Raw genomic sequence first — 141121 nt, 5'->3', positions numbered from 1 at the left:
TGGCTCAGTGCAGCTGCCTCTGCACTGTTATTCCTTGTTGTTAGGAGCCAACATTTCAAACCTTCCTGCTCTGATAAGGCATCAGCTGTTCACCAAGCCTGAGAAAGGAGGTTGCTGTTTGAGACACTGTCCTCCTACATGGAAGCCTACAGCCTTACACTTCCATGCAACAGCCTGGATCCAGCTCAGCCAGCCTGAGGATGGCACTGCAGTGAATGCAGGAACGTTTGGATAGAGAAGATGACCCAAGTGTTAGCCACACATTGTTCTGCTCTAGCTCACGCTCTGCCTTCATGGTTTGCAGACTACTAGCAAGTGTGTTACAGCCCAGGAATGAAAGCAGAAATCAGTTTTGTTACTTCAATCTCTTTCAGGACTGTGGCCGCGAGAGTCGACACGCACCTGTGGTGAGTGTTGGGAAGTGCTTCACCCACTGCTGACTGCAGCTGGTTCTGTCACATCTCTTCCACTGAGGACACAGGGGAGGGTTTGCTCTGGGCAGAAGGAATTGTCATCACAGAACGTAGGGGTGGGAGGGACCTCTGGAGATGATCCAGTCCCACCCCTGGAAGCATGCATGTCTTGAGGGGCAGTGCCTCGTGACCAGTTCAGGGGGGAATGATTTGAACTGAGAGATTCAGACTGGAGAGAAGGAAGACATTTTTTCCACTGGCTGTGGTGACACACTGGCCCAGGTTGCCCAGAGAGGTGGGAGATTCCCTATCCCTGGAACCATTCCAGGCCAGGTTGTCTGGGGCTGTGAGCAACCTTCTCTGGTTGCAGATGTCCCTGCTGATTGCAGAGGGGTTGGACTGGATGAGCTTTAAAGGTCTTCTCCAATCTGAACCATTCTGTGCTCTATGATCCTGTCCTATAGGGAAGCAGTGGAGTGGCCCAGGGTGTGTTGATACCATCCACTGGAGATGTGCATTTGCTTCATCCTCTCCACCTGGGACACTTAACTGAGATGGTTCATTCTTGCTGAGCATGTGAATGGGACAGTAATTAAATGCCATTGTTGAGTCACACCAATTCCAGGCAGTACAGAGAGGATGTGTTTTCACCCTTGGCTTCCTGATGGGTTTTCTGTAGATCAGAAACAGGACTTGGCAACATTTCTCTGGGATATCTTGGGAAAATTACATCGATGTTTTTTTCCACTGGCTGCTCACACTTGTGCAAAATCAGCTTCTGATTTTCAGACTTCTTATTTATTTATTTGAGACCCAAAATAGCTCACACAGGCAGTGGTGCTGAGAATAGAGGTACCACTGGGAATGGGAGCAAGCTGCAGGTTCTGGAAGCTGTCTCCCATTGTGGATAACCACAACTTTCCAGATTTTTTCTGGAAATCAGTAAATTATCTCAAGTTTCCTCTCCTGCTTTTTCCCTCTTACATCTGCAGGTATAGGTGGTGTCTTTGAAATATGAACTGCAAGATGTTCTACCAAAGTCTTATTACACTAAAGCATAGGGCAGGGAGAGAGTCTGCATCAAGTGCAGAAGCCTGATAAAAAGAGTTTTGTGGTGGTCTTTGCTATTTGCCAAGGGGAATGAAAGGTTTTTGTGGCAGAGCTGAAACAGAATTGATTTGACCTTTAAGTTTCTAGAACGCCAGCAGCCTGCCATTGGCCCTTCTGCAGCAGACTGATGGGATTTTCTTCTTCTCCTTCTGTACTTCTAGCCTCCTCGACCTGAAGATCTATCCATTGTCTGTTTTACTAGTGGCACTACAGGTAAAAGAGGCATTTTATTCTTCAACAGATGATCAAATGAATTATTAATCCCATCCCAATATGTGCAAGCTTGCTGTTTTGCTGCTGTGGCAGTGATTATTTCTCTGCATGTTTACTATTTAAGAGTCTCTCTGCATACACACAGTGAATTAAAAATACTGCTGTATTTATTTTCCACCTGAGTTCCCTGACAAACGCTTTGGCAGGATGGTTTTCCAGTGGTTTGGAAATTTGCCCACGTTTCTACCTCCCATTTTGCAGCGTGGTTGTGGAGTGCTTGATGGGTTGGTATTTGTCTTAGCTAATGTGGCTCCACAGCTTTCCATTTTCTGTATGCTAACCATCCCAGTGTCCCCAGCCCCACCAGTATCCTCAGCACCTCTGTCTGCTCTGCAGCATTGCCCCGGCTTGCTCATGTGTTCCTTATCTCCTTGGGTTGGCTCTGGGGCACTGGGACAGCCCTGTGGTGCTGTCTGGGATATCTTGGGAAAATTGCATCGATGATTTTTTCCACTGGCTGCTCACACTTGTGCAAAATCAGCTTCTGATTTTCAGGCTCCTTATTTATTTATTTGAGACCCAAAATAGCTCACACAGGCAGTGGTGCTGAGAGTAGAGGTACCACTGGGAATGGGAGCAAGCTGCAGGTTCTGGAAGCTGTCTCCTGTTGTGGATAACCACAACTTTAACAGGTCTCTGTCCTCTTTTGTCTTGGGGAGGAGCAGCAGCATTTCCCTGCCTGCTTTTAGCAGATGCAGTGCTTTCTCCTCTCTCCAGATTATGGCTTTCATATAATTGCAGGAATTTCCTGCTCTGAGAACCTGATCTCCAAAACATCTATCACAAAGGTACTCAGGGAAGGACCATGCTCCAGGGACCACTGGAGCAGCTCTCCGAGCTTCACCCATGCTCTCAGGATTGACTAATGCTTGGTCCCATCCCAAAGCATCCTCCATTTGGCCTCCACTCCTGTAGGCAAGGAGAAGATGCCCCCTAGTAAGGGACTTGCTTGTGCTGCTCAGCAAGGAGAGCACAAAGCCTGAAGGTTAGGCTGAGCAAGAGAGGACATCTTCATCTCCCACCTCCTGGAGAAGACTTGTGCTGCAGAGCAGGTGAGCAATTGCTTTATCAGTCCCAAGTACAAACTCAGGATGTATTAAATGTTATTAAATCTACAACTAAATATTAATTTACAATTATATATATATATATAGTATATATACAATATATTTTAAATATATTGGAGTTTTAACCTTCATGCATTGTTGTTGGTTTGGAGATCCATGCCCAAGGCAGTGTGCTGTGGGAGAGGAGCCTGTGGTCCTGCTCAGTCCCATCAGTGGCCATTCCTTAAAAGGAAAAGTTTGGAGCCAGTGCAGGATAGGGACACCAAAGCCATTCATGCTATGAGCACCTGTTAGACCAGAGCAAAGCAACTAGGTACAAGTGGGAATTGCAGGGAGCCAAAGGGCTGTGCCTACGGCTGCAGTGGGGCAGAGTTTGTGTGGAGATTCAAGGGCAGAGCAATTGTGGGTTTCAAGTCAAGTTTTTGTTGATTTTTTTCTTTCTAAATAAAAAAAAAAATCAGTTCTAGAAGGGATTTTTTTATTTTCTTTTTTTAGTTGCAAATGCAACCACAGGCTGATTAGGAACAATTTCTTTGCTGCAGAGTGGTCAGGCACTGGCACAGGCTGCCCAGGGAGGTGGTGGAGTCCCCATCCCTGGAGGTGTTCAAGAAACCTGTGGCCATGGCACTTGGGGACATGGTTTAATGGCCATGGTGGTGTTGGGTTGATGGTTGGATTGGATGATCTCAGAGGGCTTTTCCAACCCAAATAATTCTGTGGTTCTATTTTATGATTTCTGGCGTTGTGCTTTTCTCAGGAGCATGCCTGAAGTGGCAGAACAGGACAAGGAGGGAGCTCATTGGCTTTGTTCCATCCAAACCAGAGATAGCAAATTATCACTTGCAACTAAACCCTCCCAGAGCAATTGTGAGCCACTAGCCCACCCTCTGCTGCTGGTGGTTCACATCTGGCTTTTCCATCAACACTCTGATCTGTTTTCCACATTGTGTTTTGCTGTCAAAGCTTTGACTTGCAGTATAGCCCACATCAGGATATTTCTAGTGACCATTTAGAAACTTCCTTCCAACAGATTTGTTCTCAGGGGCTCTCTCAGTTCTGAAGGGCAGTAAATATTTTTGTGCGGTGGGAAACAAACTTTGGCTATTAAGTTTGTAACCTGGAAATTGTAGAATTGGAAACAATTTTAGCTGTTGATTAAAAAAAAAAAAATAATAATCCCAGAAATGGACTTTGATGTGTGCTTTTCTTTGATAGGATCAGATGTCCAAATGCCTCCCCAGGGAGAAGGGAGAGCCTGAGATTGCTCAGCTCAGGTCACAAGACCAACTTCTAGTTTACCAAGAAATCATCAGCACTCAGAAACAAGCCAGAAGCACACAGATGTCCCCAAACCATCAGGATTCAATTACTCCAGAGAAGCAAACTGGCATTTCCTCAAGGATCCACCTATAACCAGTTGGATAACAATTGCTTCCCTGTGGTTTCTCACAGCCTGCCAGTGCATGTGCCTGACTGCCAGAGGCTCCCATGGGATGGAAAGAACTTGCATCACAAAATGGATCACACCACCAAGCTGGCGCTGGAGCTGCTGCTTGAGACACACATTTAGTGACGTGGAAAATGTTCTTCTGCTGCTTATGAAGACTGTTAAACCAACCTGGCACCAGGATAGGGCAATCTGCCACACAGGCTATGAACTGACTGGGACCACACTGTACCCCTGTCCCTGGAGGGACACTCACAAGATGTGTCTGCATGAGGAAATTCAAATAGGAGAGCAGTGGTACACATCTGGCACCATATTTTGGGTTGTTTATTTAAAGCAAGCAGTGTCACTGCCAGCCTGCCAAGATAAGTCCACTTCTGTGCTCCCCAGTTCAAGAGGGAACTACTGGAGAGACTACAGTGGAGGCTGTGAAGATGCTGAGGGGCCTGGAGCATCCTTGTGAAGGAGGGCTGAGAGCCCTGGGGCTGTTGAGCCTGGAGGAGAGCAGCCCCAGAGGGGATCTGAGCAATGCTCAGCGAGAGATAAAAGGGTGGGGGCAAGAGATTGGGGCCAGGGACAGGACAAGGGGCAATGAGCACAAACTGGAACCCAGGAGGCTTCATCTGAACAGGAGGAGAAACTTCTTTGGTGTGAGGTTGCTGGAGCTCTGGAGCAGGCTGTCCAGGGAGGTTGTAGAGTCTCCTTTCAGGTGGACTTTGTGATTCTGGGCAACCTGCTCTGGATGGGTTGAACTGGATGATCTCCAGAGGTGCCTTCCAACCCCCCAGCATGCTGGGATTCTGTAACCTTTTTCTCTCAAAGTGGCAGTTCTGGGAAGGGCCTCATAGCAAGTGGCACTTGTTTTACTGGGCTAACAAAACAGAAGAACTAGAGAAGGTCAAAATTTATCCCCTGGCCCACACAGCTGCAGCTCTCCTGTGGCAGCATGGCTGGTCCTGGATTTCTCCTGAAGAAGGCTCTCCTGGCTCTAACACTGCTGCTCTGCTTTTGACACCATTGCCACTACAGCCTCTCTGGAATGCTGTACCTGTTGCTGGTGGAAGGGAAGGAGCCAGGATGATCTCTCTACTTCCAGGCGCATCATGGCAATTTGAACAGAGGTACAGAATATGCCTTAAAAGTCAGAGGTGGAGTAAGTAAACAACTCTGAGGCTCAAAGCATCTGAGAAATCATCCAATAAAAAATCCCCAAACAGATACCTGTGCTAAGGTGCAGGAGGCAGATCTGCTGCTGGCATAGCAGGAGGGTGCAGTTGTGAATTTCCAAAGCAGTCATGTCCTCTCCTCCACCAGTGTGTGAGTGACCTGTGGGCTTCTGGCATGAAGAAACTTGTGCAAGGCTGCAGGAGTGCAGCTGCTTGTAAGACTCCAAGGGCTGGGCACAAGGATTTGGCTGGGCAACTAAAATAACAGAGGCATTGCTGGGCCTGAATAACAGGGCATTGTACTTACACCTGATGTCGGTCCATGGAGTTCTGGAGGTCTGGATTCTCTTGTGCACCCAGCTGTGAAAATAAGAACCTTGGGACAAAATCTGTCTGACTGAGCTGGTGCCTGCCAACACATTGGGACAGCAGCAGTTGTGGCTGGTGAAGCTGTCAGCCCCAGCTTCACCCCTGAGCTTCAGAGGAGGATGAGCATGAGAGCAGAGCAACATCCTGTGTGCTGTGTTCATCTGCAAGTGGTTGGGACTGAATCACAGCAACACCAGATTTGGAACACCAGATTTTGGGACTGAGTCACTGCAGGGCTCTTGGAACACCAAGTTTTCAGTAAAATAGGTTGTGTTTAGAATGTCATGCTTTAGTGCAATAAACCCCTGTAATAATTACTGCTTTTGTTTGAGCCTTCATTTAATGATCTGAGAAGGCTGGGTAGAGGAGATGTCAGAGATGCTGGCAAGGCACAGGGCTCAGCACCACAGCTCTTGGAGCAAGGAGCTGAGCTAGGCTGTGCCACGTGGCTGTGTGCTGGCACTGAAGGGCTGCCAAGGACTCAGCTTGCTAACTTCTCTAGAACTGAGAAGATTAAGCACGTTTCCCTGTGCTGAAACTGGTTCACAAAACACCGTTGCCCTGTCCTAATCTGTGCAAGGCAGGGTGAAATTCTGGCTGATTTACAGTTCTGTGAGGCTGTTGCATCCATTGTGGTTTTTGGGTGACTTGCAACAAGGACATTGAGGGACTGGAGCTGGTCCAGAGAAGGGCCAACAAAGCTGGGGAAGGGTCTGGAGAACAGGGATGGTGAGGAGCAGCTGAGGCAACTGGGGTTGTTCAGTCTGAAGAAAAGGAGGCTTAGGGGAGACCTCATCTCTCTCTACAACTCCCTGAAAGGAGGCTGGAGCCAGGAGGGAATCAGTCTCTTCTCCCAAAGAACAAGTGATAGGACAAGAGGAAGTAGCCTCAAGTTGGAGGTTGAATGTGGTCATGAGGGACAATTTCTTCCCCAAAAGGGTTGTCAAGCCCTGACACAGGCTGCCCAGGGTAGTGGTGGAGTCCCCATCCCTGTAGGGGTTTCAAAGCTGTGTAGATGTGGTGCTTAGTGGCAGACTTGGCAGTGTTGGGTTAATGGTTGAACCTGGTGATCTTAAAGCTCTCTTCCAACCAAAACCCTTCTGTGATTCTCTGCTTACCTGTAAAAGTGTTGGAAAGCTCCCGGGGACATCCTGTGCCTGCCATGCATACGCAGGTCACCTGCAGGTAAAGCTGCTCTGATCTGCTTCCGCTCGGCATAGCAGGAACCGCGCTGCCATGGTGGGATCGAATTAAACCAATCTGCTTAAAAACACTCTGGAGAGAGAGAGGCTGGCTCTGTAAGCTTGGCTCGAGCTGAGCTACGCCTTCTTTTTAGAAATAAACCCTTTGAGGCTGATGCAAAGGGACAGTGCTGTGACAGGAGGACATGCAGAGTCTCGCGTGCCCATGCTGAACATGGCTCTTGGCTCTGGTTTGTGTTGGCTTGTGGGTTTCAACATCTGCTTCTGCTCTTTCATGAACACCAAATTTGGTGTACAAGCAGATAGGAAATGCAGAAGATGTTTTGTGTGTGCGAAGGGGGACTCCCAGCTCAGAAAAGAGGGTGAAAAGGGAAATACTGATGGTGTGGAGCTGCCCAAGCGGGCAATGGAGGAAATGCTGCAGGTGCGGTACTTGTGAGTGGAACAAGACATGACATGGAGACTTTGCCAGCTCCTTAATAGGTTTGATGTTGTCTCCAGGACACTTCTGCTCTGCTGTTGCCAATATTAATGATTTCTCTTAATTGCATTCTCATACAGTCTTCTTGTAGCTGAATTCTTGCCATATATCGCTTGTCTTCTGCATGGTTCAGGTTCTCCAGCACAGTGGCTAAGTTAAAAGCTTAACAGCTTTTGAAATGTATTCAAGATGAGCTTTAGTCAAAAATCTGTCTGAAATAGATCCTACCTGGAGAGGCTGGGAACAACATTTAGGCAAAACAGATCCTATCTGGAGAGGCTGGGAACAACTAACCAGGTCTAATGGTCCTGCTCACCAAGCTGCTCCATCTGAGCATTCTCATAAATTGCAGTTGGACTGTTTCTGGTGGAAGCTGTTGTTCAGAACCTCCAGCAGAACTATTGGTGTTTACAGCATCAATTTATTCAATGCTGAGTATTGCACTAAGTTCTTTTGGTGCATATTACTGTGCCAGAATGACTCTGAAAATTACCTAGGTTTGAAAAATCCCAGAAGAGAATTTTAATGTTTGAACCATTTCCTGGTTTGGTTGCTGTTAAGCTTTTGGAAATCCTACTTGGGTCATCTTTTAACACGACTCCTTTTCCTTGCAGGGAACCCCAAAGGTGCTATGCTGACCCATGGGAACGTGGTGGCTGATTTTTCAGGCTTTTTGAAAGTGACAGAGGTGAATACCCTGACCTAGAGAATGTTGCCATGTACAGAGTGTGTTTGGGTTAAGCCATGTGCCTGCACAGGCTGGAAATGTGCTCTTGCAGATAAGAGGTGAAATTTCTCTCATTCAGAGGGTTAAATCCACGGAAATGGGAGCAAGGCTGAGCTTTTAGAGCAGCACTGGAGGGCATTAAATCCCTTTCCCAGCACTGGCTCCCTGGCTCTGTAGGGCACAAAGTGCTCCCGAGGAGCAACCCTGGCTCCTGTAAATCAATTAATTGATATCTTTTGAAGATAGTAGGAGAGCAAATAAGCACTGCACAGATGAAAATGGTGCTTGAACAAAAGAGCAGAGGGTCCACTTGTGCTCTTTGAGTCCCACTGTGCCCACAAGATGTCTTTATTTGAACGCTGTCTGCATTTGTAGTGTCTATATGCTTATATATACATATACACATATATATGTATATATAAATATGTATAAACATATATATGAGCATATGAATATTTCACCAGAATGGTTAATTTTAATTGATATTAGAGTATATCTCACTTTCTTTTGTATTTTCAACAGAGGATAGCACTGGCCAAGTAGCTGGACAATGTTTGATGCAATGTGGTTTTAGAAACTACATAAGAATCAGAACTGCTTTAGCACAAGATATTAAGGATTTTATGCAGCTTGTAGCTACCAAAGATAAAGAGTTAGTTAATTTATTTTTCTTTTTGGGTAAAGAGGGATTTCCACCAAGTAGCAATGTACACACAAGATGGACAATTTACTGCCTGGTACTCCTTACTGGTTTTATCATTGGTGCTGGGAACACTGCAGTGTTATGATCCTAATCCTTGAACTTTGAGATTTCCAGAGCACTGCTGTACAGAAAGTGGGTCACATGCAGTGAGGAACCCCACTGAACTCATGTGTCCAAGGGTTTGCAGGGTGGTGACTCCATGCAGGATGAAATGCTCGTGGCAGCAAGCTCTCAGGCTTCGCTGGGTCCAGGGGCAAGCAGATCACAGAATTGCACAGATGAAAGCTGATGCATAGCTGGCCCTGAGCTTCAAAGGGCAGGAACATTTATTTTGGAAGAGAACTGATTTAGAGGGAGCTGAGGGGAACTTGGCATCTTCCAGGACTGGCCCTCAGGAATGGGTTTAGGGTTCACTGATGGCCATGGGACTCTCTGATGAATCCCAAAGGTATCAGGTTGAGATCTAAGTGTGGTGTAAGTGGTTGCAAATCCGATAGCTTCAGGCACCAGAGTGCTGCTGGGGAGAGTAAATGCTCCACAAGAGTAGGGCAATGCCTAACCACAGCGAGGAAACCAAGCAAAGTGCAAAATACTTAAAAGTAGTATAAATTAACACAATCAAAAGACCTAAAGCTGCCAAGTATGGTCAAGTTGCTGTTTATAGACTCTTGTGCCAGTTTTGCCTAGCTCAGTGCTGTCTATAAATGGACTGTGTTTAAAGTGAGCATAGAGATTTATCATTATTTCTTGTTCTCAAACACCAAGAAGCTGTTTGCATTTTTTTTTTTATATTTAACTGGACAACTGTGCCAAGTGTGAAGTAATATTCAAGGTCATCATTTGGGGCCAGTTTAAAAGCAAATTATTTGTTGTCTGGGCACTTATGTCAAGAGGGGAAAAAAAAATAAATGGCAGCACTTTTAGTGATGCTGATGGTTTGACATTACTGTGCTTGCAGAAAAGGAGGCCAGTTTGAAATAATATCTAAATAGATTTGCAGGCTCTAATGGCTTTGTTCAGGCTGACACAGAAAATAATCTGAAATGAGATGCTGAAAATGCCTGCATGGTCAATCCTGTCTGATTTCAGTAGGTAATAATTGGAGGAGGGGGAGGGAATATCCAAATAGGACTTGCACAGATAAAATAGAATAGAATAAAATAGAATAGAATAAAATAAAATTTTAAAATAATCAAAATAAAATCAAATAAAATTAATAAAATAAAATAGGCTGACACAGAAAATAATCTGAAATGAAATGCTGAAAATCCAAATAGGACTTGCACAGACAAAAAAATAATAAAATAGAATAAATAAAATAAATCAAATAAATTAAAATCAAATAAGCTAAAACAAATAAAATAGACTGACACAGAAAATAATCTGAAATGAGATGCTGAAAATGCCTTCATGGTCAGTCCTGTCTGACTTCAGTAGGTAATAATTGGGAGGGGATATCTAACTGTGCCTTGCAAAGACAAAAAAACCCAAACCAAAACATAAAATAAAATAGGCCGAGACACAAAATAATCTGAAAGATGATGCTGAAAATGCCTGTGAGGTCAATCCTGTCTGACTTCACCAGGTAATAATTGGGAGACAATATCCAAACAAGACTTGCACAGACTTAAATAAAAATCATTATTATTTTTAAACTTCAATCAAATACCCCCTGAGGAAGAAAATCCCTGTGCTTCCATCCAGCCTAACAATTCTGTCCAGCCATGGAGATGCAAAGTGGGTATAATAATGATTTATAAAAAGATAATTCTGTCAGCTTATAGATTTTTATACCCATTTTCCACTAACCACTGGCCTTGGTGGAAGCCAGTGGGTAATGATGCTTTCAGTTTATCCAATCCATAATTTCATGGCAAACTTCACCCTTGGAAATGAGGATAAAAAGGATAAATTTTCTTTTGGGGCATGGATCAGGTAAAGCTCTCAGGGTCTTTATTGCAGCCTGCAAGACAGAATTAAAACATGAGCAAACTTATTTTTGCACCTGTCTATGGGGCAGTGATAATACCCTTGAAAATCCCATTTTAATCCCTTACTATTAGGAGGAACACTAACGGAAATCATTAGTTTTTGCAGCTGGAAAAAAGAAAAAGAAAAAATCATTCATTTTTCCAACATATTCTGATTCAAATCAATTATTAATCACAGGAAAAGAAAAAAAAAAATCTCTAGCTTTGCCTCTGGTAACACTATGATTCTCTGATGGGCTCTGTGCAATGTGGGAGAACCTCGGAGAGCCTTCCTGAGTTGCAGGAGGCTCCTCCTGGTCCTCACCCAGCCAAGAGTGCAAGCCATGGCCTCAGCACCTCGTGGTAGAGAGCAGGGAACACCAGCTGGGTTCTCTGCCAGGGTGAGCCTCTGTTTCCAGCTGTGTGGACACGATATGCCTCCTGCCATGGAGATCCCTCTCCATTGCCCTCTGTGTCCATCTCGTGCTCTCTACTCCTCCTGCTAACCAAGCTGTCATTGGCGCTGTGGCTTTAACGCTTCCCTTCCTCCACTGCTCTCTCGACGATCTTTACCCTTTTGCTCCTCTAGTGCCATTTTTCTTTTTTATTGTTTTATGACTTTCTTGTTGTCTTCCTGTCAGTGTTTCTTTCCTTTCTGTCTCCCATGCCCTTCACCTGCAGAAAGTGATCTTTCCGAGACAGGACGATGTGCTCATCTCCTTCCTGCCTCTGGCTCACATGTTTGAAAGAGTTATACAGGTAAGAAACCTGCCTGAACTGACAAGGCCTCCTGGGGCTCCTTCTGTTTTCTTCCAGAGTCAGTGGTCTCCTACTTGTGAGGATGTACACATTTCCTATTTGCCTTTAGCACACATGTTTGAGAGAATGGTACAGGTAAGGTCCTAGTGTCAGTGGAAATCATCTTTTTTTTCCACACCAGAAAACAAACAGACAAAAAACCCCAACAAAGCCAAAAAACATAAAATGAATAAAATACTAAATAACCAGCAATATCCTGTAGCACTAAAAGAAGCTTGTACTCCAGAAGTGCCACCTGCATAACACCAGAGCCCAGCGCCTGGTCTCAGCGACATGGCCATGAGTCCAGAGCCATTCCAGGATTCAGAGATTCATAGAATGGTTTGGCTTGGAAGGGACCTTCAAGATCATCCAGTTCCAACCCACCTGCCATGCACAAGGGACATCTTTCACTAAACCAGCTTGCTCAAGGCTTCATCCAGCCTGGCCTCTCAGCCTTCTTTTCTCCAGGCTGAGGAGCCCCAAGTCCCTCAGCCTTTCTTCATCAGAGAAGTCAGATGAGGCTATGACATTCAGTTCTCTTGGCGTGAGAAGCTTCAAAATAAACTGATCCCACAGGTGAAGGTTGGGTCTGGATTCAGCTGCAGCTTTGTCCTTTCTCAGAGAGGGCTGTTTTGGGCTTGAAAGCATACTTTTTGAGGTAGACAAGCCTCCAAACAGGAGCCTCTCACTTCCCAGTGACAGCTGTGTTGGAAATGATGTATCTGCCCTGTTAAAAACTTGGGTGTCTTTTAAGGAATTTTAAAGTTGTTTAGTTATTTTGGGAAGCTGATGTTCTCAGTCTAGTCCTTGCAGAACTCAGAAAAGTGAGCACACTGGTCCAGGCTCAGGTCCTGGCATGGGGGATGTTTTGCTCAGGATGACTCCTCCTACTTGAGCTTCAAAAGAAGGGCAGTGATGCTGGTCTCCAAACACTCTCCAGTGCTATAATGCCAGTTTGACCAGTTAGGCAGCTAGTCAGGACTAGTCACTAGTTTGCCTGCCCTGCCCAATCCTACCCAGCCAGCCCTGTTCTGGTCTGATCATAGTGGCCTGTTTCTTTCCAAGTCCAAAACTTGTGGATCTGTGTTTTCCACGCAAGCAAAGCACCTTTAATGAAGTGGGCTTCTCTTTCTGGGATACAGGATCAGGCGCTGTATTGCTAACGTAGTCTCTACTGTTACATTTAAACAAAACTAAAGTATTAACACCTAAAAATCAGCTGCTGCTCAGTGTGTTTTACAATGTTTTTAATATGCATGCATTTATTGACACTAGGTCCTCATGCTGCGAGCTGCTATGGTAGGTCTGGGCTTCAGAGGAGAAGTTCAGATCCAAAATCTGACCATAACTTGGACTTCTCGCAGAGTCACAGATGCACAGAATCCTTTGGGTTGGAAGGGACCTTAAAGATCATCTAGTCCCAACCCCCCTGCCATTGGCAGGGATGCCTTTTACTAAGCCAGGCTGCTCAAGCCCTCGTCCAACCTGGCTTTGAACACCTCCAGGGATGGGAATCCCCTGTATGCAGGGGATGAAGGGAAATTCCTTCTGAAAGCCTTGTTCCTCCAGAAACAGTGGCAGATTTGGTGGCTGCTGAACTGCCAGTTCTGAGAAGTGCCCAGAACTATCTCTCCATTTCTGTTCAGTGCAAAATTCATGGTTTCATTTGTTTATATCTATACTGCTAAAGCCCCATTTTTGCCTTCCTGAGAGCAGAACTTCAGGAAGGGCAGATCCATGCTTGGGAGGGACGCTGTGCTGTGGACGTTAAAAGCAAAGAGGTGACATGGGGTTCCTTTTTCCTCCCCTGCAGTCTGTGGTGTACTGCCACGGAGGGCGGATTGGGTTCTTCCAAGGAGACATTCGCCTGCTGTCTGATGATATGAAAGCCCTGAGGCCAACCATCTTCCCTGTCGTGCCACGGCTGCTCAACAGGATGTATGATAAGGTGAGGTTTGTTTTGCTTTCCTTGGAATAACAACTTTCGGAGATACATAGGTTCATGGAATGGGTTGGGTTGGAAGGGATCTTAAAGATCATTCAGTTCCAACCCCCCGTGCCGTGGACAGGGACACCTCCAACTAGCCCAGGTTGCTCATGGCCTTGAACACCTCCAGGGTGGGGGCATCCACAACCTCCCTGGGCAGCCTGTTCCCCACCCTCACTGGAATTAATTTCTTCCTCATTTCCAGCCTAAATCTTCCAGTTTCAGTCCATTCCTTTTTGTCGTAACACTACAAGCCCCTGTCAAAAGTCCCTCCCTCCGTTTCTTGTTTTATGTCCCTTTAGAATTCCTTTCATGGTGGGTCTTTCCTGAGTGGATTATCCTGCCTCACTGCAAACACATCCTTACCCTCTTGTAACTGATACAGCTGCTCCAATCCCTAAATCTAGATCATGTCCATTTACACAGATGGCAGACATGGCTTTTGCATCTTATAATGAAATCCCTCTCTATTAGCCTCTCACCCTGTTCTTACTGGGGTTACTGGTGGCATTTCCAGACAGGAGGGATTTTTTTTCATCACAGAAACACCAGCCAAACCTATATAAATTATGACTTTTTGTGCCCTTCAACCAGTTTTGGAGCTTAAATCTCATTTTCTGAGGCGGTAGCAGATGAAAATCAGGAGCTGCAAAATTGCTGTGAAGATTTAAACTGGAGCAGGGGAGAGTTAGATGGGACATTAGGAAGAAGTTCTTTACTATGAGGGTGGTGAGACACTGGAACAGGTTGTCCAGAAAAGTTGTGGATGCCTTATTCCTGGAAGTGTTGAAGATCAGGCTGGATGAGGCTTTGAGCAACCCAGTCTAGTAGGGGGTGTCTCTGCTTGTGTCAAGGGGGTTGGAATTTTAAGGTCCATCCAACTCAGGTCATTCTGTGATTTATAAATGTGAGGTGGTTGGGGTTTGGATCCAGAGATCTTTCAAATTAAGAGATGGCCTTGGAAGTTAAGACAGGCATGTCTGGTCACCACGTTGAATGTGTTTGACTAGCTGGGAATATTTATTCCTTAGCAGACTCATCCTCTGCAGAAGAGCTTAAGCACAAGCTACTGATGTGTTTTTTCACCACGGTCAGGACTGTTGGATCAGGGATTCAGCTGCATCACGAGGGGTGGGCACTGATGGTTTCTCATTTGTGGAGATGTTTATTCATGCTGAAGTCTGATTAAGCTTAGATTAACGCAGCTCCATAACCTCATCATTGACACCTGCTCTAGGATTCAAGCTGCTCATTCCTAGTTGCTCAGGTTGCATAGGATTGTGTTGGTTGGAAAAGCCCTCTAAGATCATGAAATCCAACCATCAACCCAACACCACCATGGCCATTAAACCAGATCCCAAAGTGTCATGTCTACACATCTCTTGAACACCTCCAGGGATGGTGACTCCACCACCTCCCTATGCAGCCTGTTCCAATGCCTGAACGCTCCTCCAGGAAAGAAATTGTTCCTAGTCTCCAACCTAAACCTCCCCTGGCACAATTTCAGGCCATTTTCTCTCATTCCATCACCTGATGGAGAACAGGCCAGCCCCCACCTCACTCCAACCTCCTTTCAGGGACCTGCATGAAGCAGTGTGGTCTCCCCTCAGCCTCCTCTTCTCCAAAAGAAGAAAACAAAGCCCTGGTGTAGTCTTATTGAACTGTCATGTACCTACGCCCCAGCTGGCCCCAGCAGCATGTGTAGCTGTACTGGTGAGACCAGCTGTTGATGTTTTCTCTCTCCTGGGTGTCACACTGCCTGTCACCCCCTGCTCCTGCAGATCTTCAGCCAGGCAGACACGTCCCTCAAGCGCTGGATTCTGGAATTTGCAGCGAGACGGAAGAAGGCTGAAGTTCGAAACGGGATCATTCGGAATGACAGTTTGTGGGATAAGCTTTTCTTTAATAAAATACAGGTAAGCAACTGCAGAAGGGAGCCTAAAGTCAGCTACTATTTCTTCTAGCAGTGGCTGGTTTTCCTTACAGTGTGCTTCACAGAATGCCAGCAGAGTGGGGAAGGAAGGAACCTCTGGGTCCATCCAGTCCAACCCCCCTGCTAAAGTCACCCACAACAGCTTGCCCAGGGTCACAATGTCCACAGGTTTGGAATCTCTCCAGAGAAGAGACAAAAATCGATAGAAATTGAGATGCAGCACAGATTGTTGCTTAACTAACTTTTGTGTTAACTTCTGCCATATTTATTTATTTATTTTAAAGCACCATGAACAGCAATGCTGGGAGGACTGGAACCCCTCCCTCTGCTGTGAGGCCAGGCTGAGAGAGTTGGGGTTGTTCAGCCTGGAGAAAAGAAGGCTCCAGGAACACCTTCTGGTGGCCTTTCAGTGTATAAAGGGGAGATCAGAAAGCTGGGGACAGACCTTTCTGTAGGGCCTGTTGTGACAGCACAAGGGGTGATGGTTTAAACTAAAAGACAAAGAGTTAGACTGGGTAGAAGGAAGTTTTCCATTGTGGATGGTGAGACTCTGGCCCCAGGTTGCCCAGAGAAGTGGTAGAACTCCCAGCCCTGGAACCATTCCAGGTGAGTTTTTTTGGTGTTCTGAGCAACCTCTTCTAGTTGCAGATGTCCCTGCTGACTGCAGGGAGCTTGGACTAGGTGACCTTGAAAGGTCCCTTCCAACACAAATCATTCTGTGATTCTATGAAGCTGCCAGAATTTCAGTTCTGCTAGGGACAGATTTCCAGAGGGGAAGAAAGAAACACAAGGCAGAGTGGCATGGCTTTTGTCACATCCCTACTTCAGCAGTACTGAGAAATCACTGCTCAGCAGAACAGTCCCTGGTGTTGCAGTTCTCAGATACAAGCAGTGCTCTGAGGAGAGTTGTGACTACGTGGAGGCATTTGCCCTCTGCCAGGTGAAGGTACCCAAAACCAGGATTGTAGCCTCTGACACCAGGGCTGTTGTCACCTCCTTCATTAGTTGTGTGTTCTGCCTTGTGGGGACTGAGCACTCATCATGGGCTTAATGGGTTTATGGTTTCTGCCTGCTCATCCCAGTGACAGGCAGGGAGAGGATTGCATCAACCTACTTCTGTCTCCTGCCACTGAGGATGAAATTCAGGAAAGTGTTGAGGAAAAGAGGAGTAACTCATCAAAGAGGATGTTGCTCCAAAGTTAGCTGCAAATACTCTGCAGATGCAAATGGGTTTAGGGCTGGGTTTCAACTGGGCAAGTTCAAAACATGACAACAGGAAAATAAAAATAAGGGTGCAGAGAAAAATGCAGGTGTAAACCCTGGTAGGACAAGAGCAGGGAGAGAAATCAGAACACCCTGCAGTGTGCCTTTTCATTAAAAAAAAAAATAAATTGGCTTTAACCCAAATTTTTGGGGCTCTGTACTACCTCAGGAGGCTCTGATTACTTGGTTGTTTGGTTGGTTTTGTTTTTTTTTTTTTTTTTTTTTTTTTTTTTAATTGGATAACTTATCTGGAGACATGCCACTTTATTTTTAACTAAAGAAACCGCCTGTACTTTGTGTCTGTGGATTAGTTGTGTCCTCAGTGTGCAAAGGCAGCAAAGTTCAGGCAGCACAGAGGGAAGCACAGACACGAGGCAGGGCAGGCTGCATATTGATTCAGGGGCTGGCGAGACTGCAGGGCTCAAACAGGAGCTGCTTTCTTTGCTGCTGCCTTTTCTTCTTTTTTTTTTTTTTTTCCTTTTAGAATAAGAACAAGGAAATGAAGGGGGAGGGAGAAAGTAGAAAAAGGCGACACAGGAATTGATGTAATAGCCTCCAGAAATATTTGAAGGTCATCTGCCTTGGAGAAGGGACAGTGTTATTTAGATGGCTTGGCAGCCAAGTCATTAAAACCCATGAGGTGTAAGTACAGGGAAAAAACCACTGGAGGGGGGAAGAGTCTGGGTTTTACCCAAAAGTTCCCCAGAGTTAGATGTGTTTCCTCAAGGCCAGGGCTGCCTCTCTGCAGGTCTTCAGCCAGCCCAGGCAAAGGTAGCCACAGCAGTCAAGCCTAAGCTTCTCATCTTCCAAAAGGTGTGGGAATTTCACCTCCATATACCAGAAGGTTTTTAACTTGGGCACTAGATCTACCTTTCAAGATTTAGCTGACTTTTTATCCCTACTGGAGAGAGTCCAGTGGAGGCTACAGAGATGCTGAAGGGCCTGGAGCATCTCTGTGAGGAGGAAAGGCTGAGAGCCCTGGGGAACAGCAGCCTGAGGGGGGATCTGATCAATGCTCAGCAGGAGCTAAAGGGTGGGGGGCAAGAAGATGGGGTCAGACTCTGCCCAGTGACAGGACAAGGGGCAATGGGCACAAAGTGGAGGCCTGGAGGTTCCATCTGAACAGGAAGAGAAACCTTTGGTGTGAGGGTGCTGGAGCCCTGGAGCAGGCTACCCAGAGAGGTTGTGGAGTCTCCTTCCCTGGGGAGATTCCAAACCCACCTGGCCATTGTGATCCTGAGCGAGCTGCTGTGGGTGTCCCTGCTTTAGCAGTGGGCATTGGACTGGATGATCTTCAGAGGTCCCTTCCAGCATGCACCATGCTGGGATTCTGTGATCCACAGCCAGTTCATATTTCCGTAGAATGGCTGCATGTGTTCTAGAGGGAGCGTTCTGTGCAGGCTCAGTGCCAGCAATACTTGGGGCACTGCTCGTTCTGCCACCTGCAGTAACTTGTGCTGCTCTCCTCTCTTTCTCCTGCTGTCACACAGGCCAGCCTCGGGGGCTGTGTTCGCATGATAGTGACGGGCGCTGCCCCTGCCTCTCCCACCGTCCTGGGCTTCCTCCGCGCCGCCCTCGGATGCCAGGTGAGCTCTTTGCAGGTGCTCATCTCCTGCCGTGCCAGAAAGGAGATGGGTTAGGACCTCAGAACTGTGGTTAGGATTGTGAATGACACAACAGCCACAGGGCTTGGGGCAGAGCCAGTGTCCTGGTGTCCCTGGAGCTCTGGAGCTGGAGTGGGAGCGACCAGTGACCTTGGGAAGGGAGCAGCAGGAAGCTGCAAAAAGCCCCGTAGACTCCATCCCAGCTGCTCTCAGCACTTCATTGAGTGTGTGCAATGAAATGTGCTTCTGCACATGCTAGGAACATCACTACGCAACTTGTATTCTGCATATAAATAAAGAGAATGTTCTGATGGAAGTTGAACCCACTGTGTTATTTCTCTTCCTCTAGGAAGGCCAGGGCAACTAAAAGGCTTCATTCAAGAGCCTAAAATGAGAGGATAAAATATGTATTTTTAAAATGTTCCACAAAAATGCCTTTTCCCTGTCTCTAATAGATTAATCTTGTAGAGTAACGTATTTCTTGTCTCAAAAGCTAAGTGCTGAACTTGCCTTCTCATTATTTTCAGCTCTACAGAGCCCAATCCCCAGGAGGCAGACCTTAGGATGTTGTTCTGTACTAGGGAAGCCACCAATGCTATTAAAGATATCTCTTTCTTTGTCAGGTTTATGAAGGTTATGGCCAAACAGAATGCACAGCTGGATGCACCTTCACCACCCCAGGTGACTGGACATCAGGTAATCAATCTTCTTCCACTATCTAATTTGGAACATGTGTCTGATGAGGAAAAGGCTGAAAGTCCTGGGGCTGTTTAGCCTGGAGAAGAGAAGATTTAGAGGAGATCCTATTAATGTTTATAAATATCTAAAGGGTGGTGTCAAGAATAAGGGGCCAGGCTCTTTTCAGTGGTGTCTTGTGATAGGACAAGGGCCAATGGACACAAACTGGAACCCAGGAAGTTTCACCTCCACATGCAGAGGAACTTCTTTACTGTGAGGGTGCTGGAGTCCTGGAGCAGGCTGCCCAGAGGGGTTGTGGAGTTTCCTTCTATAGAGACATTCAAGATCCATCTGGATGTGTGATCTGCCCTACGTGACCTTGATTTGGCCCAAGGGTTGGACTTGATCATCTCCAGAGGTCCCTTCCAATCCCTACCATTCTATGATTCTGTGATTAGAAAGAATTTCTTTTCTGCAGGAGTGGTCAGGCATTGGAACAGACTGCCTAGGGAGGTGGTAGAGTCACCATCCCTGGAGGTGTTCAAGAAACAAGTAGGTGTGGCATTTTAGGACATGGCTTAGTGGTCATGGAGGTGTTGCGTAGGAGGTTGGACTTGATGATCTTAGAGTTTTTTCCCTACCTTAATGATTCTATCTCCAACAAGAAAATAAATGCAGATTTCTCTAGAAAATACTGGACAGTTGCATCCCAGAGTGTTACGCAACATTCATCAATCTGTGAATACTTTTCAGCAAATTTAATGTTGTTTAAAGTCTCACTAGTACAGAATAAATAAACAGGGATCAGCTGTTAGGTACATTTACACTGGGGAGATTTGGAATTGTCCCTTGAGCTGTTGTTTGTGATGATCTGGTCTCTGTGCTTCTGGTGCTGTGAGTCCTCTCCAGAGTTCTGGAGCTGAATTTAAAAGGATGTTTGTTAAAAAGAAAGGCTGAAAAGATTAATCTGTTCATGTACTTGGTGAGCAAACCCAGGCATCAATCACAGACTCAATCATTACTTTACTTCAGGCTTTCAAAACTTTTGAACCTGTAGAAGATCAGTTAAAAACCACCACTAAGCAAGGTTCAGATAACCCATACAAGTGCTGAGGTTTAATTTCTTCTTAATGTAATTAGTCAATATTTATTTAAATATTTTTCAATCAGCATCATCCTCCTTTAACTGGATACTAGTAAGAAACTCGGACACTGGGTATTTATTGGCCTGGCCAGTTAAACATTTCCTTCTTTCCAACCCACATTTTCAGTGGCTGGAGAAGAGCACATGCTTTCTTCTCCCAGCACAAGTGGCCATCTCTTTGCTTTTCTTCAAAGCAAAACCAGCCCCTTGCAGATACTGGTGTGTGCTGGAGCTTACTGCCCACTGGGCCCATGTCCTGAACAGCATTAGGCAAAGTGCCACCCACATGGCATCATCCTCATCTTCTGTGAGCTTTGATCTGGTCCCTTTGCTAAATGAGATTTCAGCCCATGAGAGCTACAAAGCTTGTGAACCACAAGTGTATGGTGCTGCACCTGGGGAGCAACAACCCCCTGCACCAGCACAGGTGAGGGCTTCACCTGCTGGAAAGCAGCTCTGTGGAGAAGGACCTGGAAGTCATGGTGGATAACAAGATCACCATACACCACCAATGTGCCCTCTTGGCCAAGAAGGCCAAGGGTCTCCTGGGGTGCATCAGAACAAGTGTGGCCAGCAGCTCTACTCTGCCCTAGTGAGGCTGCAGCTGGAGTACTGGGTCCAGTTCTGGATTCCCCAGTCCCAGAGAGACAGAGAGCTGCTGGGGACAGTCCAGCAGAGGCTAGGAAGGTCCTGAAGGGCCTGGAGCATCTCTGTGAGGAGGAAAGGCTGAGAGCCCTGGGGCTGTTGAGCCTGGAGAAGAGCAGCCTGAGAAGGGATCTGATCAACGCTCAGCAAGAGCTAAAGGATAGAGGGCAAGGGCCTCAGTGGTACCCAGTGACAGGACAAGGCATAACAGGCACAAACTGGAGGCTAAGAGGTTCTGCCTGAACAGAAGAGGAACTTCTTTGGCGTGAGGGTGCCCAGGCGCAGGCTGGCCAGAGAGTTGTGGATTCTCTTTGTCTGGAGTGATTCCAAACCCACCTGGACACTGTGATCCTGGACAAGGTGCTGTGGGTGCCCCTGCTCTAGCAGGGGGGTTGGACTGGGTGATCTCCAGAGGTCCCTTTCAGACCTCTGTGATTCTGTGACTCAGAGCTGTGCTTTCTCCTTCAGCCTGTCTGTTCTAGAGGCTCTTTCTGGGGGATATGGGACAGTTTTGCACACCCGAGTGCTCTGACAGTGCCTGTTGGCTGCAGCAGATGCTGTCCTCACTTTATCTTTGAAAACAAACTGTAGGGGTTGGGGGAATTATGCTCAACATGATGTCCCTGCAGTTGAAACTCCCAGGTGATTTAAATAATAGAGGTTGCTTTTAGAATGAATTAAGCTTTTAAAAAAGGGTTTAGTCTCTTACAGGTAAGAGAGGCACAGTCTGTACTTGGACATGTTTGAAAACAGGGCTCATACCCAAAGAGGAGCTTTGGGTATTTAGTTCTAATAGTTCAAAACCTTAAATGAAGACATTATTTCTGCACACAGACACAGTTCCTGCAAGAACTTCCCCTGTGCCTACACCTGTGCAAGCAACTGATAATAAAATGCTAATTCTTGTTTATAGGAGAGATAAGAAGTGACTTGATAACTTTGATTTCCAGGTCATGTAGGAGCCCCTTTGCCCTGTAACTTAATCAGATTGAAGGATGTGGAAGAGCTGAATTATTTTGCTTCCAAAGGAGAAGGAGAGGTAGCAAATCACATTTTTATATGAAATTCTCACTGTACTAAGTAGTTACGTAGTCATAGAAGCATTTTAGCTTTCTGAGGTGCATGGTTGCAGATGTGTTCTGTATTACCATCAGGAGATAAAATGTCAATTCAGCAAGAGAGCAGCAAAGCTTTAATTAAAAAGGGCCTGTGGCTGTACTTTCAGCCTGATTATTTTAACAGCCAAGACTGAATGAATGAGTTCAGCTAAGATGAACTGAATTGCTGTGATTTCTGTATTGCACATAAATGAAGCTCATTGAAATAACTTTGGGTTTGAAAACTGCAAGCTGACTGCAAATCAACGTTGGGCAAATCACTTTTTTTGCAATCTCTACTTTTAGATTTCCTTCAGCTTGGGAAAAAAAAAAAAGTAAATCCATAGGTAATTTTATATAGCAGCATATATTTTAGTTTCACAGAGCAGAGTCATTAAATAAACCTTGAAAGCCTCTCAGGTTTAGTGAATTGCTGTTTAGCTTGGTAGTGTTTGCAGCAGGGTAATGCAGTAATTTATCAGCCACTCTGCCTGTTTTGCAGATATGCGTGAAAGGACCAAATGTTTTCAAAGGTTATCTGAAAGACGAAGAGAAGACAAAGGAAGCACTGGACCAGGAGGGTTGGCTTCACACTGGAGACATTGGGAAATGGCTACCTGTGCGTATTATGTTAGCTCCTGTAAATTGTCAACTGCTGGACTTAAATTCCCAAGCAGAGCTCTCTTGACAAAGGATTAAGTTCAGATTTTTCAGGGCAAGCTTTTGGTGTACCAGTGAAGCTGATTTTCTGGCAATGCTGTGTTAAAAGCAGACTGCTGGCCAAGCCTCTGTGGTTAAGTAACTTCTCTGGGAACTCTCCCTTCTCTCTCCTGACAGAATGGGACTCTTAAAATCATAGATAGGAAAAAGCATATATTTAAACTGGCTCAGGGAGAATACATCGCACCGGAGAAGATAGAGAACATCTACATCCGCAGCGACCCCGTGGCCCAGATCTATGTCCATGGAGACAGCCTGCAGGTAAAATCTGAGTTTTCAGAAAATCTTCCTTCTTTGTGAACAGAAAAGAGAGAGCTGGGTGTGAGGGAGGGGAAAGGGGGAGTGGGTCATGCCATGGTTTTGCCCTGATGCCTCCTGTCTGCTCTGGAGCTGGCTGTCAGCCACACAGGAGCTGAGCTGCTGTGTGACCCTAAGCAGCTTGGAGGACGTTTTGGCTAAAGATCAAGGCTTTAAATTTGTTTCAGTGTCACCTCTGGGTCTCTAACACTCTCCTTTGCCATGCTGCCTGTGTTAAGGCAGATGGAGGCAAAGTCATTGCTGCTCCACAACCACTGCCTACGCATTTTGTCCAGTCTTGTCCTGGCTTTGCCTTGCCCCTCTCTGCAAATTGCAGCCCTTCTGGCTCTTTGCAGTTGCATGTGTGGTGAAGATGGTTAATCCACACCTTGATGCAAACATGTACAGCTTCTGAAACCATTGCAATTCATCCCTCTGCATCCACTGACCACAAATATGAGGCTTCCTTTGGCATCAAGAGTTTTCCTGAGAACTACAGACCCATGAGCTGCTAGTGTCTGGCACTGGAAGAGGCTGCCCAGGGGAGGTGGTGGAGTCACCATTCCCGGAGGGGTTCAAAAACCATGTGGATATGGCACCTGGGGACATGGTTTAGTGGCCATGGTGGTCTTAAGTTGACAGTTGGACTTGATGATCTCTGAGGTTTTTTCCAACCAAAAAAAAATCTATGATTCTATGACTCTGTGCTATTGGTTCTGCTCTGCTCTGGCTTATGTCTGTGGGGAAAAAAAGGAATCATAGAACCATAGAACTGTTGAGGTTGGAAGAGACCTTTGAGATTAAGTCCAACTGCTCACCCAGAGCTCACAATCCCACCACAATTGCTAAGCCACCACCTCTAAACCACGTCCCTCAGCACCACATAAAGGTGAAGAAAGGAATCTACTTACTGTCCAGAGCACAAACTTAACCAAAGGTGCTCAGATGGTTGCCAAATGCAGGAGCAGTCACAGAGAACCATTTTATCAGAGGAAAAGGCAGAGACACTGAAATACACCTCACTGAGGTAACTTGTTGACCTAATTAAGCAAGAAGTGATGAACACATAGCAAACTCAACCAGTTTGTATCTTCACTTCAGTGTAGGGTCTCGAATGTTGTTCAGCTTTTGCCTGCAGCTCTCCTTCTCCTTCCCCTACAGGCTTTTCTAGTGGGAATCGTGGTGCCTGATTCTGAAGTTATGCCAGGCTGGGCAAAGAAAAGAGGGTTTGATGGAACATATGCAGAGCTCTGTAAAAATAAGGTTTGTCTTTCTATCTGTCTACAGGGCAGATTGTTCCTTCACTGTAGTGTAACCTAGTTAAGAGCTGGTGTCTATGACTCATGATCTCAGCAGCAGGAATTCTTTCCTCACTGAAAACAAAGCAGGGTTGACCTGGATCCAGTGATGTGTGCTGGGCTGGCACAGACTTCTGCAAATTCCTGCAAGGGTGTGTCTGGCAGAGACCACCAACATAGAAGGAGGAGAGGTTGTGTTTGGTCAGAGGTCTTAAATAAGGATCCCAGCCTTATTTCCATGTGCTTTCCGATACTGAGTAATCAAGGTGGATCACAGCAGTGAGCATTGATGCAACTCAGTCATTGCACTGGTGTCTGCGCTAGTTCTGCATCTAAATCTGGCAGATGCTTGAAAGATTGTGAATTCAAGCAGCTATGCCTCTTATGCTTGACAGTATAACCTTGTTTTTCACTCTGAGGAAAGGGTTAACATCACCATACCTATGTTGTATGTTTGGACGTGTCTTTATTGTACATTTAATTAATGTCATTTAATGTAATGCTGATGATACCAAACTGGGAGGAGTGGCTCAGGTTGTGCTGCCATTCAGCCAGATCTGGACAGACTGCAGAGTTGGGTGGAGGAGAACCTTATGAAGTTCAACCAGGGCGAGTGTAGGGTCCTGCACCTGGGGAGGAATAACCCCCTGCACCAGCAGCACAGGTGTGGGGGTGACCTGCTGGAAAGCAGCTCTGTGGAGAAGGACCTGGGAGTGCAGGGGGACAAGTTCACCATGAGCCAGCAATGTGCCCTCTAGGCCAAGAAGGCAAATGGTCTCCTGGGGTGCATCAGAAGAGTGTGGTCAGCAGGTCAAGGGAGGTTCTTCTCCCCCTCTACTCTGCCCTAGTGAGGCCACATCTGGAATATCGTGTTCAATTCTGGGCTCCCCAGCTCAAAAGAGACATTGACCTACTGGAAAGAGTCCTGTGGAGGCTATAAAGATGCTGAGGAGCCTGGAGCATCTCTGTGAGGAGGAAAGGCTGAGAGCCCTGGGGCTCTTGAGCCTGGAGAAGAGCAGCCCCAGAGGGGATTTGATCAATGCTCAGCAAGAGCTGAAGGGTGGGGGGCAAGAGGATGGGGCCAGACTCCTTTCAGTGGTACCCAGTGACAGGACAAGGCACAGCCAACCCCTCACATGCTGGGATTCTGTGACTGTGGAATAGAACATTTGCTAATTCTCTATTAACTACCAGTGAGACACTTGACCTTTACATGAGGAATGTGTTTGACCCCAGGAGCTGAAGCAAGTGATAATGGAAGACATGGTACGCTTGGGTAAGGAGAGTGGACTTCACTCCTTCGAGCAGGTAAACTGAACCAAGGAACACCTAACTCAGTGTGCTCAGACAAGCAATCTGTCCATTTGCATCAAATGGGGATTTACCAGCATTTGGTGTGTTACTCCAGATCCCTGTTGTAGTTGCACACAGTGTTTTTGGACAGAAACTTTTAGTGGACATGTTGCTGTGTGGTTTGCTCCAGGTGATCCTGCCCTAGCAGGGGGTGTGGACTAGATGATCTTCAGAGGTCCATTCCAACTACTACTATTCTGTGGTTTTGTGATTGTTGGCATAAAAATATTTGTTCCTTTGAAAAATCCGTAGGCTATGATTCTCCCTTCCACTCCTGCTGGAAATGTGAATTAAATGTAGTGAAAGTTTTGGGTGAGGAGGTAAAGATCTAATCCAGAGACAGGGATAATCTCCAGACTGACAACCAGAGGTCAAGATAAATATCTGTAGGACTTTGATGTTTCTGCCACAGAAAGCAATGTTAAGAAACTAGGTCACTAATTACCATTCTTGTAACTGACCTAGGAAATGCTGCTGGTTGATTTTCAGCCTCTGCACTAAATCTTTCCTGGTGCTTCTGTAAATATTTCTGCAACAGAGCTGCAAGCACTTCAGGAGAGATCTGAAATCAACTATGGATTACACAGCATTAAAAACACAGTGGGGAAAAAAACCCAACAAACTAATTGACACATCCTAAAGTGTCAGATTATTATTTACACTAATGCTCTTAATTATCACATATAATTAGCAAGGGCCTTTCTGCTTTTGCTCTTACTGCTTCTGGGTGGTCATTCTAATGAGTAATTCACCATATCTGAGCGCAGCAGAAGCACCATTAAATAGAACTTTGTTAGTCTTCATTTCTTAGTTCCACATGCAAATAAAATGACAGCAAAAAGAAACTGATTACAAAATTAAATTCAATATCAAGCATGGTTTGCAAGGCACTTAATTCTAGGTGTTCAAGAAACTGTGGCTCTGGCAGTTTGGGACATGATTTAATGACCACGGTGGTGTTGGGTTGAAAGTTGGACCCAGTGATCTTCCAACTAAAACAACTATTCTGTTTTCTAATTTTCTGAGTCTGGTGTGCTGTGGCCAGTATGAAATAACCTCAAGTAATCTATTTTACCATTAATAAATGATAAAGTAGTGAGGAAAGCCTTGCTGTCTAGAAATTGAGAATAAATATTTAATGTTTTGAAACTAAAGGGCTTTAAAATTCAGTCTCTGTGGCAGTATGTGCTCCAAACTTGGAGCCAGATATTATGGCCAAGGTTGTGGTGAGACAGGTTTATAGAATCATAGAATCACAGAATTGTTGTGGTTGGAAAGGACCTTTAAGATCATCAAGTCTGTCAACCTAACCCATGGCCATTAAACCATATGCCCAAGTGCCACAGCCACACATTACTTGAACACCTCCAGGGATGGTGACTCCACCACCTCCCTGGGCAGCCTTTCCAATCCCTGACCACTCTTGCAGCAAAAAAACTTTTCCTAATCTCCAACCTAAACCTCCCTTGGCACAATTTCAGGCCATTTCCTCTCATTCCATCACCTGATACTAAGAAGAAGAGAACAACCCCCACCTCACTGCAACATCCTTTCAAGGAGTTATGGAGAGCAATGAGGTCTCCCCTCAGCCTCCTCTTCTCCAGGATAAACACTCCCAGGTCCCTCAGCCACTGTTCACCAGCCCTGTTGTCCAAACCCTTCACCAGCTTTGTTGAAATGTGAATTAAATGTAGTGAAAGTTTTGGGTGAGGAGGTAAAGATCTACCTTCTCTGTACATGCTCCAGTAACTCGATACAGGATGCATGTACATGGAATCATTATCATCCTTGTCTCTGGCTTGGAAATGACAACTTTGGCTTCTCTAACCAACAGCTTTTCCTCTGTAAACCAGTGCAGCAAGTTGTGGAGGCATTAACAACACAAACACTGATTTTGTGAAGGACATCACTGGTGAAGGAACTGGACCACAGTGCTTGCAGGGGAAAAATGAATCACATACCTACTGGGAATTTAAAAATGGATTCTCAGTCTATATTCCTGCAGCTCCCAGTCTAGCAAAATGCAAACCAGTCTGGCTTGGGGAATCACAAAGGCAGCAGATGGCTGGGGAATTGTGTCTTAAATAGGTGGCCTAGGACCAATCACCCAGCTGCTTTCTGCTTTCTCCCACACCAGTATTCCCATAAAGGCACTGGAAGGAAAAGCTCTCTCCCATCTGTGCTGCCAGGCTTCCTGCTGTGCTTGGAGACATCACCACTAACAACAGCAGCCTTCAAAATCCTGTTTGCCTGGGCTGAATGATTTGATATCACTTTAATTAGCTCATAAAATACCACCAGCCCTTTAGAGATGATCATTAGGTGCACTCCTTGTGTCTGCAAAGCTTCATGATAATTTTGCAAGACCTAATTTGTACTGCTTACATTTGCAGCTAGGCTAAGATGATGTTTTTTAGGATGTCCCCCTTGCCCTCCCTCCCTTCCTTAGCCTTTCAGCCTCGTGAAACAGCAGTTGCAGCATCACATATGGTGACACTGTCCCCTGTGCTCTGCCTCACTGTCTTCTGGCCTTGGTTTCACAGGGAAAAGAGGTTTATGTGCTCATTCTCACTGTGCTGGCTGGCTGCCAGGGCAGCATGGACACAGGAAAACCATCAAGACAGCAGGGGATGGTGAAGGCATTTAGTTAGTGGCACCTTAGAAAACTTGGGCAGGTGATAAAAATCTTGGGGAAATAGCCTCAAGTTGTACCAGGGGAGGTTTAGGTTGGACATGTGGAACAATTTCTTCCCTGAAAGGGTTGCAAGCCCTGGAACAGGCTGCCCAGAGCAGTGGTGGAGTTCCCATCTCTGGAGGGGTTTCAAAGCCATGGAGATGCAGTGCTGAGGGACATGGTTTGGTAGCAGACTTGGCAGTGCTGGGTTAATAATGGTTGTGCTCAATAATCTTAATGGTCTTTTCCAAGCTAAACCATTCTAAGGGTCCCCTGGGCTCCAGACAGAGCCAGAGGTAACTGCAGCAAAGTCTGTTTAAGAAGTTATGCTTATTGAGTGTGATGTGATTCTTACTACCAATATGTCCCCCTTCTATTTTAGGTCAAAGCCATTTACATTCACTCTGATATGTTCTCAGTACAAAATGGTTTGTTGACACCAACATTAAAGGCTAAGAGACCAGAATTAAGAGATTACTTCAAAAAGCAAATAGAAGAGCTATATTCAAGCATCTCCATCTGAAACAACAGGAAGAATGTGCTGAACAACGGACTTCGTAGCAATATTAGAATAACACTGCAAAACACAGAGCCAGAATGACACAGCAGGAATGGAGAAACATCTGAATTTGACATTTGAGCCTTTCATTGTTCACCACTAACCATAACTTCCCTTCTTTCATTCTTTTTTCTTTTTTTTTCTTCCATCAGGTGTGACAGAATTAATTTTTTTACTCGGTACACAATAGGGCACTACTAAAAATTATGCTAAGTTGCAACAAAATAGACAGAAATTTCAACCTGTGACCAAGAAAATTATGGAAGCATATCTAATTAAATAGCTCCAAGCATTTCTAATTAAAATAGGGACAGTTTCAGGTATGTCTGTTGATATTTGGTTGCATATAACCTAATCCATGAGGAACTAAAATTGTGGATAATTCAGTAATGTGGTCTACCTCAAACAATCAGTGACTGATGGTGAAAGTCTCTTTTCCCTGATCTGGAACTTCAAGCTGGATATTCATTTATATATTAAGTGATAGGGGTTTTTTTAATATATTTTCTGGGACATGAATGTCATTGATTTAATTTAATCATTAACAACCTAACACTTTGATGATCTTAAAGGGTCTTTTCCAGCTGAAACAATTCTAGGATTCTGTTACAGGGATAGAAGTAGGAATGGATCTCCCACTAGTTGTCCTTAATAGATTCTATTAGGATATTGCATCTAATGGATTAATATCACCTTGAAATGACAAGAACGGGTTAGGAAGCAATAGGATAGAATTCCCTCTCTTTCGTTTTCATCCCAACTCATTTTATACATGGCATGCTGGTTTTACATTAGGGCTTCCTTCAGCACTCATGGACATCTGAACTACTCAAACTGAGGTGGTGGCAGGAGCACTGCTGGCTCTGTGGTGGCTTTTTGTGGGAGTTTGTTAACCCACAGGCTCCCAGTCCCTAATTTATTACTTTACATGCTGCTAATACTGCATAGTCCAGTTGGACTAACTCCCTTTCAGAAACAGTGCTGAAGAAATGGAGCACAAGGGACAAGCTGTGATTCTGAATGGGGCTTAGGAAAGCAGATTGGTTTGGGTGGAAGGCCAGCTTGAGGTGCAGCAGCAGAGGACATCCTTTGGCTGACCATAGAATGGGATGAAGTACTGCTCCAAAAAGTGCACAAAGATGGGCAAAAGGCTGTGTTAGCCAGGCTCTTGTAAGGTGGTGTTGGTGTCACGTTGGATGTGCTGCAGAAAGGCCTGCTGAGAAAACGTCTGTGTTTGCATATGTGGAAGCTTTGGTTCCCTGTCATCACTTCCAGTGGCTGCTTTGGAATAAGCAGCAAGTTGGTCTGAATGAAACCTGAGATTTCACAGTCTGCTGCAGCTGTGAGAAAAGGAGAAATCCCACGTGGAAAAGGAACAGACTCAAGAGCTCTCTCCTGATACAAAGCACGGCACAAGACTATGAGCAAACTGTAACGTCCAGTCGCTTCATTACTTGGACTGTTGGTTGCTTCCTTCTGCTGAACAGGGTCCTACATGTCTATGTGTGTTTTAATAGCTGCTGTTTGTTGCACCAGTGCATACTAGCATGGAGCTGTGCCTGCTAGATCCTTGCTAGGACAGTGAAAGCACACTGATTTTCTCTCTTAAACTGGAGTCCACTGTAGACTTTGAAGCTAAAAGTTGAAATTTTTCATCGCAGCGATCTCTTCTTTGCCCTCTGAAACTCCATTGCATGCTTCAAGCTGAATCAGTGAGTTAGTGAAGACTGATTTATTGCAGTGATTTCAGAACAAAATGATACAAAGGAAACTGCATCAGCTAACGTAATCCCTCAGCAAAGAACATGATGATTTGATTTATCAAGTGTGCGAGTCTGAAGCCCTCTTTGTGCCCAGTTCCTCATGTGATTCTACTGCAATGACTCACATCAGCCCCAGGAAAGGAGAAATACCACTCCTGTGAGCTGATGCTCTCCTACATTCATGTACAGCAAAGGCATCCCTTGGGAAGTGGAGTCTGCCACGTCTTGCAGAAGATGGGAGTTACTGTGCAAAGTTTAGGTCAAGTCATCAAGGATTTTCATCTCTGCAGGGTCTAAGTTCACCTTCTTTTTGTATCAGCCAAGAGACAGTCACTGCATATGCATGTGGCAATGCTATGAAGAATTGGTACAATTTCCTGGTTTAATGTGAAATGCCTACAATAAAATTAACTAGTCATCTAAATAAGGACAGAAAAGCTATTTTCCACTGAGCTTTTTCTATCACATGAGTTTAATTTACTTCTCTCCTAAGATGATTTTGGTTTACCAGACGTTTCTAGGTAACATAAATCCCAACTTTGTGTAAGTATAAAAGATCTCACTATGAGTTTGTTTATGATTTAGCTGGCTGGTATTTTTACTTATTTAATGTGGACTAATCTACCTGTATTCTAATTCTTCTCCTGTGTGAACTCTCCCCTAGGTGATTCTGCTTTGGCAGGGGGGTTGGACTCAATGATCTTTAGAGGTCCCTTCCAACCCTTAACATTCTTTGATTTTAGGATTCTTTTGATATTTGATGCAAAATATCAGATGCACTAGAGCCAAAGACATGAACACCAACGAATAAGAAAAGAGAAAATCTGGACTTGGCCACACTAGGACGATGCAAAACTGGGGAGAAATTGTGTAGTCACACCAAAAGTGGGAATACTTTCAGAACCTGTGCAAAGTTGTAAGAATAAACTAAAAGCTCTCTTTAGTCCTTTCTTGTGTAATCAGATTTTTCTCTGCAGGTCACTCACACCACAATCATAACAATGTTATGAGAGATTAAAACTTGAGAACAACACATGCGTAATGCGTGAGTTTGGCACAAGCATGCTTCAAATTCCAGGAATACTTCTTCTGCCTTGAGCTGTCTTAAACTGAAATGTTTCTTGTGACCACCATGGAAAAATCCCCAGGGCTGTCCCATAAACAGTTGTGGGTTTTTTTTCCCTCAAGATAAGTAATTACAACATTAATTTCTAATATTCATCTTACTGAAAGAGTTGAGGCTCAAATGTTGTTGCACATATGGCAACACACTTCTCTGAGAGCCCTGTTCATGGTGGCTTGAGGATGATTGGTTTTAACTCATCACTGTCATCCAAGGGTTCATTCTACAATTAATGAATGAAAACAAAAATACAGCAAACCTACTGATGAGCACAGTCCCAGTCTGCCAAGGCTGGTGGAATGGGTGCTGGTCAGAGCTGGGCTCCCATGATGGGGCAGTTACTCCTCAATGGGGCTGTTACTTAGTGTTGTAAAGCCACCATCACCTTGAGCAGCCAGGTGAGATCAGGCAATTCTGCATCCAAAGGCTCACATTGTGGTCATGACCTGTGGGCTGAGACACTGTGTTCTCGCATGTTAAATACCAGAGGTTCTTCCTGGGCCTGGTGCTATGCATGTGGCATCACTGGAAGACTCTCCAGTGGTCATATATAAAACCCAGAATAAAATACATTTTTTTCCAGGAAGAGGAATATTGCTTAGCTATGTATTTTGAATGTTTTATTTGCTCAATATATTGCACGGAGAAAATGCTGTTCTGCCACAGAAATGGTCAAAGACGCACACAAGTGTGAGCAGAAACCACACCAGAGAGTCCAAACCCTGTGTGGGTAGAAAATCCACAGCATTATTCTGTCCTGAAAGGCACATTTGCAGGGTAAAATGCTTGATGCACACGAGGCAAGAGAGAGGGTGAGTTGTTTATCGATAAAGTGCTATTTTACAATCTGTCTTCACTGTCAGTGACTCTAGAATCAGCATCAGTAAAGTCCAGTGTCATTTTTTTTTTTTTTGCCATGTATATGAAATTCTTGCACATAACAGAAAAAAAAAATAACCTGATTTAATCTTCTGGAGTGAAACAAATTAACTATAGAATGATGTTTTGTTGGGGTTTTTTTTAATGTGTTAAAAGCACAAACTGGTGATCTATTTGTAAATAAACTACTACAAGATGAATGTAAACTGGGAAAGAATATACTATTTTTGCATGGTAAAAGATTACTTAAAGACCTCTTGATGCCTTACAGAGAATTTGGAGAAGCATTTTATTTAGAGGCAATTCTACCTGCATAGTTTTTGTATCTTTAGCTCACTTTAGGTTTGTCTGTTGGGAAAAAAGTAGAATAAAAATCAGAATTAGATATTTGTTTCTTCTTGGAATTAACATTCTTCAGTAATTTGCACATTCAGTGGTTTCTACACCAGCTTTACTCTGTTAAGTGATGAAGCTAAGGCTGTTCTTTTTGGAGAAGTCTGGATGCTCGCAGTCTGGGAGAGAAAAAAGTTTTAGCTCCCTGGAATTGTTCCAAAATAAAATGTTTTCTGAGGCATCTAGAGCCCCTTTAAGCCCTTCATTTCAGCTTTTTGTTCTGTATTATAGCAAAGTAGGAGCAGCAAACAAATGAGGCATTTTGGTCTGCGTTGCCTATTTTCAGCTGAAGGTGAAGGGGTTAAAAGAGAACATCTGCATTTGTGTGGAAAAAAAATTACAAAAATTTAACTGTAATTAAAGATTTTTCAGGTTTTGGTATATTAGCATGTATATCAAAAAGTCATCAACAGAAACCTGTAAAGAAGAGAAATTGTCCCACTTCTCAAAGCTGCTCCTAGGACTTTTTTTTTTTTTCTCATGGGCTGACCTACAATAAAAGCTCTTTCCTAAAAGCTGTTGTTACTCCAGCACTCTGTCCTCACAGTCAGGATGAAGCTGTTCAGAATGTGTGCCTCTGTTAAATGTGGGGTAAAATAATCAAAAGAGCAAACACACAAAATAACAAGTAAAGGAATCATGGAAGCTGAGATTGATTTTAGCAATCTTCTATGAAAAAAAAATGACTGCAAAGTTCTCTGAAGACGCTGCAGTCTTTCTGTAATGGTCTCTCTTTTTTTTTTTTTCATTTAAAATCAGTAATAACATAACCAAATGTATCTGCTTGTTTAATATGAATTGACAATTGGGAATGCATAGTATTTTTTCAGACTATGTGTCTAAAACAATAAAGTTTAAAAGCGTTCAGTCTCTGTTTTCCAGTCTTTGCGTGCACTTGCATCTCTCCTTTCACTTGGATGGACATTTGGTGAGGAAAAAGAATTATCATTTATTATTTTTCATGCTAACAAAGTAATGCATTTCCTCTGCTCTACAGAGTCAAACTGAAACACGAGAGCTGACCAGTAAAAGGAATTTTGTTCATGCAGTTTCGATAGTGGGATGTAATACTGTATGTGTAACATATGAAAATATGTACTATGTATAATCAGCAGTGAGATGTAGTATCATAAACCCATTTATTTACAAACCCATTTATTTACTTGGCTCATTTATTAGCCAAAACCAGGAAGAGACAGCAGCAGTGCCCAGTACACTCCTGCAAAGGTCAGGGCAGCAAGAGCAGGACCAGGCATAAATATTCATGGCAATTTGGTTCCAGGGAACCAGCCATCTCTGACCAACCTGACAAGACCCTCAGCCCAGAACATAATCTCTCCCTCACTGTCTGTTTCTCTCCATCAGGTTCATAATCTCCTTCAGCGTTAATTTACGCTTCATGACATTAAAACTCCTCAGGTCAGGCATGTGCTGACAGCATGCCCAGGGAGGAAGAATAACTGCTGGGCACTGGTGAGGCTGCACCTCAAATCCTGGGTTTGGTTTTGGGGCCCCCACTCCAAGAAGGACATTGAGGTTCAGAGAAGGGCACCAAAGCTTATGAAGGGTCTTGAGAAAGGTCTGGTGAGAAGCAGTTGAGGGAACTGGGGTTCAGCCTCGAGCAAAGGAGGTTGAGGGGAGATCTCATTGCTCTCTACTCCCTTGAAGGAGGTTGGAGTCAGGTGCAGGTTGGTCTCATCTTCCAAGAACAAGTGATAGGGTAAGAGGAAATGGCCTCAAGCTGCATCAGGGGAGGTTTAGAATGGCTCTTAGCAACATTTTCTTTCCGACAGGAGTGGTCAGGCATTGGAACAGGCTGCCCAGGGGGGCGGTGGAGTCACCATCCCTGGAGGTGTTCAAAACCATGAGATACGGCACTTTGGGACGTGCTTCAGTGGACACGCTGGTGTGGGGCTGACGACCGGCTGATCTTAGAGGCCTTTTCCCTCCTTATTGGTTCTAACTCTCCCCATTCCCTGCCCCTATAGCCGCGCTGCCTCCTCTCAGGGAGCCGCTGGTGTGCCGGCAGCCCCCCAGCGCCTGTGGGGACACATCTTTCCTCCACAGAGAGGGCACCGGACTGGGCAAAACCGAACCGAACCCTACAGGCGCGCACCTGCCCCGGCACCCGCCTGAGGCCTTTGGCGGGGCGGAGCGGCGGCGCCCCCTGCCGCTGGCCGTCGGTGGCGCTGCGCATGCGGGCTGGAGGCGAAGGGGCCAGGGGAGGGCGGGTCCGGTTGGCTTTGCGTGAGGGTTGTGGCCCTGCGAAGGGCGTTCTCTCTTGTCTCCTCCTCGCCTCTCAGGGCCCTGCTGAGGGGCTGCGGGGTGGGATGGAGCGGTTCCGCTGGCAGGGGGCTTGCAAGGGCGGAAAGGCACCGCTGAAGAAGCGCCGCTTGTCCCCTGTGCCAGGGGTTTTCGGTAGCCGGGCCGGCAACTCCCAGCCGTGCCGCCGGCGGCTCTTCGGGAGCGTGGGCCCCAGCAGCAGAGCCGAGCCCCAGTGTAAGGCTTCCCCACCCCTGGCAGGGCCCAGAGGCCGAGTGGCAGCAGCGATAAGGCGGCCGAAGCAGGGCAAAGGGTGCCGGAGGGGAGGCGGGTGGGAGGAGAGGGCCCTGTGCTGTGCTTTTTGGCGTGCCTCTGTTTGCGTGGTGCTTTGTGGAGCGGGTGAGGATGCCGGGCAGGTTAAGTCATCCTCCGGGCATGATTCTTACCAATAATAATCTGCTAAATCTCCTGTGGCTTCGGCGTGTCTTCCCCCTCAGTTACGTGGCTTTCGGCTTCTCAGCCTCTGTGTCCAGCCCAGTTTGTCCTGTGTGGTCGGAAAGTTGCTTCTTGTTATCTCTGTGCCTTCCAGCCTGGAGAACAGGAGTGTTTCCTCTGGTTTAGCTGCTAGTTTGAAATAAAAAGGGGGTTTACTTTTGTAAATTACTTTCTTTCCCCCCTCACATCTGTCTAATAGAAATGATAAGACAAGAGCCATGCTCGCCTGTGAAAGGATGCTTTAAAAGTTGCTTAAGTGTGGTCCTCAAAAGGAACAGCCTCGTTGTTGAATCCAGACCTGGAGTTAAGAACTGGAGACCTTAAAGAAACAAGGTGGTCTGAGGAGAAGGTGTGAGGTTGAAGTAGGGGCTGATAGTAGTAGTGCAGCTTGCTGAAGTAGTGGCCCCACAGTGATCTTGGTACTTCAAAATTAAGACTTTACTGTTACAAGATGCAGTGACTATTATTTTCTGTCTTGATCCTACTTTGCTGGCTCATGATCTTGTGAGTGTTTAATATTCCTGTGTCCATGACAGGGTGCAAGTAGCAGCCTTTAGGTCTATACCTGTTTAACATATGCTTGAAAGAAAGAGGGCAAGGAATGAGCCCTGGGACGAGTCCTAATCTACGCTGTCCTCTGCTGAATTCACAGGGAATCTCAGCTAAAGAGCTCTCTGCAGTTCTGGGAGGATAAAACACAAAGCTAAAGAACACATTGGGTTTAGGATAGGGAAATATGTCTCTGAAATTTGCTGTCATTGTGGCCTTTGGGATTATATACAGTGAGGACCAGTTTATGCAGAAATTCTTATGATGCTCCTCATAAACTCCATTTAAAATTGATTTAGATGCAAGCTACTTTCAGCCCAAGTAGAGTAAAGGTGATTTCTGAAGTGGTTTTGTTGTGTTGTTTGGGATTTTTTTTTAATCAGCTGCTTTAGAAAACATCTGAAGTATCTCTTGAAGTTTGCTAATTATATTTTTTTTTATATCTTGATATACAGCTGAAAAAAAGCTTGGATAAAAATAAAGCAAATTCAGACTTTACTTTGTTCATGGTAGTAGGATCCAAAATGATGGACATGGAAGAGGGAGAACAGCTAAGGGTGCTCTGTTAGTAATAATTGCTTACATTCTAATACTAAAATTACTGAACTAAATATATATTCTTTTCTAGGCCTGAAGAGAAAGCCCAATGTGAAAACCCTACCAAAAATTAAGGAAAATAGTGAAACCACCCAAGAGAGGCAGTCATGCAACCAAAGGTCTGTTAAAACTCACTCAAATACATCATTATTGTAGTTTCTGTTGCTTTGACTTCATGAAACGTCTCTTGGAGGTGTGCAGTTTTGAATTCTCAATGAGCTGCTGTTTGTCAGGCTATTTGTTGGCACCTCATAAAGACGTTTTGTAGTTCTTGTTGCCTTTCTCTAGAGTGGTGTAGTTGTATGTACTGAGCTTAGCTCTGTTCTTCAACTGCAGCAATCAAGTGGATGTCCAAGAAGAAACAGATGTGGAAATAAAAGAATATAAAATAGAAGAAAGCTCTGTACAGATAAAGGTGAGAGTGTTGTCTTGCTCTTTTTATGGAGGATAAATCAAAGATGTGTAATATGTTAAATTCTTTTTCCAACCAATAAGACTTTCCTGTCAGTTGTGTGCACATTTTTCAGGCTAAAATTGGCCCCATATTTTGGTGACATGAGGAAAACCAGTCTTTGGTGTGTGGGTGTTAGAGGCCTGGAGCAGGCTGCCCAGAGAGATTGTGGAGTCTCCTCCTCTGGAGAGTTTCCAAACCCACCTGGACACTGTGATCCTGGACAAGCTGCTGTGGGTGCCCTGCTTTTAGCAAGGAGGGGTTGGACTGGATGATCTCCGAGGTCCCTTCCAACCCCCACCATGCTGGGATTCTGTGAAAATGTCTAGGATTCTGAAAGTGAGCAGCATGAATTTGGTGTCTAACATAAATAAATAAATAAAAGACAGGGAAATTGATTACTCCGCAGTGATCTCATGCATAACTTCAGCTGATGTCAGTGTGCTTTCACTGGAGGTCTCATCCAGCAAAGAGTTGTAGGATCAAAGGATTGGCATTCCTTAGGGATTGCAGAACTGCAAGTCATATTTGCCAACAACATATGAAAAACCTTAGTACAAATTACACTGTGAATAGCAAGTTGAAGTGGGGAGGTACCAGACAGTGAGTTTCTGAATATCTACCAATGTAGGAAAACACTTAATGGCATTTATTTGTCTACATCCAGCTTTCTCAGGTTGTTTGGTCTTTTAATTTTAGAGATCCGTGCTAATCAACTATGAAAGTAAAGAAAGCTTGAAAAGTACTGACGTGACTTCAAGTGAGTAGAATGACAATCCCTCATAGTATTACATACATTTTTATATCTCTGTAAAACTAAATGTAAAATAAATTCTGTGATTTGAAGTCTATTTCAAGAAAAGTACTGATATGCTCTTCTTGTACTGGTTGTGACAACATAATGTTAGAAAGGAAAGGTTGGGAGACCAGTGGCTGGACTTCCTCCTCCTATTCCAGCATGGGGCTTGGTTCACATGGATGTATTGTAGGCAGGGTGAAGAGGAGACCTACAAGATCTGAGAGTCTCAAGCCCAGCCTGATGAAATCCACAACCTTGGTTTTATCATGGACGACGACTAATTGTTGATACAAGTTCTTCAGCTTACTCAAACCTGCATTTTGAAAAGCTTGTGGCTAAATAGTTCATCCTTCTGAAAACAAACCTGCTTCAGAATTACTTTATTAGAGGCTAAATTATTTAGCTCTTGAGCCTTCTGTCAGCTTGTGGGAGTGGAAATTTGGCTTCAGAATGCCCTTTGTTACTTGTTTCTTAATTGCATTATGGATCAGTATAAGATACTAACCTGACAGTATTGAGCTATTCACAGGAATGAAACTTGGATAAGGAATTCCTGATGGTTTGTACAAGATGATACTTTGTTTTTTTGGTAGCCACCTTTTCTGTCTCTTTCTTTAGGTACAGGAATGACTCTTCCCACAGGTGTTTCCACCTTTCTCCTAGAGTGTTTAGATATAGACTCAACTGAAGAGTATAACACAGGTGCTAGTAGTGGCCTGAGCAGTTTCCCATCCCCTGAAACATTCAGAGGTGATGGTTCAGGTGAGACTTCTGTTTTCCTTAGCTTTGTTTGATGTAGAAGAAGTGGGAGGACTATCTGCAATAGAAAGGCTGTTGGCTCCTCTTAACTGTGGCTCACCAGGTCAGCTCTTTGCTTTTAACATGGGGTCCAGTCCACTGTGAATCAGGTCCTGGTGCAATTTGAATTATACTGGGAACTTAAAATATTCATTTGTTGACAGGAGGTGGTTTTGGGCATGACCACCAAATCTGCTTTGAGTCAAATTCTTCCCAAACTTTTCTGCAGTTGGTTGAGCCAAGACAATACTGTCATGCAGATGTGGTTTCTTTCAGTTTGGTCACAAATTCAGTGACTTGATGAATTTCAGCATAAGAAGCTTACAGTTACATCTTTTATGTCCAGAAAGAAGTCATTTTTACCCTGTGGACTCTGGCAAGTACAAGAACTCCACTCTGCTGGACTCCAGCAAAGCCATGGCCATAGATAAGATACCCCACATCTCAAATCTTTCAACAATATTAGGTAATTTTTGGTTTTTTTTTTTTCTACAATAGTTCAGAATGTGTGCATCAACTTCACTGCAGCGCAAGGCACCTGTGTAAGATGCAGAATAATCATTTTATTTAAGGCATGTCTGTATGATGGGAAACAGCTCCCTCTCCTTCTAATATTTTGTTTGGTGTGCATTAAAATACTGTCTGGTCTGTGGAGCTTTTTCTTTTATTAAAGTTTAACTTTAATGTTTTCTAGAACCCGTAGAGAAGGATTTTCTAGACCAATACAGCAGAAGGTAATCTGCAAAGCAGGCTTTTTGCACCTAAATGTTCAGGTTTTTTCTTTTTTTCTTTTCTTTTCTCTCTTTTGAATGGTATTTAAAAGAAAGGCTGATAAAAATAAGCCTCTGAAGCTGCAAACACTCCTGTTGAGTTTCTGCTACCTGTGTCCCTGCTAACTTTAGAAATCTGATCCTACTGGCTTCAGCCTTTGTGAATCTGAGGAGTAGGAGGGGTTGTTTTTCTAGCAAGAATATAATTTCTTTTAATCCTTGTGCTGCTGCTTCCAGTCTTCTCTGCAGACATTTCCAGTCGTAGCTCGCTCATACCAATCTTACAGTTTACTTCTGCATTTCTTAGGAACCTGGTTTTCTCCTCTGTCCTCTATGTTCTGTCATAATGTGCTTCAGGGGTGAGGACTTGAGGGAGTGTCTGCTGTGGGTCTGAAATTACAAATGTCTTCAGAATAATCTATATATTTTGATGATAAATGATCAAATTACTCAAGTGTGAAGTCACTCAGCAACAATATGTTTTAAATTAAGTTTTATCCATTTTCACTCAGTCTCTTATTTCCCTGTGATTTCTTTAAACATTGATTTTTATTTTTTTTATTTGAATGTTAACATCTATCCAGAATAGTTATTCACTTTTTTATCCCTCTTCTAGAAAGAGACTTTCACATTGCATTTATACTTCATCGTTAAGTGTTTCAACTACTGTGACAGGTAAAACATGACCTAAAGCAGTTGTACTGCCTATGAGGCATCAGAATATTCTACCCAGACTTAAATGATGGCAGAATATCAGGGCCAAGCTTCCACTGGGTCATTTGTCCCCCCCTGGCACAGGCTGAGCTCAGTTGGGTCTTGAAAGAAAAGTGTGACCTGAAAATCTTCCCTGTAAGTAAGACTTGGTTCTAATGAGTGTGTTAGGGGAAGAACAAAAAAAAAAAAGGAGCATTTCTTATTAAACTTATTCAGGAACAGAACTGTTCATGTCATTCTCCTTATCTGGACCTACTTCCTATCACCTATTAAGAGTTCCTCATGTAACTACAGTTCTGAACTGATGCAATTCTGGCTGGGGCCCAGGTGCTGCATAATCTCCCCCCTGCTTACAGCCCTGGTTAATTTGGGCTGTAGTATCAGCTGAAGTTGCCACTGGCAAAGGCTTCTGTCATTTATGCAGTTCCTCTGCTCCTACAGTATGTGTGTCTAGCAGTAAATGTCCAAGAAAATGTAAGATTAATAAGCAGCCTCATTTCTTCAAGGAAAGGGAGAGGATTATAGCAGCTGTGTTGGTAGGGAGAGGGAGACCAGGATTCTATTGAAGGGAGGAATTGTGTTTACGTGGGTAGCTTTGGAATGGTCCTTCTTTGCAAAGCAGCCTGCAAGGCATGGGTTGGAGAGTAGCTGTGGTTCTTTGTGTCAAAGTTAATTAATTTGTTGGAAATTCATCACAGGAAAAAAAGTCTGTAAAATTACAGCTGCAAGAGAGAAAACTCCAAACCTAAAAACTGCTATGCGCTCTTCCTCACCGTTAGGACCGGAAAGAAAGGTGAAAGATCCTTAAGAAATGAGCCAGTTTGTTACACAGCTAACGTATCCCTTCCTTGTGTAGGTGGAAGACTCCATCTGGAAGTGTAGCACTTCCCATGAAAGGGGTCCCTGCAGAGAGTGAAGCTATAGCTTGCCTCTCCCTCCACCTAGCAGCAATAGTCACGGGTGCTCCCTAAGCTCAGTGTTCCTCACACTGGTTGTGTGAGTGGTACTGAGTCGCTTGTGTAGAGCTGGAGCGTGACAGTGGGACTCTCTTGGGGCTCACCACACTGTAGAGTCTCACTTCATGACAATATGTTGTTTTCACCCTTTAGCTTGACAATCAAACTGCTGAACTTAAAAGGCAGATATCTAAGGTAAAAGAAGAACATTCTAGTACCTCAGAAGGAGCATCATCATTCCAACTGCTTGGTGCCCCAGGAAACACTTCAGCCAGAGCATTGGGGTTGACAGCAGAAGTACTGCCTGTCTGTGAACAGACAAGTGCTGTGAGGGTAAGTGGTGCTGTTGTGCTGATTAGCAAAGGAATGAATTGGAAGTGGGTTTTGAGTCATGACAGAAGTCACAATAGGCACTCAAGCCCAACAGCCAACTGTCTCCTGAGCAGATCCCCACTAGCATGGGCAGCAGGGGCGGGGGGGGATTCTGTGCCTCTACTCAGCTCTGCTGAGACCCCCCCTGCAGTACTGGGGCCAGCTCTGGAGTCCTCAGCACAGACAGGGACCTGTTGGAGCAGGGACAGAGGAGGCCACAGCAATGATGGAAGGGCTGGAAGCCCTCTGCTGTGAGGCCAGGCTGAGAGAATTGGGGTTATTCAGCCTGGAGAAGAGAAGGCTCTGGGGACACCTTCTGGTGGCTTTTCAGTGTTTTAAAGGGCTGATCAAAAAGCTGGGGACAGGCATTTTAGCAGGCTCTGTTGTTACAGGACAAGGGGTAATGGTTTAGACTAAATGAGGGAGATTTCAACTGAGGAGAAAGAAGAAATGTTTTCCACTGAGGGTGGTGAGACTCTGGCCCAGGTAGCCCAGAGAGGTGGTAGATACCTCATCCCTGGAACCATTCCAGGTCAGGATGTTTGGAGCTCTGAGCAACCTGCTGTAGTTGCAAATGTCCCTGCTGACTGCAGGTTCCTGGACCAGCTGACCTTTAAGGGTCCTTTCCAATGTAAAGCCTTCAATGCTTCTAGGCTATGAAATATACCTGAGAAGTAGTAGGAAGTGCTTTATCCTCTAGTTATGAAGGGGGCCTGAAATGTCTGCGTTCTGTGCTGTAGTAAAATGTTGCCTTAGTATTGGTAAGACCAAAAATAATTGAATGACAGGAAATCAGTACTTAACGCCCTGAGAACTGTTAGTAATTGTTATGAAAAGCATTGTGTACTGGGCAAATACTGCAGGGCTAAGAAGAAACAACAAAGAATTTCAAACTGATATGGAATTCTTTGGTTTTGTTTCGCAAATGAGTTCCATCATGCTGGTCATGGAGGAAAAGAAAGCCCTAAAACAAATCTTGGTTGTGCTCAGCCTGCAGAGCTGAATATGTCTGTCCTGAAATTTGATTTAATGATTAAAACCAAACAAATCATTCTTCATGGCTCAGTCCAATTTTGGCTGTACTAACACTGCAGTACAAGCTGCAAAACAAAATACATGTAAAATTCTGTTAGCTGGGCAGTTAAACACCCCAAACAATCTGTATCTATCTGGTTTTTTGCAACATCTACAACAACATTTTTACAACAGCACCTACTTGTCTTAGCTACCCTACTCCTTTGATACAAACCAACTTGCTATTTAAATACTAGTTTGAATGTCAGTAAAAGTAGAATAATTCTGCCACTTCTCTCTGCAGGAGTAGAAGTGACATCTCTGTGGCTTTCATGCCACAGCTCCTAAATAAATCAGCATACTAAAAGTTCTTAGAAAAAGGGAAGATGTTAAAATAGGAAAAGAGAAGCTGTTAAAATAGGAAAACTGCTTCATATTTTATCCAGTTACTTGGCAGGAAAATATACTGGTGTTCATGGATGCTAGATTAGCATCAGGGTCTTGATGGAGGGTGAAAATAGGAGTAACTGGAGTCCTAAGTCAGTTTTTTGAAGCAATAAAACATCTTTTGCATGAGGCAGTATGGATTGCCTGTTACTTAATAGGGCTGCTATTCCTGTGTGGGTTGTGTTTTGATGGAGCCGTAGCTTAACTTGTCACCAGTGTGCAAAGCCTCAGCTGGGGACAACCTATTCCTGAATACCACAGGTATTTTTTCTTCAGAAGAGGTTGTTCCTGCATCTCTGAGCTCGGAAAAAGGAATTATTCCTCAAAGGCTAGAAGGAATATTTTTAAGGCTCTATTTTTATTGCACTCTTTCATTTTGACATGCTGATTTGTAATGTGCTTTACAGTATCACAGCTGAAGAGAAGGCTTTGAAGCTTTCTGTCACCCTTGCCAATGGCATATTAAGTGTCCACAAGTAGTTATAAATGTTTTCTAACGACACCCCTGGAAATCTGCATATCATCTCAAATTTCCCTGGTAGAAAACTAGCAGAGTATTTCTTCAGTGGCAACAGTTGTGTCAATGAAATATCATTTATCTTTACAGCCTTCGTGTGGCAGAGAAGAAATCTGCTCCATTGTCAGAATGTCACCACCCCAGAAGCTATCCAGGCTTCACCAAATTCCAGCTGACACAAAAGCATTCAGCTTTCCCAAAAGGCTGCCTGAAGGTAGTGGGTTCACTCTGCACATCTAATTGGCTGTTTGAGTGTTTGAAGGTTTGGAGTGGGGTTTTTTAAGTCTGAATATTTGGGAAAATCACAAAGCTAGAGAGGAAAAGACATTGAAAACTTAGAATTTCTGACTTAACTGTGTTCTCCCTCAATAATAGTGCACTAGCAAGCTACACAAACATTTTTACCTCCAAGGATCTTTAACAGAGGGATTAACACCATCTAACCATTTCCTAGGCTACAGTACTAAGGCCAAAACACATTACTGGGTAACTGGGAGTATTTGTACCTTGTCAAGTCACTCCTAAACACAATATTGAGCTTCACTGGTATGGAGACTCCCTGGAAAAGATGCCAGTTTATTCAATAATTTACTGTCCTCTGCCTTATTTTTAGGGTGAATATACCTGAGTTCAGCTTCCAGCATTGGTATGTCTTATGTCTTGATCTGCTAAACTGAACTCTTTAGTATCCAGTATTTTTTTTTTTTACCCCTGAAAGTAATTCACACGATCCCAGCATGGTAGGGTTGGAAGGGACATCTGGAGATCATCCATTCCATCCCCTCTGCAAAAGCAGGGGCACCCACAGCAGCTTGCCCAGAATCACAGAGTCCAGGTGGGTTTGGAATCTCTCCATAGAAGGAGACTCCACAGTCTCTCTGGGCAACCTCCTGGGTTGCAGCTTGTGCCTGTTGTCCTTCATTTGTCACTGGGCACCACTATGATGAGTTCTGGCCTCATCCCCTTGCCCTCCACCCTTTAGCTCTTGTTGAGAATTGGTCAGATTCCATCTCAGGCTGCTCTTCTGCAGGCTGTCAGCCTTTCCTCCTCACAGAGATGCTCTGGGCCCCTCAGTATCTTAGTGGTGTTTGCTGGATTCTTTTCAGTAGTTCCCTGTCTCTCTTGAACCGGGGAGCCCAGAACTGGACCCAGTACTGCAGATGTGCCCTCACTAGGGCACAGTAGAGGGGAACCTGCTGGTCATACTCTTCTCAGTGCACCCAAGCTGAAGGAATGGGATGTGTTTAAAGATGATCAGTTTCTTGGTCAAGGTTTCTGTTTTCTCCTGAGCCCTTGAGCAGAAGGGAAGCTCCTTTCTTCACTTCCTAGATTTTTGCTGCACAGAAATGAGAACCATGTACAAAACATAGCAGTCCTCAGAGGTAAAATCCCCTCTTCTTTCACATCTCTCTTGAAGTTCCTCAATGTGCCACCGGATGGCAGATGTCTTCTGAGGTTTAAAGTTGCATTGTACAGTGTCTGCAAGTCTTCAGGTTGTCTTTGTCATTTGTGCAAGTTTAAGGTAACACAGGGATGGATAGTGCATAAATATAATACTGTTCAAAAGTCCTGACTGTACTCAAATTTCCAGTGGAATTGCAGTGTCTTAGATCCAAATGCTCTCCTGCTTTATTACATTATTAAATGCAGCATGTAGGATGCAGGGGAGTGCTTTTGGGTGTGGGTGCATGTATTCCTTAATGATTAATTAATTACTGGAGATCAAAGAACAGGGATGTTATGTCATGTGCCCAAGAGAACTGTGGTGATATAGGACAGAGGTCGTGGTAGGCAAATGGATCTCGACATTCATAGATTCATAGAATGGTTTGGGTTGGAAGGGACCTTAAAGATCATCTAGTTCCAAACCTCTGACATGGGCAGGGACACCTCCCACTAGCCCAGGTTGCTCAGGGTTCCATCTAACCTGGCCTTGAACACCTCCAGGGAGGGGCATTCACAGCCTCCCTGGGCAACCTGTTCCAGTGTCATCACTAGAATGATGAAAAAGATGGAAGTCAACAAGTGCTGTCACAACAGAAGTTTGGGTTGGTTACTGCTTTTCTAGAGGACTGGTAATCAGGAAATAAACTCTCTAAAGGTGGGGGAGTTCTGCTGGATGTTCTCATCTCTGCTGAAGGAATCATTCAGCTGATGCTCCTTTGCATTAGGAATGTACACACTCAACACTTCTGTTCTCTGCTCCTTGGCAATTGACCTAGAGGATTCAGATCCCTCCAAACAAATGATAGTGTAGGTATCTACCAAACATCTTAGCTTGTCACACCAAAGAGCTTTCTCTTACACTTGCGAACGTGTTCCTGCTGATAGTATTTAACTTCTCACTTTTTCTTCCCCCCCCAGATAACATTACAAGTACTGAAAACTGGATCTACTGTGAACACAGATGAAATTTCTGGGTTTCATCAGCAGTCAAGAGAAGAAATTACTGTCTTGCTGCTGTGGCAGGGAGGTGAAACAGACCTACCAACCAGTAATTCATGGCTGTATGTTTGTTTGGCATATATGCTAGTTGAAATTTAGTCTAATGCTTTGCAGTAAGCTTGTAAATACTCAAAATCTTACTATTAAATTATTTTGTTGAAGCAAGTAAATCTTACTCTGGGCATTATTCTGTGAAGGCTCTGTAAAGATGGTTCTTCAGTAGACAGGAAGTTGTCAGCTTTTAAAATTCTACCACGGCTTTCCAAACCTCCTGAAATTTGAGTTTTTCTCGGTGTAATCACCCAGAATATTAATCCCCTGGCAGATGGTTCTGGCTTTCCAAAAAGAGCATGTCAAGAAGACACAAAATCCACCACTTTAATTAGTTTAACTACACTTGGAAATACCTGTGAAAGATTAGACCCTGAGCCTCTTCCCATTGCTCAGGGGTAGAAGAAAGTGCAAATAAGTGCTGCTAGATTAGTCTGTGAACAAGTGTTGTATAAACACACTGTATAGCTCAAGGTGAAAAATTACAGCATTAAGTTATTTTTTTCCTTTAAGCATGAGTAGAACAAGCTCTGCCAACAGCTCCTTGGAGTCCTATTGTGTGTGCTTCTAATTATCAATATCCCTGTTCTTGCAAATTCCAAGCCACTGGTGATTATGCAAGAATCCAGAGCCCCTAGGAGATAGAAGTGAGCTCCTTGGTGTAGGTCTGTCTGTAGTAAGTTGTGATTATGATGGTTGTTCCACCATCCTTATGATAAACACCAATGAGGTGTTTATCATCAGGATGTTTGAGGAGTCCTAGGGAAAACCACTTACTTTGCTCCAAACCATTTCATAGTTTCTCTACAAGAAACAGACTGATACTGCCAAACTAATTGGAGAGTTCAAGAGCAGATGATACAGTGTGTAACTGTGGAGCTGTCTGTGGCATCCTGAATATTGCAGAGTTTTGCTTTTCTTGCTGGTTATACAGGACAGAAATATCATGACCCACAATCTCTCTTGTCCTGCCCTTCGGTTACGAAAGCTCTGCTCCTTATTTTCATCTTTTGTCTGACTCTTGGAGAAAGTGTAATTAATTACTAGGCTAGCTCTCTGCCCCAGGGGAGGAAATGGTATTCATTTGGAGGCCACAACAATATCTGCTCTTGTTCTGCTTTTCTCGAAGGAAAGGCTTTTTCCTCGTGATTTGGGTTTGAACCCAAGAATGACTGCATGAAATTTCATTGAGTGGGAACTGGCTCTTCCATCCCAGTGCCTAAAGGTTATGGGTCCCAGCCAGTTCCTGGGTGCTGCAGAAGGGCCTGTTTGTGCAGTGATTCAGGAGAGCAATCTGGTCAGTGTCAGCAGGGCTGCTCTGTCACATCCCAGACACGATGACGAAGTCTCAATGGCGCGAGTGGCATCGCTTGCAGCGAGTCAGTTGGCGCGAGAGCTGCGATAATCCTTTATCGCCAGGGTTGTGCCTGGAGTGAGCGTATTGTACATACATCTGAAAGAGGTTCTTCATTAACACTGCCCACTTATTTTTGTTATCTGAAGTGTGCTGCTAGGAGACTTTGACCTAAAGTGCTCGGAGATGGTGGAAGATGTTTTGCTTCTTGTTTGGAGTGCTCTAGGGGTGCGTGTGCTCACTGTCAGAGGGAAAGACCTTGTGTGCAGCTGGGTCTGGTGTGGTTCATAACCTCGAAACACCAAGAGGAGAGGTTTGGGGCCCAAGGCAACACATACTGAATGGACACAGAAGTTGAAATGCATGTTGTGTAGGTACAAAAATCTGCCTACGGGGAGGTTTTTAGAGGAAAATGGGTGATTAAACCTGTATTTATCCCCTTTTCTCTTACTGTCTGTCCTCTGCTAAGCCTGGTTAAGTCAATCAGGCATATCACAGTCACTTGCTATTAATTCAGATTTGGAGCAGGCTAATATTTACTCTTAAAGGGACTCTATCCACTTGAATCCAAGCATACTTGGGATTAGCTAAGTCTCTGTTGCTGTAACTTGTGAAACTACTGAAAGCCAAGTTGTATATCCTGGCCAAAGCTCTTTATTATTTTGCAGTGTCCCCTGAGCACTTTTTGTGTTTAAGGCTGTATTTACATGCCCATCTTACAGCTTTCATATGGTGAAGATTGGTCACCTGTACACCTGTGGCAGGCAGGTGTATCTTCTATACAGAACAAGGGAGAAAAGATGAACCTAAATATTAATTCTGGAAGACGAAGAACAAAGTTCTTACAGATAGCTGATTGTGACAAATCATTATATAGATCTCACACATGCACTAAATTATGCCTTTAAAAAAATAATCTGCTTAATTTAATTTTACATCATATACTGCCTTAGTTTAATTCCATTTTGTAGGGAAAGCAAATGAGTCAGTGTTGCCAACCCTTAATTAAACTCTTTAGTAGTGCTGTATCTGAACAGTGAGAGGGTAGAGACTTAGCTGTGCCCAGCGTTCCCTTTTCATTTAAACATTTAATAAACAATTTTGCCAAGATCCACAGATCGTTTTGTTTTCATAAAACCCACCACACTTTTTTTTTCTCTCTTTTTTTTTTTTTTCTTATGTATTTATTCTGGAGTTGCCAGCTGGATATTACATCCTAAACGCTATTTTGATGTGAACTGTTGCTTCCTCCAAAAGCAGTTTCTATGTGAATTGAGCCCCTCTGAGCTATGCTGTTGAAGTATTGGGAGAATCATTTCATGCACCTGGGAGGGAAAACGGGCAGGAGCCGGATTTTCTAGGTAAAGAGAATCAGCTGTCCCTGCCGCACCCGTGCACGGAAAGCCCCTTAAACACCGGCTACAGCATAAAGACAGATTTGATGCCTGGACTTCTCTTTTGCTTTCCTGGTGCTCCTGTCTTCCGCAGAAGGAAAACAAAGCACCGGCGTGTTATCGCCGCCCCTCGCTTGCCCAGCCCCCGTTCCCCACAGAGCCCAGGGCGGGCGGGGGTGCCGTGGTGAGCGGGGAACAGACGCCTTCCCTCGTAGCACCGCGGAGGCGAGCGGGGCTAGAGATTTAAACGGGTCTCGGTGAGGCGCCACGGAGAGCCGTGGGGCTCCGGCTACCGCTCCCCCCACGTGAGGCCGCCGCCAGTCAGCGGCCGTCGGCCCGCCCCGCCGTCCCTCCTTCCCTTCCCTCCCCGCTGGCAGCGCCGGGTGACTAATGTCTGTCATATGACTGTGACACCGAATGGAGTCGGGCGGGCGGAACTAGCCGCGGCGAGGGGACGGCGCTGCGCGGAGCCCAGCGCCTCGGCGGCGGGGGCCAGCGGCGGCTCCCCAAGATGCCGCCCACCCTCTTCCAGAAGCTCTTCAACAAGAAGCACGGACTCATCTCCCCGGCCAGGGACCCCCGGGACGACTGCGTTTTCAGGTAAGCGGGACGGAGCCGCCCTCCTCCTCCTTCCTTCAGCCCAACTTGTGCGCCGAGTTCCCCGCTGCCTGCCCAGCGCCGGAGAAGAGCGGCCGTGGCCCCCTTTCTTTCTCCTCAGCAGACGCCTGTGCTGCTTGCCGCGGCTCCGGAGCTCCCCTCAGCCGCGCACGTACCGCTGGTCCCGGGCTCCGACCCCCGCCGCGGGAGCTCCGAGCTGCCCCAGCCCGGGCCCCCCAGGCGGGCGCTGGATGGGAGCCCCCCGGGGCCGCCACGTCGGGGCTGCCACTCTGCCTCCTCTCGGGGGTCGCCTCACCCCAGGGCTAGGTCGGGCTGCCACCCCTCGGGGGCTCAGCCCCATGACGGCGCATCGCTGCTTTCCTGTGGGTTTCACTCCTTCGCGATCAGCCGCGGCCCCCGCCTCCTCCTGCCTCCCTCCCCGGGTCGGGTGTGGGACCCCAGCCCCTCACGGTTCTCTCTGGGGATGCTGAAGGCCGGGCATGGGGGGACAAGACGCCACTACGCATGGGGCGGACAGGCGGCTGGCGATCCCCAGGGAGACACCTCAGAAACGTGGAGGAAAGAGAGAGAAAACGTGAAGGTTTGGGCTCTGCCAAGAGAGGTGTAGGGTTTCTGGCGAAATTTATCATGCTCTGACCGCAACAAAACTGGATCCGCCGAGAGGTGCCAAGCACAACAGGGGAGGCAGGAAAGGGAGCCCTTCTCCAGAAGCCCTATTCCTAGTCCCCTCCGGTCGGGTGGGACGTGGGCTCACCAAACCCTTCAGTGGGGTTTTGGTGACGACTTCAATTCTCGGTCCTTCATGGGGATTCAGTGTTGGAAGAGGTTTCACTGAGGCGCCGGGGCCTAGAAATCACCCAGGGCCTCTTCGGGGGTTGGTTTGCTTGGAAACAGGTAGTTTTTTGTGACTGTAAAATAAGTGCAATTCCACCAGTGCATAATGGTGACGCTCCAAAGTGATGTGCTCCTTCCTAGCCCTGGCAGTAGTGAAGATTTCGCAGTAACCTGCAAAATCACTCTAAAGTGCAGTTTGCAAGTTGGATGCAAATCCAATACGCTTCATTAGTAAGAGTTATGCACCTCTTGAAACACTTCTAACAGTGTGGTGAAGCTCCCCTCCCACCCTCTGCCTGGAAATTTATTGCCTACAAATGATCAGCCTGTGGCTTGCTCTGTAAAGGGAGATCTCTGACTGATGAACTCAATTTTGTGTAGTGGGATAGTCTTTTTTAACTGCAATGATGCCATTTAGGTGGTTTAAGAGTGTTCTGCAGCAATTAAAGCATCACAGCTTTCTCAGAATATTGATGGGTCTCTTTTGTGCCATTATGGAGTCAGGACATACTCCTGGATGTGACCTGAAATCTAGAACTTGAACTGGAGCCTGCACCTTCTAAAGACACTGATCACAGCTGCTAGTCACTGTGAGGGTGTTCCTTTAAAAAATGATCTTATTAAAGAGACAAGTCATTTTCATGTCTGTGTCACCTTATTTTCTAAATCAGCTTAACCCTGGGATCAGACCCCTTGGTGTGGAAGAGGCCCTAAGACTGCTCTGTGTAATTAACTTGCCTTTCCCCCTCTGTTAAGACATGTGTTAGTGATGGGTCTGTGTGGAGCTTGGTGGTTAATTCCACAGCTGCTGGCCCTGGGGCAGAAATGTGAGGATCACGCTTGCGGTGAAACGAGCAGGAGTAAGTGCTCCACGAGATCTCCTCTTCACCTGCATGGTTCTGTGCCAAACTGGATGTGAATTTAAACAAGATCTGTTCCTCTGTCTGTTCTTCCCTCCTCCGTTTACATGGTGCTGCTTCACTTTCTGCTGTGAACTCTCAACCACCAACTAGTGAATTTGCAGTTGTTGTTTTTGGCAGACCTGCAGGTATAAAATCCCAGGAGGAAGCTGATGGCTCTTCTGACTAAGGCTCTGGCAGGGTGGGAGACCTGACTCTTAGGAGAGCCAAGTATTATTTTCTGAAGACTAATACAGATGCCCTCTAGGCATGTTGCCTAAAGGCTGCTTTCCTTTTCCAAAAGGGGATAATAAGTCTTTAGTTAGTCTTCACTGTGTATGGTCTGATCAGTGACTGAAACTTTTGGATCATAGACAGAATAAAGACTGCTCTATATTACAGCTGGGTCTTCAGAGACTGGAAACTAGAGCTCTGATTCCCTCCCTCCCCCCCCCTCTGGTTGCAGTAAACCTGAAGGCATCAGCCTCATCGATTTCAGTGGGGCAAGGTTGTATTTACGGGTTGATTAAATTATTACCTCTTTGTATTCTAAATTACAGAAGGTTTTCCAGATATTCTCAGTGCTGTTATTTCTGTCTTCACTCTGATAAAGTGAAGTCCTCTTACTGAGGAGGCAATGTAAAACAGCACAAAAAAAAAACAACCATAAAATCTCTTAATGTGTTTTGTGAATAATAAAGAGAGGAGCCCAAGCACTCTGGTGGTGACATCAGGATGGCAGAACACTTCAGGATGATTTTGGTGCTCATTCTTTTTTTGACTATGAATATGTTTTCCATTTCCATCAGGCTTATTGTGACTGTTACCAGGACATAAATTCCACTTAATCTGAGCTTGCACCACTTTGAAAACTGAAAGTAATACTTTTCCAGGGAAAACATCTTTTGTTTAGTTGTTTGTTGGGATTTTTTTTTTCCTGCCCAGAAGCTTTTTCTGTGCTGTGGGGGTGTGTTAAATTTTCAGTTTGGCTCTAGCCAGACCATGTAGAATCCTTCAGAACTAGATGTTAAAGGCTCTAGTGATGTGAGCAGTAAGTAGCAACTGTGAAGTATTTGCTGATGTACCAGCTTGTGGGGTTTTTTGTGTGTGTTTTTTTTGTTTGGTTGGTTTGATTTTGTTTTTTTAATAAATAAATATATAAGCAGTTTATTCTACCGAAGAAGCCTTAGGAAATCACAACAGATCCACTACTTACTTCTACTTTAGCTCTTCAGTTTAACCAAGGGCAGTTGGCAGGCTTGGCCCTTAGTCTGAAATCTGTACAGCTGTGACAGTTCCATGGCAAACAAAAATATTCAACATTGTAGTGATTAGAATCTGTTAACAAGAAACAGAGAAACACCTGCAGGTATGCTAGAGAGAGAGACAAACCCTTGAGTTCCAAGGTGTAGAGTAACTGCTGTCTACTGCAAATAATCCTCACGTGAGTGGATTTTCCCTGAAGGCAACTTTTACTATAAATAGGAGCTCTTGGCCATATTGTAGCATCTGGCACTGGAGCTGCTGGTGACCCTAGAGCTCAGCCCAGGCTGTTACAGTTATTAGGAGTGTGACATTTCAGATATGTTGTTTCCTAGAGCTTTAGCACCAAAGTATTCCTCTTGTAAAAATGCCTAAAGATGTTCACATCAGTTGCCTGCTGTAGGTGTCTAAAATGTATCTACACTTTTCAACAGCAAAGAAATGAAGGCTGTTCTGGAACTTTCTGATCCATTTGCCCAGTAAATTGGAAACAGTCTTACAAAAACTGAGCAGAAGCAGCCACCCATTTCTGCTAAAAGTGAGAGCACACAAAGAATTCTACTCCACCTTTAAGTCACTGACTGCCACAGATAGCAACTTTGAACTGCTACTTCTCTTTTGGCTTTCTAGGGGCCTGCCTTCGTGCTTTGGAGAAGAGGGAGCTTCTAAACACTAATCACTTAACCAACTTTTTGTTCAAAAAGTGTTCAGCAAAAGGAGCCTAAAGCTCAGAAAATTACCTGAGAGGTCTCAGGCTTTAGATCTTTGTTGTTGAGATACGTGGGCAGTACTGCCAGTGGTAAATACAGCTGGATGGACTGCAGCAGAGTGTGTCTGTCGAGGGAGGTTTGGACTTGGAGAACATTTAACCTGTTGCACGATCCCATGGTACTGAATTATGGGACTGGGACATTTTGGGCTGGTATGCAGGAGGGAAACTTGGTGTTTCTTTCCATCTTATGTATAAAGTTCAAGTATTTCTTCTCTTGTATCTCTAGACATCCTTCTCACTTCACCGGGGGATAAGAGGGGTTATTAATTAGGAGTTTCTCTTGCTCTACAGCTCAGGAAAAGTCTCAGTGTCTCTTTTTAATCTAAGGAGCTGTAAAGAAGCATCTCACCCTGAGGGGCATTCCAGCCATGTTTGCAAACTGTTTGCTCTGTTAAAACACCTGTTGTAGAGGTACAGCTGGGTGGTAATTGCTCAAGCTTGAAAACCCCTTCCAGTTTCAAGTCTTACCAACGGTGTGGAGGATCTTTGGGCACATTCTTCCTTCAGGGGTTTGCTTTGGTTCCCTGAGTATTTCTGAGGATAAGTACAGTTTGCCAAGTGGGAAGACAGAGGAATAAAAAACATTCTTCTCTTTATGTATGGAGAAGACTGTTTTTGGTCATCCTGTAAATGTGGGGTTTTTTAAGGTCTTTCTCTAGTATGTGCTGCTCCTTTATTGAGGGAAGATTTTGCCAGGGTCCTGAGATACAAACGCCCTAAGGATGGGGGCAATGTAATATATTACCTGCAGTCTACCTAGGCAAGTATCCCTCATCAGGCCAGGCTCTTTCTATTCTCCATGGCAGTGACTTGATCTGGTATCCTGTGATTTGTTTCTTTTCACATCATTCTTGGCAGAGGGATTCACTGAGGGAGTTGCAATAAACCAAGAGCTGGAAATGGTTAGAACGACAGAAAGATGCTTCACGAGGCAGTTGCCTGTGTCCTTGTGCTGTACAAATAGTGTATGCTTTCTTACAAAGGCATCACTGCTTCTTGAATCAGCAACCAATCTCCTCAGGTAGACTCAGAGACATCAACAACGTTTTGCTGGGGACTTTTGAAAGCAGAGGCTGGAGTAAGGTGAAGGAGGAACATGAAAGTTGTCTTCACATGCATTGATTGATTGTTTTCAGTCAAAGTTTTACCCACAAAACTTCTTGGTTAGTCTTCACATTACTTCTGAAGGTGGCCAACACTAGTGACATGAATGATGAGGTGTTGCTAGAGGAGCTGCTTGGTGTTTGTTCCTCCTGGGATGAGAGGAGGGGGAGCCACCACAGACTGCCATGTTCCTTTCCATTTTGAAGCTCTGGCTTTATGATGTGCCAAAGCAGTTCAGAGACAGATGTCTGGACAATAATAGCATCAGGCTGAGGTTTGGGAGAGAGCTTAAACAATGATCTGACAAAACTTCTGCCAAAATTCTCACTGAATTAACCTTCCACAGCTAACAGGGTAGCCCACTCTATCCAGTCAAGGCTTTGCAGGTAGCTCTCTGTACAGCCTGGCCAAACCCAGGGGAGCAAATCCCTTGCCAGGCTGTGTCAGGCCTTGTGAGCAATGCAGTGAGCAGATTCCTTATGCTCACAGCACTGCACAGGGCTTTGGAGAATCATAGAACCAAAGAATTATTTTGTCTGGAAGAGACCTCTAAGATCATTGAGTTCAACTTCCACCTTAAGATCACCATGTCCATTAAACCAACTGCCATGGCCACACATTTCTTGAACATCTCCAGGGATGGTTACTCCACCACCTCCCTGGGCAGCCTGTTCCAATGCCTGACCACTCTTACAGGAAAGAAATTGTTCCTCATCTCCAACCTAAACCTCCCCTGGTGCAACTTGAAGCTTGGGTTACTTGGGAGAAGAGACCAACCCCAACTTCATTCCAACCTCCTTTCAGGGAGTTGTAGAGAACAATGAGGTCTCCCCTCAGCCTCCTTTTCTCCAGACTAAACAACCCCAGGTCCCTCAGCAGCTCCTCAGCAGCCCTGTTCTCCAGACTCTTCTGTGGACCCACTCTAGCACCTCAATTTTTCCTGTAGTGAGGGGCCCAAAACTGAACCCAGTATTTGGGGTGTTCCTCAGCAGTACTCTCAGCACATCAAGCCTGCCTGACCAAAACCTGCTATTAATGAAATGGTCGGGCTTTTTTATCTTTGTTCACTTCTGGCATTCTGCAAGACTTTCTCCAATAGTTGTAAAAATTCCTGGAATTTCACCACCTCAAAGTCTATCTTCAAAAAGAGCTTTAGCTGGACTTTGTTTTGCAATAGCTCCAGCTTTTCATCTTTTCCAGTTACCTGATTAATTAAAAAACCTTTTGTGCCAGGATTTTACAAGACTCTTCAAATTCTTAAACATCCAAAATGATCTTTTATTTTTATTAAGCTAATTTCTGCCTGTTAGAGGTCCCTTAAGTTTTAGGGTTTATTAAAAACAGTCCATGTCTCCTGGAAGTTTCTGGCTTTTTGGTTGGGTTCATTAGCTGGAGTGCAGCAAGGTTTAGGACTCTTTCACTTTGATTTATGTGCAGGCTGTGCTGACTTTGGCCTGTGTTTTGACATCTATGGCTGTTTTCTGAAGTACCTCTTTCTGCCAAATTCTGCTTTGCATTTCCTGTCGTCTGAGCTTTTGTCTACCTTCCAGTGCTTTAAGTCAACTTTCATCTTGGAAGTGGAGACATGCAAATTGATAGGTTCCAGTAAGTACCCCTGGAGCATGAAGAAGCTTTTGACAGTTTCTGCTGAAGGGACCACTCCAATCCCTCTCTGATACTGTTCCCTAGGTCTCCAAGTGCTTCTCCAGGTAAGCATGTGTTGCTGCAAGAAGATCCAGAATGTCCTTCAAAATGATATCCTAGCTCTGAACAAGGCAATGCTGCAAGCTGAGTCTGTAGAGTGCCTGAAGGAGCTGCAGATCAGAGGGTCAACCATCCTTATCCTCAGATCCAAAGGAATTAACTGGGATCAGTACCCATGTCGTGCTAGGTGCATGTGAATGACCACGTAACTTCAAAAGGGTTGAGGTGCTTGTGCCTACCTGACTGTGCCTTGGAAAATTTTTCTCTGCCCTAATGGGCACAGACCTGGCTTGGCCCTCTCTTCACTTCGTCTTCTTCCCAGCACCTGTGCAACAGGGATCCAGGGATCATGGAGTGGAAAAGCTTTCTGGTTTTTTGGTTTTTTTTTTTGTTTGTTTGTTTGTTTTTTTTTTTTTTTGAAGGAGCACACTTGAAGGCTCCCTTCTGTTGCCTTTCTTACTGGCATCTCCTGTGGTGGTTGGGATCTTGCAGTGCCTTGAGAACTTGGTGTCAGGAGATCACACTGCTGTTAGTGGACATCACGAGGTTGGTGCCGTCAATGCGTGCTCAGCTTCCTCCCAGCCTGCAATATCACTTCCTCCCCCAGGATGGCACGGGTTGTCTGAGGATGGTCTGTGGCCTCTACCTCACTGAACTGCTCTGGGAAGTCACTTTCTTGGTTCCCCTTCCAGCTTTTCAACTCCTTCCTCTAAGTTAGAAATCTCTTTGAGTGCCTGTAGTGAGTGAATCATGTGGTGTCTTTCAAGCACTGGGGTCTCTGCTGATTAGACCTTCAGGTCATGGTGCTAGGCTGGATCTTGCCAACTGAGCAGGTGAATCCTTTGATTTTCATTTGAGTTCTTCTTGGATTTCTGATGGTGTGTGCCACACAGGCAATTGTAGCAGCTTTCCCCCTGGAAGGCAGAGATGTCTGCTGCCCTCTTCCCCATGGGTTTGAGGGCTAAGATGAGCCCTCCTCCCCTGCTTGTTCTGTGGAGACAGAGTGAGCTGGCCTGAAATCTCCACTGTGTGAGGAGCAGTAGGTTGGCTTCTTGCCATGGCTTCTGTGTAGGTATACTAGAGCAAAAGAAGGTGTTTCTGCAAGCTTAGGGGTGCTGTGTGAAACCTCGTTCTCCAGACGAGGTGACAAGGGCATGAAGATGAGCCAAGAGCATGGGATGTATTTACGTAGTTGTCTATCGTGAGGTCTTCTCTTCTGATATGATTCCACCATTTGTTTTCTGGTGGCTGAAGGTGTGTGGACACATCTCATGTTGTAAACCTTGCCCTCTTGGGGTTGACTTACAGATTATCTTTCTTGTGTTTTCCAAGGGCTTTGTCCTTTGCTGTGTGTATTCTTCTGAGTTGGGTATGCTCACGGTGACAGCTTGGATGAATTCAGGCTTCTGCTCAGGGACAAACTGGTCCAGTGTGACTTGGAGCCTGAACCATGTGTTGTAATTTTGGCTGGGTGCTGGAGGTGACCACTTCAGAAGCGCGTTTTACGAGTGGAAAGTAACGCACGTGGTGGTTGCATGCTCGGAGGCTGTGTTCCCTCCTGTTGCTACATCTGGAGCAGAATGTCTGTGAGATCACATGTTTGTGAGTAAGGTTAGTTAAAATCCAGGGCTCAGCTGCACCAGCAAATCTACAGCGTGGTTGTGCTGGGCTTCAAGAGCAGAATTTGGCTCTGAGGTCCTAGAACGTTTGGCATTTGTGGTGTAGCTAGAGAACCTTCATCTATAAAATACTGCTGGAGGAGAAAACAAAGTTATGCCCATTCCAGACAGGGAGTCATTTTATTCATCTGGAAATTACTTGCTAATGCCTCAGCTCCTCCACCTTACACCAACTAGTAAGAATTCACTATGGGAAGCAGTCCTTTGCACAAAGCAAACGTGTGATCCTGCTGTGCCGGAGGGACGTGACCTCGAGGATCCCACTCCCAAGGGGCAGTTCTCTCTGCAGGACAAACCACTTGCTTCTAAAAATGCCTGCCCATTTCAAGGTATTCTGCTCCAGAGAAGTGAGAAGGGTTGTTATAGAGCCTTTGTATCCAAAAGGACTGATTTCTTTTTACAACAATGCCTCGTACTGTTGCTTGGTGCTTTTAATTGTGGCAATTCTTATGCAGACGTGCAGAAGTTTGACCTTTTTCTTCTTCTCTGCAACTGATAGCTTCTGGAGATACTATTATTCAGAGTACAATGCACTGTGGGGAAGCTTGTTCAAACATGTGAACTGCAGCACAAAATACTACACAGGCTGCACACAGAGTATTAACTCCTGCGTCCACCACTACCATCTGCTTCTACAAAGTCTGCTGTATAGGAATATCTGAAGGGTGGATGTCAAGAAGAAGGGCATAGTCTCTTTTCAGTGGTGTCCTGTGAGAGGACAAGGGGCAGTGGATACAAACTGGAACGCAGGAAGTTCCACCTCAACATGAGGAGAAACTTCTTTGCTGTGAGGGTGCCAGAGCCCTGGAGCAAGCTGCCCAGAGAGGTTGTGGAGTCTCCTCTCTAGAGACTTTCAAGACCCGTCTGGGTGTGTTCCTGTGTGACCTGCCTTGGCAGGGGGGTTGGATTCAATCTCCAGAGGTCCCTTCCAACCCCTACCATTTTAGGATTCTGAAAAGGTAATTTCACAGCCCTTACCTTGCAAGGGATGAAACATTTGGACTGAAGCATTTTGACTACATGTATACACTCTTTGTTTTCAACAGTCTTGCCTGATGCTTTTGTGGTGATAATTTGGTATCCTTCAGCTTTTGGGTATTATTTGTCTTTGAGACTGTGGCCTTGAAAGAACCCCCAATGTCTACAGGCCAAGGACTGCAGTGATGAAATAGGCTGCCCAGGAAGGTGGTGGAGTCACCATCCCTGGAGGGGTTCAAGAATGTGTGGGCATGGCACTTGGGGACATGGTTTAATAGCTATGGTGGTGTTGCAGTGATGGTTGGACTCAATAATCTTCAAGGTCTTTTCCAACCAAAATATTTGTCTGATTCCATGATGCCAGTGTCATCAAGCAGCAACAAGCTTGGCTGTAAACACCTCATGCCCACTTCAGCCTCAACAAGGAACAACCCAACAATTCCCTGTGATCCGTTGTCGAGTGAGTGTGGGTCTGGGAGGTGTGGCCTTTGCTGGAAGTGTGGAAATGATCTGTCACACAGCACTGAGCCTTCTCTCTTTCTGCAGGATGTTTCCACAGCATAATTAGCAGGGATTTGGGGCCTAAAATGAGTCAAAGCCATGACAGAAGCAGTCGTATTTCCTTTAGCTTAGGTACAGTTCATGCCCTGCGCGTCCATGGTATTTGATACTCCTCCAGGTCTGCGTGTGCCTCATTAGCAGTGTCTTCAAATGTCCAGCCAAACTGTCAACAAAACATAAAACTTCTGATGGTACCACAAACCCTCTACCCTTTCACTTTGTGTGATATATAACTGGAAAGAAACAGGAGCCAAATTGCAGTTCTCTGCCATCTGTTTTAGTTGATAAATGAAGAAACTTAGAGCTGGGTTCAGCCCTGACTTGAGGTCCTGGCATTGTGCCCATTCAAGGCAGAGCAGAGTCTTCACCCCAGTTCCTGTGTCATTTTGCACTTGAGGAAAGAGGAGGGATATTGTTGGTTTGTTTGAGCGTGGCCCACAGGAGCAGCTGCTTTGCTGGGTGTTTTCTTTGCTTTTTATTATAGCCTTGGTGCTGGTGGGATGGTGTCTTGGGCAGTGCTGTGCTTGGTCTCTGCTACCCTCAGTAATTTCTACACCTTCTGATCCACTTCAGTTGTGTGTGGTGGAGAACACGAGAGCAGAAGTCCAAGTGTGCTTGAGTTTCTCTAGCTTCAGTGAAAATCTTGTATGTGCTGTAGGATGCCTTCTGCCCATTAGTACCTGTGAAGCTCTGAGCTGACTGCACCTCATTGTGTTTCTAGTGAGCATGTCAGAACAGACATGGGGACAACCAGAGTATGGGCATACAACAGATGATACCACTATGTAAAAGGCAGGGGGACAAGAGGATGGGGCCAAACTCTTCTCAGTGGTGCTCGGTGCCAGGACAAGAGGCAACAGGCACAAACTGAAACCCAGGAGGTTCCATGTGAACAGGAGGAGAAAATTTGTGGCTGTGAGGGTGGCTAGAGCCCTGGAGCAGGCTGCCTCTCTAGGTTGTGGAGTCTTCTTCTCTGTAGAGATTCCAAAACCAGCTGGACACTGTGATCCTGGGCAAGCTGTTGTGGGTGCCCCTGCTTTAGCAGGGGGGCTGAACTGGATGATCTCCAGAGGCCCTTTCCACCTCCCACCGTTGTATGTGATTCTGTGATACCAGGAGAAGGCAGTAGGCAGATGTCTTCACAGCTTGCTCACAGTGCAGCTGTAGTGTGACCCAAAAGGACAGTCCTGGACTACTGTGAATACCAGGAGATCAAAATCTGTTTGCCACATGATTTTGCTTTCTAGCTAGTAGTAAAATACACACTATCTACTACACCCCCACATTTTCTTGCTTCATGCAATTCTGTGCCTAGCACTGTCCCAAGTCAAAAGCCAGGCCCCCAAAGACTGTGGGCTCAGCACCTAGTCTGCCATTTTGGGGTTAACTATAGATTCATAGAATGGTTTGGACTGGAAGGGACTACCAAAGGTCATCTAATCCAACCCCCCTGCAGGCAGCAGGGACATCCTCCACTAGATCAGGTTGCTCAGAGCCCTGTCCAGCGTGACCTTGAATATCCCCACAGATGGGGCCTCAACTACCTCCCTGGGCAACCTGTTGCAGTGTTCCACCACCCTCACGGTGCAGAGCTTGTTCCTAACATCCAGTCTAAATCTGCTCTTGCCTAATTTCAAACCACTGCCCCTCATTCTTTCACTGCAGGCCTTTGCAAACAGTCCCTCTGCAGCCTTCTTGTAGCCCCCTTCAGGTACTAAAAGGCTGCTATTAGGTGTCCCAGGAGCCTTCTCTTCTCCAGGCTGAACACCCCCAGATCCCTTAGCCTGTCCTTGTAGCAGAGGTGCTCCAGCCCCCTGATCATCTTTGTGGTTTCCTGTGTGAGAGGTTGGTAAGTCAGAAGGATGTTCTTGTGAGCAGTTAGCTGAGGAAGAGCTAGAGAAGAGGAATGAGATTCTTGTAGGGTTTTGTATTTTTTCCTTTTTGCCCCCCACCACCACCTTGAAGACCTACCTAGAAAACGTTCTTACCCTTTGGAGAGTTGGCTGCATGGTTTGCTTACCCCTTTTTGTGAAACTTGATACCAAAAACTGGTAGAAAACTGATGTTAGTTCAGGTGTGAATGAAAACCAGGTGCATTTGATAAGCTGTGTGTGGGGAAGAGAGGCTGCAAGACCTGGGGTGAGCATGCTTTCCTTCTCAGAAGCTTGTTCCAGCTGAATGACGTTATCTGAACATCTGAGAAGCTGTTAAGGATGAAGTCTGCCAGAGTTTTCTTGTTCTTACAGGAAAATTAACAATATTACCCCTTAAGACAGAGTTAAAGAACTGCCTCAAATGTTAGGGCAGTGAGTTGGCTCCCAGTGAGAACTGAGTTTCTATTTAGAGGCAGCCTAAACTCTGATTTAGACCTTAACTAGACAGAAAAAGGTGGTGATTGTTTCTTTCTTCCTCCCCTTTTTTTTTTCAGTACTTAAACATATTTCAGCTGCTGTGAGTTACTGGAAATTACTTTCTTAGTAGAAAAGGAAATTGTTCTACTGACAGCACGGAGGGCTACACAGCTGTGAAAAGGAGCATGTTGGTTTCTTAACTAGGTGAAGTTTCTAGTCATAAAAGAGATGCTAATCATGAACTCATGACCCCTCTTTATCCAAAGCAGACAAAATTAAAAAGCATAGAAATAAAAAAAAAAATCAAAGCAAAGCAACTTAAAACAGATTCTCATGAGACAGTAATGGAATTGTAATTTTATATAATAAACAGAAATGTTTAGCAAACTTTCAGGTAAGCCAAAGTATCACTTTAGCACAAGACTGATTTAATTTACTTGCTTTAAATTCTCGTGGTTTACCTCTGGGGCCCCCAACACAAGAAGGACATGGAACTATTGGAGGAGGTTCAGAGGAGGCCACAAAGGTGGTCAGAGGGCTGGAGCACCTCTGCTGTGAGGGCAGGCTGAGAGAGTTGGGGTTGTTCAGCCTGGAGAATAGAAGGCCCCAGACAGACCTTAGAGCAGCCTTCCAGTATTGAAGTGGGCTCCAGGCTGGGGAGGGACTTTTTACAGGGGCTTGTAGTGATAGGATGAGGGGTAATGGCTTTGAGCTGGAAGAAGCTCAGTTTAGATTAGCCATTAGGAGAAAATTCATCCCCTTGAGGGTAAGGAGGCAATGGAACAGGTTGCCCAGAGAAGTTGTGGAAGCTGCAAGCCTGAAAGAGTTCCAAGCCAGGTTGGATGGGGCCTTGAGCAACCTTGTCCAGAAGGAGAAATCCATGGCAGGGGGGTTAGAACTAGATGATATTTAACTCTCCTTCCAATCCACACCCTTCTGTGGTTCTGTGATCTTCAAACGAGTTGTTTTGGTTAGTCTGAAAATCTTTCCATCTTAAGATAGATTGGCGGGAGGGTTGGACTCGATGATCTTTGGAAGTCCCTTCCAACCCCCAACATCCTATGATCCTATGATCAGATTTCCTTTTCAGTTGAAGAATGCTCACAGAACTGCTAGAGAGCTTGTGTTTGGGTAAGACATCTTTTCACATCAGAGTCAGAAGGTAAGACACCAGGTGGTAGGGTTTTTGTTGTTGAGGTTTTGGTTGATATTTGTTTGGGCTTGCTTTTTTCTGTTAGTAACTAGAAGGACAAATCAATGAAATCACACTCAGGAGATGACTATATCACACCCACACTGGAGACAAAACCATGCAAGATAAAGGAAGGGTCACTAATGATAATTGTTCTCATCTGTATGGACAGAAAAAAAAAACCCAAACCAAAACAGACTAAAATAAACTGTATGGGGAACAGGCAGGTTGAGAAGAAATTGCTCCAATATAAAAGAAGAGAAACTCAGAATTGAAGGGAAATACCAAATGGCCCAGTCCTGTGAAGTCCTGAGTGTCCTGGGTGTGACTCAATGGGTTTTGAGCTGGAAACAAAAGAGATGCAGAGACTTTCAGAAACTGTAATTGTTACTTTCTTTTTCTTGTGGACAAGAAAAGGATCTTCATTTATCAGTGGGGTGCAGGCAGCTGGAGACCAGCACTTGGTGCATCTGCTCAGGGAGAGACAGTGCCAGGGCTGGGAGGTGGTCTGGCTGCACCTTCTGCATCGTGGCACTAAAGCAGAGCGCGGTGCAGTGGGCTCTTATTTGGAAGGTCTGACATGAATGACAAGAGCTGCTAAGGACAGCAATAAAAGGCTGGAAATGCTGGGTGCAAAGTCAGTATCATGAGCATTTTGGAGTTGCCCTGTGTTCAGAAACTTACAAAGATATGTGCAAGTGAAGCTGGAAGCAGCTGGCTGGTGCTGCTGTGATTTAATTAGGATACTTTACAGAATTCTTTCTGCTTGGTGTTCCCTGAACCTCATAGTGTTCATCACTGTCCCTGCTGTTTGGTGATCTGCTTTAGAAACTAAGTATTTACACCCACAGCTTCACAGAATCGTGTTGGTTGGAACAGATCTCAAAGATCACCCAGTCCAATCATCACCCAATGCCACCATGGCCACTAAACCATGTCCCCAGCTGCCATGGCCATATATTTCTTGAACACCTCCAGGGATGGTGATTCCACCACCTCTCTGGGCAGCCTGTTCCGACGTCTGGCCGCTTTTGCACAAAAGAAATTGTTACTAATCTCCAACCTAAACCTCCCCTGGCGCAATTTCAGGCCATTTCCTCTCATTCTGTCACCTGATCTAAGAAGAAGAGACCAGCTCCCACTTCACTCCAACCTCCTTTTAGGTAATTGTAGAGAGCAAGAGGAAGAAGAGAGCTAAAGTCCTGCTCACTTTCCCTTCCATTTTTCTGTTCTCTTCTTAGTTTTGTCCTGTTGAAGACCTCAGCGCTGCCTCTTCTCTCTGCAGGGTTCCCCTGGGTGCTGCACCATCCCCTCCTCCTCCTGCCACAAGCAGTAGGGTGCATCCTGTTTGGGGTTGCTGCTGTGTCACCTCAGATGACAGGCACTAGCATGAGGAGGGGAAAGGGAAACGAGGAGCCAAGCGAGCGATTGCTCTGCCAACAGCTCCTTTCCAGAAAAGAACTAAAATCCACCCAAACAACCCAGTCCCAAGTGTGCTGGTGGCATTGAGAGCTACTGCTGTCCAGCACGTGAGCCCTTCTTTCCTGTTGATGCAGCAGAATAAATAGCTTCACGTGGTGCTGTTCTGGTCCCAGCAGGGTACCTGCAGCTCTAGGCTGCTTTGAGTTCCCACATCTTAGAGATGCTCACATGGAAGGGCTAAATGGGGAGAGGAAAAGAAGCATAGCCAGCAGATGGAGAGAGGTGATTCTGATGCTCTGCTCTGGTGAGACTTCACCCTGAAGAACTGTATCCAGATGCAGGCCCCCTAACACAAGAGGGACATGGATCTGCTGGAGCAGGTCCAGAGGAGACCACAAAGATGATCAGAGGGCTGGAGCACCTCCCATATGGGGACAGGCTACAAGAGCTGGGGCTGTTCAACCTGGAGAAGAGAAGGCTCCAGGGAGACCTTAGAGCTGCATTTGAGTATCTGAAGGGGACCTACAGGAAGGCTGGGGAGAGACTGTTTAGAAGGGCCTGTGCAGATAAGATGAGGGGCAATGGTTTGAACCTGGAGCAGGTTGGATGTAGGTTGGACTTCAGGAGGAAGTTCTTTACAGTGAGGGTGGTGAGACACTGGAACAGATTGTTCAGGGATGTGGGAAGATTATTAAAGATGAGATTTGATGTGGCACTGGGCAGCCTGATCTAGTTGGAGCTATCCCTGCTGACTGCAGGGGGATTGGACAAAATGACTTTTGAGGCTCCCTTCCAACCCAGTGCAATCTGTGACTCTGTAGAAAGAGATAAGGCAAGAAAATGCTTTTGAGAAAGCAAAGCTGAGTCTGCTGCTCCTTAGGAAAGAGAGGAAACAATGCGTGTTCCTTGTGCTCATGGGAGACTGATGTGTGAACTTCAGAAGGTGCAAGAGCTGCTGTGGGGCTGATCAGAGCTGGTCAGAAGTGGCTGTCAGGCTGTGCTGGCTGGCAGCGTCTGGAGCTCCGGAGCTCTCCCTCAAGTCCATTGCCACCAGCAACAAGGGGTTTATCGAACGTCCACTACAGATATCTTGATTAAGTACAACCTCTCCCACTGCAACAATGCAGGGTTTATCAAGGGCTTCTGTTGATTCTGCTGCAGGAGGCAGGGCTGCTTTGGACTGTGTGTTCCAGCTCAGTCCCATGATAAGGAAGGTGTGTGTTTGTGCTGATACCCAGGCAGGGCACACCGAGCTGGCCCTGCACTTTCTTGGTCACAAATCAAGATTTTAGCAGTAGATGGAGACACAGGAGCTGATGTCATGCTCAGAGCTTGCAGGTATCTGTCTTGTAGAGTTTTCAGTAAGACTTGACCAGTTCAGCTGTTCTACAGTAGGAAATTCCTCTTCTATGAATAATTGGATTGAAAAGCTTTTTTTCATAGAATCAAAGAATGGTTGGGGTTGGAAAGGACCTTAAAGATCATCTAGTTCCCACCCCCTGCCATGGGTAGGGACACTTTCCACTAGACTGGGTTGCTCAAGGCCTCATCTAACTTGGCCTTGAACATCTCCAGAGAGGGTGTACCCGCAACCTTCCTGGGCAACCTTGGAGGCTGTTGAATCATTGCAGGGCAATGGCTAGGCCTAGCCTGTATTTTCCATTCCTAGCATTCTTAAAAACCCAGGATTGTGAACACAGAGTGAGAAAACCAGAGGGGACAGCAGAAAATCTGAAAGTAGAGAGGTCACCGTGGCAGTGAGCAAAGCACTCTGTTGCAAACCCAGTAAAGCACTCTGTTAAGATTGGTTTAAAGACTGAGCAATCTTTCAAAATCAGAGGGACCACTGCCTGGCTGACACCTAAAAGCATTAAGTACTCTTATTAAGCTTGTGTGGTCTTCTGCTCTGGAGAACCAAAGCACTGAGGAACTCCCAGTGTGAAGGTACTGGTTTGATAGGTGCCAGGCTGTTCCATTGTTCCACCAGTCTGAATTTCTTGGAGATACTAAATGAAGATCTGTGGCCACGTGGCTTGCCCAAGCATCTGATTTTTATTTGTCCTCATGTCCTTACAAGTTACATAAAAGTGAAGTCAAGCAGTGTCTTTACTGCCTGCTCTATATAGACCTACCTGAAATAGTTTCAGGTCACCTTTGCATGCTTAATTTGGAAAACAATTGAGGAGCATGACTCTTCCCTTGGAGAATTGAGCAGCCTGGGCTCCTCACACTCATCTTGGGGCTCCTGCAATAGCTGTGCAAATCAAGATCTCATCCCTTCCACAAATTAAGCAGGGGCCTGTCCAACTTGTAGAGCCAGTAGGGGAGGGATGTTCAGTCCTTGGGTTGGAGCCAATTTAGAGAAGTGTTCCCTCCTGTGAAGCAGTTGGAGGATAGATCCAGTCCACCTAGGCATCCATGAACGTGATTTGGTAGATCTGTGGAAGTGTCCCTAATGGTTTTGGTTCAGAGCCTGGCAGTAGACTTGAGGTGTGCAGTGAGCTTCTCAGTAGTTTTGAGGGTTGACTAAGGAGATTGGTTAAAGACTGCCAAGCACAGAGCTGCCACAGACAAAGCCTCCTGAAAGGAGATTGGAGCCAGGTGGAGGTCAGTCTCTTTTCCCTACTAACATGTGGTAGGATGAGAGGAAATGGCCTGAAGTTGCACCATGGGAGGTTTAGTTGGACAGTAGAAGAAGCTTCTTCACTGAAAAGGTTCTCAAGCACTGGCACAGGTGCCCCAGGGAGGTGGTTGAATCCCCATCCCTGAAGGTGTTTCAAAGAGGCAGAGATGTGGTGCTGAGGGCCAGGGTTTAGCACCAACCTTGGCAGAGTTAGAGAATGGTTAGACTGGATGATCTGAAAGGTCTCTTCCAACCAAAATGATTCTAAGTAACTGCTCTGTGTGTAGAAGAGTGGTAGAACTGGGGCAGGCATCACACTGGACTGCAGAAGGTGTTGGAGGATGCTGAGATCAAAGGTGCCAAACACAGTGGTGTCAAATGGTTGTTGATTCATGGGGAGGGTCTCTCCTTAGTGGGTACAAATGAGCATCACCTATGGATAGACCAGGCAGGGCTTTCATTCCACAGACAGGGGTTTGTTGCACTTGTTTTACACAAATCATCCTCTGCCTTTGGTTTGCAGTTGTTCCTGTGGAACTGAGATGGGGTTTTGGTGAGATCTGAGGGGGAAATAAGGCCAAGTGAGCACTCCAAAGCCATGCTGCTTGCTTTAACCATGGAAGTAACAACACTGCTCATGTGCTCAGCATTAGGCATGTTCCTAATCCAGAGCCTAATTATTTGTTGAACTAAAATCTATACAAATGGGGAGGCTAAGACAACAAACACAGGGTTGAAAATGCCACAACTCAAAGGTTTAGGGGAGTTTTCTTCAGGAAAAAAGCTTTCGGTGTTTAATGCATTTTCATGGCACACTGAGTGTAGATGTCACTGTTGGAAAAAACACCATGGAACTGCTGGAGCTGGTCCAGTGGAGGCCATGAAGATGATCAAAGGGCTGGAGCACCTTCCCTGGGCTGGGAGAGGTGGGGCTGTTCAGCCTGGGGAAGAGAAGGCTCCAGGGAGACCTTAGAGCTGCATTTCAGTATCTGAAGAGGGCCTACAAGAAAAGTGAGGAGGGACCTTTTACAAGGGATTGTAGTGCTAGGATGACAGGGAATTGATTGAAGCTGGAAGAGGGGAGATTTAGACTGGAGATTCAGAAGAAATTCTTCACAGTGAGGGTGGGGAGATACTGGAACAGGTTGCCCAGGGAGGATGTGGATGTCCTCTCCCTGGAGATGTTCAAGGCCAGGCTGGATGAGGCTTTGAGCAACCTGGGATGGTGGGAGGTGTCCCTGCCCTTGGCAGGGGGCTTGGAACTAGATCTTTAAGATCCCTTCCAACCCCAACTGCTCTGTTTGCTGTGACTGGCTTGATAAGTGACCTGCTAAGACAGTCAGCTGAAGTTCCCTGCAGTCTTCTACAGCAGCAGGTTTTAGGCTGGAAGCAGCATTTTGGGCTTATCCCTGTGTCCAACCTTGCTTGAACCTCACACATATAAATAATTGTCCGCCAGCTTTTCCTGTTCCAAACACAGAGGGTTAGTGAAATTGCTTTGCCATGTGCTCAAAATGGCTTTGATATTTTTAACAGCCTGTTGCTGTGGCAACCACACCCCATAACAGAGAAGCTTTTTTGTAACAAGGCAGCTAAGAAATTCAGTTAACAACCAGGAGTAAAGCCCTAGCCAAGCAGCTTGTAGTCTTTTCTCCAAAGCAAACAACCAAAGCAATCCCAGAAGGAAGCAGGGTATCCTGGAGCAGCTTGGACCTGGATTACCAACTGGGAGGGCACACCCTGCTGACAGGGCTGCAGAGCTTGGCCCAGGAGCTCACACTGCCCATGCTCAAGCTGGTCTCAACTCTTACAGTGGTGAATAGTTGTGGAGTTCACAAGCATCTCACTCCCAAATAGTTCATCTGTTTGTTGTTTTCATATGGAAAGGTTGAAGGGATTTGATGGTTTGGCTTATGGGCAAGGAAACACGAGTTTTGCTTCTCAGAACTGGATGTCCCCTTTGTGCTTTGCTAATACAGAAACTGGCAGAACAGGCATTACTTTTTTCTTTGACGTTAGGGCTTGCAGCCCTGTTTCCTTGTGTCTCATGACTGAGTGAATCAACACCTAATTAAACAGTCACATGAGGGACAGAGTAAAATGCTGCTCAGGCTCTGAGCATTGTGAATCTGTGGAGAGTAACTACTTACATCTGTCTTCCTCCTTCTCCAAGGAACCCTGAACAGCTGCAGTTTTGCTGCTTGGGTTTTTTCCAGGGGTAAAAAAGATCACGTAAGCCTCGGCTGAAGCAATGCTGTCTGTGCAGATAAATGGGACCTGGGGTGGGGGAGAAGAGAAGGCTTGGAAGTAATGGACAAAATTTTGGGAAATTGGAATGATTTGAGTTTGTGCTCAGGATGACATAGCTGAAAAGGGCTATGAGGATGATTAAGGGAATAGAATGTCTCTGTGAGGAGGAAAGGATGAGAACCCTGGAGCTGGAGAAGAGCAGCCTGAGAGGGGATCTGATCAATGCTCAGCTAAGAGATAAAGGGTGGGGGGCAAGAGAATGGGGCCCAGTGACAGGAAAAGGAGCAAGAGGCACAAACTAGAACATAAGAAGTTCCATGTAAACATGAAGAGAAACTTCTTTGGTGTGAGGGTGCTGGAGCCCTGGAGCAGGCTGCCCAGAGAGGTTGTGGAATCTCCTCTGGAGAGATTCCAAACCCAGCTGACACTGTGATCCTGGGTGAGCTGCTGTGGGTGTCCCTGCTTTAGCAGGGGGATTGGACTGGATGATCTCCTGACATCCTTTTCTACCATTCTGTGAAAGCCTGAAGTTGTAGCCCTTGTGCGTTTGGCACTGGTGGTAATCGAGCTGAAAGGCAAACGTTGAGCAGAGAAGTTCTGAGTGGTCTGGGGAGGATTCTTGATATTTTTAATACTCATTGTAATACTAAACTCACAGCTCATTGCAAAGGGTCCATAGCAGCTGCTTTCCATCTCCAAGTGGCAAATACTTGTGTGGAGATTTATTGGTCTCTCAGTTATCCCTCAGACATGAGCAGAGCCTCCTTAATCAATTAGATGGACATGGCCTACAGCCAAGGAATGCTCCAGTCCCCATGCTGCCTGCTCACACTCCATGACTTTCACCACCAAGGCAATATTTTTTCCCCTTTATAAAACTCACAAAACAAGTATTACAGGATGTTTTAATCAGCAGAAGCAGATGGCCACCTCCACCCTGACACGGTGGTGGCCTCCCAGGTAGCGAGTGGGATGTGCTGGGCTGTGCAGCAGATGGTTGGGTCTGCAGCAGGTGCTTTTATTGCTGTCATACCCTGGCACTAGACCTGATGGTGCTGGTTTGGGTGCTCCACGGTGCAGTGTTCCTAGGTTGAAGATACCACCAGAGGTCATCCTGGCCTGCCTGCTGTCAGGCTGGCAGTGGCGTGGGGCTGTGCTCAGCCCAGGAGAAGGCAGAGACCTGCTGCCTGCTGGTACCCTGAGCATAGCATCACCCACCCTAAAACAGCTCACGGGTTAAAAATTAACATGACATAAAAAAATTGCAGCTGTCAACATTCTAGGGGTTTGGTCTTTAAAAAAAATAGTTATTTCTTTTTAGCTCTATCTGGTAAATAAAATAAATGCTTATTTATAGTTAATTATTTTATTTCTGAACCACAATGTTGGTGCAGAAATCCCGTGGTGTGTCATGTGTAGCTAGAGTACACCAGCAGTTTTTTCACGCACTTTGAAGCTTGTGTTTTGTGTCTCCTGAAGTAATGCATTGAGTTTTCACTTGTGTAAAAAGAAAAGAGAACTGCCATGATCCTTACAGTCACTGACAAGATCAGGAAAATAAATACCGAGAGTCTCAGTACATCAGGGGATATAAAAGACTCTTCAAGCTGAAGATAAATACATGGAATTCAGTGTTTGGCTATTAAAGAAAATGAAAATGTTAGGATTCATAGTATGGTTTGGGGTGGAAGGAGGGACCTTGAAAATCCCCTAGTTCCAACCCACTTGCCATGGGGCACTAGCCCAGGTTGCTCAAGGTCTCATCCAACCTGGCCTTGAACACCTCCAGGAAGGGGGCACCCACAGCCTCCCTGGGCAATCTGTTCCAGTGTCTCACCAGTCTCACTGTGAAGAATTTCTTTCTAATGTCTAGTCTACATCTCCCCTCCTCAACCAAAGTGCTCTTGTTACAACAGGAGTCAATCAAGGGGATACTATTATTATTAGAGTTGATAGCAATAGTGGAGATACAGAGATTTCTCTGATGTCTTCTTTTTCCTGGCCTTCTATCTTACATTCTTTTCATTCTGTCAGCTGTTAATATCCACAGTCTCCAAAATTAAAAGCATCAATTGCCCACTGAGTTACCTCTGCAAACCTTGCAGCTGATGCATCCTTGTGAGTTTGGGTTTGTTCTCTCTAGCACTGTGAAGCAGTCACTTGTTTATCGTATTAGTCATTCTCAGCAGCGGTCACTCAGATGTGACATAGGTGCTGGTTTTCATGGGTGGAATTAGCTTAACTGTGGGCTTGAACCCCTCATGTTCCTCTCATGAATGAGAGGAAATGGCCTTAAATTGTTCCAGGGAGGTTTAGGTTGGAGATTAGGAACAATTTCTTTCCTGCAAGAGTGGTCAGGCATTGGCATAGGCTGCCCAGGGAGGTGGTGGAGTCACCATCCCTGGAGGTGTTCAGGAAATGTGTGGACATAGCAGCTGGGGACATGGTTTAGTGGCCATGGTGGTGTTAGGTTGATGGGTGGACTCAGTGATCCTAGAGGTCTTTTCCATCTGAAACAATTCTATGATTCTGTGTCTAGGCAGGGGTGGATGCTGTGTGTCACTGAGTGTTGTGTTGTCATTCATGCTTTGGAGAGGGGATGGAAACCAGAAGGATTGAACAGAAGGATTGTGTGGATTTAAGGAGTGGAGAACCTAGCGTAAAGGAGGGAACAAAGACTTCCCCCACACAGCTCTTCTCAGCCACGCTGGGCAATTCTGTATGACTTGAGAAAATTATTTATTTCCAGCAATGATTTGTGTGCATCAAAAAGCAACTTGTCTTGGAACCTTTTTCTCCCCGACTTTCCATTAAACACACACAATACTGAGCCATTTAGACTTGATTTTTAATAGCTGCAGCAGAAGATGATTCTGCTCTGCACAGCCGAGAGCTCACAATAAAATAGCTGTTTGGCTGGGGGAAAATGCCCTCTTGTCTTGCAGTACCAGTTGGTATTATGGAGGTTTGTTCCATCTCTTATTTATAGGAGACTGGAAATGAGATACAAAACAAACACCAATGTTCCAGTAGCTTAACCATGCATCAGATTTTTCACTTTGCTTCTTGCTTTTTAATTTTTTTTTTCATTTTAAGCATCTTTTATCATGACTTCAAGAGTTACAGCAGTGAAGGCACAGTCAATCTGCTGAAGTCTCAGCATCCATGTTCTTAAAAGACAGATAATGTTCCATGTCATCCCCTCCAGGAATGCTCCCAGGCAGATTCCTAGTTATGCTGATGCTCCTTTGCACTGCCCATAGAGACAGTTTATTCCAGTCATGAGACCTCCTGCTGCTAGGGACACTCCTCTCTGTGGAGAGCTTGGAAGCTTTGGTTCTCTGCTCTTTGGTTTTGGTTTGGTAGTTTTTTGGGGTTGGGTTTGTTGTTTGGTTTTGTTTTCTTTGTTTTTGTTGTTTTGGGTTTTGTTGTTTGTTTTAATTTTAGTTTTTTTGCTGGGGTTTTTTGTTTGTTTTGTTATATTGCGCTGCTTTTTTGGATGCCTGGTTCCTTCTTCGCATCACTGCCCATTTCTCTCACTCCTCCCCCATAATTTAAATACAAAAAGCTGTTGACAGAAATATCTTTGGTGATGCACTGGGGAGCCCTCCCAGCGTGGCTTGGCTTATCACAAGAGCAACCACGTTTACAGCTCTTGAGTTGGTCAACAAAGAGAGGGACTTGCTGCAGAGGGTACAGATAAGGGCTATAAGGATGCTGAGGGGACTGGAACAACTCTCTTATGAGGAAAGACTGAGAGAGTTGGGGAGTTTTAGTCTGGAAAAGAGAAGGCTGAAGGGGGATCTCATCAATGTTTACTAATAACTTAAAGGATGGGTGTCAGGAGGATGGGACCAGGCTTTTTTTTCAGTGGTGACAGGACAAGGGCACAAACTTGAATATAGAAACTTCCATCTGAACATGAGGAAGAACTTCTTTGTTGAGGGTGGTAGAGCACTGCAGCAGGCTTCCCAGAGAGGCTGTTGAATCTCTCTGGAGAGATTCCAAACCTGCCTGGACACCATCCTGTGCAACCTGCTCTAGGTGAACCTACTCTGGCAGGGGAGTTGGAGTTGATCTCCAGATAGCCCTTCCAACCCCTACCATTCTGGGAGTCTGTGAAAAGTGCTTCCTTCAATATTTAAAAATCTGGTTTCCTCTAAAGAACCTGAGGTCTAGGGTTTGCAAATCCTGCAGGCTGCTGGCAGTGATCTTCCTCCTCATTTGGGCTCTTGCTGACCTTTGGCTGGGCTTCTGTTTGCGTGCACATATCTCTGGTGCCTGCAGGTATGCATGTGTGTGCTCTGCTTGTGTACAGAGGGTTGCTGCTTCCACACTGTCCACTCTTCCTCTCCAGCAGTGAGGAATTCAGTGGAATTTTTCTTGCAGTGATAGAAAAATGCACTGAAAGCACATTTTCTGTCAAAGCCTGGCTCAGTTGTCATCCTACCAAGGCGAGTATTTTGTAGAGAAAAGGTATCCAAGGATTTCTAGGTGGATTTCAAATCAAATCCTACTTGCTTTTCTCTTTTTTTTTTTTTTTTTTTTTTTTTGGGGTCTAGTGTGGCTTCCAGCTCTTACCTTCCTGCATTACTAAGCAATAAACATTTCTTGGCTTGCTCACAAGCTCTTTGTTGTGTGTATTTACAGCACACAGTGAGGGAAGCCTTCCTTCAGGAGAAAGGTTAAAAAAACCTCATTAAGGCAGCGGAGGACAAAACGGAACCATTTCAGTACTTTGTGAGCTTGTGGTTGGAGCAAACTGTTGTCAGCTCAGTTTCAAATCAGATGGTTTATAGCCAAAAGGTGCTTGTGAGCCTTTGCAGCAGGTTTAAACGTTTTCAGAAGTGCTTTTGGATAAAGGGGCAATGGTTTGAAACTGGAGCAGAGGAGATTTAGGTTGGATGTAAGGAGGAAATTCTTGACCATGAGGGTGGTGAAACACTGGAACAGGTTGCCTAGGGATGTGGTTGAGGCCCCATCCCTAGAGACACTCAAGATCAGACTTGATATGGTAGCCCTATCTAGTTGGAGGTGTTCCTGCTGACTGCAGGGGGTTGGACAAGGTGATCTTTGAGGGTCCCTTCCAATGCAATGCAGTCTGTGAAAATAAATAAAGTAACTTTTTTGATGCTATTTCAAGGATTTTTGTTTTAATTTTTTTGGCTTATGTGTGTTTAAGAACAAGCCACAGCCCCAAGTCTGTCATTGAGATCTGCACAGAACCCCATCAGTGGGATGTACTTCACTCTCTGGGCTCTTCAATGTGGCTGGACACCCTCAGCCCCATCTTTCCCATCTGCAGTTGGGTGGACATGCATGGATATTGAAGTGTCCTCCTAGGATGGCTCTGGAAGTTGATGAGCTAAGGCAGGAGATTTTGATCACTTTACTTTTTCAACTGAAGTGTTTTTCTGAAGCTAGAGATTATGAGCAGCTTTGTTTTCCAAGTTCCAATTCACACACACACACACAAAAAGAAGCCTCCACCCTTTCAAAGAGATGGAGAGTGTTCTCTCCCATGCCAAAGCCAGCTTATGCCTAGGTGGTAAATGAGGCACTTCTTTTGGAATTGTAAACATTCTGGTGTGACCAGAACATCTGATTCTAAATTGTTGAGGACAGTGAGATGTTGGTTTTGAAAGCTTAACCTCCTGTGTTCCAGCTCAGCAAGCAGGATGTTCATACACCTAAAGAGGAGGATGATACATATTTAATCCTAAAGAATCCTGAGCGTTTTTTTGGATGTGGGAATGGAGACAGTGTGAAACCAACATTGAGTATCTGAAGTCCTTCCTCAAGCAATAAATATTCACTGCTCTAGCTAAAGAGTTATTTACTCTCTCTTCACTTTGAGTCCGTCTCCATTTGAAGAGAAATTCCTTCCAGTATTTTTTTCTGGTCAGTTGTTGGACAGAGGCTGGGTCTGCTTTCAAAGTACTTGTCTTTAATGAGCATCAGGTTACCCTGAGGTAGAAGGGAAACTTTAGATGTTACTCCTGTAAATAAATGTTTACATAATACATGGAACTGAATTTATCAGCATTGCATGCCTAAGGAAAAAAAAAAGGTCACTTTTGACATCAGTAACCTTTAGGGAGGGATGCATTTGCCACATAGGTAAAGAAAGTTACTGTGCACAGCACGTTCCTTTCACTATGTCAAAAAGGTAGGAGAGGTCAAATGTTGGTGCTTACAGTTCCCCAGGCTTGGAATTTTAAGCTTCAAAGGCAAGATTTGGTTTTAAGGCATGAATCCCGATGCCCAATTTTGTTCATGTGAGTAATTTCATTGAATTCCCTGGCCCCAGTCACACGTGAGAAGCCAAGTCTAGATATATACCTCTGTGTGCAGTCAGGACCTCCACTCCTCATTTATAAATGAGAAATTCCTGATAAAACAATCATGGTCACAAAAGAGAACGGTTTGGGTTTGGGAACCAAGTAAGTATCTCTTGGTTTTACTGTACCTCCAAATACTTGTCCAGCACCAAGCTTCAAAATACTGCCTTTCTGTAAGTCAGCAGCAAAACTACTGTTATGGGAATAGATTCAGGATTTCTCCCTGAACTTAATCCAGGACATGTCTAGTAGAAGAGAATTTGGTGTTCTCCAGTGGGATCCATCCCAGAAAGTAAAACATCATCAAGGTTGTGGCGATTGTTGGGTTTTGGGGCCAGAGCATCCATTCTGTGATAAAAGTGAATCATTGCCAGCCCTAAGCTTTGTGTTATGGAGTGCAACAGGAAATCCTGATGAGAAATGGATTTTTGCTGCCCTTGTATATGAAATATTGGCAATACCTGTAGGTTTTCAGACACTGAAAAAGAAAAATGAAGTAAGAGCTACAATGTCATAGTCTCTGCCTTTGTGTTTTTCTTGAGTTTTGTCCAAAGATAATACAAAATGAACAGTGAATGGATAAGCCCCATGTATGCCTGTAACAAGATTTGATGGCTTTTAATGTGCATTGCTCTTTTGGATGCCTGGCTTCTTCTTCCTTTTAGTCTGAAAAGGGAATCCCATCAATACTTATAAATCCTTGAAGGGTAGGTGTCAGGAAGATGGGACTAAGCTTTTTGCAGTGCTGCCCAGTGACAGGACAAGGGGTAAAGGGCACAAGCAGGAACATAGGAAGTTCCATCTAAACATGAGGAGAAGCTTCTTTAAATTTACGGGTGGCGGAGCAAGGTGCCCAGAGAGGTGCTGGAGTTTCCATCTCTGGAGACATTCAAAACCCACCTGGATGTGTTCCTGGACCTTCTTTAAGTGAACCTGCCCTGGCAGGGGGGTTGAACTCCCATCTTCAGAGGTCCCTTCCAACCCCTACCATTCTGTGATCCTTCACATCCCTGCTCATCTCTCTTACTCCTCCCCCACAATTTAAAGGAAATAAGTTATTAAATAAAGAAAAAACTTCTTTAAATAGTGAGCACTTTGCTCTGGTGATACACTGGGGAGCCTTGCTAGTGTGGTCCAGGTTATCACAACAGCAACCATGCTCACAGCTCTGGAGTGGGTCAGGATTATTTTGTGGCCGTTATTTCACCTCATTGCCCCCCACTAAACCCCCTATATATCGCCAGGCAGTTGTCTTGCTCATTCCTGATGCTTCCCTTGTAATATTAAAGAGCCCTCCCAGGGCACACAGAGCTTTCTTTGTTGGCACCGGAGCCGGTGGGGAGGGTGAGCAGCGGCCGCCGCGATGCGCGGAGCGGAGCTGGTTGCATTCCTCCATGGAGCCCAGAGCCGGCCGCGGGCACCTCTGGCCGCTCCTGCTTCCCAGCACGCCTGCAGCCGAGACCCTGGAGGGTTAAAGCTCGCCAGGCCTTTGCCTGGGTGGCGAAATGGTGCGCAGGGGTCGCGGCGGGGATTGGCGGCGGGGATGGCGGCTGCAGGTGGCACTGCTGACAGCCGCGTCACATGATGGCTGGCAGCGCTGCCGCTTCCACCCGCTCGCCCCGGCTCCGGCGCAGGCATCCCGGCGCTTCCAGGAATGTGAAGGCTGGGGGTGCAGGCTGGAAGGAGGTCGCCTCACTTCACCCCGCTCCCTTTCTTCTTCTTGTCCAAGCAGGCTGAATTCCCAGCGGTCGCGGCTCGTGGAGGTGGCAGGACGGCGGCCACAGTTGCCAGGGGACTTGGGTCATGAGATTCAACTCCGATCGCGTTGGCTAGAGGAGGAGGAGGATAGATGGGACTGTCATGAACGCTCCGGCGGCTGCCAAAGCAGCGCTTAGCTTTGGGATGAATTAGATTGGTCTTCTCTGCAGCGAAGAGACAGAGGAGCGGGGCAGCTGGGCAGTGTGGCTCCTCCGGCAGGAAGCCCAGCAGAATGGAGGGGCAGGTTTGGGGTTATGAAACTCTCGGGCAGTGCAAAGGCAGCCTGCTGCAAACGCCTGCTTTGTGCTTCAGCAAACTGCTTGCTTTAAGGTGGTTCTGGTGATCCTGTTGCTAGGATTAAGCCCTTTTTTGCATTGCAGCATGGAGAGCCTTTTGTTTGAGTTAAATTCAGACCTCTTGATATGTCACCTGACAGTCTTGTGGTTTTGGATGAATATGGCTCATTGCTATTATTAACCTGAGTTGGCAGCCAGGCACGACAGGAGTTTAGAGGGATTTTGGAAAGTGGAACTGCTCGGGGGACAAAGATGCTTCCCAGGTACGGTCACCGCACAGTAGATCGTTTTATTGATTTAAAAGCTTAATAGTTGCACTGTGATATAAATACCTCTTTTCCAGAGATGTGAAGGTTTGGGAGGTCTAATAGTTCTATTTTTCCTCTTTTAATTATATCCTGTATGGCACAAATATGTGGTTTTTATCCCGAATTGGCTTTATCTGTTGCAATTTTGAACAGGGGAAGTGCAGTCTGCTTGAATCCTGTAAAATGTTGTGCTCAGTGCTAGTGAATTTTACTGACAGGAGCTGTGGGTTTTATTAAAAGAGGTATATCAAAACAGCACAGAGCCTGTGTGCGTGCTTATCACAGAATATGTGCATATATTTGTATGCATATAGATGCTTAAATCAGCTAAGAGCTGAACAGGTACTTTTGGGAATGACATACCTGAAGTAGTCCCAGAAACGCTCTCTGAAATTCCTGATTGTAAGTTCTGAAACTGTGTAAATCGCAAAGTTACTCAAAACCTTCCAACCTACTTATTTTAAATATCACTCTCCAGATTGTGATTAATGTGTTGACTAGGCTGCACCTAACCTCTAGACAGTACATGTTGTGATTTTGGTTTTGTTTTTTTTTTTTTTTTGCTGGTGGAAAGGCATCTGGCTCATGTATTAGGCTTTGGAGTATAAACTAGGTATCTTAATGAGAGCCAAGCGATTTGGTAGAAGGGAGGGGGAAAAATGCAAACAAACTCAAAGCAAAAGCAGCTTCATATACAGTTAAAGAATTGGACAGAGCCAAGGACCTTGGAAGCCAATTGAAGTTTGGGTCCAAGTTTATTATACTGAATGTGAAATATCTGGCTGCCTGTGTGCCTGGTGTACAAGATGTGCTTAGTGTCAGCAGCAGAAGTTCCCTGGAGCTCAAGCAGTGCAGCTATTCAAGGTGAGGATTGCTAAGCTGGTAAATGAACGAGACAGATTTATAGAAGTAGCATGGAGTTGACCCCTGCGGTGCCGCAGAGCCCATGGCGGTGCCGCAGAGCCCATGGCTGTGCCACCTTTCTCCAAGAAATGAAAAAGGGGATGGCTTGGATTTCTTGTTTTTGACAGAAACATGCTTTCCTTCTGACAAACCTGGGAAATGGAGCCACTGGGAGCAGTCAGCCCTCACGGGAGGCTGTCTGAGATGACCCACCATCTCTTGGTTCTTCCAGGCTCCCCAGAGCACAGCTCCTCTGAGCTTTGCGAAACCGCAGCTGAGGTCAGAGAGGAGAGGGCAGCGTTGCCCAGGGCACTGGGCAAGCTGCTTTGCAATCCATCATCACAAGCTCCCTCTGTGGCCTTGGCCAAGTCTCCAACGCCAGCTTGCACTGCAGAATCAGCAGGCGTTCACCACAGCACTCACACAACCCTGGCATGACCTCAGCTCATGTAAAGACAATTCTCTTGCAAAAATTTGTCTAAGTATAGATCCCGTGGTTTCTCTAGTTTAGGGATCTTCTTCTTCCTCCCAGCCTGATGGTCACATTATGTCACCAGCACTGAAGTGGGAGCTCTCACTGAAAATGCCAACTTGGCACATGGGCAGTGCAGCCTGGCTCGTCCTTATCATGTGAAACCTGACAAAGTTCTTTTGTGCTTCAGGTGTTAATATTAAAAAGATAAATAACCTGCCCACGCCTCTTTGACAAAAGTCAATGGATGGTCTTCCAGAGCTGGAAGCATCATTATCATGAAACATTGCTGGTTTCATTGCTTCCAAATTAGTTGTGCTGTTTCAGCTCTGTCTACAGCAATGGTCAAGGTGTAAGTGAATTATTAAATTGCAGTTAAAAGGTGTGAAAATATGTATTATACCATCCCCATCTGTCCTAGATACTCAACTTCTATCTTCTCAAAGCCAAAAGAAGCAAATACCCATCAACAGATAATAGAAGTATGCAGAGGAATTTGGGCAGGAGAAGGGAATCCTTTGTTGGAAAAGGCATCTCAGTCAGGGCTGAGAAGTGTGTGATGTGATGACTGCATTAGGCAAGGACCATTTTCCTTCTGCTTCTCATCCTGCTGTGCAGGATCCTAAATACTCCTGGGCTGTATGTGTACAGGTGAGCAGAGAAGAGACTACACCTCAGAGCAACGTGGAGATAATCTGCTTCAGAAATATCCCAGTGGGACAGCCTCCTGTCTACGACACAAGCTCTTCAGAACAGGGACAGTGCCTGTCCAACACTCATTTAGAAGTTGACTGGCCCAAAGCACCACAGCAACACCACCTGTGAAGTATCACCTGCAGGAGCTGCAGATAAGCTCTGCTCTGAGGCTTGTCTCGCAGGAGCAGAGGAAGATGTTTCCTTCCGTGTGAAGCCTCACAAGGAGGGCATGGGCCAGGTGGGCCTGCTGCCTGCTCTGCCCTGGCTGTTGTCAGCCTTTAAAAAGGTGCTAACATGAAAACCACGCAGAACAGATAAGCCAGCACAAACTATAAATATCATTTGCGTAGATGCGTTTAAAAATAGTTGGGAGTGATTCATCAGCAGGCAGTTTTTATAACTCTGGGTAACATGATGTAGGGAAACAATAGTTTGACTGATAGCTTCAACTTAACTTTTCTAGTGGTTAGTCATCTTCTAGATTTGAGCCACTTTACTCTTCAGCAAGTTCTTTTACACTTCCTACCTGCTTCAGGTCCAGAGAGGTTGTGGAGTCTCCTTCTCTAGAGACTTTCCAGCCCCGTCTGGATGCACTCCTCTATGACTTGCTCTAGGTCATCCTGCTTTGGCAGTGGGGTAGGACTCGACCTCCAGAGGTCCCTTCCAACCCCTACCATTCTAAGATTCTGTGTTCAGTTGCTTCCATGGCTTTTCTTCAAGGCCTCTTAAATATCTGTGTTAATTATTAATACATCATCAGATACTATCTAAGATGTGTTAATATGGAATGGTTTTAAAAGTAGAGTCTCAGGCAGGAGGAAAAACAGTATTAAAGTTTAATGTCTGATGCTCATGTTGTAGTAGAAATGAGGAGAAATGGGGAAATGGAGACTTTCAAGTCTGCATTTAATGGGCTTTTAAGTCTGGAGAAGAGCAAACTGAGGGGGGAATCTCATCAATGCTGATCAATACTTAAAGGGTGGGTGACAGGAGCATGGGCCCAGGCTTTCATCAGTGGTGCCTGGTGACAGGAGAAGGGGACAAACTTGAACACAAAAAGTTCCATCTAAACATGAGGAGGAACTTCTTTAGTTTAAGGGTGCTGGAGCCCTGGAATAGGTTGCCCAGAGAGGTAGTTGAGTGTCTGTCTCTGGAGACATTCAAAACCCACCTGGATATGTTCCTGTGCAACCTGCTCTCATTGAACCTACTCCATGGGGGGTTTGGACTCGATGGTCTCCAGAGGTCCCTTCCAACCCCTACCATTCTGTGAGTCTGTGAATGTACTTGCTTTCAATTCCAGGGGAAAATCTTGTATTTTAACTAGATGAGTGGCAATGAAGGATTGCTGTCTCTCCTTTCATCTATTAACACTTGCAGAGTCTAAAATGCCAATTTAAAGTTCAGATACCTCTTGCTGAGGAAAGTCTCCAGCAGTACTAAACTTCAGATACATGAGAAAATCCATCCTTGGAGAGCATCTGGAGCTCTGGGTTGCTGTGCAGCTTGCAGTGCAAGCGTCAGGAAGCATGGAATAGATCTGGAAATATGAACCAGAAATAAGGTTAAAAAAGGCAGGAAAATGGAACAGGTGGAAGAAGAGAAGGGCTGAACAATAGTAGGGTTTAAGAATGAATGTGCATTAAAAATAATTTTCAGGCTTTGATTTCATTGTTACTAGTTTCTATTAATGTCGTGATTATTCATGTGGAAGTTTTGCCTTTCTACCCTCAAAATTCCTTTCCTTTATGCTTTGTACTTATGTTAGAATACATGCAGGGAGTATTGGACCAGATGACATCCAGCAGTCCCTTCTAGCCCCAACCAGGCTGTGACGGTGTGAGGTCTGGTTTTTATGTGCTTTCCTTCTGAAATACCCCTCACAGCGTTTATACATCAATGATTTCTACCCCATTCTATCCATACAGGTGTTTCTGACCAGCTCAACCTGTGGTGCAGACCTCCACAGGACTGCTGTCCTCCTCAGAAATCATTTCTTTGTCACTGCTTTTTTTCATGTGAACTCACAGCACCAACTTTGTGGTAAAGTCACAAAAGACATCCACTGGTGAAAAGATTGGTGGGGTTTTCTTGTTGGTGGCTTTTACCTTTGTTTGTTTATTTGTTCTGGGTTTCATTTTGTAGGTGTTTTTGGATTTGTGTTTGTTTTTGTTTTTTTTTTTTAACTTTAGTTTCAAGGAATGATCAAAGAGTGATAGATAGGTCAGGCAGGAGAAAGTCCTCATTAAGAGACCTGTCATCTCCAGGGAGATGGAGACTCACCTTTCATTAATGTCGCTTAGAACACTTGATTCTACCTTTCCTGGTTTTCCTCTAAGATTCTTCAGAAAGCATCAGTTAAATGTCAAAGTTGGTTTCCATTTATAAACAGAACTAATTATATTCAGAAGATCTAGGTCAGTTTCCATCCAGCTGAAGAGCAGAGCTGCAGCATTGCTCTGCTACATTTGTTTTGAGAATGTGCCCTGTTTGTTTCACGCAGGAATTGGTACCTTGGGGCAGGGGGGAATCATCTACCCAGACACCAAGCTTAATGGTATTTCAAAGCTCCTTGATGTCTTGCTCCCCCCAGAAAAATGTGCCTCCCTGGGAGATGGTGGGGGGGAGTGAGTTGGAGGTGCCAGTCTGCTTCTGTTTACTGTCTGTCCAAATGAACTTTCCCCCAGCTCTCTTCAAGTTTCTTCTGCTTTGGGAAGTGGCCTCTTCTTGCCAGGGAATGTTTCTGTGAGGCTGTGATGTGTTTAGGGACTCCATTATGTAAGAGAGACAATGCTTCTTTGGAATTATCACCAGTTGTGATGGATAATATCTTCTAAAGGCTGGTCTAGAGAAAGTTAAAATTCCATGTGAAGGAGCTGAGAGGTAAACAAGCTCTTGTTACCTTGATCAGATACGTTTCTGAATACAGCAAGTTTTATATTTAGCTTTCTCTCCTCTTAGTGTGTAATCTGCTCTTGGAGCTTTTTATAAGTAGACTTTTCTAAGATCTGGAACAGCTCCTGCCCTTCTTTGCTAGTAATTTCAAAGTCAAATATCAAAAGTACTAGGTAGTGGAAGACGAGCTTTGGTATGAATGTGAAGGAAATTCGGATGGGTTGTGAAGGTGGAACAAGCACCAGCAGTTAGTTGTTGTAGTCACATGCTGTGTCTTTATAGGAACCACAGTGGCCAGGCAAATGAGTTTGCACACCTTTGTTGGTTTTGCTTGAATATAAGGAGATGGTTCCTTCAGGAAGCCAGTTTGTCCAGCAGTCTTACTTGTATCCTCCCCTCTAGCCAGAGTCAGGCTCATATGACTAACAGTCCCCAGCTCAAGTGCCTTTGAGCCTTATGGTTGCTAACACTCCAAATATGCATCACACTGCATGGAGTTCGTTCTGCTATGTTTTCTACAATACCAGTTGGGGGTCATTAGCAGAGCCCCTGGTAAGTGTAAGCTCTGCTCTGAGTCTGTCACTGTGCTTGGCTTTTGGTGGAGACCTTGCTAGGTTTGCTCTTTGGGCAGAGAATCACAGAATCATTTGGGTTGGAAAAGACCTTTTAAGAACACTGAGTCCAACTGTTAACCCAGCACTGCCAGGTCACCACTAAGCCTTGTCCCTCAGCACCACACCTCCACGGCTTTGAAACCCCTCATGGGATCGGGACTCTACCACTGCCCTGGGCAGCCTGGGCCAGGCTCATCCCTCTGTGGACAGTGCTTGGCTTTTAGGTGCCCGGATGCAGAAGGTGTGCAGCTCTTCTGCCTCCAAAACTAGACATCAGGTTATTTCAGTTTCATGTTGCTCAAGCTGCTTTGTTGTAATAAGTTGCTTTTGACATTTGTTGCACACCCTTTTCTCTGCAGCTTCTGGTTTTCTCTCCTGTTGCTAAATGCTGGGGCTGAGTGGATTAAGAAATGGATTTCCTCTCTCAAGAGGACAAGTCAACTGTATGTCTTGATGCTTAGTTTCACCTTGCTGGGACTACACTGGTTGTAAAGCCTGTGAATCTATATTGGATGGTCTTAAAAACTTCTGACAAGTAACCATGGCTTTGGGCATCAGCTTGATTCTCTGCCCTGACCTGTTAGAGAAGCTGTTGTGTTACAAATCATCATTAGCCTGCTGATGACATAAAGCATGGGCACAGAAGGAGACCTTCTGGTTGGTGAATTAGAGGGACAGAGAAGGAAAGTTACCATAGTCCTGGGGTCTAGCACATCAGATTTACTTTAATCTGTGTTATCACAGAATCATAGACTGGTTTGGGTTGGAAAGGGTCTTAAAGATCATCTAGTTCCACCCTCCTGCAGTGACTGGGGACATCTTCAACTAGATCAGCTGAAAGTCCTGTCCAACCTGGCTTTATGGCTTCTGGGTGTCTTTTTGCTGAAATGAATGTTAACTGGGAGTCTCTACCCTTCATTAATGGCTGGAAAGTTCCAGGACCTTGTTTCTCATTTCTTGGAGTTTCATGCTAATGCTACTTGCCTAAAAGCCAAGGATAAGGAAGATAGAATTTCACTTGATCTAGGAAATGGCTCGTAACTAGCTGAAAGATGATTCCTCTTGGCATTTTGTTTCTTATCTTCCAAGAACAGAGAAGGTATGGGTGAAAATAGATTCCCAAGCCCATAGGCAGTAGTGCTTGCTGGGCTTTAAAGTGATGGCTGCCTTTTTAAAATGGAAATTTAAGAGGATGGCTACAAAGCACTCTTAAAGACAAGGTCATGCAATGATATCCAGGCCCGAGCTCTGCACGCCCTCCCTTGGCAGAGCTCCTCGAGAAGGCTCGGGAAAGCTCCTTTCCATGTTCTTGACTACAAAAAAAGAGTTTGGTGTGTTGAAAGAGAACTGCTTTGTGTGTTTTGCTGACCCATGCAGCAGCCTGGCCTGGAATCATGGTGGCTTAAATCATTATTTCTAAGTCTGAGCATAGCCAAGACTCGACCATAGACTCAGGCCCAAGCTACAAGTGGTTCTCTGTTCCTCGGCACCAAAGGCTGTGCACTAGCGGGGATGTTGTAGTTGATGCTGCTGCTGGAGTTGATAATGCTGGTCTTTTCCAACCAAAATAATTCTGTGATTCTATATGGCCTGAAATTGTACCAGGGAGGTTTAAGTTGGACATGAGGAACAATTTCTTTGCTGCCAGAGTGGTCAGGCATTGGAACAGGCTGCCTGGGGAGGTGGTGGTGGAGTCACTGTCCCTGGAGGTATTGAAGAAACCTATGGATGTGGCACTTGGGGACATGGTTTAATGGCCATGGTAGTGCTTGGTCACTGTTTGGGCTTGATGATCTTAGAGGTCTTTTTGAACCAAAACAATTCTATGATGCTGTAATTCTACACATATGTTACTACAGTGTTTGTGAAAGCAAGAAGGGTACAAAAGGTACTTTTATGTTTTTTTTCATCTGTGGGGTTGAATTCTTGAGGTTGAAACCCCATGACTGCAAAGGCAGAAATTCATTACTTTAAGGGAGAATCCAGTGTGAATTTATACTTTTTTAATTTTTTTTTTCCCTAATCCCCCTTCTTCTGAATTGTGAAATTTCCAAGTCATGTCTTCAAACATAAAAGCTGAGTCCTGTGACTTTGCTTTCCAAAAGCTGGATGAAAACACGAGCCGTCACCCGTCACAAGACAGAGGACAGGAGCTCACAGGGCTGTGCACATCGTTGTATATGGCTGTTGTGGATGGCTGCTCTTTGTGCCAGTGAAATTTGGCAAGTGGAGGGGAAAGAGGAAAACAACAGCCACAGCTCTGGCTGCAGGATCAAAGGGTTTGATGAAATGGCATTGCATCTGTGCTCCGCTTTAATAAAGTTGTATATACAGATGATGGAGAAAGAAGAACGTTGTGAAGGGTTGTGGTAACTGATCCTTTTCTTTTCTAATTACAGCTGGCCTCTGCCAGAGTTTGACCCGAGTCAGATCCGACTGATTGTGTATCAGGACTGTGAGAGAAGAGGACGGAATGTCTTGTTTGACTCCAGCGCCAAGAGGAAAATCGAGGACGTTTCGGTGTCGGTGAGCGTTCTCCTAACTTACATGGTTTATGGTCTGTGGGTTTGGAAATGGCAAGACTGAGACGTCCCAGATATTCTGGTTTATTCACAGTGATGTTTAAATGTTACTTATACACAGAGCTGTGTAATTTAATGACTGAGGGAACTGGGCTTGTTCAGCCCAGAGAAAAGGAGGCTGAGAGGAGACCTCATTGCTCTCTACAGCTCTCTGAAAGGAGGTTGGAGTGAAGTGACGGTCGGTCTCCTCTTCCAAGTAACAAGCAACAGGACTAGAAGAAATGGCCTCAAATTGCACCAGGGAAGGTGTAGGTCGAATATCAGAAGAAAATTCTTCACTAAAAGGGTTCTCAAAGCATGGAACAGGCTCCCTGGGGAAGTGGTGGAATCCCCATCCCTAGAGGTGTTTAAAAGACACAGAGATGTGGTGCTGAGGGACATGGGTTTAGCCCCAGACTGGGTAGAGTTAGAGAATGGTTGGACTAGATGATCTTAAAGGTCTTTTCCAACCAAAACAGTTCTGTGATTCCATATTTAAATGCCTGTTAAGTTGCAAATTACTCAGACTTCAGTGCTTTTACTCACGAGAGCGTTTAATGCTGTAGTGGTCTCTTTATTCCTGGGCTCATCTACTTTCTGCACTTTCAAAGAGGAGGATTCCTTTCTGGGGCTAGATCAGGTAGTGCTGGTGGAGCTGAGGCAGGGTGTAAATGGGCATTTTGGGATATGCTTTTATGCCATAGTGGGGTCTACATTCTCAGTCAGAAGCTCCTCCCAGCCCTATGTCTTCTTGTGTCCTGTTTGGTTAGTTTCTTCCAGTCATTTCTGTGCTGTGCTGACAGATTTTTCACACCAAGTGACTTGAAAATTTTTTCTCTGTTTTCCCTTTTGGCATGGTCTGTGTGGTAATCTGTTAATTGAAACTGTAATGGATGCAGTCAGAGGAGGATACTTCCTTCTAAACACTCTGGCCAGAAGATTAATTTCAGGCCACAGTGCTATTGTAAGTGGTTGTGTGAGGCTGGACAACTTACTTCACTGCCTTGAACTTTCTTTTCACCATCCCTAAAAACACTTGCAAACCATTTCATATTCTGCAAACAGAAAGCACTGTGAGACCAGACATTTAGGATCCCAGCTGCTATTATCCACAGGACCTACTAAGTTCTGTACATAGGAATAAACAAACCAAGACTACCCCCAAGCCCTGGTGTTGGAGTACAGCCAGGAGAGTCTTCACCCAACTCTGAGTGCTGCCAGCCTGATGCTTCTCATCATGGAGAAGGAGCAGGGAGTCCTGGTAGACAAATTCACCATGAGCCAGCAATGTGCTCTTGTGCCAAGAAGGCAAATGGTCTCCTGGGGTGCATTAGAAGATTGTGGCCAGCAGGTCAAAGGAGGTTCTACTCTGCCCTAGTGAGGCTGCAGCTGGAGTACTGGTCCAGTGGAAGCTGCAAAGATGCTGAGGGGCCTGGAGCATCTCTGTGAGGAGGAAAGGCTGAGAGCCCTGGAGCTGTTGAGTGTGGAGAAGAGCAGCCCCAGAGGGGATCTGAGCAATGCTCAGCAAGAGCTGAAGGGTATGGGCAAGGGGATGGAGCCAGACTCTTTGTCAGTGGTGCCCAGTGACAGGACAAGGGGCAATGGGAACAAACTGAAACAAAAGAAGTTTCACCTAAACACAAAGTCCTTTGGTGTGAGGGTGCTGGAGCCCTGGAACAGGTTGCCTGGAGGGGTTGTGGAGTCTACTTCTCTGAAGAGATTCCAAACCCCCCTGGCCATTGTGATCCTGGGCAAGCTGCTGTGCATGCCCCTGCTTTAGCAGGGAGGTTGGACTGGTTGATCTGCAGAACTCCCTTCCAGCCCCCACTATGCTGGGATTCTGGGACCTTGGTCCTGAGCACTTCCCGTGTCCATGTATGCTCATGTCTAGCATCAATGTCTCATCAGTCACTAACTTTCAAGCTTCTCCATCACTTAATCCAACATTTTTATGGCCATGACTCCAGATCCCAATTTCCTAGGTCTTTTGGGGGAGTTTATGCAGTAAAACAAGTTTCAGAAACCTGGAACAAAATGCATCTTTCCTTTTAATTTTAACTTGTTAGAATGGCTTTAGAATTCTTAAGTTCTTGTTCTTCTAGGTGTTCTTGCCAGGAAAATAGGTTTTTAAAGACAAGAGAGCTTTAGAAGTGGTTTGTTTTTATGAATTGTTGGCTGTGCTTATTACTCTTACATCATTAATTATAAAGTATTACTTCATTAATGAAAAAAGATGTACAGTATAAATCCTTTTGGCCATATCTCAGTTGATTTATTGGAAGTCTGAAAGCTTTGTGAGATAGATCTACTCTTCCACAGTGAGCTTGCAAACTTCACAGCTTTGGTTTATTCCAGGAAGATCCTTGACTGTGGCAGCTCAACAGCAGCAGGATAAATGGCTGCTAATGAAGCCAGTATGGTTCCATATTAATCTCTCCTTTATTTCCTTTGCTAAGGTGGAAGGGAATATTCACTAGCTCTGTGAAATGGGTGGGTGAGACTGGCAGAGGAAAACTGTTCCAGGGTGTATGAAATGGCCAGGACTCATCTCTGGTAACTTGATATAGCTCTTCTTTTTTGTGGTATTCATAGAATCACAGAATTGTTAGGGTTGGAAGGGACCTTTAAAGGTCATCTAGTCAAACCTCCCTGCAGCCAGCAGGGACATCTGCAACAAGAGCAGGTTGCTCAGAGCTCCGAACACCCTGACCTGCAATGGTTCTAGGAATGGGGCATCTCCCATCTCTTTAAGCAACTTGGACCATGGTCTCACCACCCGTGGTATTAAAAGATTTCCTCCTCCTTTCCAGCCTGAACCTCTCTCTTTTAGTTTAAACCATCACCCCTTGTCCTGTCACAACAGACCCTGTTAAAAACTCTGTCCCCATCTTTCTTACAGGCTTCTTAAATTACTGAAAGGCCACCACAGGGTCTCCCTGAAGCCTTCTCCAGGCTGAACATTCCCAGCTCTCTCAGCCTATCCTTGTAGGAGCGGTGCTCCAGCCCTCTGATCCTGGTTGTGCCTCTCTATTAGCAGACTTTGATAGCCAATACATTGAAATATTCCCTTGCCATCATATCTGCCTTCTGCAGCACTCGGATAACCTCATGTCAGGCAGAAGAAAGCTTTGCAAGAGCAGGATCCTGGTGCAGGTAACAACGTGCAGGAGAGCCCTGGGCTCAGCTTGCTGGGGGCTCAGAGCAGGCCTGAGCAGCCAGCGGTGCACACTGGCCATGGCCAAGGCATTGTTTATGTTTCTTGCTCTTTATCACCATTTTCGTTAACACAGACACACCCTGCCCTGTACAAAGCTGGATCTTGGCTCTAAGCACATTCCAGGGCACTCTTGCCCTTTTGCAGAAGATGTGTGTGGGCTGGGCACTCTCCCTTCTGAAAGGGAATCTGTTCAGCACCCCACAAAAGCCAACAGCAACGAGGAGCTCTGAGATGTGAGCCTCCTTCCCACTAGATACACACACAAGTTATACACACAGCACTCTGAACACATCTGGAACACAGTTTGCCCAGTGTAGTGTCTGTTGATGTCTTAGGAGGAAGAATGAGCTTTTTACAAACAAAAGTAACAAGTCTGTGAGATTGTCCAAGGTTGTTTTATTCACAGATTGCATTGGGTTGGAAGGAACCCTCACAGGTCATCTTGTCCAACCCCTCTGCACTCAGCAGGGACACCTCCAACGAGAGCAGGCTGCCCGTGGACACATAAGGTCTGATTTTGAATGTCTCCAGGGACAGGGCCTCAACCCCATCCCTGGGCAACCTGTTCCAGTATTTCACCATCCTCATCACAGTATATCAGAGGTTGGAAGGGACCTCAAAAGATCATCAGGTCCAGCCCCCCATGCCAGAGCAGGATCACTCAGGGTAGTCTGCACAGGAATGCATCCAGATGGGTTTGGAAAGTCTCCAGAGAAGGAGACTCCACAACCCTCCTGGGCAGCCTGTTCCAGGGCTCTGTCACCCTCACTGTACAGAAGTTTCTTCTCATGTTGAGGTGAAATCTTCTATGTTCCAGTCTGAACCCATTGTTCCTTGTCTTATCACTGTGTACCACCCAAAAGAGCCTGGCCCCCTCCTCCTGACACCCACCCCTCAGATATTGATAGACATTGATCAGATCCCTCTCAGCCTTCTCCAGACTAAACAGCCCCAGGGCTCTCAGTCTCTCTTCACAGGGGAGATGCTCAAGTCCCCTAACCTTCCTCATGGCTCTCCGTTGGTTTCTCTCCAGCAGGTCTCTGTCTCTCTTGAACTGGGGAGCCCAAAACTGGAAGTTCATTGTTAAGAACTTCCTCCTGATGTCCAACCTCAATCTCCCCTGCTCCAGTTTCAAACCATTGCCTCTTGTCCTATCACTACAGGCCCTAAACAGTCCCTCCCCAGCCTTCCTGTAGGTCCCTTTCAGAAGCTGAAATGCTGCTCTAAGGTCTTGCCAGAGCCTTTTCTTCTCCAGGCTGAACAGCCCCAACTCTTGCAGCCTGTCCCCAGGGATGCTCCAGCTTTCTGATTACCTTTATGGCTTCCTCTGGACCCACTCCAGCAGGTCCATGTCTCTCTTGTGTTGGGTCCCATGGCTGGACAAAGTATACCAGGTGAGGTCTCAGCAGCGTAGAGTGGCAGAGTCACCTCGCTCAACCTGCTGGCCATGCCTATTTGTTAGGCAAGATAAATGAAGTGTAAAACATTACTGTAAGAGATTATGAGAAAAGGACTGCACTGCTCAGGAGAAAAATGGCAAGAGGTGTTAGTTTACAAAAATTACAACCACTTCCCATGTACTTAATGAGAGGACACCATGTTGCAATATGGGTGGCTTATGTAAGCTCCTAAAGAATGTTGTCATGGTTCATTCCTGTTAATTAGCCTGCATGGACTGATAAAGACTCTTTCTTAAGAATTATGGATTGGGCATCATGATAGAGTGAGAAGTAGCATGAGTGGTGTCTCTCAAGGAGGCTGGAGGTGGAGCAAATGATGGGGACGATCTTTTAGCAGGGCCTGTTGTGCCAGCAGAAGGGCTGATGGCTTGAAACTAAAAGAGGGAGAGTTATGTTAGACAGGAGGGAGAAGTTCTTCACAATGGTGATGGTGAAACACTGTTGTCCAGAGAGGCAGTGGATGCCCCATCCCTGGAAGAATTCCAGGTCAGGTTGTTTGGTGCTCTGAGCAACCTGCTCTAGTTGCAGATGTCCCTGCTGACTGCAGGGTGGGTGGAGTAGATGACCTTGGAAACATCCCTTCCAGCTCAGACCATTCCATGACTCCATGACTAAGCACTGAGAAGGCTGTAGAATCTTCTGCTCTGTTTGGCTACTTGAGCTTTTCTGGGCAAATACACCATAGAACCTGACCATTTATTAACTGGTGCATTGCTGTTTCTTCCAGTTTCTGCATCTCCCTTTCCCTCCCCACCCCATTTCCTAACAGGATTTATACCTCTGGATTTACAAGTAACACAGAGGGGAGGTTTGCAGGAGGGCCTAGCAGAGGCCAGACTGTTCTGGTTGAAATCTAATCAGCCTAATGCAAAGAACCCAGAGGGTTTCAGTTTGCTTTATGTTGCTGGGCTCTTCAGTTCCCATTTGCTGTTGCTTGTGAGACATGCAAGCAATTATCATTTAAGAGTTGGATGCCTGCAGCAAGGTGAGCTCTGCATTGCTCTGCTTTATGTAGCTCATCTCTACAGATGGCAAGAGTTATGTGTGGTGGACCAAGGTTGAACATGGCTCAGTCACTGGAATTACACAGAAGCACAGAATGGCAGGGGTTGGAAGGCACCTCTGGAGATCATGCAGTCTATTCCCCCTGGCCAAGGCAGGTTCACCTCAAGAAAGTCACACAGGAACATGTCCAGGTGGGTTTTGAGTGTCTCCAGAAATGGAGACTCCACCACCTCTCTGGGTAGCTTGTTCCAGGGCTCCAGCACCCTTAAAGAAGTTCCTTCTCATGTTTGGATGGAATTCTCTAAGGGAAGATATGGTTATAAAAATTAAGGAGCATCCAAGCAAACTTTCCCAGACACAGATGTTTCAAGACATAAAACAGTAGGCTCCAACTTTCTGATGAGTGCAAACTGCAGAGTTAGTGCTCACACCAAGCTGGGTTCTAATTATTAAAGCATTACTAGGTTCATATTATCCATGAGGGCAATGTGACTGCAACACAAATAAGGATTCTGTGTTTCCATTGGATGTTAAATCAGTCTCTTCATGCTTTTAATAAAGCTCAGTATCAGCTGAACAAGAACTTTGGGAGGCTATTGCCCAGAGACAGACAGAAGGCAGCTGAGAGTTTGCAGTGTGGCTACTAAGGTATTTTAATTGTGCAGGAGGTGTGATGTTTTCCCTGGGTTTTGCTAGAGTTAAGGTTGGGGAGCAGAGCCAAGAGGCAGCAGCCTGGTGACTGGGAGGGCTGGCAGCTGCTCCACTGGGAATGTTGGCCCAGGGCTGTGCCAGGCGCTTCCACCGAGGCGGGCAGCAGATCTGCCTCAGGCAGCTGTGGGCACTTGGCATGGGGGAGGCAGAGAGATCCCCTTTGTGAGTCCTATACCTTTTTTGGTGCTGAGCAAGAGGTTCTTCCCTGGCTTTCCAGGGGATGGGCTATTGATCAGCCAGGCTCTGTGGGCAGAGCTGGAAGGCTGCTGCCTCGTGAGCCTCAGAAAACCGGGGAGCTTCCCTGCCTGAGCTCTGCCAGGGGATCCCAGCAGAGCAGAGGGTGGCTGCCCTTTCCAGCCCTGTGACAGGTCATGAGCAAATGTCTCAGAAGAGGCATCTGCGTGTTGAGTCTACCATGACTGCTTGTGATATGAGAAGTAGACATTACTATTGCCTTGGTCAACACCCAAACATCCACATCCCTTGGGTATCAAAGTGCTTCTAAGGGCAAGCTTGTGGGTTTGATCCACTGTCTCCTTTAGAGAGTTACTTCAGAGTTTGTTCCTCACACACATAAAGAATGCTCAGGGGAGACCTTACCACCATATTCCAGTAGTTCCAGGGTGGCTACAAAGAAGCTGGAGGCTCCTTTTTTTACAAGGAGGCACATGGAGAAGATGAGTAACTAATACAAGTTACTTCTGAGGAGATTCTGATTAGACCCAAGAGGAAAATTCTTATCAAGAACAGTCAGCCACTGGAATCATCTCCTCAGAGAGGTGGTGAAGTCCCCAACACTGGGCAGTTCTAAGACTGAGCTGAACAGGGTCATCTTGTCTGGATGGTGCTCTTCCCAAGAAGGGCTGGACCAGATGATCCTTGAGGTCCCTTCCAACAGGGTATTCTGGAATTAGCAAGAGTCTAGTTTCTAGTGAGACTCTGTTACTTGATCTGCAGGTGACAGTGAGAGTGATTGTGTGATGAGAGTGTTGTGTCCTCTGACTGATTTCTGCTAAGCAGACTCATTTCTGTGCTTGTCTGCTCCTTGTACCTCTGACACCTCCTTGTCTGCTTTCCCCATGGTGTCCTACCAGCCCCACTCACCTCTTTGTGTGGTGCCTCCTGGCAGTGAGGTCCCACAATTCCACCTTGTTGGGTTGTACTGAGTGTCCCAAGCCAGGAGCTGTGTATAAACACAGATCTGTTTGTCCAAGAGCTGTGATAACTGGGCCTGGTTTGAATTTCAAGTCAAGCACAAGCAGCAGCTCCTTTTCAAGCTGCAGATGTCCCAGCCAGTGCTGACCTTTCAGCCTTGACTCTGCCTCTCCTACCCATGGTGTGCTTGGCTTCTCAACCTTGGCACTGCGTTGAGGCTAACCTGAGGTGCAGGCTGTGCTGTGTTTTGCTGTGCTGCTGCTCTTGTGAGAGACAAGTTGTGTCTCCAGAAATGGCAGTGTGCAGAGGCCAGCTGAAGTACAAGGGGCAATCCACTGGGATAAAGACTCCGACAGAAATGGGACCATGAGTGAGAAGTGAGGAGTAAACCAAAGAAGCTGGAAAGGGGAACCTTGTGTCAGGGCTTTCCTTGAAGCAGGCTGACTGAGCTCAGGGATGGGGGCTGGCTGCCTCCTTTAACTGCTCATTTCCCTTTTGATGTTGCCTACTGGTGACTTGACAAAGCAGTTACCATTCAGGATTTGACTGAAGTGGAATGCTGGTGGGCATGGAAGAAGCCAAAAGATTTCCTAAGTCTTAATATCAGCCTAGAGGAAGGCATGGAGTCACAGAATCCCAGCATGGTGGGGGTTGGAAGGGACCTCTGGAGATCATCCAGTCCAACCCCCCTGCTGAAGCAGGGTCACCCACAGCAGCTTGCCCAGGATCACAATGTCCAGGTGGGTTTGGAATTTCTCCAGGGAAGGAGACTGTAAAACCTCTCTGGGCAGCCTGCTCCAGGGCTCCAGCACCCTCACAGCAAAGAGTTTTCTCTTTCTGTTCAGATGGAACCTCCTAGGTTCCATTCTGTGCCTGTTTCCTCTTGGCCTGTTGCTGGACAAGTCCAGGGAGGAAGAAGGAGTGTCAGGGAACAACAAGGAAGAGGAAGGAGGAAAGAATCAAGAGCCAAGCTGTGCACTGTGCTGAGTTTGGGTGGTTTGGCTGGGAAGGGGCAAGGGCAAGGAATTGAAGGGCAGTGGCTTGTTCCCAGGAGCTGGAGGCAGGAGGGGGCTTTCAGAAGCAGTTTGTTGTATTTTTTTTGAAGAGTGACCCAAGGTGCACTGAGCTCTAGAGGTGCAGCAGCGGACTTGGATTTCGGGAGCACAAAGTTCACTTCTGCCGTGTAACCTGGTTGTGTTTTCTCTTTGTGGTCATTTCACTGAAAGCTTGTAGGAGATTTGATCCCCTCCTGTGGCAATTTCTCTCCCTCCAAATGCCATGTTTAGCCCAAAGCAGGAAAATGGCATGCTGCTCCCAACAAGCCAGGATTAGCCACGTGTTCTAATACACTTCAGCCCTGGATAAATGTTGAACAGCAAATTGCTTTGAGGGATTAGTAATTGGATAGTGAGCCTTTTGCTTTTAGGTGAGTTGTGTGAAATGGAGACTCTGGTCTCTCCCTGGCTCTCTGTAGACAGGTTTGCAGTGAGCCAGGCTGAGTAGATAAAGCTGTAAGCACAGAGACCAAGTCCCACCTTCTCAGCTCTGTTTATTCTCTCTGAACAGAGATGGAAGAGCACAGTGGAGTCGGGGGGCTGAGTTCTTAGTTCTTTCCCTGACCTCTGAGTAATAGAGGAAGTTGAGAGCTCTGGAGATGAAGTCAGAATGTAGCACTTGGCAGCTGCCTTTTAAAAAAGATACTTGGATGGTCCCAGGGAAGGGGAGAATGCTTCTTGAGGTGACTGTCCTGTAAAAGGGGCAATGTACACATTTAGTGACATACGCAGACCAATGCAAATAAATGAAGCAAAAGGGTTGATTTCTCTATTTTTGGAGTGGTTTTTCAGCATGGCAGAAAAACCTGTTCTAGAAGTGAGGTACAAAGCTCTTGAAGAGTGGCAACTTTGCTTGGAGATAGGTTTTGTTGTCATCTGCCACTGCGGTGGTATTTGAGCTCCTGCTGGTGCGGAGAGGTAGGAAAGAGCAAAGCAGATGATGACATTTCTCTTTCCTTCTGTCACTCACATGTGCATAGGCTGCATTTAGTCCAACATACCAGGCTGCTTTCAACTTTCTTACTGTCCTCAACTTTCCCCCTGTACTCAGCACTGGTGAGGCCACACCTTGACTACTGGGTTCAGTTTTGGGACCCTCACTCCGTTAAGGACATCGATGTGCTGGAGCAGCTCCAGAAAAGGGCAATGGATCTGGTGAAGGGTCTGGAGAACAGGCCTGAGTGAGGAGCAGCTGAAGGAACTTGGGTTGTTTAGCCTGGAGAAAAGGAGGCTCAGGGCTCTCTACAATTCCCTGAAAGGAGGTTGGAGGCAGGTGGGGGTTGGTCTGTTCTCCCAAGGAACAAGTGATAGGACAAGAGGAGATGAGAGAGGCCTCAAGTTGTGCCAGGGGAGGTTTAGGTTGGACATTTGAAGAAACTTCTTCAACCACTGGAACAGGCTTCCCAGGGAGGTGGTTGAATGTCCATCCCTGGAGGTGTTTAAAAGAGGCAGAGATGTGGTGCTGAGGGACGTGGTTTAGCACCAGCCTTGGCAGAGTTAGAGAATGGTTGGACTGGATGATCTGAAAGGTCTTTTCTAACTAAACCCATTCTATGATTCCATAATTATCCCCAAACAAGAACTGGTCCAGCAGAAATTTCTCCTCCTGTGTACAGGACTGGGCATGTTCTTTCCAGTTACTGATGAATTTATAGACCTTGTGGGAAAGAGATAAAAGTCTTTGCTGATAGAGATGGAGCAAAGAGACTCCAGAAGCAGAACTGTAGAAGAAAACTCCTTTATCCCCTGTTGTGTACTACAAAGATATTGTACTCTTAAGTTATCCTCAGCACTACCTGATAGCTCTCCAAGACTTTTAGCAACTGATGACCTCTAATGTAAGATCTGTGACTGCCAGGAAGTCTTTGGAGCTGGGTGGTATCTGCAGCGAGCTGGCAGAGAAAGAACAAAGAGTGTGAGCACAGCGGGGAGAGCAGCCTGGCAGCCAGGAGCAGCAGCTGCCCGCAGCGGCATCCTTCCAGCAGGCCTTCTGCTCTCCAGCAACAGTGGGCGTTGTGCAGGACTCCAGCAGAAGCCTTGCTCCAGGGATCTGTTTTGTTGCAGCTCTTTGTCTTATTTGGAATGAAAATCCACAACTTTGAAGCTTTCCCCATGTACAGTTCTTAAATAGTTAGGTTAGCTCTTTGTTTTCGGAAACCTGGCTTGAATGTCTTTTGGAGTATTAGGCATGCAGGTAATCCCACTGCTTTGATGCAGAATATCTTGAGAGGTGTAGTACCTAAAATTTCATTGACTTTTGGAGTCAGAAACCACAGAGGAGAGAGAGGGACATCGCAGGTGCTTGATCTCATTGTCCAACAGGTTATTCTGAAGCACATGCTAAAGAGCAAACACCAAAATTCAGCTGTGATCTGCCTTTTAGGAGACATTTACTGCTCACAGGGTGCTGGAACGTGTTATCTGAAAGATCCTGACCTCCTTTGTAGGCTCCTTGCAGGAGTCTTGGTTCATTAAACTCTGCTGCAAAGACCAAACAGCCCTTTTCCTGCTTTGCTGTTTAAGTGAGGCAACTCTTATTTCAAGATACCAGACTCCCCAGTGGATCTGGGGAGAGCTGCTGTGCAGGGAAAAAAACCCAGCAGTGCTCATGAGAAGAAATTATTTTAAAATAAGTCATTTGTAACCTTAGCCTATTTTTTTTTTTTTTTATGCACAGGCTTTTTTTTATTATTATTTGTTTGTTTTCCACCTGCAGAAATGCATTTACTGGCTTGACAGTCTGGAGGAAGCTTTAGTTAGGAGGAACTTTCAACATCTGATGGACAGGGCAAGTTGAAATGCGGTTTGCCTGCAAAAGCTTCCGTAACCCTGTGGATTTTATGTGGTTTTATCACATGATGCTTGCCTAGCTGAGGACATTGTTGTTTGTGTCAGAGATAAAATGCAATTCTAGTTCACGAGTTCCTGCTGCAGTCATATGATGATCATTCACATGTTCCAGCCATTGTGTACTGTGCTCCAGCCATTAGCAAATCTACACACTGCATGAATTCAGCCTCCTCGCCACCAGGGCCCAACCAGAGGAGCCTACTACAGGAGGCTCTGTGGCACTGAAGCCCAGGACTCAGCAGCTGCTGGATGCTTCCTTCCCCTCTTGCCACAGAATTCCTGATCTGTCTGCACATTTTTCCTTGAGGCTTTCTGCAGCAGCAGCTCTCTAATGGGAGCAGCGGCGCAGGCTGCTGCGTGGTGCTTAGTGATCCCTGATGTTTTCTGCTGCTTTGCTAAACCTTGTGCAAAGTTAGGGCCTCACTTGCCCCAACTGTGGGCAAGATTTAGCCAAAAAACCCCAAAAACCCAAACAACCAAACCTGAAAAGTAAGCTGCACATCTTAGGACAAAGGCATGGGAATCATGGAATTGTTTTTGTTGGAAAAGACCTCCAAGATCATTGAGTCCAACCTTGAACCTAAGCACCACCATGGCCATTAAACCATGTCCCAAACTGCCATGGCCACACATTTCTTGAATACCTCCAGGGATGATGACTCTACCACCTCCCTGGGCAGCCTGTCCCAATCCCTGACCACTCTTGCAGCAAAGAGATTGTTCCTAATCTCCAACCTAAATCTCACCTGGCATAATTTGAGGCCATTTCCGCTCATTCTATTATCTGATAGGAGTGAGAAGAGACCAAACCCCCACCTGGCTCCAGCCTCTTTTCAGGGAGTGAGTTGTAGACAGCAACAAGGTCCCCCCTTAGCCTCCTCTTCTCCAGAATAAACAATCCTAGTTCCCTCAGCCATTCCATGTAAGACTTGTTCTCTAGACCCTTCTGGGTCCCATCTTGTCCCTCATCAAAAACCCACCACAGCAGCATGGGCAGTTGCTGCTGATTATTGAGGGGACTGAAGTTATCCCCCCTGTTCTTTATGCCTTTTCCTTTTTTTGTCATAGCTATTAAAGCGTGAATGTAAGGGGAGCTTGTGGTGTGAACCTGTGAGTCCAGAGATGAAGCTGTGACACACAACAGTGCTTCAGCATTTCCATCTGCCCCTTGAACCTTGCTTCCAGCAGGGTTTGCCTCCAGCTTGCTCTGACTGGTTTGGTGCTTGTATAGGAAATGGTAGTGAAGGAAGTCCTAGGGCAGTGTTAGTATGTAAATTTGAGCAGTGTGAGACTATTTCTGTCTCCTGGTGCTGCCCACCAGCAGATGTAAATAAAGCCAACCTTGCGTGGGTGTGCTGAAGTGTAACGAGCCTGTGAAAAACACGGCGGCAGCTGGAGGTGAAGAGGGTTTGCCTGATGCTGGGGTGAATGGCATGAAGTGAGGTGGATGCTGGGACTCACAGGGGAAATCACCAATGGTTTGGAACAGTCAGCAGAACCATGGTGAGCATCTCCTGTGGCAGTGGTTGACAGCCACACAGGTTCTACCCGTACTGTAGGTCAGCTCCAGCTCCACCTTGAGCCCTCCTAACTCCCTTTTTTCCCCATGTTTTCTGTCCAAATCTCTATCAGAAATCACCCCTTGGACCATTTCTCCTTCCCTTTGTGAAACTTCCCTGGCTTCTCTGTTACACTAACTCCGTTTTTCAGCTTTGTGCATTTTCAGGCTCACAATTCCCTTGTACTGAGAACAAGAGGAACATGTCACCTCTGTGCCACTCTTTAGAAAGACCAAGGGATAAAAATAGCATCTTTTTCTCTCCACTTATCCTTGTAGCATGAATCTCTCTTGAATTCTTGCTCCATTATTCCCAGTCAGTGTGTTTTCCTGTCCTTGTCATCAGCTGGCTGACATGGTTGCTCTGGATGTCTGTGTCCATCATGCTGCTCAGTCACCTCTGCCCCACTGGGCAGAGGGTGCAAGATGAGGACAGCTGGAACCTATTTTGCCATCTTCCCTTAAGAAACACTTCAGTGCCATCCTTTCTCCTAATCCTGGCTCTAAAGTTGTAATTTCTACAGCTTCAGAGAGGGATGAGGACTTAGGAAAAATGGGGTTGGAGTGATCTGTTAGCTCCTGGCTAATTGGAATCAAGCCAGCTCAGCTTTCTTTGGTACAGCCAGGCTGTGAGAGACTGTAATAAATATTGTGTGGCCTGTTTTCCTGGGGCACAAGCCCTGCAGCTATTGAACAGCTCACCCAGACAGGTAAGTGCAGTGCTGCTAAGCTGTGATTGCAGGTCATGCGTCTTACTGTGTCACCTGTGTTGTTTGTGTTTCAGAAACTCTGCAGCGATGCACAGGTGAGAGTGTTTGGGAAATGCTGCCAACTGAAGCCTGGAGGAGACAGCTCTTCTTCCTTGGATAGTTCAATCAATTCCTCCTCCTCCTTCTCTGACCCAAAAGAGCAATGCCCAAAATACCAGGTGAGTCACTCTTCCTTTTTTTTTGGCATAACCCATGCCAAATACTAGGTGAGGTACTGAATGTTTTAAAATGCTTGAAACTAGAGGCAGGTTTCAATCAAAATCAGACTTTGGTTCTGACTCAGAAATGTTTAATTCTGTACCTTTGGCTCTGAACAAGTTGGAAACTAACCAGGTGGTTCTCTCAGGATGGGTCTTGAATGGCAGTGATGTCTGCAGGGTGTTTGCTCTGTCTTATGACCTGGGTGGTAACCCTCATTTGGAACGATCAAACTGAGCACGAATATCTCATCTTGGTAGAGATTAGGTGTTTTATTGTGCTTTATTGCTAAATGCCAGGGAAAGAACAGAGAAATGTGAGTCTGTGTAAGAGCTTTGTAACAAGGGATTCAGTGCACTTGAGTTGGGTTTTACATAAGAGAGTTTGGCCATGAGAGTAGCCGGAGTCATCTGACACGGATGTATTTCTGTCATCTCTCCTTCCATGGATCACAAGTGTTTTATATTAAGCCACCCTAAAATAGAACTAAGCCCTTCCACTCTTTGTAATGAAGTAATTGTGTGTTTGAGGGAGCTGCTATCTCCACAGCCTGCTCTGGAGTACAGTACTACTGATGCCTTGATCTACCGTAGATAGGAACGAAGAACCTCTCGGAGCTGACTTCCCCACTGGCACGTTAGCTCTTGCTATATTTGGCAAGCTGTGTATTCTTGTTTGCTCCTTCTCATCACACTCTTTTCCACAGCTTTAGTAAGGTGGCTGAGGATCTGTTTTTCCATTCCTCCCTTCCTGGAAGGGCATTTAGCTGTGGTTATGAAAGGAAGAGACGTTTCTGTCAGCAGCTTCCTTCCAGCACAAAATAACCTCCTTCGTGCATTGTGTGACCAAGAAGAATGATGATGCCCCCTACTATCCAGAAATTGTCTCTCCTGCTGGGCAGGCTCTGTGCAAACAATGGTCTACATTATTCATGGAAATTAATTTTAATGGTTGGCATGACAGTGAATTTTAAAGCTGTGGAAAGTTTTCCCTTTTATGTCGCCGTTTCCTCACGTGTATCACTCAGCCATCCAGAGAAGGGCCATGAGAATGATCAAAGACTTGGAAGGGCTGTCATAGGAAGAAAGGCTGACAGAACTGGGTTTGTTCAGCCTTGAGAAGAGAAGGCTTAGGGGAGATCTTATTACCATGGAACAATACATAAAGGGTGGCTGCCAAGACACAAAGGGTGCTCCCTTTTTGCAAGGAGTCCCATGGAAAAGACATGGGGTGATGGGGACATGTTACTGCTGGGGAGATTCTGAAGAATGCAGAAGAAGATGTTTCCCCAGGAGGAATCATCTCCCAGTAAGACTGAGCTTTGACAGAGTGGTGGGCCAGCTCATTTCAATTACACTATTACCTAGAAAGGTTGGACCAGATGAGCTTTGAATTCCTTTCCAACCTGGCACTCTGTGATTCTGTGAAATGATGTGTGGCTGCATGGCCAGCTCAGAAAGCAGGCAAGAAACTTTCAGCTTAACTTGATCTTCCACAGTGTATTTGGTGTAAACCCTCTGCTCTGTCCCCTGTGCTCCTTCCAGGCTTCCCCAGCAAGTGAGCAGAGAGCCATAAACACACAAGTTCTTTACTGCACCATAAAATTTTGTAGCATGTGTGCAGAAAAGCCCAGAGTAAGTTTGCCCTCAGAAGTTACTGAATGTACCTGAGTATTTACAAGGTCTTTTGTTTGATTGCTCTTTAAAGCTATAAAATGGAAGCCCAAATAATACAGCACTACAGGAACCTAAAAACACTTCATTATGTTTCTTTGTTTAAATCCACTGACTTGATGATCTTAGAAGTCTTTTCCAACCTTAATGATTCTATATATGAGCAGTTTTAATTGCAAGGTGAAATACAGGGTCTTGTTCCAGGCATCCATATCTTTAATTCTGTCCTATCCAGATCCCTCCCAAATGTGATTAGGATCCATTAAGATAAAGCTAAACATGGTCCTAAGCTTGCCCACCATGATTTGTACATTAGGACAGCAGTGTTACCTCTCTGCCTGCCTGTCTGTGCAGCCAGGACTGGAAATCTCTCTGATTTATTGATCATTTCTTTCTGTGCTGCCTTTTTAATTTCCACCCCTACTCAGCGATTGAGAGGACACCAGGTACAGTAAGTGGAATATTAAATGCTGTAAATAGATCCAGAAATGCAGTTTCCAGCTCATGCAAATGTTACCACCTCCAATATGCTAATGTGCACTAACAAACACTCCTGGGTGGTTTATGATCAGTTTTTATGTCAGCTTGTAAATATCACCTAAGGAATTGGATTGGGTCCAAGCTGTCAGTGCCTCAAGTTCTGCCCTTTTTGCCAGATGCAACTTGTTTGTTTTTTTGTTTTTTTTTTTTCCATAATTGTTTGAGGTTTTAATATGTAACCCATTTCCTCAGTTGATTGCACTCTACTTTGGTCTTGAGTGTGCTTTATTTTGCAGCATTAAGGACCCAAAGAGTTGAGCTGTAGTAGCATTTCCTTAGTAAATGCAGTAGAGTATCACACAATGGCTTCCCTGCCTGTGCCCCACACCCACAGGGAGATATCCTGTGCCTTACATGACACTGAGGGTGTTTGCTGACACCTAGGGAAAGTCAACCTGGAGGAATCAGGTGCCACATGTTGCTCAGTGATACTGACCAACTAAGGAGGGAGTCAGATGAGCCCTGGAGTGCTGAGCTCACCTTCCTGCCCAAAGAGAAGAAAGAAAGGCTCAGAGAATGGTAGGGGTTGGAAGGGACCTCTGGAGATCATCCAGTCCAACCCCTCTGCCAGGGCAGGTTCACTTAATGAAGGTCACACAGGAACACATCCAGGTGGGTTTTGAATGTCTCCAGAGATGGAGACTCCAGCACCTCTCTGGGCAGTCTGTTACAGTGCTCTAGCACCCTTAAATTAAAGTTAGAGTGCTCTAGCACCCTTAAATTAAAGTTAGAGTGCTCTAGCACCCTTAAATTAAAGTTACATTGCTCTAGTATCCTTAAATTAGAGTGCTCTAGCACCCTTAAATTTAAGAAGTTCCTCCTCCTGTTCAGATGGAACTTCTTATGTTCAAGTTTGTGCCTGTTAGCCCTTGTCCTGTCATGGGGTACCACTGAAAGAAGCCTGGTCCCATCCTCCTGGCACCCACCCTAGGTACTGAGCAGCACTGATGAGATTCCCCCCCTCAGCCCTCTCTTCTCCAGACTAAAAACCCCCAAGTCTCTCAGGCTTTCCTCATAAGAGTTATATTAAAGATGTGCCTCTTCTGTTATGCCTGGTAACATTATTGCTATTAAGAGCAGACAAATTACAGACTGAAAGAGTCCAAGGGTGCATCTTACCACACTCTTTGCCTTCAGCACAGCTTGTCTCCCTTCCAGAGGAAAGGGAAACCCCTATAATTAAATTTGAAAGCAGATGATTTTCACTGGCTTTTTTAAATCTGCTTGCTTGAGAAAGAAAATCAATATTTTATCTTACAGTGTTTCACCTCAGCTTTAGAATCAGCTTTTCACTAGAGCAGAAAGTCAAAACCAAAACCAGCCATCAAGGACTTGACATTACCCAGAATGAGTCCTTCAGCTGGAGATCTGCAGCAGATTTCAAAAGAACAGCCCTGGCATTTGGCTGTAGTAATTAGCAGTGTCCTTACTGCAGGATTTCATGATGCTGCCAGACCTATCATTTCCTAGCACCATTAAGGTCTGTGCTCATGTTTCCTTGGAGCTGCTGGGTCATCCTGACTGATGCCCAAGTCTGGTTTTTCCAGTGCATCCTGGCAGTTTGAAATCCTGGGAGGGGAAGATGGAAATGATCAGCTGATGATCAGATTTTGCCCTGTCACACGAACACCAAGAAACCTGGCAACTGGATCCTCATTGTTCTAACTGTGGTGGCTCCTCTTAGTCATCCCTACTCCTCCTTGCACTGCTGACAGATTCCTGAGGTTAATCGTGTGGCTGTTCAAGTGCCATCATCTTAATTGAGAGTGCTTGAGGAGAGCTAAAAACTGAGAAGTGTTAGAAGTACTTTGCCTTTTGGCTGATTAGCATTTCCTTGTTCCTGCCCTTGTTCTGCAGGCTGGCTGAGCAGAAACATCTAGTGACCGTTTTCATACCACTGCTTACTGCTGCTGTGGACACTGTCCTTGGTGCTCTGAGCTCACTGTCTGCTGCTGGCCAAAATCCTGATAGAGCTCTATATTCTGGGCTCCCCAGTTCAAGAGAGACAGGGAGCTACTGGAGAGAGTTCAGCAGAGGCTACAAAGCTGCTGAGGGGCCTGGAGCATCTCTGCGAGGAGCAAAGGCTGAGAGCTCTGGGGCTGTTGAGCCTGGAGAAGAGCAGCTCCAGAGGGGATCTGAGCAATGCTCAGCAAGAGCTAAAGGAGGCAAGAGGATGGGGCCAGACTCTTCTCAGTGGTGCTCAGTGACAGGACAAAGGACAATGGGCACAAACTGGAATCCAGGAGATTCCATCTGAACAGGAGGAGAAACTTGGTGTGAGGGTGCTGGAGCCCTGGAGCAGGCTGCTCAGAGAGGTTGTGGAGTCTCCTTCTCTGGATTGATTCCAAACCCACCTGGACACTGTGATCCTGGGCAACCTGCTGTGTGGGTTGGACTGGATGATCACCAGAGTTCCCTTCCAACCACCACCATGTTGGGATCCTGTGATATTCCAAATCTGTGCATGAATCTGGTTGAGGATCCTGGATGTTCAGAGCTTGGATAATGAGGATGGAGATACAACATTTAGCTTTGTCCAAACACAAGGATGTTTCTGGGACTGATTTTAGGCACCTTTTGAAGGATTGCTCCAAGCTAGTGTTATGAGTTACCATGCACCTCTTGCACAGTATTGAGTACCTCACTGATGATCTGCCTGAGCTCTGTGAGTAGTCAGGACATTGATGTAAATGAAACACAAATGGAGAGCAGAGCCAGCACTGATACTCTGCTAGCCTAGAGGTGAAACAGCCCTGGATAATGGGACAGTAATCTCAGACACTGGAAGAATACCAATAAGATGATTGTCAGCTGAGCAGTCATCTGCAGTTGATTACCCTTTAATTTTAGGGCTTTGTCTGCAGTATTTGGTCTAGCCTGTGATGCAGCTCCAGGATGTTCCTGCTTATTTAGCCAGTGTGCCTCACAGCAAGCTCTCACCACCCAAGGAGCAGGAACTGCACAATTAAAGCCTGGCTTCATGGTGCTACAGCTCTTTGCTGGTGCCATCACAGGAGCACCAGGGAAAGATGCATCAAACCTAGAATAACCATCCATGGATAAGTTAGTCTGGAGAAGAGGAGGCTGAGGGGAGACTCCATTGTTCTCTACAACCTGAAAAGAGGTTGAAGTGAGGTGGGGGTTGGTCTCTTCTCCCAAGGAACAAGTGATAGGATGAGAGGAAATGGCCTGAAATTGTGCCAGGAGAGGTTTAGGTTGGACATGAGAAACAATTTCTTTCCTGCAAGAGTGGTCGGGGATTAGAACAGGCTGCCCAGGGAAGTGATGGAGTCACCATCCCTGGAGGTGTTCAAGAAATGTGTGGCCATGGCAGGTGGGGACATGGTTTAATGGCCATGGTGGTGTTAGGTTGTCAGTTGGACTGGATGACCTTAGAGGTCTTTTTGAACCAAAACAATTCTATGATCCTATGAATCAGTCTTTGTCTAGAAAGGAGTGGTCCAGCCTGACTCCAGTGCATGGTCTATGAGATCTCCAGTGGACTTGGGATTCTTCTTGTCAAGCAGACCCTTAATGATTTTCAAGTGTGTTACCACACTCTTAAAGCTTTATAGTCCCCTGCCTCAGTGTGCAGTGACTCTGCTCACCCCTACACCCTCACCCTGTGTATAGGTTGGGTTTGTTGGATGAATTAGTGGTTTAGCTCACACCCCTATGAAGGTCACTTTCTTGTGCCAGCATTCTCTGTAGTGAACTGGTCACCCCAGCATGTGCAAATGCTTTGCAGGTTTCTCTTAAACAAAGCCTGTTTTCCTTAGTTGTATGTTGCCTGAACAGAATTGTGCTTCTAAAATGCTTTAAAACAAATGTTGTTGGGTTGGGGGTTCTTTTCAGGGCTCTCGATGTTCCTCAGATGCTAACATGCTGGGAGAGATGATGTTTGGCTCTGTGGCCATGAGCTACAAGGGCTCCACATTGAAAATTCACCAGATTCGGTAAGATTTTAATGTTTTTTTTACTGCTGGTCTTTTCGGAAGGCTTCCTGCCTAGTGCTGATATGTTGTGAACTGAATGCCCCAAGTGCAGAGTGAAAGGAGTCTCTGGGTTTGCTTTCAAGTTACTCTGAGGTCACTTTTTGACACAAAAGGCTGTTAGGGCATATTTAAGTCTGTGAAATCTGGCGGGCTGGGGAAGGGGAAGCAAAGCCTCTCTTGACACTGTGTTACTGACTGTCAGCATCTCTTGCCTTCCAGCTCACCTCCTCAGCTCATGCTCAGCAAGGTTTTCACAGCTCGCACTGGAAGCAGCATCTATGGAAGTCTGAACACGTGAGTCCAGTACACATTGTGTCTGTTGCACACAAGCAGATGAATGAAAGAACACAGAAGACTTCTTTTGGACCTTGCAGATTCTTTCCCTGGAAAAATAACTTCTTCTCCCCCAGTCTGTTACATGCTGTCACTAGTGTCCTCACCTTTCCCTTGCACTTGTCTTCACCTCACTTTGCTCTAAGTGAATGAATGAACCAATCCTTGAACACTGATAAGGTGGAGCTTGATATTGTAAGGTACAAAAGTACTTGCCACCACCACAGGAGAAGGGATGAGGAGTGGTGTTGGGGAACTGAGTCATAAAATCATAGAACAGTTTGGATTGGATCTAGTCCAAGATGAGGAAAAAGGTTTGACACAACCATCTGGCTTCAGAGGGTTCAATGTTTCATTTCTTGTGCATTAATTAACCTTAGAACATGGCTTACACTCTGAAAGTTTTTTCTAGTGGAAGCCTGTGTTCTTATCTCCTCCCTTCCATTTGGGCTGTAATGGACCATCAGTGTCTTCTACTGAAATGCAAATCACTGCTTGTGTTCTGTGTTGCAGGTTGCAGGACAGTCTTGAGTTCATTAATCAAGACAGCAACACATTAAAGCCTGACCACAGTACAATTATGAATGGACTTCTTGGGAATATAGGTAATTACAAAGAAATTTTATTTCCTGGTATCTTTAACTGAGTAATCATAGATTCTACAACAGGGAAGTCTTCTAAAGAGAGCCAAAGAAATAACAGAATCACAGAATGGTTTGAGATGGAAGGGACCTTGAAGATCATCCAGTTCCAATCCCCCTACCATGGGCAGGGACACCTTCCACTAGACCAGGTTGCTCAAGACCCCATCCAGCCTGGCTTTGAACACTTCCAGGTTTGGAGCCTCCACAGATTCTCTGGGCAACCTGTTCCAGTGCCTCACCACCCTCATGGGTGAGGAATTTCTTCCTAAAGTTGTAAGAACCTATTCTCTGTTAAATGCTTCCTGAATTTAAGTCAGGAAAGTTAAAAAGATGGGGCTTTCTTAACAGTCAGTGTTCCTTTCAGACTTCAGTTGTGATCTTTTGCAGTACATGACTGAATAAGGTGCCTGATCTAAGAGAGGGGAACTCAATTCATCTACTTTTAGGGTTTTGCAGTGGTTTGCACTTGGCAAAAGATTTGTGTCACACAGAATCCCAGAATGCCAGGTTGGAAGGGACCCCAAGGTTCAGATGGTCCAAGCTTCTCAGACCTTATCACCAGTCTGATCTAAACTTGCAAGTTCATATCGAGAGAGTGCAGTTGTCAGGTGTGGACTCAGCATGAGTTAGGTGTAGCTAGGTTCACCTGTGTCCAGCTCTGTAGCAAGTTGGGTGACTCTTCACTGGAGCACAGAAAGGATCCCAGCCCCAAGAGCTGGCCAGGAGGTGTGGGCACATGGGTGCCAGGGTGTGCAATGAGATGTGATGGGATCACCTGCTTGCTAAGGATGCTGAAAACTGCTTTGTAACTGAGCTGCTCAAGTTTTCAGTGGGTGCAAAAGTGTTTACAGTTCCCCTTTGAGCACTGCAGGAACCATGGGTAAAGGAGGTAACCAAGTTAAACTGTAACTGCAATGTTTCTTAGCTTGCTCCTGACTCCCTGGCTCTCACCAGCCTGTGACAGGAGGCAGCTCTGTGTGTTTTGGTTGGGAACTATTTACAAGCTGCTTTTTTTAGACATGCTGCTTTAAACAGAAAAAAAAAAACCCACCACCAAAACAAACACCACTGGTCACGTCCTTCCCCTTAGTGAGTGGAGCCCTACGAGAGCAGCCTCCATCTTTTGTGCAAGCAGGAAACTTGGAGTGAGCAGCAACTTCAAAGTCAGAAGAGGGACTGGCAATTAACTCATTTAAAAACCACTTTTTCTGTACTGTGTACAGTAAATACCCTTTTTGTCACTGGTGTATCTATGATCAGAGAATCAGAGAATGGTTTGGGTTGGAAGGGACCCTAAAGATCATCTAGTTCCAAGCCCCCTGCCATGGACATCTCCTTCTGGACAAGGTTGCTCAAGGCCTTATCCAACCTGGCTTAGGACACTTACAGGCTTGGAGCCTCCACAACTTCTCTGGGCAACCTGTTCCAGTGCCTCAACACCATGGGAAAGAATTTCATCTGATGTTTAATCTCAATCCAGCACCTTCCAGTTTGAACCCAGTATTACTTACAAAATGGACTGCTGAGACTCCTAGCATTTGTTGTCTACATGATCCAGCCACTAAACTGTTCTTAGAACAACCACTTCATCCTATAATTTTCTGTTGATCCTCCTAAGATCAATTCCTGCCTACCTTCCCCCCCTGTCATCTCCAGCAGCAGTGTTCCTCAGCCACGCCAGCAGTGTGGATATTAAACCCAACATTGTACTCCCTGATGAATCTCCTGCTTGTGATCAAGTTAGGCACTGAGCCTGCATTAATTACTCATTTTTCAACTTGGAGAGAACCCCCAGCCTTGTATGGGAGACAGTGTAAAGCTGGGTCTATTATTTGAGTTCTACAAACACTCTGTAGTCCAACCATGAGCCCTATCCTGGACTCAACCTTCTGGTTAAGCGCAAGAGCTCCTCTCCTGCATACCTTAGTCTGCATTTATGTTGGCTTATATCTTCTCCCTGCCCTGGCTCCCTCCCTCCAGACTGTTCTGCTTTACTAACCTCATTCTTTCATGTGTATTTTGCATTTTGCCATGTAGGTCTTTCACAGCTTTGCAGCCCTAGGCGGGCATTCTCAGAGCAAGGTCCGCTCCGCCTGATCCGGAGCGCCTCTTTCTTTGCAGGTTTGCAGTGTGCTGTGTGCTGTGTGGTTAGTCTAGCTGGTGTGACAGCACTTGGGTGGGTTTGTAGTTCAGCCCTGGAAATAAGATTTTAACCTTTTATAAAAATTTGTTTTGCAAACACAAAATGGAGAGTGCTGTCTGCTGTCCCACCTTTGGGCTACATGCTTTAAATCCCCAGAGGACAGCAGGCACTTTAATAGTCCTCTTTGGAGTTGGTTGTGTTCTGTTGGTTTGGGAAAATGCCTTTACTGGACTTGATTGAATGGTAGGTTTCATATTTCTGGAGGTCTCTTGGGTTGGAAAAGAGCTTTAAGATTGAATCCAACCATTCTCTAACTCTACCAAGGCTGGTGCTAAACTATATCCCTTGGCATCACATCTCTGCCTCTTTTAAACACCACCAGGGCTGGATATTTAACAAGCTCTCTCTGGGCAGCCTGTTCCAGTCTTTGAGAACCCTTTCAGTGAAGAAGTTTCTTCTAATGTCCAATCATACAGTCATAGAATGCTTTAGGTTGGAAGGGACCATTAAAGGTCATCTAGTGCAACCTCCCTGCAATCAGCAGGGACATCTTCAAGTGGATCAAGCTGCTCAGAGCCCTGTCCAACCTGACCTGGAATGGTTCCAGGGATGGGGCATCTCCCACTTCCTGCCCAAGGTTGCCCAAAGGTGTCGCCACCCTCAGTGCAAGAATACTTCAATATTTCATTTTATAATATTTCAAGCTATTTTGATCTGGACTTGTTTCAACCAAACTGAAAACTAAAGCTATCATAGGTTGATTTGAAATGGACGTTCCTTGCTTGTAGTACCTGGGTCTTATTTCCATGGCTGAGTAGCTCTGATTTCACACGCAAATTTAGAAAATCTACCACATTTGAAGGGTATTGAGCCTGAGAGACTTCTGATCTTGTGTCTATGCAGACTGTGAATCTGGACAGCTTCCAGCTTAGTTGAACAACCAACACGCTGCTCACCATTTCAAAAGTATTTATTTTCTCTCAAGACAGCACTGTCAAATCCTTTTGAAATCAGATATATAACATCTGAGCAATCTGGTACATGAATGAAGTCATGTTTCTACTGGGATTTTTTTGTCTTACACACTGAGTACTACCACTGTGACCAGTAGCCTTTTTGATATGTTAAAATTTAATTGACAAATATCTAGGCAAAGAAACAAAATGTACTGGGTTTAGCTTGTGCTAAAAAGCATGGACCTGAGAAAAATACACACAGAGAAGCGTTTCGGCTTGTTCAGCTAAGCAGCCTTTCTTGGTGATGGCCTTGTGCAGTGCTCTTGATCTGAATTAATGAGCATGTTTTTGTTTCATTAATTACATGGAGATCTGCAAACAAGAAAGGAACTGTATATTCCCCTGCTAATTGGTATTCCTTGTTTTACAGTTCACAGCAACCCTATGGATATGCCTGGAAGGGAGCAGAATGAGGACAGAGACAGCGGTATAGCAAGATCTGGTAATGGCAGTTCATGTGTTAACCCTGGAGACTCCAAAAATCTACAGGATGGTTTAGGTTGGGAGAGATCTTTTAAAGGTCATCTAGTCCAACAACCTGCAGTCAGGTTCTGCACTAGAGCTGCAACTAGAGCTGAATGCATCTGCAACTAGAGCTGATTGCTCAGAGCCTGGAACAACCTGACCTGGGATGATTCCACTTCTTGGGGCATCCTGGGCCAGGGTCTCATCACCCTCACTGGAAAAAAATTTTCTCCCTTTTCTCCAGTCTAAATCTCCCTCTTTTATTTTAAACCATCACCCCTTGACCTGTCACAACAGGCTCTGCTCAAAAGTGTGTCTCTAGTTCCCTTGAAGCACTGAAAGGCCACCAGAAGGTCTCCCTGGAGCCTTCTCCTCTCCAGGCTGAACAACCCCAACTCTCTCAACCTGGCCTTGTAGGCTGCTCAGTAGTGTTCAGTAATGTTCACCACTGAGGTTTCATTTTTCCTGCACTGAAATGTGACTGTTCTGTTGTTTTCTAGAGGCATTAATGCACACCTGTATGTAGGTACAGCTGTAGGTGTCAGGGCTATTGCATTAGGAACATCACTGAGCTCATTCATTAGTGTGCTGCAAATAAGCCAAATTAAATGTTGAAATGAGTTTGCAGCATTATTAAACCATACTTTCTCCTTTCCAAATGGTAATGCTAAAACATGGCTTTGTCTCCAAAACAGCCCTTTCCTCCCCCTAATTTCAGGATATTGAGCACTTCAGGTTAGGATTTGAAAGGTTTGGGTACTTTGGAAAGGCTTCAGCACCTCAGGTTGGGATTGGAAAGGTCTGGGCACTTTGGAAAAGCTTGGGCACTTCAGGTTAGGATGGGAATGGCTTGGGCACTTCAGGTTGGGTTGGGAATGTCTTGGGCACTTCAGGTTGGGATCGCAAGGGCTGTTAAAGGCTGTGATTAACATTACTTCTCTCCACAAAGAATCTCTTTCCTGATACCAAGGGCTGACGAGCAAGGTGCAGCATGTATGTTGCCTATTATGTAAAGCTGCAGGATTGTCCCACCCTTGCAGTGCTTGTATAGCTTGTTAATGTTATTATAAAGTGGTTATTTTTAGATGAGAAACCTAGATATGCAAAAGAGAAGGCACTTGAGAAGCAACACAGATTTATCTTGAGGGGCTTCATTTAGTTGGTGGGCTTATTTTCCAAATGCCTTTTCTTCTGGAGAGATTTTAAAATTAAATTATTATTTATTTATTTATTTATTCCTATTATTGTTGTTGTTGTTGCTATTCTTGCAGCCTCTCTCAGCAGTCTGCTCATCACTCCGTTTCCATCTCCGGGCTCCTCGTTTAACAAAAGCTGTGCTAGCAGCTACCAGCGGCGTTGGCGGCGCAGCCAGACGACCAGCTTGGAGAACGGAGTCTTCCCTCGATGGTGAGCTGGGGATGTGAAAATGCTGGTTGCTGCCCATGGATTTGCCACCACTGTCAGCTCGATTCTGCTCTTGCAAATGTACATCTGCTCTTGCAGTTGCTTTCTGCGGGGTGCTTGCAGAGGTGTAAGCCAGGCGGCACTTCCACGCCTGATCTTTTTCGGTATCGTGTTTTCTCCCTGGCATTCGTTGTTTGCACTCACTAGAAATCCTGCAGCAAAACAGAAACCTGGGGGTTGTACTTGGGAGGATAAGAAGCCCTAAAATGCTACTCAAAACACAAATTCTTGGCAGAGATGACAGAGAGCTAGAAAACCGCGTTCTGATCCCACCAGCACTTTGAATCTGGTGCCAGCTTCTGCGACTGCAGGATCAGTTGATGGAAGTGGCTGTTATCAAAGGTGACACTTTGACAACACAGGCAAACAAAAGGTGTTTGTTGAAGCTAAATGTTCCAGAATTGCATCAGACAGGAAACCAAGGTACAACTTCAAGCAGTGGGTTACATTAACTTTCTATTCTTTTTTTTTTCCCCCATGCTTCAAGGTCCATGGATGAAAGCTTTAACTTGTCAGATGACAGCTCTGGCCCTAGCCCAGGAATTGTCAGGAAGAAAAAGATAGCAATTGGAGTTATTTTCTCACTCTCAAGAGATGAAGATGAAAACAACAAATTTAATGAGTTCTTCTTCTCACACTTCCCTCTTTTTGAGAGTCACATGAACAAACTGAAGAGTGCAATAGAACAGGTAAACACAACTTCTCTTGATTCCTGCGCTTGTATTGCTGTGTGTTCCCCCCAGCCCTGGCAGATTTAGATCCTGACTCTTGTTACTCGTTTACAAACGTGGGATCAGCTTGCTGCTGGGTGTTGGAACTGCACCAGAGAACAGCTTTGCTCCTCAGCATCTCAGATGATGTTTCTATTTGCTAGCAAAAGCACGACAGGGAGAGGACACTGCACTAGAGGGATTGCTGGGAGCTGGAGCAGTCACTGGGCTGTGCAAGCTGCCAGCCAGCCCTGGATGATCAAGGGTGAAAGGTGCTTTTAAGGCCACCTCTTACTTCCCTGCCTCAGCTCCAAGTCCCATGATCACAGGGGCAGAACCTCTCTCTAGGCTACTCCAGGCTGTAAATAAATACCAAGCTTTCCTCATCCTCTTGTATTTTTTAACCCCCTGATTCTGATGTGTAGGAAATTTTCAAGACCAAAGCGTCAAATGTGTGGTTAGATTTGCTTCAAATCTCTCTTCTAGGAAATACTTAGTGGTTACTCTGCCACTACACTGAAAACTTTGACCCTTTTTATGCCTTGAATGCTGAAAAGCAGAGGGGAAGCAGAGGCTGCAGATACATGTGCCTCACTTATCTTCCCTCAGATATGAAAGCTGGCACTCATACCATCATTTTATCACTTGAAAAGAAAAAGAATTACCTGCATGACTGGTTGCATGGAAGATAAAGTCAAACACATGACTTTGTTTTCCAGTTTCTGTGCTTCTGGAGCTCTATGTTACTTATCTGTTTAATGATTGTTTTCAAGGCTATGAAAATGAGTCGCAGATCAGCTGATGCCAGTCAGCGGAGTTTGGCATATAACAGAATCGTGGATGCCCTTAATGAATTCAGGTGAGCACTCTTTGTCTCCTGGCTTTTCTCTCTGGCTCTTCAGAAGCACTCTAGGCTGGTTTAGAAGGGCCATCTTCTTCGTGCAGGGTAACTTAAAGTATCCAAAGTCTTCTGCAAAGTTAAGCACAGCAAAGGTACTGGTGAGAGCCTGTGTGTTTGGATTTTGCTGAGTGCATTTATCCACCAGGGCTTCATGTGAATAGGACACACAGGAGCAAGATTTTTCTGTACTTCAGATTCATAGAATGGTTTGGGTTGAAGGGATATTAAAGATCATCCAGTCCCAACCCCCCTGCCATGGACAGGGACACCTCCCACCAGCCCAGGTTGCTTAAGGCCTCATCCATCCTGGTGCTAAATACCTCCAGGGAGGAGGCATCCATGACCTCCCTGGGCAACCTGTTCCAGTGTCTCAGCACCCTCACTGGAAAGAATTTCCTCCTAATCTCCAGTCTAATTCTGCCCTCCTCAAGTACAAACCCTCTCATCCTATCACTACAAGCCCTTGTATAGAGGCCTCTTCAGGTACTGGAAGGCCACTGTAAGGTTTCCCTGGAGCCTTCTCGTCTCCAGGCTGAACACCCCCAGCTCCCTCAGCCTGTCCCCATAGGGGAGGTTTTCCAGTGCTCTGACCATCTTTGTGACCTCCTCTGGACCTGTTCCAGCAGTTCCATAGTAATGAAGCATCCATAAACCTCTTCACTTATATTTTTAGGCCCATTGAGAGATGGGAGGAAGAATTGCAAATGTTAAGGAAAGTGTGTTTATCCATCAGGGCTTGATGTGAACAGGACACAGATGATAAGATTTTCTGTACTTCAGGTGGTAATGAAGCTCCCGACCACCTCTTCAATTATGTTTTAAGACCCTTGGAGAGAGGAGGGAGAAGAATTGCAAAGCCATGTTAGGGAAATCCTCCTCTAGTGTGCATTTTCCTGATGTATGAGCAAAGCATGACCTTCCCTGTGTCTGAATTCTGGTCTCAAGGCATTTCAGATAACCAGCAGCTCCGAGGGACTATCTTTCTCATACAGTAAAATGCAGCATTGTAATCTCTTGCTATCAGCACCTGCAGTTAATAACACAGAGTAGTGCAGACAAGCACATCCCTGGCATTTAACTGTATTTTCTTCCTGTACTTCAGTCATGGGGAGGGAATTAAGATGGAATCCATCTGTTTCAAGTGATTCATCTCACAGATGGGAGTGGCAGGGTGCTTCTTTTTACAACCAGCACAGAGCTACTTTTTTAAAGGCTTTATAAAGACAGTGCTCTGATGTTGTAAAAAGAAAAAGCTGACATCAGGGTGCATTTCACCAGACAGTGAAGGATCTTGAGGGCTCACTTGGTTTTGGTTTTGTTTTTTTTTTTTTCCAGTTCCCCTCACTACCTGTATGCCCAGGGCTTAGGTGGTATGGCAGGATGAAGGCACAGTCTATCACAGAACCATAGAATGGTAGAGGGGTTGCAAGAGCCCTTGGAGATCCTTGAGTCCAATCCCCTGCCCAGGCAGGTTCACCTAGAGAAGGTCACACAGGAAAGCATACAGTGGCATTTGGAATGACTCTAGAGGCTCCAGCATCTCTCTGGGCAGCTGGCTCCAGCGCTCCCATCACCCTTAAATTAAAGATGTTCCTCCTCCTGTTCAGATGGAACTTCTTATGTTCCAGTTTGTGCCTGTTACCCCTTGTCCTGTCACTGGACACCACTGAAAAAAGCCTGGTCCCATCCTCTTAACACCCACCCTTTAAGTATTGATCAGCATCGATGAGATCCCCCTCGGTCTTCTCTTTTCCAGACTAAAAAGCCCCAATTCTCTCAGTCTTTCCTCACAAGAGAGATGTTCCAGTCCCCTCAGCATCTGTTTTATTTAATTCTCTTTAATTTACTAGAACCTCACCCCAGGGCAGCTGTGAGGATGGGCAAAGAGTATGTTGAGCAGGGGCAGGTGGCAGGGAAGAGCGAGCACGTGGGCCTGTGGTGAGAGGTGGATGGGATGAGCTGTGCCAAGGCAGGGAGCAGAGCGAGCTCGTGACTGCTGGGAGCCGCCGAGCCTGCCCACGGGCCCGAGACGAGTTCGGCAACTCCGAGCAACCACCGAGGTTCTTCTGCTCCCCTCTGCTCTGCCTCTCCTCCCTGCTCTCACCCACAACCGTTTCTCTGCATTCCCACCCCTTGACCAGAGCACCTCCCCAGCTCTTGTTCCCAAATCTTCCCCCAAAACGTTCCCCCTCAAGATACACCCAAGGGACTTTGCCCCTTTCTCCTTTGTCCTTCCGAGTTAAACAGTTGCTGAGCGCTGGGGGAAGGGCCCAGTCAAACCTGGCTAAAACAGCCCTGAAAACACAAACCGCATCCCCCTTGCTAACTTTTATTTTCCCCTTGGAAGGGGGGGAAAAAAAAAAAAAAAAAAGAGGGCAGCTCTGTGGTGGGATGAGGAAGGCTGCTCTCCTCTGAGCAGGAAAATCATGTCCCAGTGGAGCTGGGAGGCTTGGCAGCACCCAGCTGCTCGCGGAGCGATCATTCACATGACACAGCCATTGCGTAACCAGCACTGGCAGCCCGTGTCCAACCACCAGCTTCATGCAGAGGTTTCCATGGTGATATAAATATTACTTTTTGGTAGTGCAAGAAGGTCAATTAAATCCAGTTTAATTTCATAGAAATGAATTTCCCAGAGCAATTCTCTGGCCGCTTGGGGTGGTGGTGGGGTTTCGCGTTGTTATTTTTCAAGTGAGTGCATTCAGCAGCCTTGCACCAGCCAGTGCCCCCCAGCCTGGGCAAGATCCTCCTGCTGTCTTGAAGTGACAGAGTGTGCTGCCATCAAGAAAATTTGTTTCTGTAAGATGCAAGAGCTGCTCACTTTTCAAAGCAAGGCAGTGTGTGTCTGGTAAGGAGCAAGAAAGGGGGGAAAAAAAAAAAAACAGTAAAGCAAAGGCATATTTAAATGGTGAGGGCTGGATGCAAAGATGCCTTGGCACGGGTTCAGCAATCCCATTTAGGCCACTATTATCTCTTTGGGCGTCTGCTTTCCCACTGAAGTCACGGGGAAGTCAGGAGCTCGAGTCCTTTGGTGAACCTGAGACTTGTGTTGATTCCTGCCCTCTTAGCAAATTCTGCTGGAGGGAAGAAGGGTGCTGACTTCAGTGGGTTGGTGTTTCTAAAACATAATCCTGAGCTGGTTTAACTCATTGCAGTCTTGTATTGTTGTTGTTGGTTTTAAGGAGAATTTTATACTTCTAAAGCCCCACTCTCAGTGGATCTCAAGTGTAGCTGATCTGTGTTCCTCTGGTGATTAGAATAGTCTCAGATCACTGGAGCATGGGGCACCAGCTACAGGCTGCCATGCTGATCAGAGGAGGCAGTGTGACAGTTGGTCCTATAGCCTCCTGCCACCCTGTTGTTGGAAGGAGCTGCTGCAGGGTCAGCCAGGCATTTAGAGGCATTTACTTGCTGGTACTGCGGGTTGAGGGGGACTGAAAACAACAAACCAGAGCCCTTCATTTGCTCTTGTCATCTCCTTCTGGTAAAAAGCTGCCTTCTCTGAAGGCTTCTCCTGCAAATTGATCACAGAATCACAGAAAGATAGGGGTTGGAAGGGACCTCTGGAGATCATCAACTTCAACCCCCCTGCCAAGGCAGGTTCACCTAGAGAAGGTCACACAGGAACACATCCAGGTGGGTTTTCAATGTCTCCAGAGATGGAGACTCCAGCATCTCCCTGGGCAGCCTGCTCCAGTGCTCCCTTAAATTAAAGAAGTTGCTCCTCATGTTTAGATGGGTTTTTGCCCATGACCCCGTGTCCTGTCACTGATGCTATTGATAAATCTGCCAGTGATTTGGTGCCCATCTCCAGGCCTGCCCTTGCATCATTCTTCACCTCACAGCAGTTTTTCATTTTCGGAAGCACTGGTGGATTTAACCATTAGCACTTGACTTAGAGGCTTAAAACTCTCTTTGCATGTCAGCTGTGCAGACACATGACTTGTGAAATAAGCCACTGTACTTGCATCACCACTGCTGCTCCCCTGGCCCCCGCAGCCAGTGCGGCGCAGCGATAATACAGATGCTGTCTCTGACTAATACCTGTGTGGCAAATGCACAGGCTGGCAAGGAAACACTGAGTACAAGGCCCAGGGAAACACCTCTCCCTGTTTCTGGCAGCCAGATTTGATCCTATTTTGTGCCAGTGGTTTTTAAGCAGCTTAGGCTGCTGTGAACTGAGCGGTGAGTGAGTCCTGCCCAGCCGTGCCAGCATGGGCACAGGAGCTGTGTGAGCTCCCTGAAGGCACTGCAGCTATTAATTCCTTGTTCTTTTTCCTTTTTGAGGGAAAATCTTCTAGATATTAGGAAGAAATTCTTTGTAGTGAGGGTGGTTGAGACACTGGACCAAGTTTCCTAGGGAGGTTGTGGATATCCCCTCCCTGGAGGTGTTCAAGGCCAGGCTGGATGAGTCCTTGAGCAACCTGGGCTAGTGAAAGGCATCCCTGCCCATGGCAGGGGGTTTGGAACTAGATGATCTTTGAGATCCCTTCCAACCCAAACCATTCTATGAATAAGGATAAGGAGCAAAATTTTTACAGCCCACTAATCCATGTTCTTTTTTGAATCAGTCTCCAAAGAAATTCTTGGCTGTTAACATTGCAACCCTTCAGGAGCAGAGCAGCACAGTGCCAAGGGTTGGAATCTCTGAATTGCAGTGTGGTGGGGTTTGGAAGGGACCTGTGGAGATCATCTGGTCCAAACCCCTGCTAAAGTAGGGCCACCCACAGCAGGTTGCCAGGATTGTAGTGTTCAGGTGGGTTTGGAATCTCTCCAGAGCAGGAGACTCCACAACCCCTCTGGGCAGCCTGCTCCAGGGCTCCAGCACCCTCACACTAAACAAGTTTCTCCTCCTGTTCACATGGAACCTCCTGGGTACCAGTTTGTGCCTACTGCCACTTGTCCTGTCACAGGGCACCATTAAGAAGAGCCTGGCCTCATCTTCTTGCCCCTCACCATTTAGCTCCTGCTGTGCATTGAGAAGATCCCCAGGTGTTTCCCTGGGGAGGAAGGCTCGACAGAGGGATGCTCACATCCAGGAGGAGCTGTCTGGCTCCTTGGGTTTATGCAGCACCAGGTCAGTTCAGAGCAGCCTCAGAGCTGCTCTCTGTTAACCTTTGCTGCTGAGGAAAGCACAGCTTGAGACAGCACAGCCTGGGACTAAAACCCTGGCCAAAGGGTGGGCAGGGTCGTGGGTGTGTTGGGTGCAAGTGAAGCGGGGAGCAGCTCAACACTTGACTGTGCCCTGCGAAGGGCGCTGCCCTGGCACCGCTGCGGCTGCAGCCAGCCGTGCTGCTCACCTCAGTGCTGCCTGTGCCCGCAGAGCAAACAAACCCCGGGGGTTTGCATGAGGGCTTTCGCTCAGTCTCCATTTTCGTTCGGCTGAGCTGGGCTTTGCTTGGTTTCAAGCCACTGTTGGCTGCAAAGGTGTTTCCTGAGGAGCAGCCCCAGCCCCTGCTGCACCCATCACTGGTGCTGAGGTGCTGGAATTCAGCCTCCAAGGAGCATTTCCAAGTAGAAACCATTTAGAATGTACTAACCCCTGAAGAAGTGGAGTCTCTCATTAGCTGAACTTTCCCTGCGTGCTGCTGTGTGACGCTGGTGTGAGCATGGGGAGCAGGCAGAGGGCAGGGGGCTGCAGATGGCTCAGAGGGGACAGTTGGCTTTTTTAATGACTATTTTAAAAATCTAGTTAACTTCCCTGCAGCCTCCTGGGAATTTCTGTTTGTTGAGAGCTTGTTTTTAGGTTTGAGTGGGGGGAGGGGGCTGTTAAGTTTTGGGTTTGTTTAATAAATGGCAGGGGAGCGTTTCCCTGCCGTGTTTGCAGAGCTGGCAAGCAGTTAATCCTTGCCCTTGGTTTCTGTGCCATTGCTGCCTGCGCTGGCATGGAGGGTTCCCTGCACTGCAGTCACATGCCTGCTGGCCAGCAGCCAGGGCAATCTGATCTCTCTCTGAGGAAACACTATCAGTTGCAGATGCAGCCCAGGGTTACCAGAATAGTAAATAACGAATCACAAGACTGGGTCTATCTTTTTCAACGAAAACAAATAGTTTAATATGTTGGGCTTAGTGCAGAAGGAGTTTTTCTTTTCTTTTTTATCTTTTTTTTTTTTCCTTCCAAACCAGCCAAGCTGTGAGAGGCTCAGCTGGGGTTAGTTTATGTAGGAAGGAGAAATAAGCTGCATTTTACTTTCACTGGTGCAGTTTATCTTCAGCTTCTAAAGTCAGCTGTGTCTGCAGGGTGCAAGTTTAAATACTTGTTTTGATCTTTGAAACTCACAGAGCTTTGAAGTCCCAGGACTTGGGGTTTCTCCTTTCTGGGGCCTCTAACATCCACTCCAGTTAATGGGCTGTGAACAGAAAGCTTTCCTTTAATTATCCCACCTCTAGTCCCTACTCCTGCTGTTGAAGTTCAAAATCCTAGAGCCCTAAAAACTCTGTGCTGCTGGAGACCCTCTGGTTCCCCCCACAAGCTCCGTGCCCCACTCATGGGTAACCTGGCAGGACTCTTATGCCTGGGTCTGCAACCAGGCTGTGCTTTCCTGCCAAGAGAGGACCAGCAGCAGAGGGTAACACAGTACCTCTAGGGCTGCTCTGAAGTGACCCAGCAAGCAGCAAGTCCTCTGGGTGCTGTGGGTCTGGTAAGAACAAAGGTGACTTGGCTTTCACAGAATACCAGCGTGGTGGGAGTTGGAAAGGACCTCTGGAGCTCATTTGGTCCAACCTGCTGCTAGAGCAGGGTCATCCAGAGCAAGCTGCACAGGAAAATTTCCCCCTCTCCAGCCCACTGACTGTTTTCTGGCTTTGCCACCATGCGTGTGAGTGAAACCTGAGGAAGATGAGAGTGATTGTGACTTTTGGACACACAGGATGGGTTTTGTGTAGTGAAAACCGAGGCAGAAAGTGCCACTGTCCCCTTCACCTCCTTTCTTCTTGAGCAGTCCTGCTGATTTCAGCCACCTTGGCTGCCCTTTGGGGATCTGCTCTGGGGTCTTGTCCTGTCCAGCTGCTTTCTCCTCTGCCCAATCACCAGGGGATAATCCCTTCCTCCCCTGAGTGCCCCTTGTACCTGCACCATCCCATGCTGCCCTGCTGCTGAGGGAGTTCAAACACCAAACCAGAGCAGATTTGTTTGTCTGCCTGATCAGCACAGCTTTTGCTTTACTTCTGCCAGTGTCTAGAATTTTTTAGAGCAAAATATCCAGAGAAGATCTTTATAAATCAGGGATTATAGAAATCAAAAATATACCTTACACAGGAAGAGCAGTGCCTGAGGTGAGGAGAAACCTGAGTTGCTCAGTCACTTCCTTTGTTATTTTGGTTTTTTTCAGGCTTGCCAGAACATAAGCGCTGTCCTTAAAGCTATTGTTTAGGTTAGAGTTTAACAGTCATCAAGGAGTTTTAACCTGGTGATTTACTGCAGAGTCAGACTTTTAATTCCCTGTAGAGCCAAAATGATGTGGGCAGGTTTGTAGTCCTTTGAACCATGGGGTGGTTCCACTCTATTGGTGGTTCCAATCTATGTAAAGCTAAAGGAGGAAGCTGGGCCCCTGCTCTACAGGTCCACACTGGGGTGGATTTGGCTTGGAGATCCACCAATGTTTTAAAGCACAGAGGATGTTTAAGTGTTTTTCTGAGTCAGATACACCTAAACCTGCCCTGGTCATAATGAGACAGAACTATGAAGGAGTTGCCTGTTTTAAATGAGAAGAGAAAACAGAGAGATCACCACCACCAAAAATCACTTCATTTGGAGCAGGGCAGCTCCTAACTTTGGACAGTGGCTGCTGCTGTGCGTGGGACCAGTTTAGGTAGATCCATGAAGAACCTGTGAGACTCTGCTCTGCAAGGTGAATTCAGAGAACTGCTGAGGTTGGAAAAGACCTTTCAGAATTCAGACTCTTTAATGAGCAGGTTTGGAATGCAATCATAGAATCATGGACTGGTTTGAGTCGGAAGAGACCTTCAAAGCTCAGCTAGTCCAACCCCCCTGCAGTCAGCAGGTTGCTCAGAGCCCCATCAAGCCTGACCTTGAATGTCTCTAGGGATGGGGCATCTACCACCTCCCTGGACAACCTGTTGCAGTGTTCCACCACCCTCGTAGTAAAGCACTTCATTACTTGGCTGAGAGAAATTTTACCTGATAGAAATGACAGCAGGAACGAAACATTGGGGTCAGTTCCTTGAGTGGGAATCTCTCTCTCTGGGGGCTTTTTTTTGCGTTTAATCTGCTGGATTCTTTTGGTTTTGTTTTCTAGAACAACAATTTGTAACCTCTACACGATGCCACGGATTGGGGAGCCTGTCTGGCTTACAATGATGTCAGGAACACCAGAAAAGAATCAGCTTTGCCATCGTTTCATGAAGGAATTCACTTTCTTGATGGAAAACGCTTCCAAAAACCAGTATGGTGGCTTTTAGTTTTTAACTTCCAGATGTGTTGATGTGTTTCAAGCCGAACTTTCAGTCTGTTGGGTTGTTGGTTTTTTTTTTTCTTAAATCCAGGTAATCAAAGAATCAAAAGGCCAGCCCTAAATACCTACTTTCTTAAACAACAAAAAAAAAGGTACCAGGAAAGTATCTCATTAAATGCCTCTTTCCTCACAGTCCTCCAACCCTTGGTAGAGGCTGAACATTTGAAACATGTGATGGGTGTGTATGTCTGGAAGGGGCTGAAGATACCTTCTGGGAGGCATTAATCTACCTTTCCAAATCAGCTGTCATGTGATGAGCAAGGGTAGACATTCACTGAGAGCTGTGTGTGTAACACTGTCTGACCACAAATTGCTCTGGAACCTGACTTCTGTGAAATGTCACTAAAGAAACTGTGCTTCCTTAGGAGTCCCCCTTCTGCCTTGGGGACAGAGCCATGAGGGGTTGTGGAAAATTGAGAAAGTTCTTGATAAACTCAGGAGAATCTGATAAATTTGTTCTGTTGTGTCAACACTTCATCCTCTTTCCCCAGGGCACGAGTGAGGGAGGATTTTAAAACCTTTGACTCCCTTGAAGTCCTAAAATGAGCACAAACCTGTGGAGTCTGAGTGGGAATGGCACTGAAGGACCAGCTGGTAGCTCCAGAGAAACTGCTTTCTGCAGGGTGGGGAAGGAGCTGCTGCTCACCATCTTCCACCTTTGCCACCAGCTTTGTCATCTTCTCTGTTCCATAGATGGGAAAGTGACAGTTGGTGGTCATAGAATCATAGAATGGTTTGGGTTGAAAGGGACCTTAAAAGTCATCTAGTTCCAACCCCCCTGCCATGGGCAGGGACACCTCCCACTAGACCATGTCCAATCTGGTCAGCATGAGGGCAGAACAGGTTGCCCAGAGATGTAGTTGAGGCCCTATCCCTGGCAGCATTCAAGGTCAAGCTTGATGTGGCCCTGAGCCCTTGTTCTGGTTGGAGATGTCCCTGCTCACTGCAGTGGGGTTGGACAAGGTGGCCTTTGAGGAGGGTCCCTTCCAGCCCAGTGCATTCTGTGTGATTCAGTGAGGAACTGAAGTGAGTTGTGATGGCTTCAGATGTATTTTCTTACAATCAGTTCCTGCTGCAGGGGAAGTTGTTTTTTTTTTCCTGGCATTAGCCCCTTTGGTCCCTGGCATTCTGAGTCCTCTGCATCCTGGTTAGATTTAAATGGTCTCTCCTCTGGGTTTGTTTGCTTTATTTTACCTGGACTAAGATTTACACTGATGGAAGCAGGAAGAAAATCAAGCCCCATATCCTTTGCAATCCAGTTTTAAATCCCCTTTTTCCTCCTTTGGCAGTCTGCAGTGAGGAAACAGCTACACTGAAGGGTTCCTGATGGTTGTAAACTATTCAAAAAGGCTTGGTGGTGTTTGACTGTCCTCCTCCCCAGCACTGGAGCTGCTGCGTGGCCGCCAGCACCATCTGTCGGTGTGTGGGAGGCTCCTGGGCTGCACTGCTGCACGCTCCTCCTGCCAGCCCTTCCTCCATGGAGCACCAGCCATGCTCCTTCGTGACAGTAAATCACAGCCCTGTGCTTCAGAAGGCCTTTTCACCCTGCTTTGCTTAGCTAGTGCAAGCTGTGCTGGTGGTACAAGGACACAGCCTTGCTGGTGGAGCTACAGAGCTTTGGGAAGGAGTTATTTTTGATAAGAAGCAGCCATATGTGCTTGGTGGAAGAGCACAGCACCTCCCTGGCTGTGATTATTGAGGAGAAGGACAGCTGTTGCCAGCTTTGGTGGCAGGTTTGGTGGCAACAGCCTTCCCTTCTCCTCAATAATCACAGAACTTGGGATCTCCTTCTTGGAACAGAGAGGCCACACAGTGCTGCAGTTTCCTTACAGCCAACAAAGTGAGTTGGGTTTGAAGTGTTTTACAACACTCAGCTTGCAAAATAGGAAGCCTCCTAATTATTGCCAAAGAGAGGAACTGAGGTGCCTCAAGGTTTAAAAGGTTTCATTTTACTTAAAATGTGTGTCCTAACAAAGAACACTGCAGGGGTGGGAGGGAGGATAGAGCCTTCCCTTCTCTTCCCAAAGAACCAAGATCAAAGGGCTGAGCTCTGCTGGCTTCATTGGGTTGTTTGTGCCATCCTGGATCATAGAAGTGCTGTCAATTCAACATCCTGAGTGTGTAGTTGGAGAAAACTAAAGATGTGGGATGTTTTGCTTGCAGGTTTTTGCCAGCTCTCCTGACTGCAGTCCTGACTAACCACTTGGCCTGGGTCCCCACCGTCATGCCGAATGGCCAGCCACCCATAAGGATCTTCCTGGAGAAGCATTCTTCCCAGAGTGTGGACATGCTGGCCAAAACTCATCCCTACAACCCACTGTGGGCACAGCTTGGTATGTGGCAACCACCACCTGAGGTTTTACAGAACCAGGGAATTGTTTGGGTTGGAAAAGACCTCCCAGGTCATTGAGTCTGACCTGCAGCCTAACACCACCATGGCCATCAAACCATCTCCCCAGGTGCCATGGCCACACATTTCCTGAACACCTCCAGGGATGGTGATTCCACCACCTCCCTGGGCAGCCTGTTCCAATGCCTGACCACTCTTTCTGTAAAGAAATTGTTCCTAATCTCCAACCTAAACCTCCCCTGGCACTGTTTCAGGCCATTTCCTCTCATACTGTCACCTGGTAGTAGGGAGAAGAGGCTGATCCCCACCTCACTCCAACCTCCTTTCAGGGAGCTGTAGAGAGCAATGGACACTTGTTAATTCCCTCCCATGTTAATGGTTGGGGGCTTTAATTCAAAGTGAGACCAAAAGGCTGGATTTCAGGCTTAGAGGTAGTCACTGTATTTTTTGACATGTGCTCTAATTCCTCAATCAATTATCAGTTGTAAAATGGCAGCCAAAATGTGAAGCCCTCTTTAGTCTCTTAAGGTCTGTAGTCTCCTAAGGTCACCTGCCCTGATGATGAGGATTCCAGTGCTGCTCTGCTCCTCCCTCTATAAAGAAAATAGATTTTTATTTGTTGGGATGCTGCAGTTGATTATCCTGCTTCTGGAAAGAGCAGCTGAAGGGAAATCCATCTTTTGATAAAACCAACATGCTCTCAAAGCAACAGGCAACAGGCACAGTACAGGACATCATGAGTATGCTCCTCTTCCCCAGGAGGGTGGGGAGGCACTGGAACAGGTTGCTCTGAAAAGTTGTGGAGGTTCCAACCCTGGAAGTGTTCAAAGCCAGGCTGGAGCCATGAACAACCTGTTTGAGTGGAAGGTGGCAATGCCATGGCAGGGCATGATCCTGAAGGTCTCTTCCTACCTAACACATTCTGTGATTCTATGAATAGGCAAGCCCCTGGGTAAGGTCTCAAAGCCTAGTCAAGTGAGTAGCTGGTCACACTGTCTTCATTTCAGGTCAGGTTGGACAAGGCTCTGAGCAACCTGATCCAGTTGAAGATGTCCTTGCTTGACTGCTGGAGGGTTGGACTTAGATGACCTTTTAAGGTCCCTTCTAACTCAAACCATTCTGTAATTCTAATTGCTGAGTAGAGAAGAGTAGATGAGCTTCCTACTTTCAGACTGTCCTGCTCTGCATAAACTCTCATGGAATCTGGTTAAGGGAAGGGCAAGTTTGGTGAGGTCACCCTGTTCTGGTACAGGCAGGCATGGCCTGCCCAGTTTGTTGGCAAACAACAAACTCATGGACTCCATGGACCCACTGTGGTTAGGTTTGCCTTTAAGGCTTCTTGTATCCCTTGTGCCCCCATCCTTGTACTCACACAGTGCCCCAGTGCCTCCAGAACAATGCCTGCACAGGCGCTTCCCCAGGTGAACCTGGAGCAGAGTCAGAACAACTCATCCAACCCATACTGGAGCTCCAGGGGAGGGAGAGAAGGAGGTTGGCTTCAGCTACACAGCCGCCACTGTCACTTTTTGTCCTTGTTCTTGGCAAGGTTTGTTTCTCCTTCCAGCTTTTCTCTTGGTAGGTAAAAGTTCAGCCCAGTTTCCAGACTCTCCAGGGCAATTCAGAGCAGATGCCTCCTCTTTCCCATGGCTATATAAGGAACCCAGGAGAGGAGCCTCCAGAGCTAGGCACTGCAGATAGGTGGTGTGAACACTCCCTAGTGAGTGAGATCAGATGTCTCCCTGACCAGCGTATGACAAGATCTCCCTGACCTTCCACATGATACCAGCAGCATCTTTGGGATTCTCTATGTGGAAAACAAAATCCTAGCATAGCTGTCCTCACTCTTCTGCCTTAGGATTTTTCTGTGGTAGTCTTGGCCTTTGAAAAGTCGCCACCAGGAGAATAATTCCTTGTAAAGCTGCAAAATACCTCTTTTGTTTCCTCCTCCAGGTGACCTCTATGGGGCCATTGGATCACCTGTGAGATTGGCCAAAACAGTTGTGGTTGGCAAGAGGCATGACCTGGTACAGAGGTTGCTTTACTTCCTTACTTACTTCATCAGATGCTCTGAGCTTCAAGAGACACATCTCCTAGAGAACGGCGAAGACGAAGCCATCGTCATGCCTGGAACTGTTATAACCACCACGCTGGAGAAAGGAGAGGTGGAGGAATCTGAGTATGTGCTTGTCACCATGCACAAGAACAGGGGCAACCTGCTGCCAACCGAGTCTGAAGAGATGAGAACGTCAAACTGTAGCTGTAGATACTGCAAGTGTCCCATTTCCCTCGCACAGAACATAGAAGGTGTTGCGCAGCAGGAGAGAGAGGACGCGCAGAACACTCCTAAGGGAGAGCTGGAATCTTCTTCAGATGAGAATAGGACTATTGTTCCTGATGAGTGCCAGGAAGATGAGGTGAAGCAGCCCAGACCCTGCCTGGACACCACAGTAGAGAGCGTGGTGTGCACAGGGGCAGCTTCCCCAGAGAAACGTGTGGTGGCGGAACCAGGCTTGGAGCCGGCAGCCAGCGCCTGGAGGAGCGAGGAGCCCCTGGAGGCGGGCAGCCAGGCGGGCAGCGGAGCCAGGTCACCTGGCATTGCTGTGGAGAAGAAGCCACCAGATAAGCTCTTCTGTGATGCCTTTCCTTGCAGTGCTGCAGAAGCTCAGACAAAGGTGACTTTCCTCATTGGAGACTCCATGTCACCCGACTCAGACATCGAGCTCCGAAGCCAGGCAGTAGTGGAACAAATCGCTAGGCACCACAGCCCGCCAGCGCCAGAGGAAGGAGTGTCTGCTGAGCAGAACTGTGAAGCCAAACAAACTGTTGAGGACCAAAATAGAGACTGTGGGACAGCTGAACCCTTTCCTCAAGCTGCTAGTGAGCACCAGAGCTGGAACCCAAACCTCTACAATGCGGAGAGCATGAGCCTGTTTGATGAGTATTTTACCGACGAGAGTTCAGTTGAAACCCGGACTATTGATGATATTCCAGGGCAAGCAGCTCCAGATCTCCTTGCTCACACCAGTAGTTTAGAGTTTGCTACAAAGCTGGGTACAAAGGCTGGCAAAGCACCCAGCCAGTTTTGTAGATTTATGGACTCTGTTCGACAGGAGACCTACAAAAACTGCTTCAATGAGCAGGACCAAAGAGAGAAGATCTCTATTCGCGTCCCCCATGGGGACAAAGAAAACCTAGAGAAGAAGGTGGCCCCGGGAATTGATTGGGACATTCCAAGAAATGAGAGCTCAGACAGTGCCCTGGGTGACAGTGAGAGCGAGGACACAGGGCATGATCTAACTAGACCGAGTGGTAACTACTATGGAGGAGAGCAAGAAGACTGGGCAGAAGAATATGAGATTCCTTTTCCTGGGTAAGTTTTATTCATAGAATGGCTTGGGTTGGAAGGAACCTTGAAGACCATCTAGTTCCAACCCCCCTGACATGGGCAGGGACACCTTCCACTAGCCCAGGTGGCTCAAGGCCTCATCCTTGAACACCTCCAAGGAGGGGACATCCACAACCTTCCTGGGCATCCTGTTCAGTGTCTCACCACCTTCACTGTAACCCTCCCAGTTTGGAAAGCACTTGGAAGGAGGTTTAGAATCAAGGAATAGAATCTTTAAGGTTGGAAAAGACCTCTAAGAGCATCAAGTCCAGCATTCTACCCAAGACCTTCATGACCACTAGACCATGTCCTGAAGTGCCACGTCTGCTTGTTTTTTGAACCCTTCCAGGGATCACGACTCCACCACCTCCCTGGGCAGTTCAATGCCTGACTACTCTTGCAGGAAAGAAATTGTTCCTAATATCCAACCTAAACCTGCCCTGACACAGCCTGAGGCCATTACCTCTTGTCCCTGTCATTAGTTACTTCAAAGAGGAGGCCATTGCCAGCCTCACTCCAACCTCCTTTCAGCTGTAGAGAACAGTGAGGTCTCAGCCTCGCTGTAAGCAGGTGCAACCTCTCTGTAAGCTGAACTTGGTGTTTACTGCTGTCTCTCTCTTCAATATCCCTTTCTTGCAGGTCAAAATTAGTTGAAGTGAACTCTGTCCAGCCCAGTATTGCCAATTTTGGAAGGTCCTTGCTAGGTGGCTACTGTTCTTCTTATGTGCCCGACTTCGTTCTGCAAGGCATAGGAAGCGACGAGAAGCTGAGGCACTGCTTGGTGTCAGATCTGTCTCATGCTGTGCAGGTAATGAAGCTATATTTGGTAAATGTATTTGTCACAGTAGGGAATGGCAAATGTTTTGGAACATACAAACCTGCTGGAAGTGGAAATATTTACAGTCACAGCTCTCTTCAGGTTCCTCTAGTCCCAGGTCACCAATTTTGCTCTCCTCTCTCAGGTAATGTGACTGAAAATCATGGGGAATTCACTGCAGAGCTGCAGCTCAAAGGTTTAGGCTCCTGCTGAAGCAGCTCATGCCCTTGGGTAGGCTCATCTCTGTGCCAAGCCATGGAGGAATCATCTCCTGCAGATAGAGCAGGCTGCTGATGGTTGTGTGCCCACAGATGGGCTGACGTTAAACAAGACCAGACCCTGAGGTCACTCTGCATCTCATCCTGCTGCAGGGGTTGTGCAGAAGCTGCCTTCACTCTTCCTGTGCATGTCCTGCTGCTTGTGGGGCAGAAGCTTGCTCTGTGGTGGAGCCATCAGGAATGCTCAGCAGTCTGGGGACATTACTCAGGACTGCAGTCAGTGTCTGATAGTGCTGGCTTTGGCTGAAAAGGAGAAACCAATACAGAGATAATTGTCCTCAAGGGGACTTCCACTTGTAGTGTGTGCTGGAAATCATCTCTTCTCCACAGCAGCTTTTCCACACCTCAACTGGGGCATGACTGGGGAGTGTGGGATTTCCTCCTCTGCTTACAGTCACCAGGAGAGGAGTGGGAAGCTGGCTGTCACTGAAAAGCCTCATTCTGCTCCCCTCTAGTTTATTCCCAAGGGAATGGGGAAAGACCTACACACAGAGGGGTGAGCAGGCACACTCTGCTCCTGGGAACCCAAACTTGTCACCTCCTTCCACAGCTCCTGAGGTAATGAGCAGCAGCACATCCTGCCCAGATCATAGAATCATAGAATTGTTTCAGCTGGGGAAGACTTCTACAACTATTGAATCCAGTCATCAACCTAACACCACCATGGACACTAAACCATGTCCCCAAGTGCTATGGCCACACATTTCTTGAACACCTCCAGGGATGGTGACTCCACCACCTCCTTGGGCAGCCTGTTCCAGTGCCTGACAGATGGCTCAGCCCCCTTCCTGCCACCCTTTTCCCTGTGATTGTCTCCTTTCCTTGCAGGGGACTTCCATCCTTGCACTGATTTAACCTGTTGTGTTTTAGGCTCCCTTTTGAAGCCACCTGGGAAGTGTAGGTGAACTTCAGGCAAAGAGAGGCAGGAGTGCAAGGTGGCTGTTGCTATGAAACAGATTTATCTGAAATGCAACCTAATTGTTGTGTGTGTCCTTCAGCAGAGTTAAACTTCAGTTGCAAAAGTCAAAGATGTGAAGGGCCTGAGCCAGATTTTCTGTGCTTATCTTCAAGGAAAATTATCACTGCATCCCAGTCCTGTTGGAGTCCCTGGGGGACTTTTTGGAAGAAGATGCTTCCTAACAGTCCAGCCAGCAAAAAATGTCTTGTGGAAGGACAGTGGGGTTCTTTCTAAAGCCTCCATGGCTTTTTGAGAGGTGAAATGTTGCTTGGAAGGGAGGGAGGAGCTGGGTGCAGGCTTGGTTCCTGACTCCCTCTGCTGGTCCTTCTGTAAAGGGAAACCAGTGACAAACTGGGCATGAAACCCACCTGGCTAACACAGCCCTGTGGAACAGGATTTTGGCCACTTTCAGGTTTAGGGCTTTAAAATATAATTTGGCCATGTCAGAACGCTGCATCAAGTATCAAAAGCTAGAACTGACAGCCAAAATTGTCACTTTCAGAACTGGAAGAAAATGGAATGTGGTGATTGTCCTTCCAGGGCTGTGCCTTGCTCCCAGGGAAGCTGTTTTTTACAGCTGGAATGCAACATCAGCACAGATAGACTCAAAAAATCATAGAATGTTAGGAGTTGGAAGGGACCTCTGGAGATTATTGAGTCCAGCCCCCCTGGCAGAGCAGGATCACCTAGGGCAGGTCACCCAGGAACACATCCAGATGGGTCTTGAAAGTCCCTAGAGAAGGCAACTCCCTGGAGCCTGCTCCAGGACTCCATCACCCTCACACCAAAGAAGTTTCTCCTCATGTTGAGGTGGAACTTCCTGGGTTCCAGTTTGTATCCATTGCCCCTTGTCCTATCACAGGACACCACTGCAAAGAGCCTGGCACCACCTCCTTCACACCCATCCTTCAGATATCTGTAAACATGAATGAGAGCCCCTCTCAGGCTGCTCTACTCCAGGCTAAACAGCCCCAGGCCTCTCAGCCTTTCCTCACAGACAGATGTTCAGTCCCTTCATCATCCTCATAGCCTCTGTTGGACACTCTCTGGTATATCCCTGTCCCTCTTGAACTGGGAGCCCAGAACCGGGTGGTCATGTCGTTGGTGAAGCAGTGCCTGGACCCTGTCCCTGCTATCCAGGACAGTGACATTTTGTCACCAGACCGTTGTCACTTGGCATTCTCAAGGTTCTCCTCTGCATTTTTCTGCTGCTAGCATCCTGTGCTGGATGAACCCATCGCAGAAGCTGTCTGCATTATTGCAGACACAGACAAATGGACGGTGCAAGTGGCCAGTAGCCAGAGAAGGATGATTGATAATAAACTGGGGAAAGAAGTGTTGGTCTCCAGTCTCGTCTCCAACCTGCTTCATTCCACTCTTCAGCTTTACAAGCATAATCTATCTCCAAACTTTGTGAGTATGGAAGCCAGGGTGATGTGGTTTAGAGCACCCTTTCTCTTTGTAGGTTGCAGGGGGTGTCAGGTTCTGCCTTGGTTATTTATCCACAGCCATAATTTCCATAGCCAGCACATCCCAGCTTGGAGCTCTCCATTTAAATGCTGCTCTGAGACTAAGACAGTAGCCTTCTTGGTTCTGATTTAATCACAGAATTGTTTGGCTTGGGAAAGATCTTTAAGATCATCAAATCCATCCATTCTCTAACCTTACCATGTCCCTCAGCACCACTCTTTCTGCCTCTTTTAAACACCTCCAGGGATGGGGATTCAACCAACTCCTTGGGAAATCTGTTTCAGTCTTTGAGAACCCTTTCAGGGAAGAATTTTTTTCCAATGTGCAACCTAAACCTCCCCTGGTGCAGCTTGAGCTGTTTCCTCTTCTATCACTTGGTCCTTGGGAGAAGAGACCAACCCCCACCTCTTTTCCAGCCTCCTTTTAGGAAGTTGTAGAGAGCAATCAATGGCTTCTGCACAGAAGTCAGAGTGCTGCCCCAAGCCTCTTGCTGGTTATTCACCTACCATGGCCAGGGAGCAGGCAGTAGGTGTTTGGGGTTGTGGGGCCTGTGCTGTGCTGCTCTGTGGCTGGGTGGGCTCTGGCTGTCACACTGCCTTCTCCCTGACACAGCTCTCTCTTGCTTTCTAGTGTGTTATGCACCTGGAGGACCGGCTGCAGGAGCTCTACTTCAAAAGCAAGATGCTGTCCGAGTACCTCAAGGGCCAGATGCGAGTCCATGTCAAGGAGCTGGGCGTGGTGCTGGGGTATGGTCACATCCTTCCTCTGGGTAGTGCTGCTGCGGGTCCCCTGGTGCCACCGTCCCCCACCTGGGCTTCTTCTAAGCCCAGCAAAATGATTCCTAATTGGGACTGGAACCACAGCGTGGCAGAAACCACCCAGAGCTGCACAGGCTCCTCCTTAACCATTGCCTGGGGGCTACAAAGATGCTGAGGGGACTGGAACACCTCTCTTAGGAGGCAATGCTGAGAGAATTGGGGCTATTCAGTCTGGAAAAGAGCAGCCTGGTCACATCCAAGCTGATCAGTACTTACTGGGTGGATATCAGGAGGATGGGACCAGACTTTTTTCAATGGTGCCCAGTGACAGGACACACGGTAGTGGGCACAAACTTGAGCATAAGAAGTTCCATCTGAGCATGAGGAGGTTCTTTAATTAAGGGTAATGGAGCACTGGAGCAGGCTGCCCAGAGAGGTGCTGGAGTCTCCATCTCTGGAGACATTCAAAACCCACCTGGATGTGTTCCTGTGTGACCTTCATTAAGTGAACCTGCCCTGGCAGAGGGGTTGGACTGGATGATCTCCAGAGGTCCCTTCCAACCCCTACCATTCTCTGAGCCTTTCTTTCCTCTCTTTGGGCAGGAAGGTGAGCTCAGCACTCCAGGGCTCATCTGACTCCCTCCTTAGTTGGTCAGTATCACTGAGCAACATGTGGCACCTGATTCCTCCAGGTTGACTTTCCCTAGGTGTCAGCAAACACCCTCAGTGTCATGTAAGGCACAGGATATCTCCCTGTGGGTGTGGGGCACAGGCAGGGAAGCTATTTCAGGGGTGTTTATAGGAAGGCTCTGCATATCTGCTGCAGAGGACTACTGGGTAAGGAAGAAGGCACACAGAGCTTATGTGGAGCTGGAGGTGGGGTAGCAGCTGCAGCACAGTGCCAGGGCTTCCCTGCTGGCTGTGGAAGTAGTTCACATAATCATAGAATGGTAAGGATTGGAAGGGACCTCTGGAGATCATTGAGTTTTCAATCCCCCTGCCAGAGCAGGATCACCTAGGGCAGGTCACACATCCTGGAATGCATCCAGGTGGGTCTTGGAAGTCTCTAGAGAAGGAGACTCCACAACCTCTCTGGGCTGCCTGCTCCAGGATTCCAGCACCCTTACAGAAAAGAAGTTTCTCCTCATGTTGAGGTGGAACTCCCTGGGCTCCAGCTCATACCAATTTATGTTCAAGCTCATGTGTATAGGTGTATATGTATGTATTTATACAAGCTTGCACTGGCTTATGCAGTTCAGCATAGTCCTGTGCTCCTGCTTTGTTCCTCAAGCACTGCTCCCTTTTCTTGGAGGGAAGGAAGGAATCTGATGGTTTCCCTCCCTCCATCTGCCCTCCCACCAGTTTTTTGGCTGTGTGAGAAAAACCCCAGCCAGGCAGGTAGGAGCTGAGGCAGTTCTGACAGGGCAGAGCTGTTGCTCCTCAGCATGAGCAGGCGCTGCTGGAGGGGATGTTGGAAACAATCTGGGGGCTGTAGCGTGTAGCCCCGCTGGGAGTGAAGACAGCAGCACAGCTGCTGTGTTACTTACAGAGCAGAGAGCTGGAAGCCCTCTGCTGTGAGGATGGGCTGAGAGGGCTGGGCTTGTTCAGCCTGGAGAAGAGAAGGCTCCAGGCAGACCTCCTGGTGGCTTTTCAGAGGGCAGGCAGAAAGCTGGGGATGGACTTTTCAGCAGGGCCTGTTGTGACAGGACAAAGGGTGATGGTTTAATCTAAAAGAGGGAGATTTAGACTGGAGAGAAGGAAGACATTTTTTCCACTGAGAGTGATGAGACCCTGTCGCAGGCTGCCCAGAGAGGTGGGAGATGCCTCACCCCCACAACCATTCCAGGTTGAGGTTGCTTAGGGCTTTGAGCAACCTGCTCTGGTTGCAGATGTCCCTGCCTACTGTGAGGGGCTTGGACTGGATGAGCATGATACGTCCCTTCCAACCCAAAGCATTCTCTGATGCCTGAGGACCACCCTGCCCTTCACAGCTCTGTGCACTCAGGGGCCAGGCACAGCTCTTTTGCTCCAGCTGGTAGTGTGGCTCCTCAGGCATATGTTCAGCCCAGATAGGGTTTGGGTTGGGTTAAATGTGATTCTTCTGCTTCCTTCTAGGATCGAATCCAGTGACCTCCCCTTACTGGCAGCTGTAGCAAGCACTCACTCTCCGTATGTTGCTCAGATACTTCTTTAAACTGCCAGAGCCCACAGACGTTGACTTTTTCTCCCCTCTGGAAACACAGTGGAAGACAACTTGTTCTGGCTTCTTTCTCTTGGAAGCAACTAAACCAGACTGCTCACTGAGCTGCAGCACCTCTGTATGTGACTGCACGTCCTGCAGTCACTTGGAGACTTCTCCTCTCCCACTTGGTCGTTTATAAAACAGGATGAAGAAAGGAACAAAGAGCAAGGAGCAAGCCTGAGATTTCAGCCACAGGAAAGGAAGGATTTGAGGGTTTTTTACCACTTTCTGCCACAGTGGCTGACTGTCATTTGTACTGGGGAGCTCAGGGAGAACTGCTTTGACACATCCCTGATGCTCACCAACTATGAACCTCACCCAAGAGTGAAGCAGCTGGCTTCAGACTGGCTTCCCCTGGTTGGGACCCCGCTCAGATCCGTCATTCTCGCACTGCGATGATTTGTAAACAACTTCTACTTTTTCATGTCCTAGTCAGAGTCTGGATACTTGCCAGAGGAAGAGCAGGGCTGGGGTTGCGGGGGGGGGGGGGGGTTGGGTTGTTTTGTACAAAGCTTCTTAATGACAGCTCTGAAATTTATTTATGATCGTTCTCCTGGGGAGAGGGAAGCGCGGGGGCATGGGGAGGGGACAGGGAGGAGGGAGGGAGAGGCCAGCAGACGAGCTAGCAGTGGAGATTCTCCTTCTTGGCTGGATGTTGTAACCAGTATTAAATGTTCCTAATGTTTCCATGTTGCTTTATACTACGTGATGCTTTTCTTCCACAAGCTAATCCAAACGGTAAGAAGCGAAATCTGGAGAGCATTGGCTGAGGTTTCCCCGCAGGATGCCCGGAGCGCCGTGACGATTACCTCTTCACTTCTGTATGGCACCATCGAGTCTGTTCCCTTCTGGACAGCAGGCAGCCAGCCGTGGAGAATCACGAGCTGGAAATAACTGTACCAAAGCAGTGGGGAGAAAGTGACCAGGCTGTTGCCCTTACTCGCTCAGGTGACTCATTGATCTCTTTTGTAAAACCATTCTGCACGACCCCAAGCTTGATTGCACCACAGCAGCAGAATTATTTTTGGACAACTCTCCCCCATGTCACAGATGACTCTAAGCCCTTTTCTACTCCCTTGTGTAATTACCAGCAGAAAATGTTTGTTTATTCCCTTCCCCTTTACTCAGCCATCCCTGTTCTGTCACTGTACACACAGCAGCTGTCCCATAGCTGAGGGACCCGGGCTGGTGTCAGTGATGAACACAGGCAGTGGGAGGTGGATCATGTTTTCAAAGGCTCTACTACCTCAGTTTAACTGCACACTTCACCACAGGCTTTTCTCCACAGTTTCTGTCCTAGCAGCCAGTTCCTTTTGCTGAGTTTCAGGTTCTGTTTTCCTCGGTGATGATCATCTGTATGTTGATATTCCTGGGCTCTCCAGAGAAGGAGGAGATCTGTGCTCGCTTGGTGGCTCCACTCTCTAAGCAGTTCTATAAATACTTCTCTCCCTAATCATCCTTTCAGCAGTCCCACACGCCTGCCATTGTTTCTGGAGTTATTTTAAACACAGATCTATTTTAACAATTTGATAAGCTTCAAAACAATAGGAGAGATCCCTGCCCCCTTGCTGCCAACAACAGAACCCCTCCCTCCTTTCCCTCCCTGGGGCCAGGATTTCACCCAGGGTGGTTGTTCAGTAATGTCTGACCTCTCATAACTCCAGACTCTGTTCCAGGGAAAATTTATGTGGCAAACCCACCCCTTTCCTCCCAGGACTGGATCTGTGCTAGTAAGTGAACCCAAGGCTGGTAGAGGCAGTGCCACTGGCAACTCTTTTGTCTCTGAGTGCTGACTGCTACAGTGGAGAATCTTGTTGAATATCTCATCTGAGGAAGCCTTTCTCCTCTGTTCTTCCAACATTCTTTCTTCACCTCCCAGTTAGGTTACACCTGGCTTTTGGGATGAGCACAGAACAGGGGAACCCAGCTGTGTGACCCATTTTTAGTGAAACCTGGGATAGAGCTCAGAAGATGGCTTCTTAACTCTTGGCTATGATATGTTGGGTAGCAAACAGTTCCAATTTTTAATGTTGTACTGGATTTGCAGTTGTGACCTGGTGATGTCAGAGCTGCTGGCATGCTTGAACCACAACGACACTCTCCTACCCTTCTCTGGGGAAGTCCCTTGTGTGGGTTCATCCATAGCACATGCCCAAAGAGCTGGGCAGTGCTGCACCCTCATCCTGCCACTGGCCAGGCCTCTGCCTGTAGCAATCTGCACAGGAGAATGCTCTGATCTCCTCCAGGTAACCACTGCTAGGTGAGTTCTGGGTACTGCTTTGAAACAGATTTGACTCCTGAGGGCCCAAGAGAGGCCCTTGCACAGCTTGGAATTCGTATTAAGGTGAGGAGACACAGGTGGCTGTTTGGTGCCATCCTTCTCTGCTGTCCCCTGCCAACCAGACCCTGTCCCCATAGTGTGTTCAGTCAGTGCCAGGCGAAGCGACCACGAATGCAGCTTCTCCGTGGTCAGATTGCACTCAGACCCCTGACAGGAGGAACCTTTTCTGCCAGCTCCCTTTTTTTTGGGTACAGAACCATGTGGTACGTCTGTCTGTGTGTTTCAATGATACAAAAAGGGATCTTAGGGATCTTTTCCAGGCCTGGTGAAGGATACCACAGTTGTTTTCCTTGACTAGAAACCTAACTTTTGATTTCTCCACCCTAACCGATCACCATTAACGTCTTAATTTGCTGGCTAGAAACTGAAGTGCACTAGGCACAAAAAAAAAAAAATAAAAAATCTCTTTTCATTGCAATTGGCAAACACTGGGCTGCTAAGAACAACCAATATTGAAAGGAAAGGATTTTTACACCTCACCTATCTTTTCCCCTCTTAGTTTGTTCTGGATGTTTTATGACAATTTTGTTTTGTTTTGCTTTCTCTAAATTATTTAGATGGTGGTACTTGTAAAATGCTGGGTAAAATGTACATACTTGTCTCTCTTCTGGTTTTGTATATATTTCCCAAGATGTGCACTTGTATTATAATAACCATTCCCAATTTTAGGGGAAATTTGTGCAATAAATACAGGCTGTCAATTTACTTCTGGTACCTTTTGTGTCTGCTTTTCCTACTTGCGGTGCAGCTATGTTGGTTTGGTTTATCAACTGCAACCATTTCAAGCTCTCCTCCTCTGCTCAGGACTGGTGAGGCTGCACCTTGAGTACTGGCTTCAGTTTTGCACCCCTCACCTCCAAAAAGGACACTGAGGTGCTGGAGTGTGTCCAGAGAAGGATAACAAAGCTGCTGAAGGGTCTGGAGAACAGGGCTGGTGAGGAGCAGCTGAGGGAACTGAGGGTGTTTAGTCTGGACGAGGCTGAGGGGAGACCTCATTGCCCTCTACAACTCCCTGAAAGGAGTTTGGAGCCGGATGGGATCTGGTCTCTTCTCCCAAGGAGCAAGCAACAGGATGAGGGAAAACTGCCTCAAGTTGCACCAAGGGAGGTTTAGGTTGGACGTGGGGAACAATTTCTTCCCCCAAAGGGTTGTCAAGGCCTGGCCCAGGCTGCCCAGTGCAGTGGAGTCCCCATCCCTGGAGAGGTTTCAAGCTGTGGTGCTGAGGGGCATGGTTTAGCAGCAGGCTTGGTATTATTTAGTTAATAATTGGACTTGATGATCTCAAGGGTCTCTTCCAACCAAAACAATTCTGAGGTTCTGTCTCTACTGGCTGTGAGTGCTCTGAGTGGCTGAGGTGATGCAAAGGCAATCGGCAGAGGTTCAGTTGCCTTTTAAGGACTGAGCAGGGCTTTATTGCCTGGCCTGGTGTTCCTGTGCTGTGGTGGATTCCAGAAGCAGAGCCTGTGAGCCCACAGCAGGTGGAGGTGTCGAGTGGGCTGCAGTGGAATCCGGAGCTGGCAGATCCTTCTGCAGCCTTGGCTGGTGCTGCTGACCAGGCAGTGGGACTGCAGTGGGGTACTGGTGAGACACAGTGGAGCAGCACTGCTTCCAGTGGGCTGCCAGACCTCCTGTGGTGACTCCCAGGCTGGGACTGGTCAGGCTGAGGGTACCTCATGGAGGGCAGAGAATTTTGTGTTGCTAGAGTCAGACAGTCATGAGGTGTCCTCCTGCCTGGGGATGTAGGAGGGGAGCTGGTGATCATGTGTCTGGGGGTGTTTGGCCAGCGAGGATGTCAGCAGCACATTCAGCACAACAATCCCTGCAGCATCCAGAAAGCACTGATCTGCCCACAGCTGATTTCCTGCTTAACTCTCCAGGCACTCAGCACTTACCAGCCAACATTTGGGATGTGCTGTTGCCCCTTTTCTGTGCTGCCCTTCATCTTCCTGAGGCAAAGGGCAAAGCTGTGACTCCTTCTGCCTGGGCACAGACAGGGAAGCAAGCCATGGGCACCTGAGTGCTGCGGTGTCTTTCATCCCTCATGTCATTACCAGGGGGCTGCAGACCAGCACTAGAACAGGCTGCCCAGGGAGGTGGTGGAGTGTTCAAGAAACATGCAGATATGGCACTTGGGGACATGGTTTAACAGCCACTTTGGTGTTAGGTCAACAGTTGGACTTGATCTTAGAGATCTTTTCCAACCCAAACAATTCTGCGATTCTCTGATTTTTCCATGCAGCTTGGTGCAGAGTAACCATAGGACAACTTCTGGGCCAACAGGGCAGGAAGCAACTCACTGTGTTGCTGGTGGCTGCACAAACACCCAGAGCTCCTCAGCAGCTGGCTGCTGAGCCAACGCTGGGGTCTTCTCTGGCTGCAGAAGTGGCTTAAAACATTTCTCACTTTTATTTAAACAGTGGGCTTAGGGCTGGGGTTAGAAATGAGCACACAGCCTGGAGGCCTCCGAGCTGTGGCTGTGCTGAAGGTAACAAGGCCTCTGTTGATGTGCTGCAGGGTGCACATTCCGTTCCAGCCAAGCCCTTGCTCCTGTCATGGGCTGCAGGAGCAGTTACAGACTCCATGCACCGACAGGGTGACCTTCCTGTCCTGCTCGTGTACAAAAACATCACCTCTGCTGTTGCTACAAGCAAACCTAAACACAGCTCAGGCTGGAAGCATTGCTGGTCCTTGCTGGAGATGCTGCTTCACTGGAATCGTTGCTTTCCAGCTCTGACAGTTGGAGAACCTCAAGGTCAAATCCTGGTGGCATCCATCCAGGCTGTTAGAGCAGAGCCTGGCTCCCTGGCAATGTAGGCTTTGCTTTGAGACCTCTCTCAGCTGGGGAGTAAGAAGGTAAATTGGCTGTTTGATGTGCTGGGGTCTCCCCAGAGGGGTGGCTCATTCTCCCCCTCCCTGGGGGTCAGTGGGAAAGAATGGAGGTGTCCCCTGGTTCCCCAGCAAGTTCTGCTGCCTCCTGGGGTGAAAGGAGGAGAAACAGGAGTAGTGTTTGGATGGGGTAACACCAGAGGCACTGCACAGCTCCCACCCAGCAGAACAGAGCAGAAGGGTTAACTGCTGCACTGGGATCTGGTTGCAGCACAAACCTGTCCAGTTAAATTTATCTCCCCCAGGTTTTAGCTATGCTGTGCCAGCTCTGCCAGCCTCCCTGCAGGGCACACAGCTCAGCCCCACACTGTGAGGTCAAAGAACCATGGAAGAATTGCCTGGTTGGAAAAGGCCTTAAGATCATAACATCTCCCCATACATAATTGTTAGACCATGGCCTTAAGCTCCTCATCCAAATGCCTTTTAAACACCTTCAGGAAAGGTGACTCCACTGCAAGGCTGGGCACATGGCGTGGTCTCTGGAAATGAACAGCTTTGTGTGAGCTGTCACCTGTTTGTGTCCCACACAGGTCCTCTGCTGCCTTGCAGCCCATCTCCTCCTGAGAAGTTCAGTAGCAGGAGGCAGCGTGTTCCTGCCATGCCTTTGTTTGTTTTCATTATAGAAAATATTTGTGCAGCAGCGGAATTTGATTTCTAAACCTCTGCCTGTTTCAGCTGTTTGTTCCCAGCTGGAACTTGAAGACATCTGCTCCTGGGGTGGGAGCCACAGCCTGAGCTCCTGCCTTCAGCTGTGCTCCTGAGAAACTGCCACAGCAAGGGCCAAAGGCTCTTCGTGGCAGTCCCTGGTAATTGCTGAGCAGCAGAGAAAGGTGCAGAAGGTGGGTAGGTGACAGCACATAGTTGGTCCTGAGGTCTGAGGTGTTACTGCTGAAGGAAAGGCTACTTGAAGAACACCAAAAGTAGTGGTGAGGCACCTGAGAGCATCCCTGTGTTGCTGCCTCTGCCACCAGATCATGTGTCCTGAAGGAGCTCAGAGCAGTGACACATCACAGCACGTCAGCTGAGGGCCAGCATGTGGTCACTTCCTCTGCCTTCGTCCCTGTTGCTCAAAACCTCTGTG

The 141121-nt window shown here is 46.4% G+C and overlaps 3 protein-coding genes across 10 annotated transcripts in view; all 3 read left to right on the top strand.

Annotated features, from left to right (window-relative positions):
* Window positions 1-28945, top strand: part of ACSL6 (acyl-CoA synthetase long chain family member 6) — a 35954-nt gene extending 7009 nt beyond the window's left edge. For 2 of the 7 annotated variants that reach the window (XM_054389333.1, XM_054389337.1), the window contains exons 7-20: window positions 375-407; window positions 1685-1736; window positions 8143-8216; window positions 11745-11822; window positions 13543-13677; window positions 15498-15632; window positions 18403-18498; window positions 19140-19212; window positions 21934-22022; window positions 22583-22699; window positions 22918-23061; window positions 24259-24360; window positions 25632-25703; window positions 28805-28945. In XM_054389333.1, the coding sequence (XP_054245308.1) occupies window positions 375-407; window positions 1685-1736; window positions 8143-8216; window positions 11745-11822; window positions 13543-13677; window positions 15498-15632; window positions 18403-18498; window positions 19140-19212; window positions 21934-22022; window positions 22583-22699; window positions 22918-23061; window positions 24259-24360; window positions 25632-25703; window positions 28805-28945 (1341 nt within the window). Of the gene's footprint in view, window positions 1-350; window positions 408-1684; window positions 1737-8142; window positions 8217-8336; window positions 8338-11609; window positions 11688-11744; window positions 11823-13542; window positions 13678-15497; window positions 15633-18402; window positions 18499-19139; window positions 19213-21933; window positions 22023-22582; window positions 22700-22917; window positions 23062-24258; window positions 24361-25631; window positions 25704-28804 lie in introns of all 7 variants that reach the window. The other 5 variants (XM_054389332.1, XM_054389336.1, XM_054389338.1 and 2 more) reach the window with 4 other exon arrangements.
* A 6524-nt stretch (window positions 28946-35469) lies between these two features.
* MEIKIN (meiotic kinetochore factor) lies at window positions 35470-44120 on the top strand. Its single transcript, XM_054388959.1, has 11 exons — window positions 35470-35638; window positions 37074-37161; window positions 37379-37457; window positions 38193-38253; window positions 38911-39054; window positions 39437-39556; window positions 39785-39824; window positions 40477-40535; window positions 41273-41367; window positions 41684-41725; window positions 43971-44120. The coding sequence occupies exons 1-11, from the start codon at window positions 35470-35472 to the stop codon at window positions 44118-44120; spliced, it is 1047 nt and encodes a 348-aa protein (XP_054244934.1).
* Window positions 44121-49635: 5515 nt separating this feature from the next.
* FNIP1 (folliculin interacting protein 1) lies at window positions 49636-135184 on the top strand. Of its 2 annotated transcripts, none has more exons than XM_054389176.1 (18): window positions 49636-49724; window positions 86057-86183; window positions 100014-100157; window positions 106266-106366; window positions 106625-106699; window positions 107252-107343; window positions 109420-109503; window positions 110912-110983; window positions 112278-112413; window positions 112958-113159; window positions 113954-114039; window positions 122340-122486; window positions 124719-124888; window positions 126856-128275; window positions 128930-129098; window positions 131559-131756; window positions 132444-132559; window positions 134687-135184. In XM_054389176.1, exons 1-18 carry the CDS (start codon window positions 49636-49638, stop codon window positions 134763-134765), a joined length of 3507 nt encoding a protein of 1168 aa, XP_054245151.1. In that variant the 3' UTR covers window positions 134766-135184. The 2 variants fall into 2 exon arrangements, with proteins under 2 accessions (XP_054245151.1, XP_054245152.1); XM_054389177.1 differs by lacking the exon at window positions 49636-49724 and adding an exon at window positions 78022-78032.
* Window positions 135185-141121: the final 5937 nt, after the last annotated feature.

This window comes from Indicator indicator, chromosome 18, assembly GCF_027791375.1.
Source record: "Indicator indicator isolate 239-I01 chromosome 18, UM_Iind_1.1, whole genome shotgun sequence".
Lineage (NCBI taxonomy): Eukaryota > Metazoa > Chordata > Aves > Piciformes > Indicatoridae > Indicator > Indicator indicator.
This window is presented reverse-complemented; position numbering and strand designations above follow the sequence as displayed.

What these genes read in the sequence shown, in the direction of transcription:
- MEIKIN (XM_054388959.1), top strand. Translation starts at nt 35,470, where the DNA reads ATGGAGCGGTTCCGCTGGCAGGGGGCTTGCAAGGGCGGAAAGGCACCG. An exon ending in ATTCAGAGGTGATGGTTCAG is followed by an intron (nt 39,055 to 39,436) that starts GTGAGACTTCTG and finishes TTTTATGTCCAG; the next exon opens with AAAGAAGTCATTTTTACCCT. An exon ending in CGTTAGGACCGGAAAGAAAG is followed by an intron (nt 41,368 to 41,683) that starts GTGAAAGATCCT and finishes TTCACCCTTTAG; the next exon opens with CTTGACAATCAAACTGCTGA.
- FNIP1 (XM_054389176.1), top strand. Translation starts at nt 49,636, where the DNA reads ATGCCGCCCACCCTCTTCCAGAAGCTCTTCAACAAGAAGCACGGACTC. An exon ending in AACGGAGTCTTCCCTCGATG is followed by an intron (nt 112,414 to 112,957) that starts GTGAGCTGGGGA and finishes CCATGCTTCAAG; the next exon opens with GTCCATGGATGAAAGCTTTA. An exon ending in TATGAGATTCCTTTTCCTGG is followed by an intron (nt 128,276 to 128,929) that starts GTAAGTTTTATT and finishes CCTTTCTTGCAG; the next exon opens with GTCAAAATTAGTTGAAGTGA.